A 132,627-nucleotide genomic window follows, 5' to 3' on the forward strand; every position below is an offset into this window, starting at 1 on the left:
ATTAAATTAAATTAAATTAAATTAAATTAAATTAAATTAAATTAAATTAAATTAAATTAAATTAAATTAAATTAAATTAAATTAAATTAAATTAAATTAAATTAAATTTAATTGAGTTAAATTGTAATTGAAGGGTTGCCAATTTCAATTATTTGTAAGTGTAATTGAAGTTACTTGTAATTGTAATTCTAGTTTTACAATTACTTTAAATTGTGAATTTTTTCCTTATAATTACATGTAATTTGTAATTGGATTAACTTTACTTGCAATTACTTGTAATTGTAAATCATTATTGATCAATTATAAAATACAAGTAATTGTAATTTAAAAACTTCAATTGCAATTATAAGTAATTGTAATTGGTTTTTGGTCAATTACACATTACGAGTAATTTTAATTGACCAGGTAATAAATTACTTTGTGAAATCATTACCCCCATGTCTGACGTAGCAAATACTTGTAACATACCCAGAAAATTTTAGCATTTAGCAAGGGAAACACTTACTTTTTAATGTAAGTTTTTGCTGGGCAGTTATTAAAAAATATATTTTTAAAATGACATGCAAACATAACAAAAAATCCAAGCAGTGTTAAGGCATCAACTGACTTCTTCCTACGATAAGTTGAAGTTACAAGTCATCAAACTGATTCTGTAATATCACTAGATATGTACATACTACCACCCCTTACTGCTGGGTTTATCAAATTGTCCTTGTGTCTGCTGGGTTTTTGTTAAAATGTGTTTGAGTCCATGTCCATGACAAGCATTTTGTTAGATGAGTGTAAACATGAAAAATGACAGCAATTCATATATCCATCAGTCTGTCTCACTGACAGCCAGTAAGTCCCTTTTAAAAAGAACAACCAACAACTGATAGAACATTCTATATATACATGAATATAAGATGTTTTAAAATTTGTTTCACATATTTTTTATTTCATTTGCCTTTCTCGCTTTAACATGAAAGAAAACTTATTTTAAAATATTACTCTTTATGTTTATTGTTCTATATTTGTTATATAAGTTTCATCTGACTTTCTAAATTTCAGCTTATTATAGGTAATATATATATGTATCTCCGGTAATTAAAAATTTGCACAAATCAGTTTTTTATGAATTAAGATTTTTTGTATTTTAATTTTATTTGCATTTATTTAAAATATTTCTAAACAATTTGAAATTGTATTGACATTTTCAATCTTACTAAAATTTATATGTACATATAATTGTTATACATACATACTACCTAGTTGTAAATATGTATAACAGACCATTGAAAAATGTTCTTCAACTTTGTTTTATCCTTTTCAAAAGTACAAATAAATTTATTCATATTAGACCGACTCACAAAAATTAGAGATTGCGTTAGACTTGTCATAATATTCTTTGTTATAAAATGTGTCAAATAATTTCTGTTTTATCGGAGCTACAACGTTTTCAAGAAAATTCCCTAAAGGGGATACGTTTTTTCATTTTATTTTCCAAAAACATTTGCTTTGTTTTATTATAATTCCTAAAACATGACTTTTAGAAAATTTAAATAAAATAAGATTTATAAGATATTTGCTTTTATTTATTTATTGTTAATACACTCCCTGCAAAAACTTATATTGAAAAGTTATAATACTAAAATTTAGTTTTCACAACAAAAAATATTTTTTTTATGGTTTGTATTAGAAACAATGTATAAAAACATTTCAAGGCTAAAAAGTAAGTACTTACATTATATATTATTTGTAGATTCCTTCTGCAGTAATGCAGACGGTATGTAGTTGTCATGGAAAACTAAGTTGTTGAGTAAGTTATTACAAATCTAGTTAAGTTTTAAGATGGTTAAATAAAACACAATTTTGTTTTGCACATATAAAGTGAGTCTCTCTAATATGCATCTCTGTAGTAGATTGATAAATGTTTGACATGGACTAATTAATAATAGTTTTTAGATTTATTCAAACTTTAATTGAATTTATAAACTTTTAAGTTCTATTTTTACATGAAATGTTGTTTTTCTACAATTTGAAATTTCCCAAGTAAATTGCTCTAATCTTTTATATATATTTATATAAAACTATAAAGTTTTATAGGATACAGGTTTTTACTTTGTTAATACAAAAGCAAATTCATTTAGTTAGTATGTATGTATTATGTACATTAGGTTGATTGGGATCTATTTGACACATTCACGCAACAGAGGCTAAATTATATATATGGGCGAGAGAATCCAGTGAAACCACTAAGAAAGTGAAAGTGCGGGTAGAACCACAAAGATAAAATAACCTATAAGACAGAAAGAAGCCCCTTCAAAATGAAAATGTTAAAAGTTAGTATAGTGGTACTCACTTTAAGTGAACGCAGAGAGTACTAACGGGTGCTACCGCACAAAATTGCACTATCGGATTCAGAGAATGTAGAACATGTAAAAAGAACAGTAAAACTTAGGAACACAACATTTGCTATTTACAAGATTCACAAAAATCGGAATACTTAATACTTACTATTTTAACACTGTGACATCATTGGTGGCAAGTACTTACCACAAACTCTTACGAGTAATAAGAAAAAGTAGTCATTGTAAATCATATAAAAAAAGGAAATTAGTAAGACCTTATTAGACTACTTTTATGACATCTAGACGATATGTAGTAGTCATTGAATTGTATGTTTTTGCTGGAATAATTAAAAAATCAAGAAATTATTTAGTTTGTTTATTAGATGTATGTCTTTTATTTCAAATTCTAATTGTTAAACTAATTTGTTATTTTTTATTAAATAAACTTAAACATATAATTGGCCAAGTGCATATCAAATGCCTTAACGAGTACAATAAAGTAATTAAGCCAATAAATACAATTAATTTAAATTGAATTGAATTAAGTCTCTTAAGCGTAAATTGAAGAACTGTGAATCTACTTAAATGGGTGTTTCGTTTTTTTCTTGCAACGAATTACAACTATAACAATAAATATTGTTGAGATAATGAAGTTGATATTTTTTTAAAAGCTAAATGATATAGAATATTGATATAAATATTATTATGTAAGGTACTACATAGTTTTATTATTAATTATTAATTAATTAAGAAACTAAAAATAAGTACTGTTATTAAGTAAATAATTATCATAAGGTTTAAAGGGAGGCATAAAGGCAAGCATCAAGGTCTTTTAGAGAGATTTAAATGAAGTACAGAGTTTTAATGTTTTATTCGAACATAAATAAACCAGTTATTTATTCTACCGAACGAATACCATTATTGCGTTGAGATAAAACAGAATCGGGATTTTTTAATTCCATAGCCAATTTGTAGCCTAATTCAGGGCGGCGATCTCTACCCTCAGCCATGGCTTTGACCTTAATGGAAAATATTTAGTTTAAGAAAAACTTTAAAATAACACAAAAATCATTACCTCATTAGAATGAACTACTACACCATGATTGCTTATCACCTTCTCCTTGGTATGTTCAATATCATGAAAATCTGTACCCCGGCAACAGTCATCAATTAAGATGGTACGATAACCAACCGATAAAGCATCTACGGCAGTAGCTCCCACACAAACATCATAAGCCAGGCCACAGACATAAATATCGGTGGTACCTTTCATCTTCAACTGGGCATTGAGTGTAGTGTCGGAGAGTTTTTTATTATCCCAAAATACTGAATAGGAATCCACCTCGGGATTGGTACCCTTATACACCTTAACACCACTGTCGACCACTTTCAAATCCTTGTGTAGTTCAGCGCCCCAGGAATCCTGAACGCAGTGACGTGGCCAGAGACGCTGTTTCATGGGTGGTGGCCCTGCAAATATAACCGTATCGAACACTTGTGCCGAATCGGCATCAACCTGGGAAGTAAATAAATATTAATGATAATTAATAACATAGTGATGTATGATGCTTGTTTATAAAAAAACTTACGGGTGAATTTTCATCTAAGGGTCTCATTTTAACATTATCAATAAAAGATACATGATCACTTGGATGCCAGTCCAGTGAATAGAAAACTGCATCGAAATCAACAGTATCCAAGAGATTGTTAATGGGTTCTAATATCTGGATATTAAAAACAAAAAGAATGATAAATATTAACTACATTAAAAAACAGAAACTATTAAACCAATTTTTAGCCTGAATATTTCCTTTAATAAAGCAAATTTACTTAATTTAAAAATATTACTACATTATGTCTTCTATAATTTTTTATTTTAAATATCTACCATTTTTCTTAAATGTACCTTGACGACGATCAATTATTTCCACAAAATTTCATAAGCATTATTTGTATTATTAAAAATTACTAGGACTGAGATAATCTACAACAATAATTTTTTATACAGCAACTATAGAGGAAATCAAATGTATGAACTTTGACAAATTTTAATATTAACTGAATTGTTAAAAATGAAAATTTCACACAAACATAAGTACTAGTATTAATAGTGTAAAACACATCCGACATTCTACTTATACACATGGATTTGTATACACAAAAACACGCTCGTGTGTGCTCATAAACAGACGTACGGAAGTGATATAAGTAAAATATATCCGTTTCCGTTGCAAAGTTCACATCACACAACATGCAAACAAACAAATCAACAACAAAATGGCAAAGAAGACAACTTGTACCAGTCGCGTTTATAAACAACAACAAGCACATAAAGATTACAGCAAATATGTACAATTCAGTTACAATTCTTAGTTGCACATAACGCCACGAATAAGATTTTCGAATACGTATCAAATTTCAAATATCTTAAATCGTGTTATATTTTTGGTTACTCCACAAATCTTCAACACCCACCCTTTCTATTTGCACAAATTTGAGCATATCGTGCTGCATTATGCAGCACTGGAAACTTCTGATTTTAATAGCAAAAAACCAAACTACATGCTAGATTATAGTCTAGTCTATAGAGTACACTCAAGACTACACTATAGACTAGACTATATATTAGATTATAGACTAGATTATAGACTAGACTAGACTATAGACTAGATTATAGACTTGATTATAGACTAGATTATAGACTAGACTATAGACTAGACTATAGACTAGACTATAGACTAGACTATAGACTAGACTATAGACTAGACTATAGACTAGACTATAGACTAGACTATAGACTAGACTATAGACTAGACTATAGACTAGACTATAGACTTGACTATAGACTAGACTATTGACTAGACTATAGACTAGACTATAGACTAGACTATAGACTAGACTATAGACTAGACTATAGACTAGACAATAGACTAGACTATAGACTAGACTAGACTATAAACTAGACTAAAGACTTAAGTATAGGAAGTCTATATAATAACATACAGACTACACTATACACTACATAAATACAGTGAAAACTATAGTCGTTTTGGAACAATTATGATCCTCTGAAATATACCAAGAAATTTATTACTAGAATCTACTCTATTTAAAATTTTGTCATTTCCATTTCTGACGTAAAGTAATTTTAGGAAGTAGATATCAAAAACACACAAATTTATGTAAAGGAAATATCTTAAATTATTATTTTTATCTCTCTTACTCTCTCATAAACAAAATGTTATCATCCCTGTTATATTTAGCAAAGTTCTTCAAAAAAAATTTAAATCCTCTCAAAATAAAATCTAGTTAAAAAGTAAAAGAAACTTACCTCATGTCCTTTTTGTTGTGCACTGCAATTACTTATATCCAAGGAACCACTTATAAAGTCATTTTGTACATCAACAATGAGGAACGCGTTCACCGGGCGTACAATCTGCAAAGAGGCAAGAAAGACGCAATAACAAACACATTACATCAGCGATTATACTTAAAATTTTATTTACAAAAAAAAGTTACATTCACGTAACTTTCTTCCTCACTATTATTTTCCTTTACTGTACTTTTCGTAAAGGTAGTGAGTGCAAAAGGAAAATAATCATATGAAAAAGTACATTAAGTTTTACAACTTCTCATTTGACTTTTTTGCTTTGCTTTTTAGCGTTTGCTCTTTCTTATTTTATGCTTTTACTAAAGACGGAAATAAGTTATAAGCATGAATACAGATGAGATAAAACCAAAATTAAGTAAAAAAAAACTGTATGTAAGTGAGTAACGAGAAAATATGTATAAGGAACAAATTTAGCATTTTTATAATCAAGTTGAAAGGTAAGGTAAGACTACAGCAATAACAACAACAATGTCATTGTAATCATTTTAATATGACATCGTCTACATTGTTGCTTTCAGCCAGTTTCCATTGTTGTGAGATTTTTTCTGTTCAAAATTTTCTTTTGAAGAAAAACTTCAGTTTGTAGTTTCAGTAACAGGAAGAAGACTAAATTCAGGGTTGTAATTTTTTATAACTGTTGTTTACTTACAAGAAGGGTTACTGTTACAAAAGTTATAATTTGAAGGAAGTTTAAGTAATTTTTACTGTACATACATACACTTGTACATATTTATGTTATGTTTATTTCATAAATAACTTATATGGATATTAACTTTTGAGTTTTTTGGAATTATACAATAAAGTTTTAATTTAATATGTTCTAAGGTTAAACATGTAAGAATGTAATGTAAAATGCCCCATAGTCTCACTTTGGGATTAGGATAATTTTCTGCCGAACTCTCTATAATTTGATTTGAATCAAATATCGTCATATTAAGCTGTTTTAGATTTTAACCGATATGGATATTTCTATGGGGACTTGAGGAAAATATTTCAGTTTTTATTTAAAACTATACAAATACGGAAGATGATGTATAATATCATGGGCATAAGTCATTTATGGACATAGTCGTTATATATTAAGCGAGTATACGGATTATAAAAATTGAAAGTTATCTGGTCGCCACTCACTTGGAATGTTTCCTCAGTAAAAAGTCCAAGCAACCAAGTACTTTTAATGGATCATGTATTTCTCGGACAATGAATTCAATGAATCCGCTTTAAGCTATACAAATTTAGAAATCTCCTTAGTCTTGTATCCTGAATGGACTTACAGACGTCTCTAGGGGTAGAGGGTGTTAACAACCCTATTGTAAGCAAGGGCTCAGAATGGCAATGGTGATCGTTTTTTTTGACTTCTGTGTTGAATGAAAACTTATAATCGGTGGATCTCTCTTTCAACACAAGGGCAACTTCAGATCAGATCGATAAGTTTGCCAAACGAAAGGTATTAATAGGGAATATAAAATTAACTTTTAACAGACATATGGACAGACAGTGTCATTGAACCTTATAAAGACCCACAATATACATACATAGTACTTTTAAGTGTCTAGAACTAGTATGTCGATGTATTACAAACAGAACGATAAACGCAATATACCACCATATTTTGAAGGTGGGTATATTTAGCAATTTTAGACCGGATAGAAAAAGCTAAAAGTTTATTTCAAGTAAATTTTTAATTGTGTCAATTTCAAACTCGCATATAAAGAGTAGGGTAGCGATTCTGAAAAAAGATAAATTAAAGAAATTTCATGAAACATTTCTGAATAATTTCCTTTAATGAATTTTTATCCTAAATTTTAAAATTAAAAGTAATTCAATTCAAAGATCTCTTTATTAATAACTTTAACTTGCTACATAAACTTTGATCATATAGAAAGAGGCACTTGCAAGATTTTGATGAATTATTAAGAACATGCTTATGCATTTGATTTAAATATCATTAAAGTTACCCTAATGTTTATTATAAACTTCAATAACTTAAAATATCTTGTAGTTTGAAACTTTATCACCGAAATCTAAACTTTTTTGACATTTCAAAACCAATTTTTATGACTTTCGATTACATAATGTAATTGGTTTTTTCTCCTTTCGAGATCAGCTTTTTTTCTTTTCTGTGCCTTTAATAACAGGAGTATAGATGACATCAATATTACAAAAACATTTGATGAAGACATCATTCTTGTCTATCCAAAAAATATGTATATTTACAAATATGTGGATATGTATATACCTGCATACATATGTAGCAGTGTATGCAGTGTTTGTATGTTCTGGCAGTGAGTACACATTTGAACTTTCAACCAAGTAAACGAATGCCACAAACTTTGGAAACAATTTAAAGAACGGAAATTGCTTTAACACCTGTCGTTAAACATATGGATGTGTGAGTGTGTTTTTTTTTTGAATATATGTTCAAATTTTATTCACCCAGGGTTACCAAATGTGTTATATACATACATATGCATATGCAACAATAATTTTTCAATAACATGCGTTGTCAAAGTAAGTACAAAATTGGCATTGCGGATTCACACGAATGTTGAGCATGTGAAGAGGATAGTAAAACTCTTGATAATTTTTTTTTTTTTTTTGCTACTTTCAGGCATTCGTCGAAGTTAGATCTAAGTATCTTGGAAATTATGTTATTCCGGATATAATATCCTTGACTAACAGTATAATATAATATACATAGTGGTTTTTTTTCTAAAAAGGAGCAACAAACAGGCCCGATAGTGGCCTAGATTACAATTACAAAAAACTGTGATTGATTAGTGCTCAATTACTCAATTTAGGACTGCTAAGTATTCTACTACGGTCCATCTTCATAACCTTATGAGTTAGTTCGAACCAATATCGCTTCACCCTTTGATCCATAAATTACCATTTTACGGAAATCTCTTTAAACGTAATATTCTAAATTATTTATAAAATATTTAGAATTATTTTAGGTTACTCTGTACCCATACTTATTCAGAAATCCAATACACAAATATATCTTTTAAAATGTATATATGTGTATGTGTGTATTAGACATGTCAACTCTTTTTCCTCAAAGTAACATATTGAAATAAATTCTATACTCATGTTTTCTCTACTACTCGTACTAAATTCCGACTTGACATGAAAACCTTACGGTTTTGGGGTAAGTTTATATGTTGCCGCTGGGGGAATTTACGTAGAACTTGTAAAAGCTCAAATGTAATAATGTCTGCTTAAATGTATGAATGTATCTTCTATACTTCTGTATTCACTTTGTATCTCACTCGAGGACATGTCTATAATTTAAGTTTAAAATGAATCTGTATTTGAGTGTTTTATCTACATCAAGACAACAGACAAGACATACGAGTAGTTTTCAAATTTTAAACCATTGATACAAAATGCAGCCATGATATCTAAGCTAAAGAATAAACTTGTATGTACATTCGTATTTGTTTGTATTTATGTGTGTGTGTATATTTAGCACATACACACATGTATGTATGACTGCTTGTATGGTAGTTTTGAACATTAATAGATTAATATTTGTGGACCGCCTTTCCTTTGTAGATCGCCTGAAGGTGTTATGTAGTTAATATTTATTGTGTTTAACTTTATTATAGTTTATCATTGAAATATGTTCCACAAATGTTTATCTTGTTGCACTTAGAATGAAGAGCAGAACAAAATATAGATAATTTTATTTTATAAATTTTCAATGAAATAAAATTGCTATGAACTCAAAGTGTAAGCCTAAAGGCAGTTAAAGAAATTTAAAACTAAATTGTTGGAATTTTCTTAAATGTTTAAATTTCAAAGGATTTTATTTTATATGAATAGCAAAGCATTTAATTTAAACTGTTGTTTTTCCAATTGATTCAAGAATTTTAGTAAAAAATTTCTCCTTGTAACACAATTGTTACACAAAACCAGCAACAAATTTTATAAATACTTAAAAAATATATTGTATTTAATATCTATTTTTCATTTAAATTTATTTACACTTCAAATACCAAACATTTTTCATATCAATTTTCAATGTATAAAATTGATGCATGTTTGTTTGCACAATTTGTTTAGTTTATTTTTTTTAATAAAACATTTTTCTCATTTGCATTTAAGTCATTTAATATAAAATATAGTTATTGTTGTCATATGATGTTGATACAACAATGTTTTGGTTTTCTGTATTCAGTTGTTTTTTAAATGCTTGTATTTACTATTATTGTATACTAACAAGTGTTTATTGTTGTGATATATCACAATGAAAGTGTGCACAATGTTCATATCGAAATTCATAGAGGACATGAAGCCTTAAATGAATATATTATTAAAATACCCTACACTCTCACTTTGGCAGGTCGTTCATATAAACATTCATGGAAACTACTTTTATAAATCCAGCATATCTGCTTCGAAATTCTCAGAAATATTATACTTAAATACATTGATTCTTTTGTGGAATAAATGGTCCAACATCTCACTAAAAAGTGCTCATATTCTGTGTATGTACTTTTAATTTTTTTACTATGAATCTGTTAGGAATCTATTATTAATTAGAAGAAATATAAATATGTATACCCAGCAAAAACGTGGTAATAACTTGTAACTACTCATCAAATTACTTTTTAAAGACTACTACATACCGTCTTCATTACTAAGAAGGTGTCTAGTAATGACAAGTATAATGTTTGTTATGTTAGAACTTATATTTTAGCCCTGACGTATTGTTTTCGAACTTTTTTTTAACAAAAATAAATTGTTTGTTTTTGTAAATGTATCAGAGAAAAAAGCTTCTAAAATAAATTTCTCTATTTGCAGGCGATCGTGAAAGTACTTACCTAACTTGCTATTTAAGCTAGTGTTGTAAGTACTTGCCTTCAAGTTTAACCCCTTACTTTTCAATGTTATTTTTTTTTTCTAGGTATATAAAAAATCTCAAAACCTCTCAACCAATAGCTCAGGAGGGAATACAATCGATTCATATATTGAATGAAATTTATATAAATTTATCCATGCTCTGAATAGAACATTAAATGTTAATGGAAATATAAATCATATTCCGCAAAATAGAGTCGTAGACTTCCAGGAGGAGCGTTCAGTCTAAGAGCTAATCGTATAATATTTTAAATAATATTACCATAGTTTGATTTCCTCCAAGCTTTTTCACCATTCAAGGGCACCGTACATTAGTGATCATATCGAAAAAAAACATTTCGTAGTCTTGAGACCCACATAAGTATAAATAGCTCTAGAAGCTTTCACTTTGACATTCAGATTCCAGTTTAGAAACTAGAACGATATCCAAATATTTTGAATCTTTCAGTTAATTAAGAAATAATCCAAGGAGTTTAAAGATCCAACAGATTTTATAAAAATAGGATAAATTGAAAATTAATTTCGTCATTCCATTCGAAATGAATTTTATAGGTGTTTCCTTTTAGTTTCTGATGCTAAGGGAATAAGATCTGCCGATTTTTGTAAAAGCAATAATAAATTGTTCCTCGGAAGTCAGTTTAAGTAGAGATAATTTTTTTTTAAATGTAGGATATCATTTGGTCTGGCATGTCCTTGTTTCTTCTTCTTATTTGTCACTTGTTTGCTTACTTACATCCAAATGTAACAAAATAATAAATATAAAGACCACTGAATGCATATTTTTAATACACCTGATACATGTGTGAATTCCGAATCCCATTTTACATATATCTTTTACTTTACTTTTGGATTCATTCTTTCCTGAATTTTTCTGAAACTACAAACTATGCGAAAACAGCAATTAAAAATATACAAAGTGATAGGTGTATATTTTCACAATATTGATATTTAATATTTTTCTCATCATATGAAATATGATTGAACGTACATACATTCATACATACATTATATACATATTTACCTTGCAGTTCGCAGTTAGACATAGTTAATAACCAATGGTATTTTAGCATTAACTCTCCTTCCTGCATTACAAGGATTAAATTACTCAAATATATCTTAATATGAATTAACCAAATAGTCACTACTTAGTATTTGGATACAATAATTCCTAACAAAACTCTAGGGCTCATATATCCAAATATTTACAGTCATATGAACATGAAGATAACATTGTAACATGTAAACGTCACAAACAATATTATCAACATATTTGCATACTAAAGGCGTACAGTATTATTTTTTTTCGCTATACTCACAATGCTAAGTTGCATTTTATATTGGTGCAAATTGTAGTATTTCTACTACTGATAACACTTACGAGTTTTAATAATTAGAAAAAAATGTATATAAAACTTCCTAAATGATGTTTGATGGTCCTTCAATTAAAATGAAAATTAAATTAGAACATTTCTAGAGGATAAAACATTTAAATCAATTTTCTAACACTTCACTTATACACACTCGCTTGTATAATTGTTGATGTTGTACAACAACAACGACAACTTCTGTTTGTCACTACTTCATGTGTTCATATTCATAGAAAATTGTTCACATTTCATGGATACTACTCCTTGACAAGGCTGCATTTCATATGTGAAATCTGTTGTTGTAGTCTAAATGATTGACATTTTCAAACACTGACACATCGTGTACAGCTAATTGTTGTGCCACACAGGAATGTACAAATGTATCTGTGAATTCTCTAGAATGAGTGTAAATTCAAGTATCAAATTATTGCCAATTTATATCAATTAAACATTTTTATAAATGAATTACATATTAAGGAATATTTTGGATTTAAAGATTTTTTAATTATTAAAATAAAAGGTTCAAATTAGGTATTACTTATACAGACATTTTTAGAACATATAGGTTCGAGCTTATCGCGAGTTCCAAGATTATTCTCAAAATCATCGAAAAGCATCGGAAAGAATTGTCGTCTGTGAGACCCATTCTTGCCGAGTGGGTAGCCTTGAGAAATGACAGGAATAGAAAAATTCTCAATAAAGCGCAATGGCCTTGATGAGTCTTGAAAGTCGTTATCTATATAAGACTCTATGTAATTTTGCGAAACACTCACACATACACTTTGTACAAATGGGTCTACTTGAGATCATAGAATTTCAACGTTAGACTTTAAAGCTACACCTGAGATAGAGTTTTAAAATAGCTGTAATTGGCTTGGACTTGTGTGCGGTTTTTACCGGTAGGTCGAAGATGAATGTTAGTGTCTAGTAGTTGATGCAGATATAAAAAGGTCCGATGATACGAATAAAACAAAGATCTTTTAGGGCTTTCGTCTCCAAAAATTATACAAGCCAACGAAAAACCCTGAGACCAAGTTAAAATTGTCTTAAGAACTCAGCTGCAAATCTCCATCACATCTGGGATATCGTCTCCTGAAGTTTAAAAAATTTAATTTTTAGCACTTTTGAGACGTTATATCTGTCATAACTTCTATATTCTTTAAGATATTAGCTGTTTCAGTTAGAGACTGTTGTGAAGGATTAGAATTTTATTATCTTATTTCTTTTTATGATCTGAATCAATTTACTTACAGTTCCAGCCTTTTCTATTTTTTCTAATTATTCTCTATTTTTTATTTTTCATTTTATCTCAAGGAAATGCACCTCGGTGTTCGCTAAGTTCAGACATTTAAATTTTATCAAATATAGATTTCCGATAAGCCTAATAGAAGGGCAAAATCAAATTAAAAATCGCCCTAAAATAAGTTTTTATAGTAAATGGCATTATTGCGAGTCTCAAAAAGATAACGTCTTAAGAATAAAATCTATGAGCATTTCTTTAAAACGCAATCAAGAAACAACATTGGAAGAACTTCAGGCAAACTTTCAGGACTTTGACCAATTCAAATGCTCGAGTCATAAAAATATTGGATCCAGTGTATTTTGTCGCTTCTGTTCATACACATCAGATATTTAAAAGGTATTGTATTCCATTTAAAATAAAAGTTATTTCCGTTACAAACTCACAAGTCTTTCAAATTGTATCGGCTATCTCGATATCATGTATATATGTATACATTTTAATTAAATTTTGTCAGATTTAACATACCGTTTTAATCCATTGATTCCAACAAAACTTAAATTCTTCTCTGTCTATATAACCATCTTCATCTGTATCAAATACTGAAAAAATTTGCTCTAAACGATCTTCAGGTACATCATAAATATGACCACGGTCATTGCGGAATAAAGCTCGACAGATTAAAGAAAATTCAGATAAATTAAGACGGTCATCACTGAAAATTTATAAAGGGAAAATTAAATTATTAATTAAAGTAATAAAATTAAAATTAAAAATTATCAAAATAAATAATAATTACAGACAAAAATTTATAGCTCTATCGGCGAAGCAAAAGACCGATGTTAGAAATGACTGTCACTTTTTACTGATTTTACCACTTTTGTTTCACTAATTATTTTTTTTTTTTTTTTTTAATTTATTTGAATATACTTTTTTTATTTCTCTATTTTAGCAAAAAGTCACTATTACTATAAATTTAATTCAAATACAATTTATAATAATTATATGGTTACATGCAATAAATAAAAAAATAGAAAATAAATGCAAAGCAGAGTAATTAATTATTTCAAATAAAACCTGAAAATAATTATCAATCAATTTAAAATTAACTATTAGATAATTACAGTTTAAATGTATTTGTTTTTCATGAAATATTTTAAAAAAACAATAAAAAATAATAATATTATTAATAGAGAAGTAATAAAAAATAATTAAAATGCAGTTACACTTACCCATCTTTATCGAACGCGGTAAAACAGGCATCCATTGCTGAACCGTTGGGATCTTCAATAACAATTGGCGGTGTTGGTGAGTCCATACTTTAATTTAAAATAATTCCTAGTAGCTGCACTGAATTTATACACGAACACAAATCGTCAAAATATTAAAAAGGAATGGTATTTGTTTTTGTATTTTTTTTAACTTTAACTGAAGTTGAGTTGTTTGGAGCTCTAAAAAGGAAATGAAAAATATGAATAAACAACAACAAGTTTTATTCAAGGATAATCAAAATAGTTGTTAGTTGTTTTTGTTGATTTTTAATGCAACTTAAAAAATATTCTACACTTTACAACATATGTATACACAAACAACAATACACCTGTCAAAAACACTGCAGGACTCTACTAAATCATTTGCATAAATAATCATTCATTCTCTTTCACACACACAGAATAATAAACACTTGATTTTACTCACTCTTACAACTTAAAACAGTGGGTGTTTTTAAAAGTTATTTTGATGTCAAAAGTTTTTAAAACGAAAATATTGACAAAACCACAATATTAAAACAAACACGAATCAACTGCCACCAATTTTTTGAATTCCGCAATATTATGCCACAATATTTCAAACTCGAGTAGGGCTAAAAATGAAACACAGTAGTAGCAATGTGATTTAATGGGCTTATCAGCAATGACTGATTGTCAAATCCAGCAACTGATTTCACATTGACTATAAATGTGACTGAAAAAATTCTAATGAAAATAAAATAAAAAGTACCGCGTTTAAGCTTCTATACTGGTTTATTCATGCCTCATAAATTTATACATAGATACAAATGTATGTACTTGTACTAATAAGTAGATAAACATTTCTGGTTACAAAAATAGTAATTGGAAGTAACATTGGTTCTACCACCACTTTGTGTCCGGTGTGGCTTTATGGTAGGAAAATCGTATATAAAGATCCATGAAGGAATTATCTATCATCTGATGTTTAGAAACTATGTTTCCTGGATTTATTTCCTAGGAATTATCTAATCAGACTTTGGGAGGGATTCTACAAGCACAGATATTTGGATCTTATATCAACTAAAGCTAAAGACAAACCCAAAAAGTGTTCCAGAGTTTTACTCACTAACTTACATGCTTTACACTCGTTTGAAACCGCTTGTAATGTGGAAACTCTTGCGAAAGTCTATAAGAGGAATCATCGTCCAATGTTAAGAACTTCCTGACGTAGTTCCGTAGAATTTGCTAATCCAAGATTCTGGATCTAGGAGGAATTTAATTTGACGACACACAAATACAATTTTGAACTCCAGACCCACTTTAACCATCTGTTTGGCAACGGATTTGTACGAGTATTTGCTCTAATGTTTCGCTTGAACAATATATTCTATATGGGATCACAGTTCTCAGTTGTCTAAGTATAGAGCTGTTTAGCTGTAAGTGTCTTTACATATTTTACTCATATTTTAAATGTTTTCACTGTCTTCTTTTCTTTGATGTAAGACCCAGATCTGAGTGTATTGCAATTCCGGGGTAAAGAGGTGCTACCAGTACCTCTAGTATGCCGAGACTATAAACTGATGTTTACATATTTCTCCCTGGGTGCGCACCACATAATCTGGTACTACGGGTGACCAGTTGCTATGGCTTACAAATTCGCGGGAAAATAAATTGTCGTTTAAATAACTGACGTTGGAATCTATAATTCTAAATAGTTCGGTGCTGTTGCCGATACAACAGATACCAACAGAGTATTGACTGTGAGACTAGTTGGTGTTAATTGTATATGATATGGAATGAATGTAGGGGTATACGGATATCGCCAGCCTATATGCCTAGAGTGAGTATGTCTGATGTATTTATCAATGAGGGATGTTCGGATGAATGAGAAGTTGATGGGTTGAATGATAATGGATATATGGTATTTTATACTAGCGATACTATTGAATTTTATTTTCGTTTCCAGGTATGTTCAGTGTTCTCTTTGAGTAAGTATAAAATCCTCGGCGTATTTGATAGATTCTTACGGTCTACCGAACAAGGTGCTCAACTTAGGTCATCCCATCCGCGTGGTTGTAAACGGAAATAAGCAATGATCAGAAATTTGATAACTCAAGAACTCGAACAAAGTGCTTGTACATGAACCGTCACAGCCATGTACACAAATTGACACCTGCGTGTTATATACACAATGGGGCGGTCGTAATTCGTCAAAGAAGCGCAGAAAGTGCTTCAAAAAACGTAGGGCTTTTCGACATTCATTTGTCTTGATTGACATACCTAGTGCTCATGGCTCCACCTATATCCAAGCTAAAATGCCTGTAGTAGTTTAATATTACACTTTTTGTCTAAACATGTCCACCAGTTTTTATTAATTAGTTCTCCTTCATGATCTTCTCTATACGACATTTAAGTTATTTCAAGCTTATTACGACACTCTTTCCAGTATACTGATGTCTTTTTACGCCGTGCCCACTTGAAGAGTTTGCAAAGATTCCGGATCTCCTCTATTAAACAGTTTTTTTTCTTAGAGAACAACTGTTCTCGAACAATTCAACCAAAATGTTCAGCAAGGCCAGAAAATTGTCAAACTACTTCCGCAACTAAAACGACTTTGGTTGTGGCCTAAGTATTTTGATTTTTTTATACCTATGAACTTAAAAATAGAAACTTTTCAATCATGTATATCGTTTATAATATACTTAAAGTATTTTGTTTCACTAATAAGTACTTATAGTAGTAATAACTAAATCATTACTGCTGAAATTTTCCTCACAACTGTAACTCCATTAACCCAATATTAAAATTAAAAACAAAAACCCAAAAGAGGTGTATATTTATCTATAACTACGACTTTTTGCAACTAGTAATAACACATACATAGTTACTGTTACTATGCTACTAGATATTTGACACTTGGGCTCGTAAGCCCGAGTGTGTATGTGTGTAACCCCACAACAAACACACAAATACATGTACATTTATATATTTCACGATTCATATATTGTCTGGGGTTTGCGCTTCAATAAATTATTGAAATAACAAACCCCACCGCTTTGAATCAATGTTCGAACTTAAAATCAGTTGTCATAGTTACAACCACGTCATGTGGCTGACAAAATGATGGGTTCGTTGGTTGGTTGATAGTTTGGCTTAAACATGCAAACATACACCCTCACATGAATATATGACGTTATAAAGTGAGAATGAATTCGTACAGATAGACATATGTTAATAATATTTAGTTGGATTTTATTAGAAAAATTATTTAATAGAAACACACACACAACTGTTTTTACAATTCGAAAACTGTCAATGTGGTAGGTTTAGTTGTAAATTTTATTTTAATATTTCGATTCACTTCGATTTCCTGCACTTATTAATAGTTTTATGTCAAATTTCACCACCTGTTACTAATTAATGAATCTTTATTGGCTTTTTTGTAGGTGAGTTTTTATAACCTACGATAGATATAATGTTTGAAAATAAAAAACCAAAGGCCACTTTTACAATATGTAAACATAAAATTTATTAATAATCTCAATATATTAATGAAAAAATAAGAAATATTTCAAAATCGTTACAAAACTGATAACCAACGAAACCATTTTCCTATTTTCCCACCAAATATTCACATCTTAAAATCCTTTGTGCTAACTTTAAAGATATTTCCCATATAAACGAATTGTTATGTTTCATATGAGATGTGCGTTCTCTATTGCTATTCAAATTTATGTTAAAGTTGTTTGAACAAAACCCAGAAAAAAACTCAATAATGGTTGTACTTTTATAAGTACTAACTTCTTAATTGACTACTATTTACCTTCATCTTTACTTAGAAATACTCTAGTAATGACTTACATATAATGTGTTAAAGAAGTACTTTATTTTAGGGTGATTTCAAATATTTTTCGCTAGGTTCGACTGTTTGTTAAAAAAATTTCTATAATAACATTTTAACATGTTGAAGATAATATTGTATTTGCATGTGAAGTCATTCAGTTTAGCCTTGTCAGTCTGTCTATTGAAAGCACAGTAGGGCCCCCGCGAGTAAGAGTTAGGACATTAAAATCGGCCCACAATTTTACTTAACTTCCATACAGCTGGCACAGAAATAATAATAAAATAATGTGAAGGAACCTTTAATTATAAGGGCAGTTCAATATTTATCATGAGATTTGCTGTATTGTGATGTATTGAACGTATAGTATGTAATATTGATGGATCGTCCATATCACAAAAAAACAAAGTTTTCTGAAATCCAAAATTAGTAGAAAAATGTATAATGGATCACGTGATAAATATAGAACATTTATTATATCAATCACGATACCTTTGTAAAATTTTGAAAAATAAAGAAAATAAAACATATAAAGAAATATTGTTTTAAAAATTATAAAAGATAATTACTTTCTTTTATATTTGTGTTATTCTGTGCATTCATTTAATTAGAAACAGAAAATATTTCAAATGTTTCCACACTATTACATTTAAAATCAAAACTTGATTTCACTTAATAAAACTTCCTATCTATAATGACTTCTTGAAGTCCATATTTGTAAGCGAGCGTGGTAAGTACTTCTTCAACTCCCTATTTGTAAGCGAGATTAGAAGTACTTGCCTCTAATGACATCGTCCTGTTAAAATAATAACTTAAAATGCTAATGAAGAAGTAGTGAAAAGCGGCTTTTTTAGCTTCTTAATCCATTACTTTTCAATGTAATTTTTTCCTGGGAAAGATTTTAAATTTATTAGTTTCTCATATATACCAATTTTCGTATTAAATTCCTATAGGAGGTTCCAAGCATTTAGTTCTAATTGTTTCTATGAGAGGTGCCTCGCCAACTTTGCTTAGGTTAGGTTAGGTTGGTAGGAGGATGTATACTACATCAAATCCGAAGAAATACACCTAGGCCACTATCGGACCTGTTATGCGCTCCAATTCATGAGAAAGAAAAAAAATTGTTCACTGAATGTATTTTTTCCCATGTTTAGAAACTCAGTTTCCTGGACATAATTCCTAAGAATCTTCCAATCAGTATTGGTTAAGAATATTATTTCCAGGATAACATCACTTCCAACATACCCTTTGCTTAACCGCCCATTTTTCGTTCTAAATATTCATGTTGAAACTAAAATAACTTCACTTTTATACCCACCATTAAAAAAATATTGGGGGTATATTGGTTTTGTCATTCCATTTGCAAAACATTGAAATATTAGTCATAGACCTACAAAAGTATATATATTCTTAGCCCTTATTAAGTTCTAAGACGATATAGCCATGTCCATCCGTCCGCTTGTCTGTTAAAAGCACAATAGAGTCCGAACGGAAAAATGTTCCAAAAATGTTTCCTATAGGTAAGATTTGTTGGGTGTTAAAAATGGGAAATATCGGTCCATGTTTACGCATAGTCCTCATGCAAGTGACCCTCGAAAAAGCTTTAGCAGTCATAACTGTTTTAAAAATGCGAGTACAGCGATTAAATTCAACATAAATAAGTTTCATTTAAGACAATTTCTTCATTTAACGCAATACCACGCATGAACTAATTTCAACCATTTTCAGGCTCAAGCCAAGAGAAAAGAATGTGTCAAATTTCATCGTGAAACTTAATCGACTCAGGAAAGTGTAGCTCAAGCAAAAGCTACCGATTCCCTAAAGTTATCAATGACAATCATAATGACATATTGCTATTCAAATGAAATGTTTCTAGCTACGAGGTTTCTAACCTCAAAAGAGTCATAAAATTAGTCATGTGTCAATTCCCTTGTTTTAGGAGGACTACTGAGAAAATTAGATATTATTCCGGTAAAAAACAAACTAAATGTCAAAATGTTTGTTCAGTAACAAATTTGACACTTAAAACTGAGCTTTGTATACAGTTCCCTGCATAACAACTTTGGTAGAAGAAATATAAGTAGTTTGCAACAAATTTTGCGCATTATTTCAATATCAATTGAACTCTAGACTCACTCACAATACTTTAACACTTGCCTTCATACTTTCCAAATGACTTTTGCACACTGATACATGACATGTGATTGACAGTTGACTAGAATACTAGTAAAATCTATGTATACCATTCATAAACAATAACAATAGTTTAAGTATTAGTATAAGTGTGTTATCGTATAAAAATTTAGGAAAGTATTTTTATGTATCGATATCAAATTTCTTATAAATAGAAGAGTGAAACACTTAGTAAACACTTTTTATTTATACTTCAAATCTAAATAAATATATATTTCTTTCGTATTTATGAAATTCTTAAGATGGAAATACATATTTAGAATTAATGACGTAGTCACTCAATATTTTTTGAAGGTTTTTCTTTATCACCAAATGAGTTTATTTTTGTTTATTCTATTAACAAAACATTTTTTATACTTAGATATGAGTTTACTTTAAGTCATACAGGTACACATTTATTAATGTTTTTGCAATTTCATTCATAATTTCTTTTTCTTTGCTGTTTTTTATTTTATAGATAAATAATAAAATTCATTTCTTAAATTCACCTGTACTCTACATGATCTACTACTGTCAAACAAATAACAATAATGATGACGTGACACAAAGTATTTAAATAAAAATAATTTATTTTTTTATTAGTATAATGATTAGTAAATATTAATGAATAGAATTTGTTGGCAAAGAAATTTCCATAGATTAAAATAGAAATAAATTTAATGTTATTCATACAAAAAGGCAAAAATAAAATCACTTACATTCATATGCAAATTTTGGTAAAGTCATTAAAACATATTAAATAAACATAAATGTTTTAAATGTACACAGTAAAAATAATAATTAATTATCTTCCTTATGCGCAAGGTAGAAGTCACAATTTTCAAGATAATTGGATGCGCTTGTTTTGACCGCAGCCTTTTGAAAATTTTAAAATCGGACCATTATTTTACCTACCTACCATACAATATAAGGGCACTAAAAGGGCCTATGAGCTCATAATTATGTTAAATATACCGATAAAAAGCGACTCAAAGAGTCGTACATAAATTACTTAAATGTATCGGAAACAATGTTATATTGAAGACAAATACTTTATTATGCAAAATAAATTAAAACTGGTGTAGAGTAGTTTATGGTCGACCATATCCGACTATACTTTCTTACTTGTTTTAATTAATTAGTTACATATGTAAAGTAATTTTGTAATTTGGGTTTATAAAAATAATTTTAGTAATTTGCACTAATAATAATATTTCGTCGTTGCACTTTTAAATTTTTAACCGACATATGCCAAATTTTGTGACATTTGCTTCATAAACAACGAATTTGTGAATGTTTTAAGCATTTTACACAATATTCTAGGAGGTAAATTTGTATAGGGGCTCTTTGTCCAGTTATAATACATAACATTTCTGATCTGTAAACAATATTTTGGGAAAATTTTATCTAACCATCTCTTTATTTGTGGACGCTATCGTGCCAACAACGGACAGACGGACGGCATAGCTAAATCGTCTTTGAATCTTAAGAGGTCCCGGAATATATATATACTTTATGGGGTATAAAAAACAATATTTCGATGTGTTACACACGGAATGACTAAATTAACATACCCACATCTTTTTTGATAACAAACAAAACCTATTGATGTTGAGCGCTATGTAATATATGCTTCAATTTGGAATTTAACAAAACCAATTAGTAACCAATAACAAATTGACACTAAAAGGATTTTAATTTTTCAATAACACACGTTGTCAAAGTATATAAATACCTACGACAACATTATGTTGTCGGACAAGGCACCGTTGACAAAATTGCAACAATTCGTTGTCGAAATCTAAATTTTATACACATCCGTTGTCTAAATATTAACATACGTGGTATGCTCACTATTGAAAACGGATTGTATCTATTTCGATACAGTTCAACCTCTATCTATCAAAGACGGAAATTATTGGGAACTTGTTTTGATCCAAAACGATCAGTATTAACGATTTGATAGTCCGTGCTATAGTTAAAGAAGTAAAATTGATTGGATGAATAATATTTGTGTAAACGACAGTCAGATAAGATTAAATCTGAACCGTATTTGACTTTTAGAGAGCGTGCTATTAGGGGAGTTAATTTGACGAATACCCAAAATTCGGACTCAAAAAAGGAAAAATACAAGCGTGAAGTCTCTAAAATGTCCTTAATGAATACTTCTTGGAAATAATTCTATCTAACATGTATAGAAAACTGAGTTTTAGAATATTTGACAATAATTTTTTTTATACAATAGTTTTTCGCCAAGAAACGTAACGAACATTAGATCTAATAGACATGCTACTTTCAACCTAAACGTAAACATTAATTTCACAAACATGTAATGTTTCACAAACATAATAATCTCGAACAAACAGTTAGAATTCTAAAAGATCAGACTTTTAAAAAGTAATATAAACTGATTCGTAAAAGTTTGTACAGAATTTTAATTTACATGAAACTTTTGTATACTAAATTTCTAGTAATTGAATGGATCGCACACATTTTAATTACAACACAACTTTTTGATCTAAACAAGGCGCAGGATCAGACTAAACGTATAATTTTTTCAGTGTTGACAATTCTTAATTTAAAGAAATGTTATACTTAAACTGATTTATTTAAAAGGTTAAAATATGAGACAATTTTATTTACTTAAAAATAACTTTACCGCACAAGAAGCAATATCCATGCCAGGTCTGCGATTTTTATGTAATTAAATGTAATTATTAGTCAGTTAAAACTAATATGTTTTATTATAAAATTTTTATATTTTCAGCATATACTTATCAAATTTATTCCAATATGGTAAATATTTTAATTTATTAAATACCTTCAAATCGCACCCCTGCTTCTTATAAATATTTCCTTAAAATATGTATGAGTAGGTATTTCATTATTAAATAAATGCAAATAAACATTTTTCTCTTTTTGGTAGGTTTCGCAATAAAAATAAAACGAAAGTAGGAAATATGCAAAAACTTATATTTATAATAAAATGTCAAAGTTCAAAAGGTTATACATTCATAATAAAGTAGTTTTTTTTTCGTTTGTGTGTGAAGACGAAACCACTTGGAGGAAATGTTCAATGGTGTGTTTTATTAAGGTGGCAATGATTTTTGTACATCCGTTACAATAAATAAGATATTTTAAATCGGAGGTTTATACATTTATATATGGTTAATCTTAAAAGGTAATAATATTTGTAATAAAGAATCGATGCAAAAGTGATCAAAATTTTTACCAGGACCTTTTTTTTACTTCTCGCATTGAAGATTGAGGAAATTTAAAAATAATTCTTAATAATGGAACAAAAAGTCTTAAAATGAAATATATAAATTCTTAAAATCTTATCCTTATGTGCAATTCAAGCCACATAAAAATTAATATATATTTAATTTTCATATTTTTCATAAAAATGTTATTGAATCCTGTCACTAACTAAAATGTTTTTTTTCAAAGATTTCTCTTCGTGTGCATTGTAAATTATGAACTTTTACGTTTTCGTTTTTCTTTTAACCTTTCAATTTTTGAGTTTCTATACACAAAGTTTTTCTTTTCTATTTTTTTCACATAAAAATGTGCAAATAGAACACAAAAAAAGAAGCTGATTCTGATTGAAACATTTTAAATATAGAAATTTGACTCAAAATAAATGTTGACATTTCTGAATAGTTTAATCTTACAAAAAGAAAATGTGTAAAAAAACTAAATTGAAGGATTTTCTACATTAATGATAGTTATACTCTTCAAGACAGTCTGAGTGACGAAATTAGCGCATCAATGCAAAATGGAAAAAAAAGTTTAAGTTTCTTTTATCAACAACTATAACAAAATGTTAAAGCGTTATTCACACGAACACTCACCCAACCTAAAGCAGAGTTTCCCTCAAATGCAAAGAGCATTTATAATCTTTTTATTTTGAAAATATATATATTTTTTCTCATTTTATTAGAACTATGAGTTTCTATGATTACTTAGCAACCCAGGAAAACCTACATTTAAAAGTAATGAGTTAAAATGTTTTCACTTCTTCTTTATAAGCATTTTAACTTATTATTTAAACTCGGTGATGTCATTGCAGACAAGTACTTTTACGCTCGCTTACAAATATTGTGTTAAAGAAGTATATGCAATTTCTCTTACAAAGAAGTTGTTGAGTAAGTTGTTTTGTTTTGAATGATAAAAAAGAGTAAGTGAGAAAAAAAACCCGGGATTTCGCTGCAAATTTAAATTTGTTTTCTTTTTTGTAACACACAATTCTTAACACGCAGTTTAATTAAATGACCAAACAAAATGACAGCCGAAAAGAAAGTACTTCTATATCTAATGTAAACAAAGTCAATTCAAAAGTACTTCAAAGTAATGCAGACTGTAACTAGTAGTCATTGAAAAGTAAATGGTCAGAGAAGTACAAAACATTAGCGAGTTTTTGCTGAAAATGTCCATCAGGATGTCCTTTGGATCACATTTTTGTAGGAAACAAATTTCCGAAATACGACATTTGGTGCAATATAAAGGGGATTTCAGTGAGAACTAAAGCTCCTTTTAAAAATATTTTATATTCTTGAGATTTTTTCTACATAAAATTCTTCAAAAGTCAGTTTCTCAGACCAATCCATTGTCCATTCTTCTAAAAAATCAAAGAACACAACGATGTATATGTCCTTTGTCGGAGTGTGTATTCAGACGAAAGCCACATTGAAGTTAGCGGTACCGTTGCCGAGGTTACAAGATTGATCTAACATGGCACCTTACATTTGAACTTCTTCAGTATGTAAAAATTTACTAGACAGGCGAGGAGTAGCTCATAACCACTAAGCAGCTCAATAAAAAAACCAATTCGGCTTAGGAGGCAAATTTCCTGACAAAAGCAGATCTGCGACGTAAAAATAAACAAGAAAGAGTAATAAACTACAAGCTGTCGCTATCTCCGCCTCTTTCTGTAGGTATATAGAGTGACTTTATGCTAGAGATTCTATAGTAGTGATTAGATGCACTTCACTGCCGGTGACAAGTCCACACATGAGTCTTAAGCTTATTATAGTAAATAAATATAAATCTAAATAAGTCTGTCCTACTATTTAGTACTTTCGATGCATATTATCCACAACAATTTTTATACCCACCTTCAAAAAGGTGAATGTGTATATTGTTTTTGTCACTCTGTTTGAAACACATCGAAATTTTTGTTAAAGCCCATAAGAGTATATATATTCTGGGTTCTTATTAGATTTTGAGACGATAAACGTAAATCTCTTAACTCAATTTTATGCGGTTCGGTCCCTTTAGAAAATAGCTATAATGCTCATTACTGGCTCAGAAATGTGAGTACAACGATAAAATTCAAAATAATCAAGTTTTGTATGATTTTAAATCTCTCTACTAATTATTTATAATATTAATGGTTTTGGCTATGAATTTCATTCCTAACTGATTTTAAAATGGTAAGAATTCCATCCAATTTGTAAATATAAAGTATTGTTATACATCTGACTTTCCTTAAAAACTGATATTTAAGAATCACTGTACCAGGCAAGTGAGTGTTTATCAGTGACACCATTAGCGTAAAACTTTTTGCATTAGAACTAATATTTCTGGCATGCGAGAGTATTTAAACTTAAGAACAATTTTGTTGTTTTTATACATACAACTCTAATCCGCATAATACTGGTTGCCTAGAGATTTTAAAATCCCTGACAGTTTTCGCAGCAAAAAAATACTCATACTTACACCTGAATATTAGGCTAGGTGTTTACGTTGCAAAATATATGATTGAATGTATGTAAATATATTTGTTTGTTGATTTTGTTTTTACCATTTTTTGAGCTCTTATCACTCAGCCAATATCTAAATAATCCAAACAAAATCAAGTTGTTGTTTTTTTTTCTTAATTTTTGCATATTTGAGCTTTAGTCGAGTTCAAAATTTCTGTTGGGTTTTGTCGCTTTTGTTAGACATGTTTTTCTATTCAAATTGCTGCAAACAAAGCAACTGAAAACTTTTTATATTCAACTTTTTCAATAACAATACGGCACGCGGAAAATATACGAATACTCGTACAACAACAACAATAACAATAATAACAAATAAAGGTAAAGAAAATAATAGAAAAATGTACAGAAAAAATATATTCATGTTATGATGATAAATTATCATTTTTACTGCATTAGTTGAACAAAAAAAAATCAAATTCACAGCAAAAATGTGGCTCAACTACTGGTACTATAAGAGACAGTGGGGCCGAATGATAAATAGTAATTATTATAAAAACATTCATTTCTTAAAGAAAATAAAAATTTCGATTTCTTCGATTCAGAATTTTTGACAAGTCTGGTATTTATTACAGATTATTTTAAAGTACATCCCACCAGAGATACAAGCCGAAACGGCTCAAATAGGAGGCGGCTGGCCGCCGGTAATATTTTTCAAGCCGCGCCGCCGTCTTCTTTCGGCTCAAAAGCTATGCCGGCTTAAACGTAGACGCTGATAAAGATTGGAATCACACATGTATTTCGGAAAATAAATTCACCAATTTGAACGGAGATGCCACTATTTGTTATTGCAAATTGAAAAGTGTGGCCACACAATATTGCGCTAATATTAAAATTGTGAAAACTACTATAAATGTTCAATTTTCTGTAAAAAAAACTTATATAGAGAAAGGTTTCTATATAACAGACTATTATACAGAGATTTTTTAATATAATAAACGCTTATAAGGTCAATTTCTGAAGAAAAGGTTAAATTGAGCCGACAATTTAGCAGCCGCCGATATTTTCTATAATAAGCCGCTGCCGCCGACCTAAAATGATTACGCTGCCGCCGATCGTTTTGCATCGGTTAGTATCTCTGCATCCCACTGTATATGGCATAAAAATTTTAGCTAGATAAAATTTTGGAAAAAATTTGTTTGTGTATATAGGTACTTAATTTTACGAAAAAAATCCAAACAAAAACCATAGTGAGTAAGCATTATTTAAATTTTTACCTCACTGGGTATTTAAACTTAAACGAAATTTTTATTGTTTTAATTTTTTTCCCAAAGCTACTGGCACTCTACGTGATAAAGCTTTGTACATGCACAGTAATTCGAAATGACTCTTAAATTCACACATATTTGTGAAGCCATTGTGCAATTTTCGATAAATTAAGATTTAGTTCCCAAATACATCTTGGTTCTTTAGAAAAACCTACGGACTGACGTATTGATAGATAGATATCGCTAAATTGTCTTCGCAATATGTAAGTATTAAGAAAATATGTACTTTATTGGATCTGGGAAATTATTGCAAAATGCAAACGGAATGACAAACTTTAAAAATTGAGAGAAACAAAAATTTTTATGTTTAAAGTCTATATAGGCGGAACTAATGTTATTAAACTTAACAGTATTTTTCCATAAGTCTTTTCCTTTTCAAGTGGGCGAGGTGCCATACACATATTATTCAAAATCCTATATTTAAAAAACACTGTTATAGTAAGAGTCTTCAAATTTTGGATCAGCGAATTTGACATCCATGTAACCATTTGGGAAAAGACAGACTTGTAATAGTTAACACGCTTTCTAAATCCAATGCATAAATTCCTATATTGACAAATCAATACTATAATCTATAACTTAATAACGTACTCCAAAGCGAAAGACTACATACCGATTAGTTTATTTCCTTTCTGCTGAAAACCTTTGAAAGAATAAATGATGCTCATGACAAAACGTCTTTCTTAGTATCCTGTTAACACCCAAACACTAAGGGTAAATCCTTTGATTGCATTATACGCCTTAGTTGGACTCATAGAGATATCACTTGAATTAATCAGATATAACTCTATCAGCTTTACAAACACTTGAAGAAGATGCTTCAACAGTAACGTTTTTTGTGAAATGTTGCTCAGAAGTCTGGATTACTTGAGATTTGAATCTGTTGCTAGGAATTTATCTGAACACAAAGGCTGAAAATGCACTCAAACTACATATTAAGTTAATGGAGCATCGATTATGATTTAGGTGAAAGGAATTCATCCGAACATAATATCACAAAGGCTGGAAATGCACTCAAACTATTAAGTTAATGGAGCATCGATTGTGGTTTGGAAACGGAACCGAATTTGTACTACACACAACGAAGTATATCAACCAAAGCCGTAAATGCAATGTACATTTGCAAAAAAGCTGTAGGAACAAAATCGAGTGATTAAACTCAAACTTGTTCATTGGATTTTTTAAGCGGTCATCTAGCGAATTCTGTATTTTCGAGCTTGGGTTTGGGGAGAAGCGCTATATATAAAATTACATTGCAAACTCCTTGACTAAAGTTTGAGAAGAATGTCGATTTGAGGAGAGTGTCGATCCAAATAACTGGATCACTAGACTTAAACAGACTTGTTGTGGACATGAGAGAATATAAAAACTTCCGGTGAATATTACATATACATATTACATATACACGTCCTTCCCCCAAAGAATCATTGGTTTCGTTCTCTCGACAATTACAGGACTGAATGTTGTGGAAGGCTATTCGTATATTTTACACAAGTAGAACGAAGGTGGATTCATTTTCATCCAGAATTTTGAGTCAGAATTGCTTTCAAAATGATTGTAGTACAATTCAGACCGAGATATCAGCCGAAAAGGAACAGCAATCCTTTACCGGCAATCAAACTACTATTAAGGTTCCGATAGACAGACACAGATACAGAGGAGGGGAAGAAGGGAAATCCCATAAGCAATAAAAATTAAGAGAAAAGAAAATTAGTAAAATAAAAAAAACTTCCCCCCAAACGCTTATTATGTGAAATATTCGAACCATATGAACATGCCTAAAATATCGTTAAAAAAAGCTCAAATATATCAAACAGCGGATGTACAAATATTTTCGTAATGGAAACTTCCGTTAGGTGTGACTTTCAATGTGTTTTTTTTTTGTATTAAAATTTTTTTTAATTTAATTTTTATATCTTTAACAATGCTGATGACTTCAGTTTTTCACAACTGTCAGATATATACGTTTTTTGCTCATTGTTTATTTGATTTCAAAAAAGTTTAAATGATTTTAAATGTTATAATTTTTTTCTTTTGTATGCAATTTTTTGTGTTATTAACGTTCTGGATGAATGAAATGATTGCGTGTGAATTCAATACTACACTTGCACTCGTCAAAATTCAAATCAAATACGTGATGGTGGATTTTTATTAGATTTTTTTTTTTTGCTTGCTTTTTTCTGATTTCTGTTTGTGCATATCAATCACATACTTGTACTTACGAAAAGATAAAACGATTTAATTTAAAAATAATGCGAGAATAAAAACAATTTTACAACCATATGGTAAACGTGTCAAGGCTATAGATTGGTTACTTCGTAAAACGATATTTTCAATATTTAAATACTTTCTGTCTTAAACAAAAACGAATATTAAGTTAACAATGCTTAATAAAACCTTTTTTATGTAAAAATGTGTGCAGTAAACCATTGCTAACTTTAATAATCGTTTTTACATAAGGCATTTAAACAGTAATTAAGGAAGCGGAAGGCATTTTTTGTACAAGGAAATACATAGTTTTATGTTCCTTTTTTCAAACACATAGTAGCTAATAAAAATTCAATATTAAACAAGTAAAAAAGCATAGTCGGGAGTGTCCGACCATATGATACCCTACACCAGTTATGATTATACCTATAATGTGTTAGATTATACCCTACACCGCTATAGTGGTATACTATACATTTATGTTGATGTTTGTAACACCCAAAAATATTGGTTCTAGACCCACCAGTCGGCTCAGAATAACTTTCTGAGTCGATTTAGCTATGTCCGTCTTTCCGTCTGTCTGTCTGTCTGTCTTTGTGTCCATGTAAACCTTGTGCGCACGCTACGGGTCGCAATTTTCAAAATAATTTGATAAAATTTGGCACATACTATTTTCTTGGCTCAAGGACGAATTATGAGCTCCTAATATAGGGGGCTAGATCAATAGAGTTTGTCCTCGGGTCAAAAGTTATGTGTGTATCAAATTACATATATATAAATATCTCTAAATTACGACCTGTAGTTTGATTACATGGTTTAATCGACTCAGAAAAGGATACCAAACCAATTGGTATGCTAAAAAACGGGTTTATTCTATGCAAAAGTCAAATATACCATAAAAAACAGAAATTTCTTATTGAATCATTTAATCAAGTACTTCTATCAAAGAACTTATAAAACCCCTTCCATTAAAATTTAAACAGTTAACATTATTGTAGGAGGATTTTTATTTTCCTTTTTATTTACCCACTTCCTTTTACAACAGGAACAACAAAATCACACCAACACACCAGTTTACTCACAAAGGAACTTCATCCATAATCAATAATATTACACAGAAATATATTAAATTTTCTTCTCAAAGATGACCAAGCAAATGCGAAATGAACAGCATGTGTTAACGAAATTTTATTGGGACAAGATTCAAGTGCGACAAACCGAATGGAAAGAAAACAAAACCTGAACAAAAAATCAAAAAAAAAATTATACAACGACTCTGGGAGTCCCATAAAAATTTATGACACCAGATGTTAGTCAACCATTAAACGTCAGTAAATCAATCTTGCAAACATTTGCAGCTTTTTATTGCCATCATGCTGCCAATAACATGGTAAAGAGAAAATTTACCAAAAAAAACCAAAAAAAAAACAAAAATACTAAAACTCCGATGATAAACTGAAAACAAACACTTCCATTCATGGTATGATGGCCAACTAAATGGTCAATCTATACTGAGATCCCCCCCTGTTTGTAAGTGTAAAAACTGTATTTCCATGTGAACGGGCTAGTGACATTTGTAAGAGACCCTTTTTTTAGGGGTTGCGCCTAGTGCTCTGATGCTGACTATTGTTAAGAAAACAAATTAAGTCACAATTTTCCAGACAGCAGTTGCAATATTTATGAGATTTGATGTTGAACTTTTTTTTTGTTTAACCTTCAACCTTTTGATTTAGCTTTAGTTTTTTTTTTAATATTTTATTACACATTCTTTTTTATGATTTTACAAATGAATTTAAGGATGTGAGCAGAAAACTTTAGATACTAACAATTTATTACTTCAACTATTACTAAATTTAGTAAGTAATGGGTTGTGAGTTTGTTTGTATAAGCAGTAATGAAATCATTTCAGATAAGTAGTTATTAATCAGCATATTTTCATATCTAAACATTTATTTTAATTAGGCAATGGGTCAGTTTGAACTATATTATATAGATAAATACTTAAAAAAATTAAAGACCAAAATAGACTACACAAGCCGCTTGACAAACATAATTTTTCAATTATCTTCATGTTTAACATCTGAGATTTCTCTGATTAAAACCTTCAAATTCAAGGGAATGACGTACATATGTGCTAATGAAGAAAGACCAGAGAGCTCGACGTCGCCATTTAAATATCTAAAATACCTTTAATTGTGTGGGTTATTTCTTTTGTTTTAAGTGATATTTGGGTTTAAATTTCTTTTGATTTTTAAATTTCACCGATCTTCTTTTAGTTTCTTAAATGTAGCGGGCCTACGCATCTTAATTGCAATATGAGATGTGTTTTTTTAAGAAAGTCTCTATATTCTGTCTTTTATAGACCACCGGGGCATGTTTTTTTGATGAATGACTTCATCTTGTTGTATTGCAAGCGTTCACCAAAAGCACTTCGACATTCGTGTCTTATATAGAAAAAAATTATACGGGACTATATTTATATGTTAAATAAAATTTGGCTCATATATGCGGGAAATGCTGCCACCAGTCCCATCAAAACTTTTGATTTGAATAAATAATCTAAAAACTTAAACTTCTCTTAATAGCTCTACATTTATATAGCCTATATTGACCTCATTATACCTGAAGTCTTTTTACTATCACACGGTACATAATTTCACAGGTTTAAGAATTTTTTTTATTTGTATATAGAAAAGTTTTGGCAAAGATGTAGATATGTATTAAACGTTAAAGTTTAATCCATAACTCATTATGTTTTCAAACTGAATGCTTAAACAAACTTTAAAAATTTGTCCGCCTGTCGAAGAAAACATAACCGATTGTATAATACATTTTGAATGAATGTTTATAATTTAATTTATAACGTTTATAATTCACCTAAATTCTGGATAAATTCTGCTTAATTAATTTGTAGGCCCCATATTCTAGCCCCTAGGGAATTAGTTATCCATAAAAATAACTTACATATTTAAATATACATACTTATGTATAGCAATAAAAATAAGATTCAAAATAAATTCTATCGCTGTTAGTAAAATTCTGTAAAATTAACTAATTTTCTATATTCAGTACTAAAAAACATAATTATAATTGAATTGTGGTTTTAACAATTTCCATATCAATAATTGAAGCATGGATGCGAATAAGGGCTTAAAGACCACCTTTTCAAAATCGCGTTTTTTCGCATAATTATATTAAACTAACCTTTTTACATCTATTCATAAAAAAATAAATTGCAAAATATAAATTTTTCGCTAAAATAGATAGTTTTAAAAGCACGATTTTTAAATACTATTTATATTTTTGGGTAAAAAATATTAGCAATTTAATGTATTTTTCTGTAAAAAATCGTATAAATTTTAATTCTAATTGCACCAAATTTGCAGAATGGTTGGAAAATATTTCAAATTTATTAATTCTTTAATTATATTGCAAAAACGATTATTATTGAATGAATTATTTAAGTATGAAAGTGTGGACAAGAAGAAGGTCGTATATCCATAACTATAGTTATATTTTAAAAAATTATTATATCTTGTTATTTTCGGATTATTTTAGTTAAAGAGGACCTATCCAATTTGATAATGAACTAAGATAATAATGTGGTTCGCTGATTTTGACAATAACGCAATAAGGTGTTCCTGTTTAATAAATTAAAAATACATATAAGTATGTACTTATGTAGAAAAATACAAAAAAATATTTTTTTTTTTGGTTTTTGTTTTAATTACTTATAAGGATAATGAAGGATGTCCTTGAAACTTTAGCAAATAATGATCTAGACTGTTATGTTGAGGCTGTCCAAGATTTATATAATAAAATAATTAAGAAGTATATAAAAATAACATTTATTTATATATACTTTCAACTCCAAGAAAAAAAAAAAAAAAAAATATATATATATATATATATATATATATATATATATAATATATATATATATAATATAATATATATATATATATAATATATATATATATATATATAATATATATATATATATATATATATATATATATATTGAGCAACCAATTATCAATGGAAAAAATTATTTAAAATTTAATGATGATAAAAGGAACCAAATTCGATGTTCACAACCAAAAAGTTTGTAATTTTAGTACACGTTTATAAAAATAAATAAAATAATATGAATTTGTATTTAAACAAGTAAGAGTTTTATATTCGGCTATGCCGAATCTTATATACCCTTCACCATGGTGTGTTAAAAAAAAGTCCGTAACAAAAACTCTACTTTCAAATCACTTACTTCGCGCTGAACATACTTAATTTCATGTTTCTGGATTCAATATTATAGAAAATTTAAAAAGTTCCTTAGGTTCTCACCTAATTTTGACTCTACATACTTAATATTATGTTTTAGCTTCAATATTATAGGAAAAAGTACAAAAAGTACTTTTTAAAAAACAAAAAAAACCAAAAAGTTCACTTTTCCCGGTTCTAGACTAATTCCGACTCTACATACATAATTTCATGTTTCTAGGTTCAATATTATAGAAAATTCAAAAAGTACCTTTTGTAGAACTAAAAAGTACCAAAAAATCGCCTTTGATGTGTTCTCGTCTAATCCGGACCCTACATACTTAATTTCATGTTTCTAAGTTCATTATTATATTTTTTGGGTTCTCATCTAATTCCGAATCTACATACTTAATTTCATGTTCCTATGTTCAATATTATAAAATAATCAAAAAGTACCCTTTGAAAAACGAATAAGTACCAAAAAGTTCCCTTTTATGGCTTCTTACCTAATTCAAACACAATACTTTAGAAAATTCAAAAAGTACTTTTTTTATGGCTTCTAACTAAATTCAGGCTCCACATACTTAATTTCATGATTCTAGCCAATAACAACACACTAGTGCTGTTTTTGCTCTACTACTCTTGCTCTGCTTCTCTCGCTCTGCCTTGTTTTTATAAACAGAGTACAATAACAAAATTTACCGTATGATTATATATTTTGTTTTTTTGCAATTTCTTTTTCTCATATCACCGTTATTTATGGACCGATTTTGCTGATTTCCCGAATGCATGTCTACCAGAATTATTGAAGATTCGGATCTCGCCGATATCTGGGGTCCTCTAAAAACTGATTTCAACAAACAGACAGTCAGACGGACATGGTTTAATCGACTCCGCTATCTATAAGGATGCGGCATATGTATACTTTATAGGGTCGGAAAATTATATTAAAGAAATTACAAACGGAATGACAAACTTATATATACCCTTCTCACTAAGGTGAATATAATAAAAAGACCTTAAAAAATTTACTTTAACTTTAACAAAATTTGATGGTGGGTATAGAAGATTCGGCATGGCCGAATATAACACTCTTACTTGTTTATATTATGTTCAGCATTGTTGCTTTAACTGTTCTCTTGATATATGAACATAAATACATATGTATGTACATATTACTGTTATTTTCAAATCGCTCCGAAGAATTATTTTAAATATTTATTTGGGAACCTAGCATACTGGTATTCTGTGCGTCATCTTAGAATCTCACAATAACCTTCAATAATTGGATAACCGACCGATATTTAGATGAGCAACAAACGGTATAACAAACCCTTGCAAGTACCTCCCATAGCGTGTAGAATACAATTTTTAATAAATGACAATAAGAATAATATAGAATCCTAATTATTATTACTGTCGTTCATTAAATATCCAATGAAAACAAGTAGGAAAGTATAGTCGGGCATGGCCGACCATATAATACCCTACACCATGACTATATTTTAATTTTTTTTTTTATAAAGAATCTTTTATGTTGAATATTACCATAATGTCTAAATGAGTCTTTATATAGGTCATATATGGGACGATCCTCGGTAAATTTGGGAAAAGGATATATTTTTAAATAGCAGTTAATTTTGTTGTGTTTCATTGCGATACAAATGGTTACAAGTCAATTTTAGACCTTTAAGACATTTTTTGAAGGGGGGTTTGTATGGGGGCTAGGGTCAAATAAGGGCCGATCCTTACGAAAATCTGCAGTGTCATTTATACTTATATAAGACTTATTTGTGCCAATTTTTAGAGAGATAAAATAATATTTGACGTAATTATGGCATAAAAAGTTCAAATCGGGAGGTACGGTTGTATGGGGGCTAGGTGAAATAATGGACCGATTTCAACCATTTTCAATAGGCTTCGTCCCTGTGCCAAAATTTCATCAAATTATCTTGAAAATTGCGGCCTGTACCTTGCGCACAAGGTTTACATGGACAGCCAGCCGGACGGACGGACATGTCATAATCGACTCAAAAAATGATTCTGAATCGATCGGTATACTTTAAGGTGGGTATTGGACCAATATTTTTGTATATTCCAAATCAGCACAAACTTATAATACCCTTCCCACTATAGTGGTGTAGGGTATAAAAAGGATTTTCAAGTTTCAAATATGTAAATGTGCCATACCTGTATTACTACTTGTAAGTATAAACTGTAACAAATATTTCAAAAAGTAATATTTAAATAAATTATAAAACGTTATTGTAACGGTTGCCACACCAAAGCACCCTCTAGTGCTTAGTAGTACAACTAAATAATAAATCATTTATTGGCGCATGAATACGTACATACATATGTAGGTATATCAATATTAAGTTTGTTTCTCTTAATTATTTACTTACCAAAACTTTTTTTAAGAGGTCGTTTTCAAGTTCATTTAAAAATTGCTGAATGATATTTTAGTTTTATTTTTTGGAACTTCATTAGCACTTTTTCAAACTTTTTAAATCTAACAATAAAATCACTTCTAAACAACAATAAATAAATTAAAGTTCTGTTTCCATACCGGCGTTTTTAATGTAGTATGAGTTTTCGACCCTGAACTCAGTTCAGAAGTGCGCATGACGCCAGAAGAGAATGTGACAAAAGTCTTCTTTCTCTTATTAAAGAGGTGGTTTGAAATGTAAAAGAGTTGCCATTAAATTACCGATTCGAATATGGGGAAAATGAACGATTTATGATTTATTGTTGACTATCCAATAGAACGTACATCCATATATACATTATGTATGTAGTTGCATTTTATATATTGATGATATTATATATCGTATTTGATGTAAATTACAAAAAAATGAGTATATAACATTTTTTAAACAACAACGCATTTATTATATACGTAGAACCCTATTGTGGATCATGTACATCCTTAATAGGAGTAGTTTTGGAATTAAACATCGGGCGTTTACTGGATAATTTTGTTCATATTTGTATTTGAATTAGTTTTGGAACAGTTCAAATCCTTAGAGAAGTATTCTTTATCAGACATATATTTAGAGAAGTCTCAATATTCGACGAGTTATCGGCCTGATATTGCAAAAACGTCCGATTTAACAAGAGTGCATTTCAAACCGTGCACAAAAGAATCCTGGAATCCATGGAATAATGGAACGCTCGGTACGACCGCAAAAAAACAATAGGAGAAGTCTCCTTAGTGAGAGAATAGTAAACAATTATTAAAAATTTTATTAAAATAAAGACATTGATAACTTAACGATATAATTTCGAATATTTACTTGCGAAACATTGTGAAAATTTTGGAGATTTACAAAAACCCCATTCTAAACAACAAAAAACAATACATCAGCAACCCTGTCAAATCATGAATGGTGATTCAACAAAACAACCACAATACATTTCGATTCTCAGAAAATTTATACACATTTTGATTTTTGCGCTTACCGGAGTATAAGTAAAAATGACTCGAGAACATCATACGTAATTCAACAGCCAACATGTGAAATCCCGTGTAGAAAATAAACAACAACAAATATTTATATTATAATTCTACAACAAATATACACAATATAATCTAATAGAAACGGTGGCATAATGCAAGTTTCATAATTGTTTTCACATTCGAATCATAAATTTATGTATTGAAATCGATAAAATTCATTTGTATTTATTAACTACAACTAAAAAAAGTACTCACGCGATAAGCAAAGTGTTTCAATTAATTAAATACGCACACAAACAGTGTTACAGAAACACGCACCAAAAAAATATCTGTAAACACTTGATATCAGAATCTAATATATAATTCTCAAGTATTTATTTTGATAGATTTCTTTTTAATTGTTCTGTTCTGCGAGTGAATGAATTAGTTGTTTTTGGCGCGTTTATTTCCCGATGCGAACTGAAACGATTTAAACGCTGCTACTTCGATACGACTGGAAGCAGACAGCAGAACGTTTTAAAGACGCAAAGGTTTTACCAAAACTAACATGAAATAAATATTTGGAGGGGCAAATACACAGAAGCGGCAAGCATGACGTCGTTCAGTGTCTGTGTATTAAGAATCTGGTATATTGGACTGGTGGTGGTTGAGCTGCCAGTCAGTCAACTGTTTATTAGCAGCAAAAATCGCAGTAGCAGCGACTGTGTTTTTCTAAATTTGTTGTTGATTTTACTTTTACAGTGTGACGACCGACCACAAGCAAGTAGATAGACACACATTGTCATCAGCTGATTTTACTAAACAAGCAATTTGTTGTTTCACTATCGAAATTGATTTCTGTTTGTTATGCTTTTTCAAGGTACATTAGGGTGGTTATTAATACTTTTTTTTTGAAATTTAAGAACATTTACTACAGGCGCGGATTCAGCTCGAGTGTTTATAGGGGGGAGGAGTGTGTTGACTTTTTTTTCACTTATTTTATTTTTTGGATCCGCGCCTGATTTAGGCTAAAACTGCAACGTTAGCAATTTAAACAAAATTAATTTTATGTTTAATCAACTTCCAACACAAAAACTCTGATATTTAACAATGCCAAATCTTATCAAAACATATGTCGTATATTAAAAAAAAAAAAACTTCGAAAATATACAGTGAATCAACTAAGTTTTTTGCCTACCTTTTTTGTTCATAAATAAAATTGGAAAAAAGAGATAAAAAGTAAATATATGTTTTCCAATTAAAAATAGAGATTGTGTAAAATGGGAAAAATTAGAAAAAATATTAAAATACAAATTTTGGTGCATTTGTTGTTGCATTTTATTATTTTTCATCAGAATTTGCATGCCAATAAAGTATTTTGCATATTGAGAATTCCGGTTAATTTCATTGGGGTTTTCAAATTATTTTTGGAATTTATTGTTTTATTGTTAAAAGGAGGAGTGTTAATTATTTTTCAATTGCGATTTGCAAAAATCATATCCTCATTGGATGAAAATGTGATGTAAAAAATCATTTTAGATTTCTAGAACAAGTGTAAATCAATAAAATATAATTATGAAATGTTTAATCAATAACATTAAAAAATATAAAATAGAGTAATAGATGAAATGATCCAAAGAATTATTAGAAAAAAAAAAAAAACGCACTGAGTGCTCTTTCAAATCTTTAACTGCCAAAGGGAGGAGACTTGTATCCAAGGAAAACTATTGGTCGCCTGATATATCTTTTTCAAAATCTATATACGAACTAGGAGGAACACTATGTTTAAATTTAGACCTCTAAAAAGACCTTAGGTTACTTGGAACCAATGTAAAGTGAACTGCTGTGTAGTACAGGAAAAATACCTAATTTAGATATTTTAAAATAGGGGTGGGTATCATACCGTAACGTCAACAAAAGCAATATGTTTCACCTAATACATACACTTATATATATGAAGAATCCAAATCAAGAATAGCTATCCAAATCCAAATACGCCTACTGTATCTTATTAATAAAATAAAGAATTTAAAATATGAGGTTGAAAATCAATATTTTAGCATTTAATAGTTCTATAGTGGTATATGGTGATGTCCCCATACTTAGAGTGGCTAGGATGGTACTTAATGTTGGATTTATTGAATATGAATCAATATTATACAATTCTAAAAAAAATTTACACAATACTCCCCAAATATATGGAGTTTCCGTAATGTAGTTTTTGTTTATCAATACAAAATGACCAAAAACCCGGATTATATTTGTTATAATATATAGATTTATACCTCACAAAACATTTTTTCTAGGTCCAAATCCATTGATTATCTGATATATCATGTATCCAATTCTAAATTCCTTATTATTTTCAAAATTTAATAAAATAAACGATAGATTTCATGTTAAGTCAAATATTGATAAATTCTGATATAGGATAATAAATTGGTTAAGAAATGTCCAAATTTAATGTAATGCATGGGTGGGTTACGTGACCCTCACATAGAACATTACAATATTAAATAGAGTATGTTTCCATATTCCATATATTTTCATTGGTTTTAAGGAGCCTTTTTTACGAATAGTGGAAGCACCTACTCGAATACTTCTTTGCTATAAACTTTAAGTAGATTTACAACGACATCATGGTGTTACCCTAACATTTTTTCTTTTTGCAAATACTTGAATTCTTGTTTTTTTTTTCTTTTTTAAAAACCAGTGTTGATTGATGAAATTATTTTTGTAATTTATTTATTTTTTATGTCGCCAAAAAATTTCTTAATTTATTCATTAAAAACACAAACAAGATTTTGTTGTCTATAAAATTGATTAATCGATACAATTTCTTCTATTCTATTTTATTGTATTTTCTTCATTCTTTGTATTTGAGGTCAATAGTCTAAAATAAAGTTTTTTTGCTGCAATTTAAAAATTTTGAATTCTAATGATGATAAACGATTAAAAACTATTGTTTTTGCAATTGTGTTTTTGCTGCGTCATTCTAACCATTCTAAATGCCATTTTAGATCTTTCAACTGCTTGATATATGATCACGAAATAAGTTTTTTAAAACCATCATATTTTAAACACCAAAATAGAGAAGTTATTTGCTAGCGGCTTGTATCCAAGGAAAACCATTTACCTTCTTCAGAGTCCATATATGAACCAGAAAAAACGCTATGTTAAGATTTTATTCTCTAAACACCCCTTAGGTAGCTTGGAACCAATATAAAGTGCAGTGTAGTGTTGTGGTACAGGGAAAATACTTAATTTAGATATTTACAAATAGATATGGTTATCATCAGCAAAGGTCCACAAAAGGAATATTATTCAAAAAATACAAACACTTATGTATATTTAGAATCCAAATCAAAAATAACTATCCAGATCCAAATACGCCTACTGTACTTTATTTAATAGTTCCATAGTGGTATACGGTGATGTCTCCATACTTAGAGTGTTAGCTTTATGGAATAATAAATAATATTATACAATTATAAATAAAAATCATGAGGAGTACTACTCAAATAGAAGGGTGTTTCCGTAATGAAGTTTTTGTTTATCAATACAAAAAGAGCAAAATAACTCAGATTATTTTGTTACAATATATAGTTTTATAAGTCACTAAATATTTTTCTAGGTCTAAATCCATTGATTTTCTAGTAAATCATGTATCCAATTTAAAACGTCTTACTATTTTCAAAATAAAATCAAAGAAACTATTTTATGTTAGGTCAAATATTGATGAAAATTTATATGTGTATATGGCAATAAATCGGTTAAAAATTTCCAAATTAAGACGCACCACTGCTAATATATCTAAAAATTGTTATTTAAATATATAGGATTAATAAAAAATTTAAATTTTATAAAATAAAATAATAAAAAATGGACAAAATACCTAAAAAAGCAAAATACTTTATTGACTAAAAAAAATTAACGTTGACATTTAATGAATTTTTCATTCGTTAATTAATATCACGAATTTTCTTTTTGTAGTAAAAAATTTAAATATAATATATTCTTTAAGAAATTAAATAAACAAATTGCTTATTTTTTCTAAAAATAATAACTAAAGTTTTTTCTTAAAATTTTAAAAATTTTACATATGTAGGTAAATTACTTAGTTGATTCACTGTATGTATATTTTAATATTGCATAACAAAGGTTAATAAATTCGAATCCAGTGATTCAGAATTTCTTTCTCCTATTCGAAAACCTAATTTCGAAATATCGATTTCTAAGATTTAAAAAGTGTGAAGAGATTATATTATCTACTTTCTTTGAGATAAAGCTTGATACAACCATATTATTGTTGTCGTTAAATGAAAGCAATATCGATTTTTTAAAATTAATAGTAATAAACAAAATCCTTACAAAACTGTTTAAAAAATGCAATTTTTATAATAAAAATATAATAATATTCATATACATTTTATTCATATTTGTTGTTTTGTTAAATTAAATAAATTATCATATAATTAAATAACTTAACACTAATATGGATAAGGACATAACAGTAAACAAATAGTATACATTCGTATTTGTTAATAAATTACATAAAATTCAACAAGATTTTAATGTTTAAACAATAAAAAAATATAAAACGCATAAGACTAGTTATTATTTCTAAAACAAATACACAAAGAACACATCTTTTTGATCATATTTCTATGTAATACTAATGATTTGTTACTAGTCCTTTGTATGATCACGAATCCAATCCAAATATTCACTGACTCTAGTATAGACACCAGGATATCCAGGTTCACCGCATTTATTACCAAACGAAACTACACCCAATTGAAGCCAACGTGAGTCGTAGCGCATCATAAGAGGACCGCCAGAATCACCCTAAAATATAAATATTACAAAGATTTTAGTAAATTAGAAAAAATCTTTTTAATTAATAGATCCCCACCTGACAAGCATCCACACCACCATCCGAGTAACCGGCACACAAAAAGTTCTCATTTATAGGTTGGAAATAAGAACGATCACAATCTTCATTGCGCCAAATCGGTAGTTCAGCTTGTCTCTGTGAGGTTGATTCCTTGCCACCGTAATATGTTGTACCCCAACCCACCACGGTTGCTCTTCTGCCGGGCAAACGTTCTTTTGGTGGCATACGTCCTACTCTGGGTAAACATACTGGTATAACATATTTGGACTTACGCACTGGTTTATCTAATACCAATATGGCAATGTCGTTATAGAAACCAATACGTGAAAATCTTTCGTGAGCCCGCACCTCCTTGACGGCAAATGTTACGGGTGCTGATGGTTCAGCATCGGTGGAGAGATCAATATCTCCCAAACGTACGGTAAATTGACGGGCAGCAAATCTGAAAATGTTTTTAAATGAAATTTTAATAGAAATTAATAAAATATTAAAGATTTTCTTACGGTTTTTGTCTCGAATCTCGAGTACAATGAGCAGCTGTCAAAATATATTTAGAACCAATTAAAGATCCACCACACCAAAACTCTGTGCGCTTAGGGCCATGCAAGAAAATTGCTGCCATCCAGGGCCATTGACCATTAGGTGACTCTACACCACCTACAATACGACCAGTTGAATACTCTTGTTGCCCACATTCTTCGGGATCCACAATACTATTTGAGCCCAAAAGTTCTAAGTCGGTGGGATCTAAAGGTACTTCTGTGGTAGTAGTTGTCGTAGTAGTAGAAGGTTTACCATGAGGTTTTAGCACCAAACTAGGTGAAGAGGGGCGATTTGTAGGTCTTCGAGTGGTAGTTGCTACAGTTGTGGGTGGTCGTGCTGTTAATTTAAGTGGTCTCTGTGTTGTTAATACTGTGGGAGTATCGGGCAAAGGACAACATACTCCCGGTACAAAAAGGCTTTTGAAACATAAAGATTCTCGCAAACTGCTGAGATTTAACAATAAAGCCGGACAGCTACTTAAATCCTCACAACGTCCCGGTCTACCACTGGGCGTTTTACAACGATTTTCTACATCTTTGGCGGTAGATTCATCGGTAGCTAATGCTACAGAATCTGAGTAAGGTCTAGAGGTAGTAGCTAAAGTAGTGCTGGTGGTAGACAAAGGACGCAAAGTGGTGGGTAGAGCATTAAGGCTAGTGGAGTTAACTTGTAAATCTTGTGATGGTTTCTTCACCTTATTTTTGTTGGTCTTCTTCTTTTTCTTTCTTTTCTTAATCTCTTTATTCTCTACAAACATGGGTTTACTTATGGGCTCCTCTTGACCAATCCTTTTATTGGCTATTTGAATATCTGACGAGCTAACGTCTTGTGTAATAGAATTCTCCTCTGGTGATAAAGTTAAAACCTTGGAAGATCCTTCACCGGTATCCTGAGCTGGAGGAATTGTTGTTGTGCTAGTAGTTGTTGTCGATACAGTCGTATCAGATTTAGTATCATGACCTCGCATCGTATCGACTAGCATATGACCTACAGTATTTAAAGCACCCAGTGTTTCAGAGATACGATGAAATGCTGATTGTGACAATAAACGTGGTATGGATTCATTACTACCACTTTCACTATTACTACCACTGCTATCACTTTCATCACTTTCTTCATCATAGTATTCCGTAGAACCTTCTTCATCTTCGGAGTCATCCTCCGCTAGCGAATCAGCTGCAGAGTCTGATCTTGATTTCGGGTCTATATTTTGTTTCCAATCCTTATTGCGACCAGCTCGTTTCGTACTAAGTCCCACTAGTTGTTTGGAAAATGGTGAGTCCGATTGTGACTGGAAAAAAGACGCTGCCTTAAAAGTAGTTATGAATCCAAACTCAATTGTTATGTATGGGTTAATAGTGTGTATTTTGAATTTCCTAATACTTACATTGATCGTTCATCAAGTGTCGCGGTTCATAATCATCGTCATCGTTGCCGGGCGACGCCGTCACATGGACTATTATGGCTGCTAACAGACCTGAAACAAACATAAATGAAATGTAAATAAAAGTTTGTTACTTTTCAGAATATTTTTCTCTCAGTGTTTTATATATAAATGTATTGAATAAAATGTCATCGTAACATACATATCAAAGTCTTGTCCGACTATTGATGATTTACATATGCTAATGATTAAGTAATCTTTATTTAATTTTTATTGTTAACAAAGTAGACAAACAATACCGGCGCTGCTCCATTTGTTTGCAATGTTTGTATAAAAAATTTAAATCTATTCAATAGAAATAACAACAAATGAACACACAAAATGCAATAACCGGGTAAATAAATACACAAAATTTCTAAATGTATGATGGTTTTTGAAATGTTTGAATGAATGCCCCTGAGACTGACAAAATTAGTTGAGAGACCAAAAATTGTGTCGTTGTGACTCGTTCATCAATTTTTAAACTAAAAGTCACCTTTACCTGGTATGACTAACTATTTGTCGTCTGCACACATTCGTTTCGTATTTTACTTTCAATAGTATTAAGTCAAAGTGTTTGTTTAGCTGTGAATAATTTTTTAGTAAATATTTTTGTTTAAATTTGTAGGCAATACTCGTACCAGTACGTACTCACAACATTAATTAACCTGCAGAAATGTTTTAAAACTTGTCAAGTTGCCAGAATTTTTTTATCCAATGTCAAATATGTTTCATTAAAAATTTCAAAATTTAAAAATTACTTTAATTACTTTAAAGGGCCATAATAAATAGATTTATTTCTAATTTGATTGTCCCAGCAAAAATTGAGCCTACTCTGTACACCGGTGTAAAGTCCTGCAAGGATTGGTCTAAAACTAATCCATTTATATGAAATAAACATACTTCCTAGGTGAGGACCACTTAATCTTATATGCATTACATCTGAGTAATCCCAAAAATATTCCCATTCAAAAATTTTGGGAGTCTGATCCGCAACATTGTGTTATGTAATGCAAGCTATGGACCATGGTGTTCAGTGTACACTTAATAAGGTAGCCTCGTCGCTACAACAAATACAACAATACAAAAACAACAGGCGATTTGTTATTGTAGAATAATCCCATCTGTCAAAAAAAGCTGTGTGTGTAGAATGAAAAAGCAACAAATAAACACAATAAAAATATGAGTTTTTAGCAATTATTTAAATTTTTAACAATTAATATTAATATATTATATTAATTAAACGTGGAATGTCTGAAAATCATAACTATATCTATTGGGAAGACCAATTTTCCGAATTAAACGTGTTTTTTGTGAAAAGTGATTGGTCGTGTTAAAAATAGTTGAAACTGATTTGGAACGTATGCCGGAGCTAAAGATTTTCTTTTTTATCAAGAGAGAAGGATAACAAAGACATTTAATCACGATTGACCTAGAAAACTCCTTTAAAACCATAATTTTCTTCACTTTTTAAAATTTTTACACCTTTTGCGATTTTTTTTTCTATGTAAACAAACAGGAATTTTGACAGATAAGATTGTAAAAGCTGATGATCAGCTGTGCGGACGAGGCTACCTTATTAAGTGTACACTGATGGTGTTATGAAATGAATAAATATGATCCATGGCTGTATTACATAGGACTACTAAACGGATTATGTACTCCAATAATGAATTGATGATTGTAATATCAAAAACCTTCTTATTTTTTTATGTAGAGTAAATCTTAGATGCTAGACTAATATAGCGAAAGTATAACAGCGTCCAGTTCAGTAGTATTTCTAATTCGCAATATCATACCGTAATCGCAGCCGTAGATTTTTTAATCGAATTTTTGTTAGAAGGGATAGTTTTGAATGTGCTTCTAAAGTATATGAAACCAAATATCATTTGGAGTTCCAATTCTCGTTTACAATAATCTTGTCTATGTCGTAGGTATAATACGCCATAGACAATATTTTAATATCGGGATATTATACTTAACAGAGACCAACGTAACAACTACCATTATTAATAACTAAATAAGCCGATTTTTTTGGATATTTGAATCACAAGATAATACCTCAGTTATGGAGAGTTTAATATCGTTTTATAAGAGTGACAGTCTCATTTAGCATAAAGGACAGACGTTGAGGAGCTTAAGTGCTATATTAAACCCTATGATTTCTTTATCATCTATATAATGTCTATGGAGTTATCCAATAAACGTTTGTGGAATTCCCTTTTCCGCGAATTTCATTATCCGATTATTTTAAAAATTTTTAACAGTTCATGAACCGAACTAAAAAACTGATATTGCTAGCATTTAAAATGTAAAAAGAACTATGAAACCTAGGGTCAAATGAAGCCCGATCATTATGAAACGCGAATCCAGCTCGAGCGTTAGGGGCGGGGATTTTTTAATTTTTCTTTTTCCTTATTTTTATATTTTTTGGATTTTTAGGAGGGAGTAAATTCCCCTTTCACATGCTGGAAGAATTTCATTTTTATTTCTTCCGCAGATACCTTGATTAGTTAAATTGTTAAAAAATTATTACGACAGATTTACAAACAACTTTAATTGTTTTATATTATGTGGCATCACTTTAAATTGTCGTTTATTTAATTTGGGATCATGCCAAGTTTTCAAGTTTGTTTACATTAATTGGTTTTTGACTCATCGTGTCTTTTTAACTTGGACTAATATCTGGAAGTTAAACTTAAAGTATTTCTTTTTCGATTGTTGTTTGACTTAAGTTTAATCTATAGAAACATTTATTTTTTTCTGGTGAATTATTTATGTCAAACTTTCATGTTGTACAAAATTCAAGGTCACATGACATTTCTTCTGTGATCATTATGGAATTTAAAGACTCAATTTATAACAGTCAAACAAAAATGATGTTTATCTTTACAGCAATTTTATTGCAGATAAATCTTTAAGGAGTGTTTGTTTTCTTATTTATGAACCTTTAGGTAAATTTATATGTTATTTTAGTTGTTCATGATTTTTTTAATATTAATGTATTTATTTTTTTCTTGTTGAATATTTTTGTTGTCACTTTCACTTAAATTTAAGTTTTAACATGCAAAACAAAAACGAGGTAAAATCAACCTACAATATTTATATTATTTTGACATTTCTACGGGTAATTATGCATTCAAACAATTTTGTTTATACTATTAATGTTAATATTACTATAATTTTATTTAATTGCTATGAAGAGTTCATGTACGGTGTAAAATTTTATATATATTTGTGTATATTTGTTACGCAAAAGTAACAGTAAATGTTAATTGACAATTGTGTTCAAAGGTTGCACTGAAGTTAGCACTTCTTCTTAAATTATGTTAAATAGTGTAAGTATACATGTACATATGTCCGACCCACGAACCTATTTAAAGATCAACTCTCACTTGGAAAAATTGACACGCTTTTTTATTTTTTTGTAATGTTTATTCAAAACAAACATAGTTCAGATCTCATGGTTAGATTAGACAGAATGTTCACATATTACAACACAATACATTTCAATGTAATTCCCAAGGTACAATATAAATATTGCACTTTGACAATTTAACTCAAATCAGTGATGGAAAAAAGATTGGATTTTCAAATATTGGGATGTGAGGTGTTTTCGAACCTGTTTACAGTTATTTTGCTGAACTGGATGCCACCTAATTGTATGGGTATAAAATAGTGTTTGTGGACATCCTATTTAATTGTATTTGCATTGTATATGACAAGAAAGACTACTTCAGAGGGTTTATTCCACAGAAGGAGAGTACATTAAACAAGTAATATTTCTATATTTGGCTGTGCCGAATCTTATATACCCTTCACCAAGTATGTTTTAAAAAACAGTTTTTATTTATTTTGTATCTCTGCACACATGTCACACATAACATACACACAAACAAATATAAACTGTAGCAGAAAGAAATATTAACCGTTGTACTGTAATACCACCGTAAAACTGTATTACCACCCTCAAACAAATATCATCTGTATTACCAACATATTACTGCTTTACCTCCTTGTTTTTGTTATACCCACTTACCTTCATGAGAACTGAACATCATGCAAACATACAAAAAAAATACACAGCTGAATAAAACCAAATACATCTCCACACGCACATGTACATCTTTATCCAATTCACAGTGTTGTTGTTGCTTTTTTAACAAAGCATGAAAAAATGTGGCTTTTTTTGATGAAATTTTCAGAGGTTGTCTCGGATTTTTGCTCATATCTCCTTTATTTATAGATTTTGCTGATTTTAAATAGCGATCTTCTCGAAAGCAGGTCTAACTGAATTATTGAAGATTCGAATCTCGCCGATATCTGGGTACCTCTAAAAACAGATTTCAGACAGACAGACAGACAGACAGACGAACATGACTTAATCGACTCCGCTATCTTACAAACTTATATATACCCTTCTCACGAAGGTGAAGGGTATAAAAAAACGAGTTTTCATTGCAGTGTGTTGGGCGACCCATCGAACACATATGGATGTACTCCGGTAGTGGCGTATAAGCTTGAGATTATCAGGAACGACTTTCAAAGCCACACATTTCATTGTTACATCGAACAGATCAGTATAACATACCCCACATTGCGATCATGTTTAAAGGAATCAAGAGTAAGTAGCATTTTTATCTCATAATAAAATTGAAAAAAGTCGTGTTCAAAAAAAAGGAAATTTTGAGTTAAATAATATTTAAAATATTTTTTTAGAATTTAATATCTAAAATTTATCATATAAAACAAATCTGCTCAAAGAAAGAATTTGATATCTAAAATTATGCTAAAATTTTATTAAATCAATTAAAATGAACGTTATCAATCAAAATATTAAACTCCTATAAACTTTAATAAACATTTTTGAATGCCAATTAAAGTCACTTCCTATTTATCACCGTTTAACGAACGCTTTTCCATTAGTGTAAAGGAAATAAAACGAAAAAGTGAAAAACTATTTTTAGTCATCTAAACAAACGAAAGTGAACAGACCCGGTATCATCAAAATGCGATTTACTTCCTTAAAAAAAAACACAAGAAATATCATGAAACAACAAACCGTTTATCATGCATTTCTCAAGCCAGTTGCTTGCAACATTCGTCATGCCTGAAAAAGCAGCTTAAAAAGTTGTTAAACAAAAATTACAGTTGTTTGGCATCATCGCCAGCAACTACGATGACGGCGACGACGATGGCGAAGACGCTAACGATGCGGATGATGATGATAGTAATGATTGTGATGGTGGATGTTAATGGTTTAAAGCTACTGGAATTTGGAATTTGATTACATAACTGGGGATTAACCTACCATTGAAGTAAATTCATACACACAATCATACAACTATAATCCCACTAAAATAACTTGTTCCAAAAAATAAAACTTTAACAACACAACATTAAATAATTTATGTCTACTCATGCGATTTATGTATTTCTACCCGTAGAGTGGAGTGAATTTCTCGTAGCATGCTGCAGCGCATGATGATGGTGTTGTTTGCGATGCTCAACAGCTGATAAACTTGTATTTCCTAATAATTTTTTTGTAATTTTATTTGACTAGTTAAAAATACATAACTAAATAAAAATATTGTCTATGGTCATGTACACAGAAGTAAATGAAAATAAAAGTTATACATTTTTAACAAATGTTTACGAGTATTAACAAATCTCATGCTATTATTGTGGTATATATACATATTTCTTTTTAATTAACAATATTTATACATAATTACAAATTTTTATAATACAATTGTAGAAATATTTATACTTCAGTATTGAGTTGTTCCAATAATGACCGTATCAAAATTATAAATGAAAATTTGCATTAAAAATAAATTCTAAATTTCTTTAATACAATGGGAAAGCTTTTGGTGACATATAGAAAACATAGAACTCTAGGTAAAGGTAATCTAAACCCCAATAATAAGAAAAACATTTAAGATTCCTGGACGAAATCATCAGCAGAACTGATTACTAATTTTCCAAAATTTTCTACAAAAGTTAAACTTTTTTCATGAATAAATGACAGGATTACTTTCTCTAAGAAAATATCATGGTTGATAGAATATTTTTCTTCATTTAAGTCACCTTCGCCTGATGGTACTTATTCCAACAAATATGCTAAAAAGGTTAAAAAAGGTATATCTTTCCTCAACTTCACAGAATATTTTCGCTCCGCCTATTCCTCAGTCATGTTCAGTCGTGTTCCGGACAACGTGTGAAAGGTAAAAGTCTATTCTATTTCTTAAATTAACAAAATATGTCAAATGAATGCGAAGGAATTTTGTCCAAGTAGTATTATTTTACCTTTTTAACATAAAGCTTAGTAAGTAGTTGTTTGAAACATTATAACAATTTATTGTAAAAATTATAAGGAAATCCTCAGATGTATCAGATAAAGAGTATATCAGTACCTGGTATCAATACTAATGATCCGAGGGCGGCGATTTTTCTCCATTCCATTTTCATTGTTGGTTACAAAAAATGGTACTTATATCAATAACTGTTCCACAGAAATTGGTTTAGAACTGATACTATTATAAGCAAAAGCCAAGATTTCAAGTTTCAATATATATATACATATATATATATAATAATATATATATATAATATATATATTATATATATATATATAATATATATATATATATATATATATATATATATATATAATATATATATATATATATATATATAATATATATATATAATATATAATATATATATATATTATATATATATAATATATATATATACAATATATACAAATCATTTGAAACTAACCATCCAGAAAATTCGTTTAAATTGTACATTTTTGCAATTGTAATGGAATGTAGTTGCTAAAACGTGTCGAACAATTTAGTGTAAATGTCCGGAATATATCTAAATATAAATTCAAGTAACCTTGAAAACAAACAAAATTTGATTTGAAATTATCTAAAATTTATGCTTCAAACAAAATATTTAATCGAAAGTGCAATGTCCCAGTGATGTGTTTGGAATTTTGTATATATGTTTAATCTGAAATTGGCAAATATCTCATAATCTGAAATAAGTGAATGTTTGCTTATAAATTAGCTAGTTAGCAATCGCAGTCAGGTAATGTTTTCAATCAACGTTGGACAATTTTGACGGGATGTTTTAAAACGTGCCTGAAATTAGCTTGTTGTAACCTTGAAAATTAGGGGGATTTAATTGAACCTTTCATTTCATATCATTAAAATTACATTAAAATCAAAAATAAAAATAAAATTTAATGTTTATTAAAATCCTTAATGAGAGATAGTTTAGGGAATACAAATTGGAGACAAAAAATTTAAATTTGTTGGTGTTCATTTAAGTTGGAATGATTTTTTTATTTTTGAATCCTTTTCTTGAAACATATCAATATTTTACTTTTCGCAAAAAATTTTGTGTATTAATGTTGTATTAACTTTTGTTGTGTAATATACAGAGTTTTCAATATAGTCCCCCTTATATTATTTTCTGAACTCTGATTTAAATGACCAATTTAACTTGTTGCTTATTATTTTCCTGGGGCTTTCTTTTAACATCTTTTTAATTGATTTAATGACGTCATTTTTCATACACCGTCTTTCAGGAAGTTGTTTTGTCTGCATTTTTCGCTCCAACAACTAATGAAGACAAACATATGTATATTGAATTTCATTTAAGCTGGTTGCCTGATATCGGGTTTTTGATTTTTTGCTCATTTTTTTCAATGTTAGTCATTATTGAAAACATTTCTTTTTTGCATATTATTTGCATTCAATTATTGTAAATATTATTTATTTTTTTATTCCTTTTTATATGGTTTTATTTCGCTTTATTTGCATACAAAAGATTGTTGCCTTAAGTTTTGAGCTGGATTTTGGTGTTTTTTCGGTTTCACTTTCTTTTTCCCATTTGAGTTTGGAACCAGTTTTAGTTCATTATATATTTCATTACACAAATATTTTGTAATTTTATTATGATGTTTTAAGTTCTTGTATTTGTATAACCTACATCTGCTACGGGTAGTCACATTGAGTCTTTGGGCACGGTGCAGTGGCTTAAACATCCTAAAGATATGAACTAAGAACTACTGTTCTCTGTTCTCTATAAGAACGGTCACGACCACAATTTTGTAGCGTCTGTTTCCTTAATTAGGGCGGCTTTCAAAATCCAAGTCCCTTTTCGACGTCGGTCCGTGAGGTATAAACCATACACACTCCTCTAAGCCGCAAAATGGAAAATATAGGAAAGAATCTGTAGGCCCCTCACTCAGTAAAGGGGGACTCTGTTAAGGAAGACCAACAACAGATAAACAAGACATAACACAGAAAATATATAATGGACAAGCGTTTACAAACAATCTGACATTCTCTCCGAAATGTCAGATTGCTAGATTTTTGTCATCCTGGGACTCTGGCCACTAGGGAAAAGAGTTTATGACGAAAACACACCTACCACAAAAGTAAGTATAAAGCCATGCTATTGTGGATGTAAGGCCAGACACAACGAAGACTAAACCAAAGCAGGAATTGGACCACTGTGACCAAGGGAAGTAAGCGCTATGCGGCACCTTAAACACATAACACCCAAGTGACTGTCTGCAATCTCCACTACTCGAGATGCAGCAAGCAGGCCTAGTATAAAAGAGCAAAGATCAGGTGAAATGTAGGTGCTTAGGGTAAGCGTTTCTCCAACATTGAAGGTAAAATCAGAAGATAAGACTCACGTTATGAGTAGAATTCCTTCATTTTGTGTATACATGTTAACCTTGTATGCCTGTTACAGGTCGAATTTTTCAATTCGAAGAAATGTTTTCCCAAGGACAATTCCCAAAACAATTGTAGGGGTTTTTACGTACATATTTTTCGAAAGTTAAGACAAAGTATATATGCATGGTTATAACAATCTTTGCTAGAAATTCATAACAATTATTATAAAAATATTATTAGTTGTCATAATCATATTGTGTTTAACTTATAATTATTAATGATTTATTTAAATATTAACCAGAAATATTTTTAAATTACATTTTAATCGGCTCAATATAAATATAAAACAAATATATATTAAAATTGTGATTATATCAAACTTACAAAATTACATCAACTTACATAAATATGTAAATAACATTAAAGTAATTTCAGATAATTCAGTTAAAAATTTATCTTGTCATTACAGATTTCTCTACAGAAAACAAAAACAATTAAAAAATCCTCTTACTTAAGTTTTTTGTTTAAAACGTATAAATATTAAAATGTTGAAATTTCATTTAATGACAATTTAATTAAAACACGTATTTGTCTTAAGTCTTTCGTCTGCTAAGTATGTAAGTTACGGTTAAGTACTCATTTAGTCGCGCATACGAATGCAGATGACTATTAAAATTTAAGTTTAATGGCGAACCTAAAATCATACAAAATAATTATCAGCAAAAAAAAATAAATAACTAAATATTTTTGTATAAAAAAGTAAATATTACACAATATTTTCTTTTCTTTAAAGAAATAAAAAATACTACTCACACTCAGACAATATTAAACTTTAAAACCGCAAATGTTTAAAACCTTTATTTAGTAAGCGTATTAAGGTCACAACTCATATACTTTTAGGTGATGTTCCACTTAATACAATAACAACAATAACTTTTGTAAAAAAAGAGCTAAAAAATAAATAAAATGAGTAAAAAATAAAAAAACAAACAACAAGAGGAGAGGCACACAGAGACGCAGGCAGTAACAACAAATTTTAAACTGATAAAAAAATGCAAATTTCACAAGTCGTCAAGTATTACGAAAAAAAGTTCACTTTTAACAACAAAATAAAATTTAAGCTGAATTAAAAAATATTAATATAAGAATATGAGGTTGAATCGAAATAGATATGCTCTAATTTCCATAGCTTCATAATAACAAAACCCAGCATTTATAAAAATAGTAATATAATAAAAACGACTCTATCCCTCTAGAGGTCCACACCATGAGTTCTATGCTTTATCTCATTATATGTATGCTGAAATTACACACCAGCAGTTCGACGAGACAGTCCTCTCTCGTTTACTCGGGGTACTTGGTGTACAGTGAAGTGGTGTCTGTCTTCGCTGCGGATTACGAAGAGTTCATTCGTGATGAATGACCAAAAACATTCAAATAGAGTATAACCTGCTGGTTAGACTTTAGTAGAAAATGACTCCAATAGATGAGACTACTGTCTTTACTCTAGTTTACGAAGAGTCGAATAACCAAATATTTAGAAATTAGGGTCAACAATGTGATTACACATTAGTGTATGCATTAAATCTTTGAAGAACTGCTGAGAAGTATGAAAGCATAGAATGCCTAGACGCGTAGAACGCTTAAAGTATACCTTCTGTTTTTGTAAGCGTCACAATCTGCGCAGGAACATGTCAGTTGATTTTAACATTTTATATTCTTTATTTAAAGCATATTTATCAATTTTAATAAATTAAAATGAGTTATTTTATTAAAAAAAAATAAATTAAAGCTGTAGCAGATCGCGAAATTTTTTAAAAATAAAACAAAAAATTGACGCTTTAAAAGTGACTCATGTAACTTGAAGCGTAGAATGCGAAGTACATATAAAAACATTTGATTCTTTGATGCAAAGACGCGTAGTGTTGGGGTTATGTTTATTTAAAATTCAAGGTTATTTTCACATACTTCCAACCACCAGATTGGCTCGCCTTTCGACACGAATGTGAAGGAAGCGGTCACATCCCTTTTGTAAGAAACAGCTTGAAAACAAATTGAATAATTTCGGGTAAAATATGAATAGATAATAAAGCCCTGCACAAGACAACAAATTATCGCAGAAAATCACGAAGTTCTTTAAAAATAAAACAATAAATTGACGCATGTAACTTGAAGCGTAAAATGTGAAGAGTTAGTTAGTTAGTTTGAAAGGAGGATGTATATATGTACATCAAATCCGAAGACTTACACCTAGGCCTCTATCGGGCCTGTTGTGCGCTCCTTAACCAGTGCCTCAGGTGGGAATCGAACCCACCACCTCCGGTCTACCAGACTAGAACACTAACCACTAACCTACCGGAGGCCACAGAATGTGAAGTTGGTATGAAAAGCATGTAACTTGAATCGTAGAATGTGAAGTAGGTATGAAAAGCATGTAATGTTTTGACGAAGTGTAGTTGGGGTTATGTTTATCTGAAATTCAATGTAATTTCCACAAACTTTTAACCACCTGGTTGGCTCGCCTTTCGCCACGAATGTGAAGGCAGCAGTCACATCCCTTTTGTAAGAAACAGTGGATACAGTAGTCGTCAGCTTGTAAACAAATTAAATAATTTCGGGTCATGAACAAAATATAAATAGATAATAAAGCCCTGCACAAGACAACAACTTGTGGCATTATTGATAATATAGTTATGGGTTATGTTTATCTGAAGTTCAAATTCACTTCTACAAACTTCTAACCACCTGGTTGACTCGTCTTTCGCCACGAATGTGAAGGCAGCGGTCACATGACTTTTGTAAGCAACAGGGGATACAGTTGTCACTTCACTGCCTCAAGAACGCTTGTATTGACTCTTTTGGAGTAGCTTTCTGACTGCCTCTTTGTAAAGATTTTATGTTACGATTGGCTTCTTAGTAGGACAATTGAATGTAAAAAAACTAGTCATCTATATATTTAGTGGCTTAGGTCACTTAGATACTTTATTAAATAGCTGGTTCGATCATGTCACCCGAACAGTTAAGTTGTTAGATAAAATGTTTTATTATTCCCAGAAAAGCTGGTTCGAAACCACGTCTAGTCTGGGTCCTTGCTTATAGAGACTTTGAATATAAAGAGCTAAAGAAAATATGGAATAATTTGGACACAGGCATGTATGAACAAGGACTTCCTTCAATTAGAAACGCACTAAGGAACTTATAATCCAATATAATCATAAAATATTCAGGTTACCGGATGTAATAACTGGGCACTTGGTGCTACGCAATTACGAAACGACAATAATAGGGATAAATTAGAATTGTGTTTCCACCTTTTATGCGAAAACCCTGACATAACTTTCATAACCCAGCTTGATGAATTATACGAGTTCAGATTCAATAAACAATAAATCTTGGTTACGACTTTTAATTGTAACTACTACATATTATCTGAATTTCATAGAAGTAGTCTAATTAGGTCTTACTAATTTCTAATTTGTTAGTCCTCCTTCCTGTGAAGCAATAACAACTGCAAAGGTTTTTTTTTACACAAATTACAACGACATATTTTGTAATTACTTGAACACATTTGTAGTACTTGCCTCCAATGACATCAACATGTTAAAATAATGACTTAAAATACTATAGTGTAAATATATTTTAGTATTAATTACTTACAATGTAATGAAAGTTTTTGCTGTGGAAGTATCCTACTTCTACAGGGCCTGTAGTACAGGCTGTATATAATAGTATACACATTCTCTGGATTAGTTGATGAAGTACTTTAACTATGTATGGTTTGTTGGTCTAGTATATTTAATCGACTGTTCTCTTGGCTAGTCTATGGAATAAGTCTATTAAATATTGGCGAAATGGGCGCAAATTGGACATTGCTACTGACATTTTCTAAGTATACAATGTCTTACTATCTTAATAGCTTTAAGGACAAACTATAGGTAATAGTATATATACAATGTCTTACAACCTTGATAGTATTAAGGACAAACTATAGATAGAAGTTCTCTAAATATTGACAGTCGTTCAGGCGAAGCTAATTAAAACTACACAATCTAGAAAATGTGTCGCAGACGAATTGTGAATCTAGGTTCGGAACTAGTTTTGCATAGGACAGAGATATAGGAATTAAATAAACTTTTACCAAAAATCAATTTGATTAGTAAATTTAAAAAATCTTAGTAAACCTCTTGAACAATTATACAGATAATAAAGACATTAATTGACTGTAACTTTTTAGGTCTGCTAATTCACATATTTATTGTTAAATCACTTTATATTAATAAGATTATTAGCCCTTAAGCTAAATTTGCTCAAATCTTTAATAATTACTTAACTTTCAAATAATCAATTAGTTAAATAATAACTTACCAAAACTTATAAAAAACAGCGTTAAACGCATTTTGAATGATTTTGTTTTTAACTTAACGTAGCAATCTGTTGTAAATCGCAAATATTTTTAAATGGGCCTTTTGTAATGGAGCGATTAAAATATTTGTAAATTGAACGGAAGTGAAAAAAGGAACAAAAACATAAGATGAAAAAAACACACACACACAGTTAAATAAATTGATTAATTTTTTGTTAACAGTTTGAAAATTGATTTTTTTTTTAATTTTAAATTGAATTTTTGTTCGATTTTGTTTTGTTTTTGTTTTGTTTTTTATTAACGGATTTAGTTATTTAACCAAAAGTAAACTAAAGAAAGACTTAAAACCAACAACTTTGGCTTACAGCAAGACATCAAGTTTAAATGTTGGTTATTATTGTTGTTGTAGTTTATCTTTTGCTTGTTGTTGTTTAAATTCGTTGGTTTAAAATAAAAATGAAAGTGTTAAATTAACTTTTTTTAAATCTTTTTGTGTTGTTTATTTAATTTTTTTAATGTACAAAAAGTATATATTTTGCAGTTAAATTTTTTTTATAATGTAATAACACAAATATTTCATCTTATGCCAACGCGTTTGATTTAATTTAGTTATATTTATGGTATTTTTATTAACACTTATTGCCGATCAGGTTTTCTTTAAAATTTTATATAAATATTTAATGTAAATTACTTAATTTAGCTGTCGTAATATTATTAAAAAAAATATTTTGCTTAAAAATTTAACACTTTAAAAATATTGTGACAATAATTTGGTTTTGTTCAGATTTCACTTTTTTTCTTGGTAAAATTTCATTTTATTTCTTCTTTGTTTAATATTAAAGAAATATAATAATATTATTCTTTACTTTACTTTTTTATAATTTTATATTTATAATTTATTTAAGTAATTGTTTGAATTTTTTATCTACTTTAACAATCCGCTATTCCTTCCGTAATCGTGCCTTGCACGTCTTCGACTGTTTCATGTAAAACAATTTAGTTTTGGCATCAGCTGCGTTGTTTTTTTCGAACCAAAATGCTTTTTTTTTGTATGTTTTGACTCAAACTCAATCCTCAAAATGAAATTACACCAAAAAAACTAAAGAAAAATACATATTTTGAATAGCTTGTAGTTTGTAGCTTTTTTATATTTTCTGAGTCTTTCTGCATTTAAAAATATTCAAAGAGCTCCACCATTGCCGAAACACACTACACTATATCATATAAGAGCATAACGCTGCACAACACACTACACTACGCCACGCATTTACTCTCAGTTTCAGTTTTTAATTATTTTTTTTTTTTTTGACGAAACTTTACACACAATCGCAATAAGTATTGTCAGTAGGTTGGCTAGATGGATGGATAGATGAATGAAGTCTTTGAAGAGTTTTGCGTAGTGGCAACCAGCAAATAACAATATTAACTTTATGTTTTTGTTTCGTTATTATTTTTATTTTGCTGTTACGATCTTTTTAATTTTTTGTATTTTATTTAAAGCTTTTTTATTATCATATTTTTTGTGCATTTGTACATATTTTGTATTATTATGTCTTGTTTTTATTTTTTATTATCTTTGTGTTTTTCATATATTACAAACATTTCTTTTTAAAATAACACATATACATATATCATATATGTATGTAACATTGTAATAATGCACAGTGGTTTGCTCAACAGTAGTAACTTTATATATTAATATAAAAGTTCAAAATATGTAAAAAGTCGAAACCCTGAGACCGAGTTATACTCTTCTAAAGGATTGAGAATCGCTAAATCCAAATCTGACAGATTTTCTCCATCACATCTGGTATTTAAGATATCATGTTCTTAAGTTTGAAAAAACTCATTTTTAGTTAGTTAATTAGTTAGGTAGATAGTTAGTTAGTTTGTTAGTTAATTAGTTAGTTAGTTAGTTAGTTAATTAGTTAGTTAGTTAGTTAGTTAGTTAGTTATTTAGTTAGTTAGTTAGTTAGTTAGTTAGTTAGTTAGTTAGTTAGTTAGTTAGTTAGTTAGTTAGTTAGTTAGTTAGTTAGTTAGTTAGGTAGTTAGTTAGTTAATTAGTTAGTAAGAAGAATGTGTGTTACATCAAATCGAATACACCTAGGCCTCCTTCTCATCTACAAGCCAGATAAACACTTATCTACAAGCCACATAAATTTCACACGAATCAATCAATAGCTTTAAAATTAAACCCCATATTCATAAACAAATTTTTATTTTATAAACGATTTATAAATCGAATTTCATATGGAAATTTAGTTTTAGAAACCTTTTATGAAATAAAATGCTGTTTATGGATAAGGGAGAAAATGCATTTACCTTAAAAATTCAATCATTATACCCAAATATAATTTAGCCACCATTAACACTTTCAATCCCACTGTCCATTGATAATCATCAGCAACTCTCTGTTTATTTCATTTAATATTTAAAGTGAGAGTAAAAATACAAATTTCAATAAAACTAAACTGAAGGAAAAAAACCAAAGTAAAGCAAAAAAAAACTGCAATGCATTGTTTTGTTTTGTCACATTCTTTTTTGATGTGTCTTGAGTTTGAGCTTCATTTCATTTTTTTTTTCAGTTTTTTGCCAATTAACCATTATTAAATTATTAATATCACCGACTGACGGTAGCGCGTTGATTTTTTTCCATTTCATAGAAAAAAGCACAATAGACAATTGCTTCTTTAGCGTTTGGTTTATTTTTATGAGTTAAAAAAAAATAAATACTTCGACTACAATGTAATTTGGCTTTCGTGTTTAATTATGTTGGTCACACGTCACACATCTTTTATTTTTCTTTTATTTATTTATATTTTTTTTACTATACATGGATATTCACGGTCGTCAATGACGTATTTTTTATACATAAGTTTAATAAGTTGGTGTATTTAAACCTACATAATTAGTTATTTCTTTAAATTTCATAAATGTGAATACTGAATATGAATTCAATATAATTCTCATTCAATATTTCAACATATTTCGATGAAGTTCGTTTCTTAAGTCTTTTGTTTTTTTTAACAATAGAATTGATAGAATTCGTTTTGATTTCTAATAGTGCTTGTATTGCAAGTTAAAAACAATTTAAATATTTTGTTCATGAATTTTAAAATATATTTTAAATTTGTTTAAAAGTTGATTAATATTCTATAATCATTCGTCAAACATGTTCATTACCATTGCATTTTGAAGAAATGTATCTATACAACATTTTTGCTCCTTGCCATATTTATTTTAACGCATTTGATTCTAATCATCTATAAATTTAAATTATTTGTTGCAAAATGTATCTTATTATGGATTAATTTAAAATAAAATTTAAAAAGAATAAATTTTTAAATATTGGAAATGCGATTTTTGGGCTGTACTCGGATTGATACAGCGGGAAAATATGGGTACAAACACAAATAAATAAAAAGAAATAAAACCTTTTAAATTAAACTTTGTTACATAACAAATTCAATTCAATTATTATTGAAAATTGGTCCATTTGATTAATTATGAAATGTATTGAAATTCGCTGTGAATTACCGTATTCAGTGCACTTTTTCGACACTTTATTAATATTTGTGATAAAATAAATTAATTCAAATTCATCATGGGGTGTATTCTTCACAGATACTACCTTCATACAATTTCCATTCTTAAAAAGTGTTATCTGGTAGATCCTTCAGTAATTAACTGTATTTACCAAATCCTTTTTCACTAATTTCTTGACAATATTTGGAAAAATAATGTAAATGTGAACTAATTTTTTATAAAAATAAACAGTAGCACCTTTAAGCCTTCTAAATTTTTTACCGAAAAGGACATAAACCTCCTTAAAAAATAATTTAGATGTATGAAAAAATAGGCATGGGTTGACCCATAGTACCCAAGCGAGTACACCATTACTTAAGCTTATAAAAATAAACCCTAAGGGGCTGATCTATTTACATTAGTTTTTATTAAAATTCTAATCCATTTATACCAAAATGGAAAAGTTTGACATCAAATTGCAATGAAATGTGCGAAAATTTTAAAAATCTGTTATTAAAAAAATTATTCAAAATTTACGTTTTTATGACTTTATATTCGATATTTTAAACTCACGAAGAACTTAGATATCCAGCACGATCTGACAATTTATTTATAAAAGGATAATGTTGTTCTGTGTAAGTTTTTCAAAATAGTCTTACCCTTTGCATGAAGGGAAATTTAATAAACTACTTGGGACCTTCTCAAGGACAATACTAATTTATGAATATTATGGATTAGCAATGAGTAGCAAGGGATAGCTTACTAAGATTTTTTTCTAAGTAGGCATATTATTATAATTATTATTAATTTATAGATGTGGACATTGCTTATATTGTTTCAATTAAGAATAATATCTAAGTTTATTTATTTGGGTTTTGGGTTAACACTATTTGTTGTTTAAAATTTTCCATTAAAAACAATCCTTCAATATAAACTACATTGAACTAAAATAATAAACGAAAAATCTATGATCGTATTATAAAAACAAAAAAATTAAACAAATCCAAAAAAATGTTAGCTTGTAATGTGATTTTAACAAACTTTGCGCAACGTAACGCACTTCAAAATCTTTACACTTGAGACTGTTCAGCTGTCTAAAGTGAAAAAATAAATAATTAATTAAAAAACCCAACAACATCATGATTCATAGTGGTTTCCCAAAAACAAAACAAAAACTACAATGATGGATGGCCTACATAAATTGTTAATAAAACTACATATTGGCGAAAACGAAAACAATAATACAACAAAAGTAACAAAACAAATACTTTTAGCAAAATAAATTAAATTATTTATAAATATTTATTATTTATTTCTCTTATTAAGTCGAAAAAGATAAATAAATAGAAAAAATATAAACTAAATAAAACACTCGACATAAAAACACCTTAAACTCGTATTTCATTTTCGAGAATTCAAAAGTTTGTGTCCTTGCGGTTTTTTTGTGGGGGAATTTTGAAAAATAAATTCAGTTTAACTGCTAAATTTATGTCAAAAGATACATTTTTAACTATCTATGAATGAAAAAAAAATAACTAAACAAATAATTAATAATTTGAATTCAATAACAAATAATTGTAGACAAACCTATTTATTAGTGTGTAGGTAGGGGTGGGAAAATCCAAATTATTAATTTTGTTTAGTACTCAAAGCATATAGGAACAACTAAAGTGTAAATTATACTTATACACATATCATTAGATTCGAAATGAAAACAATCGTTACCTTTGACTTTTTTAAACATTCGACGTCTGGTTTAAATTATAAAACATTGGGTCAGTTGTCTACTATTTGCATAGTGGAATAGGTTTATGCAAAACAAGACTGTGAAATGTGTCATTGATTCGTTGTCCTACCTGTTTGAAGCCTTCGTATTACGATCCTTCAACAGACTTCTAGATTTGATTTTGTCATTCCGTTTGTAACACATCGAAATATTCGTCATAGACCCAAAAAGGATATTTATTCTATATTAAATTCTAAGACGATCTAGACATTTCTGTCCGTCTGTCTATCTGTTGATAAGACGATCTAGACATTTCTGTCCGTCTGTCTATCTGTTGAAAGCACGATAGAGTGCGAATGGAAAGAGCTAGAGGGTTGAAATTTTACATAAATATTTATTATAGGTAAGATTTGTTTGGTATTGAAAATGGGCAATATAGGTCCACGTTTTCGGATAACCCCCCATACAAGTGCCTCCTCGAAAAGCATCTTTAACAGTCATAGTTTAAAAATACGAATATAGCAATGAAATTCGACATAAGTAAGTTTCTTATAATCCAAAATCACTATGTAAAATTTTATAAGGATCGGTCCATAATTGACCCTACTCCCCATTTAAGGTCCCTTTCAGAAAATTACTTTCACGCTCATTACTGGCTTAAAAATACTAGTATATAAATGAAATTCGACATAAGTTTCATACGAGTCAAAATATATCTAAAAAATTTTATCATATAAGGTCCCCTTCAGAAAAAGACTGCAACGTTTATTAATGGCTTAAAAACACAAGTGCAGTGATGAAATTCGACCCAAACAAATTTAATGCCAAGCGAATTTTGTCTACAAAATTTTAGGAGGATCGACCCATAATTGACCCTACCCCCATAGATAAGGTTTCATTCGAGTCAAACGAGGTTTGATGGTGGGTATGTATGTTTCGACATAGCCAAATATAACAGTCAAACTTGTCTTATTAAATACTGTTTTCCCAACAACTTCAAATTATTAGATACTTTTATAAGTTGCTCCGTCGTAGAAGATTTGATCAATTTAGACGGTTGTAATTCAGATCTAAGAATCTAACCTCGCCATTATATTTTAAGAATAGTTAGGTTTGTGTTTGTTCGCACTAATTTAATGCCTCAAATTGTGTGTTTAATTCGTAGAAACCACATAATATACACAATAAAACCTACACTGAAAAAAATCCATGCCTAATATATACGAAAAATACCTTACATTGTACGAATCGTTCGTAGGAATTTTGAACAAATATGGTAAAATTTACGAAATATTAATTTATTCAAACATTTTTGTTCATTTTAAAATAAATTTTCTAATTTTAGTTCAAAATTATTCTCCACACGAATTTTAATTTTTTTATGAAAATAATTCGAGAATAATATTAATAATTTTCTTAAATTTTATAAAAATGTTGTAGTTTTATTTAATCATAATATAATTAATATCAATATATAATTTCGGTAAAATTTAAGAAAAAAATAACACGAAAGGTTTTCGTACTTTCGTAAAAATAGAAAAGGGTTTTATTAAATAATATTTCGTATTGTACACGAAATTTTTGTAAATATTACGAAAATAGAAATTATGAAATTTTTTTCGTAAAGTTGAGCATGGATTATTTTCAGTGTAGTATAGATGACTTAAACTTAAATTTATACTGGCGGTAACCATTAAAACTCTTTAACTTGATACTGGTGGAATACTTTTAATAAAAATCTTTTCTGTGCTCCAACTTGCAAAAGTCATAGGTCGTTTGGTGACGTTCCTTCGAACCAACGTGTGATTACCTGGCATTATGAGTGTTTGACGCACTACCGTCCTAATTAAAATCTCAAAATATGGAATATAAAGTAAAGATTAATTTTTCGTTCTTTTATATATGAACCCAGTTTAATTTTGTGTCCTAACTTAGAACTTGTGCAACATTGAGTTTACAGGTTATATCAGGATTATATCCACTAATATCCTTCATGCTAATAAAGTGAATGTTGCACTCCTGCATAATTGAAATAACATCCAATTAAGGCCATATATCTCTTCTGCATAACCAACATCTCTAAAACTTTTTAAGTTTTATGTATAATGAAAAACGAGTTGCTAACTATATTCTTGCTAACTTTTTTGTGTGTAAATTCCCGCAAGGTAAAGTTAGCAGCTTGTTAGTCAGCAGTAAGTGTTTTATTAAGCATAAGGCCATTTGTCAAGTTCTTCGACTCCTAGCTCTAAAGATTACATTCGGTCCCTTTGCTTTAATAGATAGAAACTTTATTTAATACCTCGTTACGAATATCATTTATATTCATATACACGGAGTTTCCTAGTACTACTTGCCTAACGACCTGTGGACGATCTTCGCAAAATGTCCTCTTTAGACATTCTCTTAAGTTCTTACTGTTAGCAAGCTCATCGTTAGACAGTAGATATAATTTCCCCAACTTCTGTGTGGCACTGGTTTCACCAAAGGTGCTACTTGGCACTTCCAGAAGTCGAGGTGCTAGCTACCACTTGACCTTAAAAGCGCTTATATAACACTCTGTCTAACGTTATAGAATAAACTTGAACAAATTTCTAAAATATGATTTGCTATTTCATCGAAATCATAAATTTAGTTAACTTATACATAATTATCAATATTCAAAGTATAATTTTAGGCATATTTAAAATAAAAAAAATTAAACAGGGTGTATTACATATTAACTTACACTTGACAACAAAACTTCAACTTTATAACTTAGATTGTGTTTGTTGAACAGAGTTAGGTCTCACTCGAACTAATTTAATATAGTATTTCGTGTAACAAGGAAGCACGTTTTGCGTGATTCTTTTTTTGATTATTAGATGGACCAATTCTGATGCAGACTTACATATATAAAACTATATTAGATTAGGTTGATAGAGGATGTATACTACACCTAAGCACCTATAGGACCTAGTTGTTGTTAAAGTAAGGTAAGCAATTTTTATCTTTCAATATTCAGAAACTCAGTTTCCTGGACGTAATTTCTGAGATTTTTTCAATTAATATTCGTGAGGAATGTTCTTTCCGGAATTACATATGTATATCATTCCCAAGATATTTGGCAGTGAAAAGAAAGTGTTCCATCATCATACTTATCTCAGACTTGTTCATTTTAAGGAGATTACTCGTCTTGCTATCAGGGTCACACCATAAAATTTATGTGATTCCTACCGTTTCTTTATTCCATGTATTCTCTTTATCGATTTAGAAAGAAATACTTTTAGGTGAGCGTGCATTCACAAGGAAAAGGGAAATTCAACACCCCCACAACCGAATTTTTTATAGAAAATATAAAAATGAAAAAAATGTATAAATAAATTAACCTTCCAACGCCTGAGCTAGATCCGCGGCTGGTGTAGGACAATAACGATTAAGAGTATAAAAAGGAAAATTGCGCTCACTTTTTAATTGCATTTTATTCATTTTCGCAAGTCCATGTATAATGCATAAAATTTCGATAATTCAGACATGGATACTGCAACAACATTGAGTTATAGAGTCCTGCCAAATAAAGGAAATTAACTAATGATTTGAAAATGGAAACAATAAAGTGTTCTTTGTCAATGGGGGTCTCCCGGGGGCATGTTACAATGATGAAAGATGATGTTATTGCAATCCCGGGGAAAAGAGGTGCTACCAATACATGAAGTCTGTTGGGACTATAAACTGGTGATGTCATTTCACATTCCTTGGAACGAACTACCTGATCTGGTAGTACGGAGCTTCTGTTGCTCGCAGAACTATGTCCTGACTGGTTAGTTGATTGATGTTCCTGCGTGATCCATCTAGTGGATGTTTAAACACAAATTCGCAAAAAGATTGAGTTATGTTTAAAATACTGATGCACTTTTTCCAATCCTACAGACGGGTCTTGCCAGCACGTATACCTGTAATAAGTGTGCTGGTTGTCATTCCCATCGAATGTATCGAATGAATGAGAAGTGTCCAGAAATGTTTAAAAAAACTGTTCATATCAGGTTTTCCATAGTGTGCTCTTAGTAAGAACAATGTATTCGACTTATTTAATGGATTCATTGGGGTTACTCTGTAACTCGTTTCAAAAAAAACATTTCGAATTTGTATGTTAAATACATTGTGTTTCGAAAACTGTTTCTTTTAAATCGAAATACAGAGTAACCCCCCATACTTCTACCAGTTACGCCTCTAGCTGCTGTTGCCGACTCAACATTTCATCTGCGTGGTTGTAAAAGGGAAGTGATTCACAAAAGCTGAAAAAGACCACCGTGAAATGAGGATAAACACGGCACATTTGTCTATGGGGGTAAAGAGAAACTACTCACCCATCGCAATTAACAACATTAAAAAAAAAGAGATAAAACAACTTAATATACAACATATATATATTTTTTCAATAGGAATTTTTAAATAAATTCCTGTTGGTTTTTATCTTCACATTTTATTTCAAATAAAAAAAGCCAACTTTTTTTTTTCTTATACTTTTCAGATTTTACAAAACTTTTCTTATTTTTTGTTCATATTAATGTTTTATAAACAGAAGACATAATTAAAAAAAATAAAACAAGGATGTTTTAGTTTTTGTTCTTAAAGAAGAGAGATGGTGTATATTGAAAATAAAAATTCATTTTAAAATATAGTATGTATGTATAATTATAGTTAAATAAATGTATACAATAATAGATTGATAATCATTCTTCATTCTTTTATAACTTTCCTACATCATCATTTGCTGCGGTACGTCTAGATAATAGTTTTTTTTTTTAATTTTTTTTTTTAAGAAAACAAGGATGGATGCATCATAATAATTTTTGTTTACTATTTTATAATAATTATTATTATTGTTGTTGTTTTTTTGTTTGTTTTAAGATTGAATAAAACCAAAGTGTTTCAATGAAAGTCCGTTGGGAATATAAGAAAAAAAAATTAAAAGTAAATTAAATAAATTTCTTGTTTAAATAAAAATTAAAAAAAAAATATTTCAGTGTTTTTGCAAGAATTTATAAAAATAAAACACATTTTTAAAGGTTTGTTTTTTGTTTTGTTTTTGTATTGTATATAATATTGTATGTATATGAGAAAATTTATAAACTAAATTTGTAAAAATAAAATTAATATAACAAAAAAGCAAATTAAATTACAAAAAAATAAAAAAATACCGCTACTAAAATTGCTACAATTTTTAGTTTTAAATTATAAAGAAATTGTTTTTTTTTGGGGGGAGGGGGACAATTAGTTAAAGGTAAAGAAGTTTGGTATTGGGGACAGTTTGGTGTATAATATAAAAATTAAGAAGAAAAAACAAAAAAAATCTATAAATTAAATTGCATTTGTTTTATTTTAATCAATTAGATATTTGTTTGTTTTATATAAATATAACCAACTAACTAACAAACTTTGCAAGCAAGCTGGCTAACAACAATGTTGTATATATGGGAGACACATGTTGCTCCTCTTTTGATTTTTAAAGTTTGATTTGTTTTTGTTTTGTTTGCGCAGAGTATTAAAGTAAAATATAAACGCCTAAAGAAAAAATTTTAGGCTGGAATAAAAGTGTAACAATTAAATAAATTAATTGATGTTTAAATTAATATATAAATATATTTTAAGAGAGGATGTTTTTTAACGAAAATATAAACAATAAACCGGGAAATGTTGGTTTTTCAAAATTCCTGATCTATTGTTTATTGTTAAATAAAAATGTTTTAATTTGTTTGTATGATGAGATCTATATTTTACAGCAGCTCTTTAATTAACAAACGCCTGTTACTTTTTTTTCATTTTGGTGGTTTTTAAGCGGCTGCTCACTTGCAAAATTTGTTAACAAGTTTTACATTGTTGTTTTGATTTGTTTAATTTTTTTATAATTTTTAAACATTTCTTATACACATTTTAGGCGTTTGGGTATTTTTTTTTTCAAAGACTTTTAAAGGTCTTTTATAATTTTAAATGTAAATAAAACTTTTGTTTTTGTTTTTCGAAAAAAAAAACAAACACATTTTGCTTACAAAATATTATAAAACTTTAAATAGTAAGAAATTAAGTTTTATAATTTCATAAAACAAATAATGTTAAAACAAAAGTTTTATTTGTATTGAATTACAATTATTATTAAAAAAAAATAAAGTAAATTGTTAGAGGAGAAATTTTAAAAGGTAAGTTACAAAAAAAATTAACAAATAATTCAATTAAAATTAATGTTTTTTTTTTAAAGTAGAGTATATAAATGAAATTGAAAATTACAATTCCAATTAAATAAAATTATAATTTAACAATTTTTTTTGTATTAAATATACTTTAGGTGTTAAAAATGTTTGTTTTTTTAAGTATTTTATACACTACTTGAAATTGACAAAAAGTTTCAAATGATTTTTCAGTTAAACATAATTTACAAAATACTTTTTTAAAAGGCAGACAAAAGTTTGAAAACTAAAAAACCACAAAACTTAAACAAAATTTTCAAATTAAATTTTTAAATATTTGAGATTTTTGTACAACAAATTTAAAAAAATAAATAAATTTTTCTTTAAATTGTTTAATTTTTGTTTTTTCTTAGTTTTCTTTTTCTGTTTTGTTTCGTTTTTTTTTTTGTTTGTTACAAAATCATTTAACAAAATATTTCACAATATTACAGTGAGATTGATTGATTGATTTTAATAGAAAGAGAGAACGAATCTCTTAAAATTTGTACTTTAATAAAGAAATCAGAAAATATCATTTTCTCTATAATAAAAAAAACTTCTGTTATTTTAATAAAGAAAACATACATTGGTTTTGTTGGTGTTGTTCAGATGTTTTGTTTAATTACAAATAAAAATATGAAAACTATTATAAAGGTCCAAAGGAAAAACAAATATTACGGTATTTTTCTATATTTTAATATATAAAAGACAAATATGAATTAAAAAAAAAGTATTTAATTTAAATTAAAAACTATTAAGACGAAATGATATTTTTTTTAAATAAAATTGAAATGAAAACAAACATTGAAACACTCAGAAACTATTATTAATTAATTATTTTTTAATTTTAATATTATTATTATTCTTTTATGGTAATTAAGTTTTTTTTTTTTGCTTTTTAAGAATTTTATAATATAAAGTTTTGATAGATTTTTTTGTAATTTTTTGTAAATTTTTTTTTATAATTTTTGTTTGGGTTTTTTTGTTTTAATATTGTTTTTTTTCTAAAGATTTTTTTCCACTTAATTGTAGGCTCTAGTAATAAATTATATAATTATTTATATTTCAATATTTTATGTTGAGCGAACCCAAATATATTCAAGAAGAAGAGAGTGTTTTTTAAAAGAGAAACACATACTTTTCCGAACAAATAAAACGCTCAGACAATAAATTCCGCAATCCTCATAGTTAAATGGCATGATTAAAGTCGAGAATAAAATTACCTTAAAGTGTGTGAAAACACTTGAAGCTATTTTTAGTTATCAACTTTTAAAATCTCTCCAGAAACTATTGTGGATTGAAACAGCTGTCGTTTATGAAAAAAACATGTTGTTTGTTTGTTGTTGTTGTGTTTGTTTTGTAGGTTCGGATCTACATCAATCCTGGTATATGATGGTCCGCTTCCAAAGTTTTTGTTTTGTATTTTTTTTATATTTTTGTTTATATTTATTTATTTTTTTAGATTTTTTTTAGTTTTTTTTTCGCTATGGTAATAATAAAATTTGGATATTAAACTTATTAATTGTGGTATTCTTCATCTTAAAATATCATGTTGTTGGTTGTAGTTTTTGTATCATCAACTTTTATGTTTGTATGTAGTTTTTTCTGTTAATTTCTATAGCTTTTGTTTTTTTCTTTACAACACTCCGGGGAGAGGGTTTGAAAAAAGTTAAAGAATATTATGATGCACTTTGTGTTGTTTTTCTACTTCTTCAAATGTTTACAAAAATATACACGCATCTCCTGTGTTTTCCTTTTATTTTTCTTACAAATGTTCTTTTTTTTAGTACGAGTCCGTTAGAAAGAAAAGAAAGAGTGAAAATAAATGAATTTTTAAAATCTTGCAGGATATGTTTTTTTGTAGTTTGGTGATGTTGTTTGTTTGTTTTCTTTCTCATCCACTTGACGTATTTAGTTTGCAGTAGCAGCTTTGTTTGCTTTTTCCTTCAAAACTCTTGGCTTTCCTTCCTTATCTGTTTATGTTTTCAAGTTTTGGCAGCATTTGGTTAATGTCTTCTCTCTGTTCCATTTCTGCTTGCATACACTTGAACTAAATACGTTTTTTTCTAATGGGGGCAAAATTTTTCGTTTTTCTTCTGTTTGTTTGGTAGAAAATAAAAAATTTTTTAAAGTTTTTTCTATAGCATATTTCATCCTGTTGTATGCTCTTCTTTGTTGTGTTCTTATTGTTGTTCTGGTTGTTGTTGAACGCCTCTGAACTCGTACTAACATTGTTCGAAAATTGGAATAATGGGTGAAGTTGGCCAGTCCTCCTCTTCTTCGGAACTAATACTTTCGGTTCTGTAAATAGAAAAAGAAAATGGAGAAATGTAAAAAATTTGCTCTTAAATGAAAAAAGGATTATGATTTTATGTGTATTGTTATAATTTGGTAATAATTTAAGCACAAAATTGGAAAATATATACAATATAAATATCTTTTGTCTCCTCATGATTGGAAAAATATTTCGAACATAAGTTCGAATTTTCGAAAATTAAAACTACATAAAGTATTACAATATTTTTCGCAAATTCCAATTTCTTTTTAATCGTAAACAACCTTTAACATATTGCTTTTTTATAATTATTCTTTGTTTTGTTTTTGCTTCTAATTCTATTATTAAAAATAGTTTTATTTAAACTAAATAGGTTATCATTATGGACAAAACAAAAACATGTTGAAAATTATTTGATTTGATTTGCTAAGTAGAAAAACAAACAAATCATGTGAACACACTCGGGAGAAAGATTTGATTTGTCATAACGTGAAAAACAATGTGCTAAATAATACATACAACAAATACTTAAAAAGAAAATTTTTATCATAAATAAACTAATTTACTTGTTAGAAAATTAATGAAAAAGAACTAACGTCAGAGACTAAAAAAACATGATAACAAACTACTTTTTTTTGAAAAACAACAAGAAAATATGATAATGTAGACAAAGGCAAAGGTTTTTAAATGTTGGCAGGGACTTTTCATCATCACCACAGTAGTCTTAACTTGTCATGTTTTTTTATTAAAAGTTTTAATATAAAGTTCTTTGACCCTAGAATATTAAATATTAAAATTCCTGTTACTACTCTCTTGAACAATTTCTTCATTATATTTAGGATCAAATTAAATTCGTTGCAATTAAGTTTTTTCAACAATTTCTTTAATAAACTTATTTTCTTTTGTATTGCTTAAGTCTCATTTGACCTTCAATTGTTTTATGTTAAAATACTTGCATTAAATGCAGCTAAAGCTTAACTAAGCAGACAAGTAGGTGTGTTTTGACGCACGTAGAAAACAAAAAACCCGAGCAGATAAACAAATACAAATATTAAAAAATAAACTTTCTAAAATGCCTATAAAAATAAATTGCGACAATAAAAGTGCATTGAACTTAAAAAGGATCTTGTTGTTGGTATTTTATTTTTAAAATTAAACAATTATAAACAATAAAATGTTTATAGATAAACAAAAAATCTAGAATATAAAAAAATAAAATTGAAATACAGCAAATTTCAAAAAACAAGAAAAAAGATTGGCAAGAACATAAACATTTTGCTAAAAGATTAGATAAGATTGTAGAAAATAATAATTTAAAACAAAGACAAATTAGCAATTTTTAATAAAATGACAAAAAAAAACAATAATTTAAGAAAATATGGAAAAATCAACATTATGCTCATGAATAATAAACAGCAAATTGTTTGTTTGAAATATTTACGTATTTACTTTATTTAATTTTTTTTAATCATTTCGATTTACGTAAATCAATTGGCAGAGTTCTCTTACACACCTCTTCCTACCGATTGTTTCCAAAAAAAAAAAAAAACTTCAGCACCAACAAACAACATATTTATTTTGGTTTTATGATGTAGTATGAAAGATTTCAAAAGTGTGTACACACACAGCCCTACATACATACAAATAGATATATAAAATACAGATAATATATGTACATATGTATATGTGTACCTATGTTTGTACAAATGTTGTATATTATTTAGGCTTAGCAAATTTATGATAATAATAATAATAGAAAAAGAAATAACAAAAATACATCTCATATATTTGAAAAAAAAAATAGAAAAAAAGTCTCATGACAATGTTAATCACATACGAAGCACTAATACCGAGACATTTAAACAAATACTCTAACAAAATAAACTAATAAACATTTGAATTTTTTTAGGTTTTTGTTAAAAACATTTTTGTTTTAATGGAATAATTTAGAAACTTGTTTATGCCAGCCAGCAGCAGACAAAGTCACACTTTTTTCTAATTGTTGCTGTTTATGTTGTTGTTTTTATAAATTTGCAATAACAACTACATACTTGGAGGGAGTAATATAAAACTAAAAATAGCTACACGGGTGTTTAAATTTTATTTGTTTGTTTATTTGTTTTTCTGCCATCGATTAGAAAATTTAATGGGATTTTGTTTTTAAACCCATTTTAGAAACTAATTAAATATTATTCAAAAATATTCCAGGTTATTTTATATTACACTATAAATCAATTAAACCAATACAATAAAGAAACATAAAGAATCTATTGGAATTACACCAACAATTCGAACTTATAGAATTGTTGCCTTTTCTTAAAGATTAAAAATACTGCTAAATAGCTTTTTCCTTAAACTTCTTTCCAATCTGAACTAAACATTTCTTCCTCATCTAATGAATTTATTTAAAAAAAATTAAAAAAAAAACAATATCTTACCTGGATCGTAAACCATCATCCATAGCATTAGTAATGCCTTCATCAATGGTGGGCAGGTCTGTTGAAAAGCGATTGGTTGGACGCAATACACGTAAAGTGCGGCTAGATAATTTCCAAACCAAACGTTGCTTATAGGGTTGTTTATTTTGTCCGTTGTAATGGGACAAAATACCCGAAACAATACTAAAACCGCAGGTGAAGACACGATCGGGAATCTATAACAAAATTTTAAATATATTTCATTAAATATATGTTTAATTTTCGATTTTTTTCTTTTCTGTTAATAGAAAAACTTACCCTCATATATTGTTGCAAGAAGAGTATGTATTCAAAGACATGCTTTAGTTCGGGACTACCACGTGTATATGATTCCTTAATGTGAAAATCTAAATGCAGGCATATCAAGACCAAAGCTAAAGTGGATGGTGTAATAACAGTTGTTTTTACATCACACAGCAATATTTCCAAACGATTTTCCAATTCTTCCAATTTGATGAGTTGTTTATAGAATTCAAAGAATTGACCGCCAATTTCTTTGGCCAGATTACGGAAAAGGGCAAAGTAAATGCGCAAATAACTGACCGACGTAATGGGTGCATGACCCATTTGTACGCCCAATTTATTGGCAATTACACCAGCCATACGTTCCAAATCGCCAGCGGTGCAACCACACTAAAGAGAAATAAAAAACAATTTTATAAATTTTTCAAATATAATGAAAAGCAGGAATAAAGAATTTTATATTTTTTTCTTAAATACACACCTGTGATATTGTTACCAAATCTTCGGCGGGTATAGGCTTCAAATTCAATTGTTTTATGGCCAAATGGAAAGAGGCCACACTCATGCAGGCCATGTGTTTGGGTTTAACTGCCATGCGATCTAGAAAACGATCCACTAAGCTCATGGCCGAGAATAGAACATCGGAGGGCAGCTCATACCAAATTTTAAGGCAACGTAAAACATAAGCGGAGCCATCACGACCGCCAGCTGTAACTTCACGCTGGAAATTAAAAAAATGCATAATTTTAATAAAACTTCAGAAATTGTTAAAATTGCTTTTACAACATACCCTTGATTCCTTAGGCAATAATAACACAGTATGATATTTATCCTGTAGAGCATCATATTCCTTAAGAGTATTGTAAAGCTCCTCAGATGACATCGATGTTAGTTCATCTTCCAAATTGTTATTGCTACTACTACTATTATTCTTCTCATTGTCCGTGAACGAAGGCTCCATGGTTTGGTCCATTAGATTAGGTGTTGTTTGATGTTGTTGTTCCAGCTCAAATTTCTGATAATCTAAGCCAGCAGCACCCGGTGTTCCATACCGGCCCTCGTCAGACATCCTCATCCACTCAGTTCGCATCTCTGCAGTGTGGCTGCTGCCATTAATAGCCGCAGTATTTGCAGATTCAGCTGCTGCCGCCGCCATCGCCGATGTTGTGGGCATCTCATTCAACTGAGCAGCCATCATTTCTCTGGCCTTGGCCGAGGTGGTGGCTTGCTCCTGCTGATTCATTTGATGATGGTGATAGGCTCCTGCTGCTGAATTACCTGCTCCTACCAGGTCTTCTTGTGGCTTTGCCGACACAGACATCGATGTGCTCTGCTGCATCAACTGCTGCTGCTCCTCCAAAATGTTGTTAAAGCCGTAGATGCTGTTGTTCAGCTGTTGTTGTTGGTGGTGGTTATACAAATGACTGCTATACAACTCCTCGGAGGCGTAGTGTTGGTATTGCTCGTGTTCGTTGTTGTTCAGAGTATTTGTTAAACCACTATCAGCGACGGCGTAATTGGCGGCAGCAGAGTAGCGTACAGGGACAGACATTGTGAGGGCTGGCCTAGTACCTATGTTTAGTTGTGATGGGAAAATTTTTATGTTTTTTGGATATTAACAAAAATTTCTTACTTTTTTTTCAAAGAATTACTTTGAAAAAAAGCTTTCTAGGCCGTTTAAAAGGTTTTTAATAATAATTGTTTGATTTTATTTTCAGCTTATTGTTTTCAATGCAAGCACTAAAAACAATGGCGATATCAACGAGTTTAATTTCAAAATGAAAACTAAACTCTCAATCTTTTATGTGAATTGTATTTGTTTTTTTTTTAATTCTTTTTAAAAGAATAAAGCAATTTTAAAGAAACTAAATTAAGCTTTAAAACTTTGATTTTCTGTTAGTTTTGTATAAACAAGTTACCTTAGCTTTCGTACGAAAACTAAAAGGTGCCCAACCTAGTTATTCTTTAAATTAAAATTTTATTTTAAAAATTTTACCGAAAATAAAATTTATTGTTTGCTACTTGTGTTGTACACACTGGTTAATTGAAAAACAAAAGCTTTTTTAAACGCACTTGAAAAATGCTACTTCTGTTTGTAAGCTTCAATAACCTTAGTACTATTCTTTAATTGGTTTGTAGAAGATTTATTTTATGATTCTTCTAAACCAATATTTTCAACAATTTGCAAACAACAAACAATGTAAACCCTCACTATGTTTGTAGTAAATAATTTCTTAGTTTGTTTTTGATGATTTTTGATTTTGCTTAAAGTGTACAAGTTTTTTTTTTCTTGTAGTACACTAAATAGCTTTGTCCCAATTTATTTATATGTTTTAGGCGATTTTAAAAAGTACGCTTTATTAATTTTATAAAATTTTTTAAATTTTAAAAAATTTTTAAAAAAAGCACAATTTTTGGTTTATTATGTTTTGGTTCTATAACTTTATTTTTCAAAGTTTTAACGATAATAAACTCTTGCACTTTTTTTCTGTTAAAAATTTTTATTTCTTAAAAATTTTGTTCTACAAGTTTTCTTTTTCGAGTAAAACTTCGTAGTTAATTTGTTTAAATGTTTTAAATGTTGTAGTTTTTCAACGTTGTATGTAATTTTGCTAAATGATATTTTTTTCCTTATAAAAACTTACAGTCTGTGAGAAGGAAGGGGGTGGGAATAAAATATAAAAAATAATTAGTTTAAAGTTGAAAAAAATAAAAAAATAAATCATATTTGTGGGTGTGTTTTGATTGGTTTTTTTCTGGAATATAGTGAAAACTCAATTAAGTAAAAGAAAATAATAATAATTAGTCGTAATTGAAGGAAATGAGTTATAAAAATATGTGAATTCGTGCAAAAAAATATATAATAAAATTAAATAAATTGTCTTTTTGATATTATTAATAACCAAAATATATTTACATTATTGTTTTGAGGCTATTTTTTTGGTTAAAAAAGTAAACAAATTTATTTCCAAGGTTGCTCTTTCTATTGATTTCAATGTTAAACAACAACATGATGTAAATTTTAAAAAATATCAACAAAATTTCCATAGAAAATGTTTTATACTTTTAGTGTTCTATAGTTTAGTAAACAAGTTGAGTGTCTAATTTTAGAAAATGTCTAATTTTATTGTTTAAAAATGTAATATTTTTGATATAAATAGTAAGGGTCTTATTCATAAACTTTTATAAAAGGTTTATAAATCAAATTTTCATACAAAATTTGTTCTGTAAACCTTTGATAAATGTTTATGAATAAGGCAGTAAATAAACAAATGTTGACAAATATTTTTTAATGTTGCCACAGCTTGTCAATTACTAACTAGTAAGACTGCCATATCGTTGAAAGAGAAAGGATATGTGGCAACTTTTTCTTTTGTTTACCTTTCAGTGAACCTTAACTTTATATAGCTTAATTTGAACAAAAAAGGTAACAGTTTTTTATATATTTAGAATAAGAGAAACTGATCAAGATATCAAAAAAATGTATAGAAAAATCTGCCTAATTTATTAAATTTTCGTTTTGTTAAATATAAAAAATATGAAAAGAAACAATTCAAATGACAACAGTAGCATTATTCTCAATGACAAATAAAACCTTTGCAGACAGTAACAGCAACAACTAATACAAAATCGGTAACATGTGTAAAAATTTACAAAAACTAAACTTAATATTGAAACAATAAATTGTTTGTACAAAATAATTACGGCAGCTATTGTTGGGGCTAAAGGGTGTGTAAAGCTAGTAATTGATAATGCATATAGCAACGACAACAACAAACAACCCCATGAAATTAATATCTTAACAAACTAATAGATAAATATTGTTTAGATAATAAAATGTTATATTGATTTTTTATAACCCACTTCAGTTATAACAACATTGCACATAGGTACATACATAATATTATGAAAATTTTTACAGAAACGAATAAATTAAAGAAAAAAAAACAAACTTACAGCCAAAAAACTTACAAATTTTGTCTAAACAAAACTTAAATTTATGGTGTTAAATGAAGAAGAATAAACAACGAGATATTTAGCACGTACGCAGCAATAGCAATAAAAACATAAACAAAACATAAACAACATAAAACAAAAGAAAACAATAAAGGAAGAAAAACAACAATCCAAATATTAAACTCATTACAGCAGCTCCCCAGTTGTTGATGTTTTATTTATGAAAGAGAATGAGAAGAAAAATATAGAATGAGAAAAAAAACAAAATTACAACATAAACACTAACAATAAAAATGGATGAACTCACGTCTGACGTCCATTGCAACTCTAAACAAGTTGCATCCATAACAAAATACTTAAGGCGTTGATTGCAATTTGAATTAAAATAATAAAGCAATAACAAAACGGAAAAATAAAAAATCTATTACAAAAAAAAAACAAGAAGTTTTTTATTATATTTTCTTAATGAAAAACTTGTATGTCTGTCTGTCTCTGGTTTCATTTTCTAGGCATTTTTTATTTTAGACAGTCTGCTGTTAATAAAAACACTTTACTGGATATACAAACCAAAACTTACATATAGCCATATACACAAAACTTGTACGTACAGACATACATACATATTTATTTAATTTCATTTCATGAAGTATATTGAAAAGAAAAAACTATATAATTTAGGTCGCCACACAATAATTATATTTATTTATGGGAAAAATCGTATTAAAGAAGCAAAAAAAATCTAGGGAGAGCAGCTAAATATATAGTATTAGTGTAGCTCCTACTATTAAGGGTCTTGCAAAATTACATTACAACAAATTTCACTAAACGGTTGCAATATTTTACCGAAAAATTAATTTAAAAATTTACAGTTATTTCTGAAGCAAAGAAGTTGCCATATTTTAGTTGTGTTTGCTTTTTTGTCTATTGCGTTAGTTGACTTTCTCTCTATAATTTGTAATATGGCGAAATGAAAATATTAATGCAAGCTAAAAGAGAAAATGAAAATAAACAATGGAAAAGGTCTGGCTTATAAAAAATGTTGCCATATTTTTGCGATTTATACTTAAAATGTTTAAAAAATAATAAAAAAATACAAAACAATCTATTATGTTATGAAAATATTTTATTATTCTTTAAGTATATCTTTAACAAAACAAAACAAAACTATATTTTGTCTTGATTTTAATTATATTTAATTAACAAGCTACACAAAAACTTCCTTGGTTAATTTTCTTGTTTATTACCTTCTAAAAAATAAAAATATATAATCAAGGTTTTTTTCATAAAGCTAAAATAATATTCAACAAACGTAAAGTTAGTTAACTTTGAATTTTAACAAATAATAATAATGAAAAAATATATGTATGTATGTACAAAATAAAGTTCATTAACAAAAACATTCAGTGTTATTGACATTAAAATTTAATGCATTTAACAAATAATGAAAAAAAAATTATTTTATTTTAATACAAAACACATATTGTAACAAAAATTAAAAAAAAATATGTATAAATCGGGAGGTAGAGCCAGTCATAAATAAATAAACCACAAGGAGGAGTTCAAAAAACTTTAGAAAAGCGAGGTTAACAAATTTATATAAAACAGTTAAAGAATATAAATTTTAAATAATAACAAATCAAGGAAGTTTGTTAAATTTATTTTTTTAAATACACAATTTGAAATACAAATCAAATACAAAATGATAACTAATTTAACATTTAACAAGCGTTATCTTAGAAATACGTTTAAAAATATACCATGAATTTAGAACAAATGCTAATTTAACTGTTCTCTAAAGATATTGCTTAAATTTTAAAACAGTCTGTGAATAATTGCATATTAATAATTTATTTTATAAGAAAATTTAACCATCATGAAACATTCAAAAGAAGTTTAGTCATGTAAAATGACACATTTTTTATTATTATTATTATTATTATTATTATTATTTTTAAAATCATAGTTCGTCATAAATACATAACTTTTTATTTCCGTTTTAGTCATTTATTAATTTAAAAAATATATATAAATAAACAAGAAGAATAGTATAAATCATAGATATGAAGATAAACCAAAAAAAAAAAAAAAAAACATACCTACAAATCATAATTTTATTTTAAAACATAAAAACCCCGAACAAAAAAAACGAAACTAAGAGAAGAAGGTCGCGCACCCACAGAACCTGTTTAAAGTTTTTTATTTATTCTTATGTTTTAATATTTACTAAGCTGTTATCAATATGAATAAATAATTAAGTTCTAAAATTTAGATTCTAATAATAAAAAAAACAAAAGTGAAAATGAAATTATTTTCTTAAGCCAAAACTGTACATTTTTTTGAAGGTACAATTTACTATTTTATCGTAAAAATAGTAGTTAATTTTAGGGAGTAACTCAAAAAAAATCAACTCTAATACTCAAAAAGAAGAAGAAGAGAGCATAGAAATAGTAGTAAGTAACATAACAAAACAAAATAACGGCCTACAAAATTAAAAGTCGAAACAATAACAAAAACAAAGTTTCAAAGTACAAAGCATAAAGCATATATTACACACACACTCATTAGAAATATGTAAATATATACATGTGTAGGTTTTTTTACGATTCTCAACATACTCGAAAATATAAACAAAAACAAAAAAAAAAACTTAACAATGGCGATCTATACCTACATAATAAAAAAATTTATACAAAGTATTAAGTAGTTGTTGCCCCTCTCTAATTCCCCTTTATTAATATAAAAAAACCCTCCTTCCTCTCCCATTTGCTACACTCTCTTGATCTTTTTTTTGTCTATTTGCTCACTATTTATTCAAGTTAGATTGACTTGGTGTTGGTTGATAACAAAATGTATTTGAAAAAATATATCACACATACAGAAACATTAGTTTCTTTGTTCCCAAAATCAGACGATGTTTTTTTAAAGTAAATTTGGTTCAAAACTTTTGAAAAGTTCTTTAAATATATTGCTAATTTTATTTTCAATTATGTATTTATTTCAATATAATATACTTTTTTTAGATTTAATCAAATATCGGGCTTCAGTTAGAATTGGGTAGGTAGCGAATGTATTTAATAACCCAATTTTGTCAAAATCAGTTTTGGATTAGTATTCGAGAACAATTAATTGTATTTTAAATACTTTATAAATATTTTGAATACTTGTTCAGATTTTAATCGAACATTTTTTTAAATTTATAAAGTTTTAATTCAATTAAGAAAATCTTTAAGTTGTTCTTACCGAGTTATTTAATCGTATTTGAATTCTTGATTAAATTCTCTTATACCTATTTCAAATTAATTTGTAGTCTAGACCATATTCATTTACTATAGTTTTGTTATTTATAGGTACACATACACATAGGTATATATTTAATTTATTTTAATTTATTATATTTTTTCTTTTGCACCATGATAATGCGAATTTTGTTTGTTTTTGTATTTAAGTTTATTTTTGTTTTGTTTTTCAAATATTGTTATTTTAATGACATCAATTTAAATTTGAAAAATAAAATAACAAGATCTCGTGTCTATAAAATAATACTGGAGGAAGAACATGCGAAAATCATGCCGAAAGTATAAAAAAAAACTAATAACTTATGACAAAATTCAGAATTAAAATTAAAAATTTTAAATAAATGGATTTGTTAGCAAAAAAATTTAAATCATTTTAAATTATAATAAGGTCACGTTATTTGAAATCAAATTTTAAAATTTTCTAAAATTGAGCAAATTGTAAATTTGAAACTAATTCCAAAATAGTTGAAAATTATAACTAAACTTTGCAAAAATACCAGTTTTTCTCCAATTTTAGGCGTTGTAAAGTAAAATAAACATATTTTAGCTAAAAATTTCAAACACTTTTGTTTATCAATTTTTATTGTTTATTTAAGTTTATGCTTTGTATGTGTTTGTATGTGTGTGTTTCAGCTAGACGCATCAACTTCAAATAAATTTGAAAAAAAAAATAAAATAAAAAGTTTCTCTTTTTTAGCCATAATTGTAAAACAAACCAAACAACGAAATTTATTACGCAAATTTTTGTCAAGTTATTTTTTTATTGTTTGCTTGTTTCTGTCTTAAAACATTTTGTCAATTGAATTAAATAAATAATTTAATAAGTAAAATTATTAAAGGGTTTATGTAAAAATATTGAGGTTATGTTTAATTTTTATTTGGTAATTTAGAGATTTTAAAGATATGCAGATAATTGGACTTTGTTGCTTTGAAATAAGTCAAATTTAAATAAAAAAATGAAAGTGTTAGTTGTTGTCATAAGTAGGTTAATATTTATTATCATGTTAAATAGATAATCGAGAAAATGCTATTAAATTGATCTTTTATTTGAAATATTGTGGGTTATACCCGAGCCTACTCCGGGCAGTTTTATCAACAGCAAGTTTTCCCCCGAAAAGAACTCTCTCTTTATAATAAAAAAATATATATTATTTTCTAAAAGTTTTTAAAAGTAATATTTAAATAGAAAGTGTACTTTAAACTACTATTACAAAACTTTTGCTAAACTAATAAATTTTTTATTATTTTCAAGTTGTTTTATTATTTGGTAACGTTTTTTGTATTTTAATTTAATGGCAATAAACTTGAAATTGTTTCATTTGTTACAATTTGAATGCACTTGAAAATAAACAAAAAGAAAAAGCAAAACCATAATAAAATAAATAATAAAAATCATTAATCATATTGTTGTTGTTGCTGTGTGGTATAATTTAAAATTATAGATAATAAAAATAAAAAGCCAAAGACGTCACACAATGACAATGTTAATAATGATGATGAAGATGATTATTAAAATAATCGTGTTTGCTTTATAAAACTAATTTAAGAAACCAATTTGGTTTTACTACAAAAATTATTAAAACTTAATTTTCTTACAAACTTATTTTGAAGGTCAATTGCTAAATGTTTTATTGAGATTGAAAAATAAACAAACAAATATTGCATAATATGGAATAAATGCACTTTAGACAATAGAATAGCTAAAGTAAAAAAAAAAAAAAACAACAAACTTCTTATCAAAAGATTACGTCATTATAGTTAAAAGGTTTTCAATAAAATAGATTTATATTAATGACGTATGAGTCATATGATTTTGTTCAAATTTCATTAAAACAAAGAGTTATTTAACCATTCTTAAAAATATTAAATTTTATGAGTAATATGGAATATTTCCTAAACTAAATTTGCACAGTAAGAAGTGACCTTCTATGATTTACTAAGTAAAACCCTAAAAATACAATTTTATAGAAAAAATACTATCGTACCAAATTATTACTAACGTTAACCTTTATAATTTTAAGAAAAAATGGAAACGGTAGCCCAAAACAAATTAAATTAGAAAATGTTACACACAAAATCGATTTTCTCTTCTTTTTGAAAGTAAATTAAAACTCTACCTACAAAAATCTTTATTTCTTAGCTCAAAAACAACCCTCTTTACAAGGTTACAAAAAAAACTTATTTCTTTGAAGCGTTTTATTTATATAAAGAACTAGGGTGATCAAAACGTTCTTAAGTCATGTGTAAGAAATTGTATATTGTAATAAAACACCCCAAATAAATGAAATAGTCAATGCAGATGTCAGTATATAAAAATAGCTAGACATCGTTGTAAAAGGAATGGGCGCATGCCAAGTGTAGTTTTAGGTTCTAGGCTGGTGACAACTAAAACTAAAAATATAGATAAAAACAGCTGCTGCTGTGGTTATTAAAAATATCAAAGGCGTCAAAAATTACAAAAACTTATGATTAATATAGCAGCTAAATATAATAAAAAGGAAGTTGTTATTGTTTGGAAATAGAGATTATTACAAAATTGTTTATTATTTCCTTTATATAAACAATACAACTTTTTTAAAACAGCTGGTAGTTTGGAGTTTATATTTAGATTATTTTCATCAAGATGTATTTTTATTTGAAATTAAAAAAATCAATGAAATACTCAAACTATTTTATATTCAAAATCATTTGCAGTAAATTTTTGTTTCGATTTTATCAAGTTCATTGACTTTGTATGTAAACTAATAAACTTATAATAAATTCGTTTATTTAAAAGGAATTATAAATAATATTTTGTTCATGTTTTAAATAAACTCAAGTGTTTGTTATATTGAATAAATACGATTGTTAGAAAAAAAACAACCTTATCAAAATCTTATTATTTAGTCAATTAATAACAAATACCTAAATATGAGTTTGCAAAAAAAAAACACTGCAGTAGTAAATTATCATGTGAATTAAATTGATGATCATATAAACAAACACAAATACATACAAACATAAGTTAAAGCTAACAATAAATAGTATGAACTAATTTTAATTGACCATTGGACTAGAAAAACAAAGGAAACTTTTTGTTTTATTTTATTTTTTTTAACTTGATAATTAAAAAGTTATTGACATTTGCTGAACATAGGGTTTCAAATTACAAATAATTTAAAGGAATTTTCATTACTACAAAAGTCAGCTGTTTAATATGCATTAAATGAAGAAAAAGCAGACCAACTGTTAGTGTAAAACAATGCACCTGGTTTTTTTTTAAATTTTGTTAATTTTTCAACATTAGTGTAATATTTTCATTTGTTCTATTGTATCCAATTGAGTTTTAATATGGCACGAGTGATTTTACCATTTTGCTTTTTATATAATAAAAAGAATTAAAGGGGATTTCAGCTTCAATTATTTTACATTTTGTATAATTTATACATAAATTTAAGAGCAAAAAAATGTGTATATACCTTGGTGTAATAATAAAAAATAAACTGGTTATCATTGGCTTGGCATTGATTTTTTTAAAACAACTCATATTCATTCCTTCTGGCTGCTAGAGAAGTGGCTTTTTGTTAAAAAAGCAGCCAATAAAACATGAAAACAATGAGGGTTGAAAATTATTTCAAGCTTATAAATGTCAATCTTTATAAAGGGTGTTAAATAACAACGACAACCAGTACCATATCATAAAAATACCGTAAATTTCCAGTAACTAATGCAAATGTTTGAAAATAAAAAAAAATCTAAAAAAGAGGGTTGCAATGAAATTTATTAAATATTTATTTGTAGAGACAAGAAAAATCTAAAGGTGTTTTAAAATAAATCTGTTTTAAAACCATAAAATTAAATAAGATAAGTAAATTGCAAATAAAAATATTCGGACAATATCTGACAACATTCATAAAGAAGTATTTGGCAGAAAATGTTGAAAAAGTTTCTATAAACTAATATTTGAGTCTATGAAAGATAAAATATTCATTATTTGATTAGTTCAAATTTTCAAATAAGAAAATACCGTAGAAAAAGCAAATCTTCAAATATGAGTACAACAGGAAATAGGAAACCTAGCCCGTATAAATATCAGAAAAGTAGTAAAACCCAAAAAGGGTTCAATATACTTTAAGACAATACAGTAGAATAAATGCAAACAGACAGAAAATAAATACAATGTACATATGTAAAGTAAATAAAAGAAGAAAAAGAACTGACTTAATGATTTTGTAAACAGAAAAGTCATAAAAAGAGAAACTAGGGGGCAAAAAAAGGAAAGAAATTTTCTCATACTACAAATGTTACATACGATCGCAAAGAAACCAATATTATACTTTCTTTAAACAATAGTTTGTTTACAGAAAAAAAGGTTTATAAAATCCAAAAAAAATGTAATCTTCTAAAAAACATTGTTTTTTGACTTATTACCTAAAATATTTATGAAGAATGTTATGTGGTAATTTTAGATATTTCTTTTTAACATTATAAAATTTCATTTAAAAGATTTGTAGTCATGAAAAAAATTAATTCTCATCAAAACATGAGACATGATTTCATTGAAATAACAACAGCTACATACATGTCAAAATTTTAAGAAGAGCCAGCGGGTCGTCACAATTTTAATGTAATAAAATCTTACATACAATTAATAATAACACCTGCATTACAAGGAAAAAGTAAAAAGCGAAAATGATTGTGTTAAGTAAGAACGACTATATGATATCCTACAATGATACAAGGTAAACTATATACAAATACATTCCCATTCATTGTTGGGTGACTAATGACCAATATGAGTCTTTTTAAAATAACTTAATGGCCAAAAATGTATCATTAATGGCACAAATGTGAATCAAAATCTCAAAAACAATTTTGAGTGGGTTATAGGAGTCTATCTACTTTTCACATTCTATGGGTGTAGGGTACAAAAAACTATAAACCACTAAGAAAAAACTGGTATGTAAACAACATATTTATTTATTAAACTGCTGGGGATGTTAAAACAAAAAAAAACAAAGGTTTCTCTTTAACAAACCGAAAATAGTAATAAATATAAAAGAAAAACATAAAAAATCCAGCAACAAATAGATATAAAGAGCTAAAAACTAACGGTTTAAAGAAAATCAACCGAAAAAATACAAAGTAAACAAAAACAATTGTACAGGTTTTGTTAGTTTTAGTTCCTTTATTCAAAATTTTACATATTTGTTAAAAATTTGTTTAATAAACAAAGAAAAAAAAATTCAAATTTAAAATTTTATTTGAAAAACAAAAAAACACCCACACATACACATTTTGAGTGTAGTTTAAAACCCCTAAATGGGTTTTATCAAGAAACAGACCAAATTTTTTAAGGTTACGTGGGAAGGTTGCACTGAACACAATCAACAAAAGTAACAATGTCTAGGCATTGTATAAGCCCTACTCATACAATAAGGAAGTTTATTTGTTTACAACAATTAAAATTTTATTTTAAATAGGTTAATTTAAACAAATTATTTTACCATACGTATGACCTAGAATACGAAAAGCTGACAACTTTTATAGCCATTAAGCTACAACAGCAAAAATACAATTAAGTTACATAATTTAGGAAAAATATTCTTATTAATATTGTTTTTGAAAAAAAAAATTAATATCTTTTCTATAAAGAAAATATAAAAAATACAAACAATTTTACTAGACCTATAAAAAAAATTGTCTGACGCAATTCTACAAAAAACCTGTAGTAAATTGTATTGGTAGTGGTTCACACAATTATAGAAAGATGAGAGTCAATACATTTTTATTTTGCTCTCCCTGCTGTTGAATACAAAACAACAACAAACAACAGCTAATAAATAGAAATCATCTGTTATACAGTATTTTTATTATAAGCTAAAGTAGAATCTAGTAAAAATTTATATTTTTAATAGATTGAGGTACTCATACTACTAAATTATTTTTTCTTTTAAGTTTTTTTTTTATTAAAAAATAGTTTTTAAGTTTAATTATACCTAGAGTATATACGAGTAGCTATTATTGTTGTAATTATAAAGAAGCAACAAAAAGAAATTTGCTCGGCTTTAGCTCTCTTTTAAAAGGTATGTTATGAAAAATGAAACAAAACGAATTTGAAATAGCAACACAAAACAAAGAAAATGTCTAATTTGATAGATAATAAAGTTGCCATATCAAATGATTTCTTTTATATCATAAATACAGTAAACTAAATATTTAATTTAAACAATTTATTAAAATTAAAAAAAATTTACCTAATACATAAAATATTGTTTATTCAATCACAAATAAGCTAAAATATTGACTGATGAAATCTTTTATAGCTAAAAATTTCTCTCAACTTGAAACTTTTACTTAATATGATGAAATTGGAAACTTTAAAATGAAATTTAAAGAAAAATTGGGAATACATTACTATTTGCAAAAATAAAACTAATTATATGTAAAAGATTATTTAAATTTATTTTTTATAAAAATACCTATAATAAATAACACTAAAAACACATATTCAGAAACAACTTGGAATTGAAATTTGTTACTATACACTCATTAAAAATGTCAAATTTGAAAAAATGAAAAATAAAACCTCAACACACCACTACAAACACCCCCTTTTTACAAATACATACAAAAGTCTTTGTTTAAAATTTTTACTTAAAAAAAATCAGGCTTAGAAAACTTTTTTTTGAATTGTTATATAAAATATATATAAATTTAAATAAAATTCTTACATTTTGACAGCCATTTTTAAAAAGCAGGAGGAATGTTTTTCTTTTAATTAGTTTATTTGTTGTTGATGTTTGAATATTATTGCACTTTTAATTTATTGTTGAAAAATGGTTTTTGATTATTGGGACAATCAAAAACTGAGCCGTTGCTTTGTGTTTAGAGGATGAATTGTGAGATTTTTTATGAATTTTAAGTGTTTGTATGAGTACAAAGTGTCTTAGTAGTCTAAATGATTTTTTTTAACTAATTTGTACTTTTTTTAAATAGATTTTTTTTAGTTTGTAAAAAAAATTTTATTTAATTTAAAAAATATTTTAATTAATTTATATTATCACAAAAAGTTACGAAAATGCAACGATTTTTTTCTTTTCTCTTTTTTATTTTTATACAAAGTTTTTTTTTTCAATTCAAATCAGACGATTGATATTGAAACAAAATTTTTTGTTAAAAAAATTTGTTTCAAATATTCATGATTTTGGTTTTATATGTTCCTCCTTGGCAAAATAAAATCGATTTTTAGGCTTTGATTAATTAAAACATTTGTCAAGTGTTTGTTGTTTCTTTTTGTGAGGGGGAGTTGAAGAAAAAGTTTTTAAACGTTGATTTTAACAAAAATCATAATTCACACACACGTAAACATTACAGACATAAAAGAAAAAACACTAATATTTTCTTTTATTTTTTAAATGTTAATATTTTATTTTGGATATATGTATATTGTTTTATTTGTTGTTGGTTTTTTTTCAATTTCTTGTATCTAGTATTTATTTACTCTACTTCTCAAATATACGTTGTTTTCTCAAATGTTGTTAAACTGAAACTAAACTGTAGTTCCAGTTCACAGTATAAAATTAAACACATAAAAAATTTCTGTTTTCTTGTTTTTTGTTTCTCCTTCAACTACATTGATTTGACCATGAAGATAGGAACGTTATGGTATTCGGAATGAAACATATGTAGCAACAACAGCAAAGTGTAGAGGAGAACAGCTGTGTTTGTGTGTTGTTTACTTGAATGTAATAAGAAAAAAGTGAAAATCTTATTTCAAAAAGTTTCTCAAAAATGGCAATGAAACAAATATGGCTTCCCGTTATTGTAGATGACAGGAATGGGAATAGGTGTAGTGAAATTTAGAAAAAAATACTAGCTATAGCCATTTACTTTTGCTACCCCAAAAATCAATATAAATAAAAAACTCACTTTACGATTTTTGAAGATTCTAGCTCTTATAGTTACGAATTTTTGTACTTAATTTAAAAGGAAAGTACCACGCTCCCTATTACTGGCCTGCCCATTTTTGTCCCAAACATTCATGTCAATACTAATAAGCAAGTTATATTTTTTCAGATATTTTAATTTAAGAATTTCTATATATGGCAAGTAACATCACCACTGTATCTAGGCTGCCTATTATATTTCTATGTACTCATATGAATGTCTAAGTTGTTTATACAAAGTTTAAGGGCTCTAGCATTTGCTCTTTCTAAAATGTTTACGTCTACTTAAAAATCGTATTAGTGTTTATACGAAAATTTTGGCATTGAAGTCATTTTCTGATGGGGAGTTTGTGTGGCGGGTAAGGTAAGGTCAAACGAGACCCAATCATTACAAAAATCGGCAGTGTCATATAGCTTCTATTAAACTAAGAAGATAAAACTAATTATTCATCCAAAAGCCCTACTCGGGGGTACGGTTGTATGAAGTAAGGCAAAATAATGGAGTTGTAGTGCAATGGACATCGAACCCAACCCCCATACTGACTGATGTTAAATATTAATATTGAAATTTATTATTTTCAATATTAATATTTAAATTGTATAATTTGAAAAATTATTCCATAAACATTATTAATTCCATAAACATTGCCAACCCTGTTATGTATTATTTATATTTTAATATGTTCCGTTACTAAAATGTTCCACTTGATGTTTATTTAGTACACCATTAAAAATGACAAAACAATGACAATGGTTTGTTTAGTTTTTGAATGTGGATGTGTGTTTGTCTGTATGTATTATATCTATGTATGAGAGAAACTGCAAAATTAAAATTTTTACAAGACTGTAATTTAAACAGAAACTCAGATAAATAGAGAGGGGACATAAAAAGTAAGTTTGCAACAAAGTTGAAGTTTTTCTCGGGGGAAATTTTAAATAGGTTTTTAAGAAAAGAAATCAAATAGTTAAAAATATTCGAGAAATTTAAATAATTTTTTTGAGGAAAAAACAAAGTTAAAAAAACTTTGAGCAAGTCCATAAGTGCTACTACCCGCATCTGAGAACTTAATTGTTCAAATTTGTAAAAATTCATTTATAAAAATACTTGAATTAAGAGATTTTCCAGTGCTATAAATAGCAAGGTTAAAGAATAATTTAGTAATGAGTTATAAATTAAATAACGTACGTGTAACTAACTTAAAATGTATAATTGTCAATCAGTTAAAGATATTAACAAATAAGTACCTATGTACTGTTAACAATATTTTTAATTTAATTACTTTAAAACAAATTTAATTAAAATTCCTAGACAATAACTAGTTTTTTGTATTCAACATTTAAAAAGAGAATTTGAATATGTAAATTAAATTACATACCAATCATCTGCTAATTTTAACGGTTTCGATATAACGTTATGAAAAAACCCACTTAAACGTTACAAATTTAAATTCAAAGTCTAACTAACCTTGATAACAAATAACAAATACCTCAATGAAAGTCAAGGAAAATATTTAGCTGGCCAAGTTCAAGTTTAGCCAAGAGAAAATTTTTCTCGAAATATCATTTTGTATTATCTAATAGTAAAAACAAATTGTTTATTAAACAAATATCTATAAGTAGAAATTGAAAACATCATCATCATCATCATAATTATTAGCTACATAAAGGCGTAAATATTTAAAATTAATAAATCTATATAGCTAAATGGACAAAAAATATTATATGTATTCGACAATGGTATTCTTATGTAGTCAAACAAGTATGTTTAGTATAGAAAAACATTAAATAACAAAAATATCAAATATATAAACAAAACAAAAAATATTTAGCAAAACAAAAATTGTTTAATAAAAACAACAAAATAAAAATAAAATCAAGTTGTTTAGAAAGAGAACATTAGAAAAAAAAACAATCAAAACAACTTATACATATAATATTAGCAGCAAAATTAATTATTTTCGACTAACTGACCTTCACATCCAAAATAAATATAATTTTGTATGATTACACTTTTTATTTTAGTATGCAATACAAAAAGAACTTAAAAAAACAAATTGAAATTTTTAATTAAAATTTTGTTAACACAGCTAAAACAACAAAATCAGCTGACATCTAAATAAAACCGTTTTTGTTATAGTTGCTGTTACTGTTCGTAATATTAACGAATGCATACGAGCTAAAGATCACGTTAAAAGAACTGGCCAAAATAACAGACTTAATATATTACCACAAAGAAAAAAAATACATAATCAACGACTAAAAAAAGAAATGACAATAAAAATATCTGTAGAAAAGTATTGTATGAAAAAGAAACAGCTGTTCCAAATTAACAACAATCTAGTGCAGCTGATGATATCGAAATAATAATGAAAAGAAAACAAAAAATATATAAAATAAGAATTGGCCCACCACAATAACTTCTTATGAATACAATCAGAACAATTTGTGCAGTTGTTTACGAGTTTTCTGTAAATTGTTATTGCTTTTTTTTGCTCTTCTTTACTTGCAAGCCAGTAGTACAGCCGTACGCAATTATTGCACAAACTACGTGAATCGATAGATTATTTTTCAATATATAATTCTATTAACCTCTGAACTGAATGTAATGAAAGAAAATTAAATAAAAACTACAACTTGTAAGTGAACCCAATGACGCATATTATCAATTTGAAACTGTTATTATTGTAGCTGCTCTTCACTATAGATCAATTTTCTTTATTAAAATTTTGTAAAATCAATCACCTGAATTCTTATGATTTTAAATACAATATTTACTTGCTATATTTTTAATTTAGTCAAACTATAAAATAAAATTAAAAATATCCGGGATTTTATTCCCTTTTGCATAGGAACTAATTTCCCAGGGTTTCACTATTCAGAATAGGCATGTGTATGTTTATGATATTTCATTTAATCGATTTGCATGTTCACGCAATTAATGTCTTTGTCCCAAATGGGACTTATTCATAACAATTTATCAAAGGGTTATTGAACAAATTTTGTATGAGAATTTGTCTAATATACCTTTTATAAATTGTTATGAATAATGCCCCTAATGTGTAGAAAATATAACTTAAATATAGGAAATAAATCATATTTTACAATATTGTATAGTAATATTTAAAAAGGATATTTTTTGGCCACTAGCTAAATTAGTATTCCATTTATTCTCAGATAATGAAAAAAGAACAAATATTATTTATAAAACTCGAAAATTGTCACAAACCAGGTCTAAAATTGTTCTACCACACCCTAATAGCTGCTGATACAGAAATAGGAAAATACTTTTGAAATTTCGTAACAAAACAAAATTTATTTTGTTAACTAAAACAAATAGGTACCTATGCAAATGATAATGAAATTAATAAATATAGGGAGTTACTCCCTTATTCAAAAACAAAATTTTTATTTTATAAACGGTTTATAAATTAGATTTTGTATGGAAATTTCATTTTACAAACATTTTATAAAATAAAAATGTTGCTTGTGAATAAGGTGGTAAAGATTTAATTTACCAAAACAAATTTTAATATAATCATAATCATAATTAAGTTTTTAAATTTATCTGCTCTAGAAAAATCTAAACAAAATTTTCATACTTTTAACATACGGTTTAGTGGCAGTTAAAAAAAAATATTTTGCATTTTTTATTTAAAAACTAATAAAATGACTAATTTAAAAAAAGCAAAGGAAAGCTCTTTAAAATAAACTTTCAAAACTACACAATCTGTCATTGCTTAACAACACTGTAACAACAATAAAAAATACTACTCATTAAAGCAACTCTATTGCTAAGGTGAAAATACCATAAATACGCAATTACTGGGGTGGTGAAATTATATCACATTCACATCCAAATTTGTACATATACATTTCCACAAATTTCTCTGATAAGAAAAATCTGGAAAAGCATGAAACTGTGACATCCAATTGTTTTACCTATAAAATATTAGGTTTTTTTATCAAATACACTTCAAATTCATTATAATATTTACACTTCCCTACGTCATAGCCATTTTTTTATGAATGAATGACGTTTTAATGAATGCCCATGCTGTTGCTGCTCGAATTTCACCACTCCAATGGAAATTTTGCTTACTTTTTTGCCCATTTTTAGCCTCACTTTTTCATATTTTCAATGAATTTTTCCGGACTTTTCGTTGATTTATGAATTTGGAAGATTAAGGAACACTTACCCGGATGCTTCTGCAGTTAGAATCAGTTTTCTTGGTTTTTTTTTAATTTGAACGAGGACAAAAGAAAAGTTCTCAACACGAATTCAACAAGAATTGTGACACGGAAGATTTTTCGACTTTGACATATTATTTTTGTCGTTTCGATGTTGGTTGCACTGATTCATATGAAGATGCCAGATTGATTTAGTTTTATGTATACTAGAACTTCTAATGGCATTTAGTTTAAAATCTATAAAAAGTAAATGTTTAGTTATATTTATCTACTGTACAAATTAAGAATATTTTACTTTAGACAATTTTTGCTTGCATTCGTGAGTTCTATTTTATTTACTTTTATCGTTATAGAACTTATTTGCAAGGGTCCATACACAACAACAGCATGCTGGCACAATAATTTGATTGTGTTTTGATCCTTAAACTAAAAACATATGACAACAGCATGCTTGTGCACTATTTATTTTTCAAAAAAAAAAAAAAAATTGTGCTGTAAATGTCGTTTCGAATACTTCAAATATAACAAAGATCTGATCTATTTTGTTTACCGTAAACATATAACAATTGTCCCAAAAATATTTTTCTCTTGGATTTAACAGGAAAACTATTATTAAATAAGTATGGGTGATAGTAGAAATTGAATATTAAGTAGAAAAAATTGTTGAATACAAATTCATTTTTTTAGATAAATTTGATCACATACATATCTGAGATTGTGTGTAATATATTTTTTGAATCAAAAATATATTAAATTATACGATTTTCAATTGTTTAGTGTTTTAAACAGAGCATATTAAAATTAATAAATATATATTAGAAATACTTGTTAACTCTGTTTTAAACAACACGATTAGAAATTTTTAGAATTTTTCAATTCAAAAGTTACAGAACACTCGCACAGAATACAAAAAAAAAGAAATATTCCAGTTTGTTTGAAACTTTGTCGTCTTAAATACAATTTCAAGCCGTCGCCCAAATCCGTTGTCTATCGCCAGCGCCGTTCATAATTTTTGTCGACGCAGGTCTCCGCATTATTACTAATATTTGCAAAATTTAGTTATTAAAAGAAACAAAAACAAACCGACAACGAATTGGAAAAATAATACGATACAAAGAAATAAATTTTTGCAACATACTTACTTACACATACATTTAATTAGAAAAATTATAACTGCCTGCTAAAATTTATGTGAGAAAAACAGAAGGAGACAAAAAAATGAGTTACACATCTAATGGGGCCATACCAAAAGAAATGAACAACGGTGCTGGTTGCAGTGGTAGTAGCACTTCCACCAACGGTATGTCCAATATGAATCGCCATACCCCCGGCGAACGCATTACTCTACTCGTAGACAATGTTCGTTTTATGATTGAAAAAGATTTAATGACTGCCCATCCCAACACAATGTTGGGTACCATGTTCAGCACTGGCTTCCAATTTGTGCATCCTAACGAAAGGGGCGAATATGAGGTGGCCGAAGGCATATCACATACATTATTTCGTGCAATATTGGACTATTATAAGACAGGTCTAATTAAGTGCCCGCACACTGTTTCAGTGCCGGAACTTAAGGAGGCCTGTGATTATTTATTGATCCCATTCGATGCTTCTACGGTAAGATGTCAAAATTTAAGGGGACTATTGCACGAATTGAGCAATGAGGGTGCCAGACAACAATTTGAAATATTTCTCGAGGAATTCATTTTGCCGGTAATGGTGACAGCCGCTCAAAGAGGTGACCGAGAATGTCATGTTGTTGTACTGCTTGATGATGATGTCGTAGACTGGGATGAAGAATTTCCACCGCAAATGGGAGAGGAATATTGTCAGACCATACACAGCACTACTATGCATCGTTTCTTTAAATATATCGAAAACCGGGATGTCGCCAAGCAAGTTATGAAGGATCGTGGCCTCAAGAAGATACGTTGTGGCATTGAGGGTTATCCCACACATAAGGAGAAGATAAGGCGCCGTCCTGGTGGTCGTGCCGAAGTAATTTACAGTTATGTTCAGAGACCTTTCATACACATGTCCTGGGAGAAAGAAGAAGCTAAAAGCCGTCATGTCGACTTTCAGTGCGTCAAATCGAAGTCAGTAACAAATTTGGCTGAAGCAACTGCCGATCCACCACTGGAACTGGATGCAAGTGGCAATCCCATACCGCCACCTGAAAACAGAGCCGACAATCATGTACCGTTCCGGGCCGATGCGGATGCCAATGCAGCTGATCTGGTCGATGTTAATAATGCGGCAAATGGTGGCGGCGGTGGTGGTGGGGCTGCTGCTGCCGCTGCCGTAGCTGTTGATGAAGCTGCCGATGGTGTTATTATGTTAAATGAGTTAGAACAAGCTGCTGGCGGTGCTAATGATGAAAATGCTTAAAATGTCTTCACAAAATGGTCATGATGCATTTATATACATACATACAATTTGTATTTGTACTAGTATACGAATAAATTACGTAGATATCCGTATATAAATAACACAAACAAGCACAACAACTAATGTTTGATATTGTAATGCTAATCCACATCCCATTTTTATTATCCGACCTCTCCCTAGTCCCAGTTCCTTTTCACGAAAAATTATCTATAACCTTATAAAATATCAATCATTAACCAGTATTTAATTAATCATCACTTTATAAATGCAATTTAAATTGCTTTAAAAAACATATTTCATACTTATTTAATAAAAAAATTAAAAAATATAAAATTCAAAAGCAATTTATTTTCAAGGGAGGTTTTCCTTATTGAACATAGATAAGTAAAATATCGAATGTTCAGAAAGTTGGGCATGTTTAAATAATCTTGGAAATTTATTCTCAGTCGTTTTGAGTACATTGTTAGCTATTAAGATTCCAATCTAAATACCAATTTCCTTTTTTATATTATTACATTAAAATTCTTTCTTATCATTAAAAATATTCCCGCTACTTAGAAAAATTACAAAACGAATTTATTTTTATATATTTTTATTTATATGTAATAAAAAAACCAACTTAAAATTAGCTTTATTCATAAAAAAATGATGTGGAAAACGATACAAATTTATAATTTACATTTTCTTATCTTTTGATGTATATTTTTCTTTTGTACAAAATTCAACTTCTTTTTTTAAAAATCAAAAGATTTTTCCATGTTTGTATGTTTGGAACATTTTTATTTTTAATGGAATTGTCTCCATTGTTAAGAGGAAAAAACTAAATAATGAAAATAAATGGACCGACCAATTGGACACAGAAATATATATGTATAAAAATTCATAAAACAAGAGGTGGAATAACTAAAAAATTAAACAATACAAATAATATTTAAAAGTGTGGATTTTACACGCTAACTAAAAACAATTATTTATTAAAAATATCCATGAGTGTGATTTGTGTTTGTTATCTGGTGTTGTTCTGGTTTTATGGTGTATTCCTTTGGTGGATAATAATAATGATGAGGATGGTAGTATGTATAACTATTTAAATAAAACTGTATGGCACGCATCCATCTCGAGATGGATTAACCTTTAACCGAAACGTTGGTTTGTGATAAATCCGCATTTGTTGTGGGCGGAGCAGTGGTGTTAGTAGGTGCTTGAGCTGTGGCTGTTGATACCACATTGGTTTCATTCGAATCAGTGCGAGGTCGTCTGAATAGAATAACATGTGGCTCGGGAGCATGCATCATATAGTGGACCCAGCCAGGACTTTGCTGTACACCCAAATTACGCCATTCCGTTTCGGTCATTAAATGCGACTTGGGTACCATTTTTGTCAAGTCGGGTGGTAGTATAACATGTCTGTAAGATACCAATAAATACATATAAAAATTACATAGGTCACTTGTTGCTTTACTTTCCATTACTGCCTGCTTTTCTTACCTGTATTCATAGACAGCATCGAAATATTTTTCAGAATATTGTATCTGATCGGCTGGCATTTTGTTGGATAAAGTAGTTTGACGTTTTAAAGTAATTTTCTTTGTTAATTATATTTCTTCTTGTTTATTCTGGCCTTAATTTATTTACAAACAAATTAGCCTCGTCGTACCATTATTTTTTCTTCTTTTTCTTTGTTTGCTTTGTTGCTGCTATTCACTTGCAATGATTAACACGGCAAATTTGTTATTGCGTTGTTTTCTTTACCATTGGCAATATTCCGTATTAGTTTAATGATTGGTAACGCTATTGTTTAGCCGTTATCATTTAAATTTAAACAATGGCTGCTCTTTGCAGCAAAGCTCTAGAAATGTAGAAAAAATATACATATTTTTAATAAAAAATTAATCAAATTCATTAAATAATAAAACACTAAGTCCTATTCTGTTAAGTTTCAAACTAATGCTAATGTTGGATAAGGATTTTGGACAGCTTAATCTCCTAGAAAATTATACCATGATACGAAGATTCAAAACTTAATAGCTTGCATAATTTTCAAGGCAAATTTTGAAATTGACTCTAAAATCACATAAAATATTATATTTACTATAGTTTATTTCCCCTTCACTTTGCGCGACAATTTCATCAATTTTGTAACATTGTAAATATTTATTTACACCTTTCAAAACAAAATTCTAAATATGTATTTAAAAAACCATGGCAACATGAAATTAACCTGCTTGATTTTCCCTGAACCTTGTTGCCTGTCTGTCTATCTTCTTTCCTACATATGCAAATATGTATAAAGTTGGTAGATAAATAAGTCTGTCGTTATGTCAATTCGTCTGATTACTGCATATTAGAATACAATTGGAAATAATTGATTCAATTATTTTTGCCTCTACATGTATTTGTATACGATAAACCCAGTGCCTTTAATAAAATAATAAAGGAAAAAAAACTCGAGTAAAAATAAATTTTGATTTGTTGCAAATAATCATGAACAAATTAAATACTGGCGTTTCATATAACAGTGGCACGTCTTCGGAGACTAGCGAAACCCAAAGTGTTGAGGAAAATCAACAAAGCGATAGTGTTGCACCAAGTGGCACGAATACGCCACCGATACAAAATTCTGGCAGTAGGTAAATTAAACTTGAATAAATAACACTTGTACCTGTGTACCTGTCATTGCTTTTGCATCAAGTATTTTATTTAATAATTTGTATTATTCTAAGAATACCCAAGAGTTGGAAACGTATGAAGGATTCAAGCCAAGATAAAGATGCCGAATCAAAACGGCCACCATGGAGGGCTGTTAGCATTTCAACTTTGCCCAAACCGGATAAAAATGCCCTATTAAGGGCAAAGCTCTTGGATGCTTCTAGGTAATTCATTAATATTTGTTTAAAATTAATGATTGGATTCAGAGTTTAAAAGTCTGTATAAACTATTTTTCTGTTTACTATTGACTATGCAATAAATAATAATCATTTTCAATTTTAAAAGCAAACATACTAAAAAAATTTTAATAATTTTCCTATTTCATATACGTTTGTGTTTTTCTATCGAACTGCCGTTTTAGTTTTTCTAAAAATATTTTATATTTGTGAACTATTTCAACAGTAAAACTTTTCTGAATATTACTATTTCTATTAGTAAAAATTTTTCATTTAAAAATATATAACTGCCGAAAAATTAAAATTTTAAAAACTAAAAACTAAAAAATTATGAGAATAATCTCTACAATTTTGTATAGCAATTTTTTACGAATTTCGAAAATTAAACTTATTTTTATATTAATAACGATTTAAATATGACTTAAAAATTCATGATCATTGCAACAAACAAATGTTTTCAAAGTAAAAAAAAAATACATATGTATATTAGGATGGCCCCAAAATTGTTGCTGATGTTTCCACCCAAAATGAAAATTTAGTTCAGTCTAAAGGTGCTTATACACAACACCAGCATGCTGGTACAATCAAGTGATGGTGCAAGCCGATTGAATGTGTATGGGGTTGTGGTGTGATTGTGCCATCTTATTGTGTGATATCAACATTAATTTGATATTTTTGTGATGGTGCCAGCATGCTTGTACTGTTTATGGGGAAATTTTCTCATACAAATATAATTTTTTGATCAATAATCATAGTTTGTCTATTAAATCCGAGAGTAAATGATCTTTTTATCCTTTGATATAAATTTTGATGATACTTAGGTCAAATATTTTGAGAAACGGTATCTTAAATCTATTAAACTTTCATTTTAGATAGGAACATTGATACCTTAAAGTATATAAAATAAAATAAAAATATAATACCAAAGCTTATAAATTCAAATAGTTATTGAAATAACAAATAAAATATTACACATCAACAATTGAAAAATTTAGTTGAATATACGAAATAACTAATCAATAATTTCATAATTATATATCCGAAATTACAATGGAAAATTTAGAGAATTATTTTGAAAATGACTTTACAAGTGAAAAAGCTGTGTGCAAAATATGAAAGAAAGTGTTAAATAAACAAGTAAAATCTATAAATTTTTAATGTTCCATAAATCTGACTGTCGTAATATTTCTAGTACATACTTCTTGGTTTTTCATTTAAACATTTTTCATGTATTAATTTTTGGTAGTAAAATTTTTTGAAATAAAATGTTTGACTACAAAAAAATCTGAAAGTGAAATTAAAATTTGACTGTTGACTAAAATTAAATTGAAAATAAAATTTTACTGTTGGCTAAAAGCAATTTCAAATAGTTTATAAATGTAAAATATTTTTAGTAAAACTAAAATGAAATTTATGTAGAACAGCAATTCATATAAGTGATATAGGAAAATTGTTTTGAAATTTTTAGTTTGTATAATGTTAAATATATAATTTTGAAAATATTTTAATAGTTTTCTATTAAAAATATGTTTTATGCAACTTTTTTTTTACTATTTTTGTAGTTCTTTTAATCTCTGATTGGATTAGTTAATCTAAAAATTGTTTATTTATATTTTATAATAATATATTTTATTTATAATATATACAGACCAACAAAATTTGAATCTATAATGGATTTCATTCAAAATTAAGTTGAAAACCTAAAAAATAAATTTAATTTTTTAACTTTATAAAAAAATCGGTCCATAACTTGAACAAGGGAAACATATTCAAAATAAATATAATTTATATAACAAATGTAAGAAGGGTCGTTTTATTAAAGGATCTGCACTTTAGTTTTTTATATATTTATAAAATAAATCCAATTCTTTATAAATCGAAAAACTAATAGGACACTTTTTTTTTAATTCATAGAAGACTAAGAGCTACTAAAACTGCAGTAGGTGTCCAAACTGATATTGTACCAACAAAATTAATGAAAGAAGTAAGCCTAGGAGCTCAAACGGACCTAATATTATTAAAAGAAGTTGGTATGCTTACAGATGGATCATATGCCAAACGGAGAGATGGTACAGAGGAATGTGAGTAACAAAATATGATGTTAGTAATTAGAATAATATTACTTACTAAAAATATAAATATTTCAGATATTTTAACTTATTCGGTACCACTTATGACCGATACCATTGAAACGGTCAATGTGGCTACACAAACTTTAATACCCCGACTACCGGGTGATGCTTTTCTTGAAGCGTGCACCAAACCAACTGAACCATATGAACCGAAGTTATTGCAGCAATGTTCCGATTCTGAAAGAAAATTACTAAATCAGCTGGCAAAAATACGAAAATCCGTTATACCATTAACAGCGAAATTTAACGAATGTCTCAGCGATGAAGAACCAAAGGAAAATGATTCGCCCACAGATACGGATACCGATAACACCACAGATACCATTAAATCTATGGGATCGAAGCATTCACTCGATTCTAATGATTTATATCCCTATACTACGTATCGATCTAGTCTACTCAAACCCACACATCAGTCGTGGTATTTTGAATATGACAATGAGTTATCAAACGAAAATAAATTTTATCCTTACACCATAACGCCCAACAAACCTTCGAATAGTTTTGTGCCATTAACATTAACAAGACCATATGCCGATTTCGATTTAAATCTATTGTTATTGGCAATAGATGAATTAATACAAGAATCTAATCGCTTAGCCGATCGAATTGAAGTTATGTCAAAAAATCGTGATCGTGTCATCTCGGCGTCACAAGTGTTTGGATTTAAGGAAAAAGTTAAAGAATTTATACCAATTATTTATGAACCACCCTCGGAATATTGGTTGCCCATAATCGAGGAACAGGAGAAAGTTTTGGCTGAATTGAAAAGTTTCAAAGGGGCTGATATTAAGAAATTCGAACATTATATTGAAAAGTTAGATTAAACTTATAATACTGGTCAACAGTATTTTTGCCGCTTTCTAATTAAAAAAATGCACTTACATATGTATGTAATTTGTTTGAATTACCAGCACAATATTTGTGATAAGATCAAAGTTGATTTTGAGTATTAATGCTGTAAATTCATGTTAAAAATCCGCAAACAAGTGAATAAATATTATTAAAATTGTTAGATACCCATATTTTAGTATCGATTTAGATATCAGGTAGGGTAGAAGAGGATCATTCGCCATAGGGGCACATCTGTCAATGCGAATAACTTGAAAACTGAGCAATCGATTTTATCGCATTATCAAATTTCTTATCGATTATCTATCATCTCTGAAAATTTGAAACATTAACTTTACATATGATGGGAGGCAGATATGAATTATTGTTTTTCAAAGGGCTTTTTTAGTTTTTGTGATAGAATAAATATATTGGTCAGTATTAGAACGTCAATAATAGTGAACAATAAGACATAATAATATTTTCGATAATATAATTTAAAGCTCGAAAAAATTTAAACTAAATCCTAGAACTGCCCGTGAGGCATATGCGCCAAATATATGTAATGCTTGTGATGTAGAACAAAATTTGGTTAAAATATAGAAAAAATCAGTAATAATTTGTTTTAATTTTTTTGTTAAGTTTTGTGAAATAAACAATAAATATCTGGTTTATTATACTTTGTTTAATGAAATAAAGTATAAAACACCAAAATAAGTTTTTATTTTTGTAATTTTTTTCTTTTATTTTACTAACGACAAATCTGCCCCACCCCCTTGGCGCATTTACCCCATGGATGGGGCGGTATCGCCATTTATGGCCAGTGCGGAAAAATTAAAAAATATGTACATAAAGATGACTTAGGAAAGATTGAAAGGTATAAAACTAAAGCATATATAAGTATCCGAACCAAGAAAATTAAGAATATGTATTGTGGTTTAGGCCGCCTCAAAAAAAAAAGTGGCATATGGTCTACCCTAAGTACGAATATAACTCCTATTTTTAACAAAGAAAAATCTTTCGACTCAGTAAACTGAAGTTAAAGATTTTACAGAAATCCTGCAGAGAAAATGCAAATTAAATAAAGTTTTTTAAATTAAAAAATAACTCGGTGAAAAACATTTTTAAAGTTGTATAAAATATAGCATTTCGTATATAACAAATCATTTTTCAAAGGTGATTACCGATTTAATACACTGTTGAACACTAAATTTTAGGGATACCACGGTATCTTTTTAACCTCTCAAAACTAACCATGACATTTGAGAATTGTCAAAATGAATTGAACTGTAGTGACAGTAAAATGAAAAAAAAAATTATAGCGGATGAGCACTAACAGTACTTTTAAGAAACAATGGCTGGCGAAAACAAAAAATAAATAAAAACACATGTAACTGGAAAATAAGAAGAAAAATAGGCATATGTCAAAACAAAATAGAGTAAAAAAAGAAAATTTTGAGAAAATAGTGGGTGGGGGACAAAAATAAAGAATAAGAAGAGAAAAAATATATTTAGGTGAAAGCAAAGAGCACGAAATGATTTGGGGGGAAATGTTTGTAATAGAATATTTTCTAAAGCAAATGAACTTTTCTAGGTGTTTTTTTGTTGCTGCGTTTCTAGTGGTTTTAACAAGAATAATGGTGAGCTAGGGTCATGTAGTGTTTGTTGATGGCTAATAAAATTCAAATAAAATTAATGAAATGGGAACAAAAATTTAAATTATTTTTTTTTTTTTTTTGTTGAATTGTCCGTCGTCTTGTTTTAATCGTATACCAAGAATACCACAAACAACAATACATAATGAAAAACTACTCGCAACCAAGCAAGGTGACAGTTACAGAGATATACCTACAGAAAAAATGTGTTATAATCGTGATGACATAAAATCAAATTACCGTTATTAAATAGTTTTAAGGAAATTCTTGCACAAAAGAGAAGGATTTTTCTATCCGAACGCTCGTATCTACTGTTACTATTAAATTAAAAAAAACGAGTGATAACAACACTTTTTATTGTGTACATATTTTTTTTTGTTTCAATTTGGAAGAAAACATTTGTTTAACGGTTTATTTTGTTTTGCATTATTTTTGGAACAAACAGTGTTGTTGTGAGAAAGGAATGACAGCCAGCCTGTTTGTACGAGTGTGTGTTTTTAGTGAAAATTTATATTTGAAGAGAGAAACCGTAGAACGAATTTTGGAATTGATTAACAAAATACGGACAAAAAAATAAAACGAAAATGAACAGAACAATGAAAACAGTGAAAGTAAAGAACTTCTAAAGAAAACAAGTCCATACATTTACGAGGCAACATAAAAACACCAGCAAAGGCACCAACAACAATAGCTCAAAAAATAAAATACAGTAGAGTGTAGTTATTTTTGTACTAAATCAGAAAGAAATCATTCTTTTGGAAATGAAATTAGTAAATAAAAACTTTACAAATAGTTTAATATCATTAAAAAAGTGAAAGCAAACACAAATTTTGTAAATAAAAACAACTAAAACAATTAAAAAAAAGTCAAAAAAAAAGCCTCTTAACCAATCGTAATTTCCAACCAACAATCATTGAAAATTTTCTATAGTGTCTGAAAAAGAAAAATGTAATCTTCATGAATTGACATGGAAAAATTAATACATCACACGTCCAAATATAAATTTTTTGGGATTTTTTCCTAAAAAATTTCATAGTTACTTTATATTAACAAAAAACCCAAAATTAAAAAAATTTAATGAAACAAAATACAAAACATAAACGAAAATTATGAAATAAAGAAAAAAATATGAATGAATAAAAAATAAATATATATAAAAACGAAAAGAAAACACACCGCACACACTGTGAGTGGTGCGTATCAATCAAGTGAAATAATGGAAAAAATATTTTGAGTGAAAAGTGATTAATTTAAATTTTATAAAAAATACTTACCTATTTAATGTACTAAAGAAATTAATTAAAAATGTTGAATAACGTATAAGATACATACATATATTTTAATGGAATAACCATAACAAATCTAAAATTAAGATTCCCTAGGCAACCTTTTGTCAAAAATTCATACATACACACACACATGAGCCAAACACACTTTACCCTTCCTCCCATTGTTCCTCCCCCTAATCATTGATACGTTCGAGCAGTGTCGAACAAAATAATAGAAGTGAAATTATTTTAAAAAAATATTCAAGAGAAAAAAATAATTTGTTGTAACAAAAGTCTGAATTTATTTAGAGTTTATTATTAAACGTTTTAAAAAAAGTTTAAAAATGGCGGATCATGTTGGAACCAAGACTGATAGACGTTACCGCTAACATATAGTTATACACAATAAAGTCATATTTTTTAAAACGATTCACAAAGAAATTTACATAATTTTTTAATAGTATAATCTACAAGGGATTAACCGAAGCCCCTTACCTTGCTTTGTCACAGTGTAAACGTCGAGGGTCAAACATGACATTTGTTTGTATCAGCATTTTTCGATTTTGTATTAAAAAATTTTAAATTTCGTTATAGTAAATATCGAATAGTTGTAAGCATTGCCGCGGAAATAGGTTTCATAACGAATTGAGGGAAATTGCGGTACTTTACTAAACAGTCTACTAGGTTTTATCAGATAAATTAGTCATTTCTACGACTTGGTTTTATAAGAAGGCGATTCCCTTGCAATACTTCATTTATCGATTTGGTTTAACTTTCTTGTTGAAACTCCTTAGGAATCGAAAAGTTTTCACTCGTATCTCTTCTTTATTAATGATCATTTTGTTTTTTAGTGTTTTATTTAAATAACTTTGGATCTTCACACTTTATGAAGTAAAGTTGTGATATTTAATTTGTCATAATCGTGGTCTTTTATGTATTTTACGTAAACACAAAGGAGAAAAAAGAAAATAGCTGTTTTCATCATACTTTTTTACTCTCTTTGTGTCCTACGGCTACGTACGTAAAGTGTGATCGTGTGAAGGGCCCTTAAGTTAAATTTAACTTTCAACTTATTTGCTTCAGTTACATTAATTGTAATTTTCGTTAATGACGTTATTTTTAATTGATCACGTAATTCATTTTTCTCCAAGGCTTCTTATAACACATCGTGGCAATTTAAAAACTTCAGATCGCTACCTATATTTATATTCTTTAATGTTCAGTTTCAAAGGGATATACATTAAAGATTAGAAAATTTTAGTAATCCTAATTAAGTTATCTTTAAAGATGAGACCTAAAGTTAGTTTACCAGTTTTTTATGATCTTTAATGTTCAGTTTCAGAGGAACATACTTTGGAAATTAGTAAATTTCAGTAAGTCTAATTAAATTATCTATAAAACTGAGAGCTTATTTTAGTTTACCATGTTTTTTTTCTAAAAAATCAGTAGACCTAATATGTATGTAAGCCTAAACAATTATGCCAATTTTCATAACGATTGGACACCATTTGTACCTAGTTCCATTCAAAGTTTAACTTCTAGCTGTAATAGTTCCAAGATAAACAAATTTTTGCATTTGTTTTTTGAATAGGGCTGTAATCAAACTACAGGTCGCAATTTTGGAGATAATTCAATGGAATTTGGCACATGATCTTTTATGTTATCGTAGACGAAGCCTATTGAAAATAGTTGACATCGGTCCATTATTTCACCTAGTCCCCATACCACTGAACCCGCCAAATAGGGCTTTTAAGATCATAATTATGTTTAATATACTCGTATCTCGACAAAAAGCTGCAAAACCAAGTTCTATACTAGCCTTGATGACCCTAATGAACTTTATAATTATAGGGTCTCATTTGACCCTAGCCCCTATCAAAAACCCCATCAAAATTTTACTTAAATATCCACAGTTTTATTACACAATAAATGACAAAGGAATATCTGAGGCAAGGTTCAATTCAACTTAAATGCTTTATTATGAAAACTAAATCACATTTTATTCGTATACAGGTGTAGGGTATTATATGGTCGGCCTCGCCCGACTATAACTTCTTACTCGTTTATATTGGAAGTGTCATATTCACACTAAATTGGCTCTGATATAAAGATTTAATATATTCTTAATATTTGCCTACTAGAAATTTCAAAATAAAAACCCAGCTAGCATTTCTTTAAATTTTTAATAACATTCGAGTCATTTATGACTCTTTTGCACGATTAAAATGATCATATATGCGCTCATTTTCTGATCATAAATGATACATTCGTCGGGAGATCAATTATGACTCATTTTTTAATCTTTTTTGAGTAATTAATGGGCCAAATAACTGATCGTTTTTGAGTTATTTTCGAATCATATTACAGTCACATTTGAGTCTTTTCTGAGTAATTTTTATGTTTTTTGCAGACAAATACAATACAATAAAAACAGTTTTTGATCTTCCGACTGCGCGAAATTTAACAACAAACTAAATCTTTAAACAATCATATTTCAAACACCTGGATAACCTATTTATGATTGGTATAAATCAGATTTTAAATATTAATTCGAATTATTTAGACTTAGTTCAGCGATTAGTTGCCCAACTATCTTCCGTAGAAGATCATTAAACATATAAAATTATTATAATTGAAGCATAATATAATTTTAATTTCCTTGACAGAAAATCGACTTTATAAATATCACACAAATTCAAATACTTATACATTTAATTTTAGAAACGAAATGAGAATTATATCAACTCATTTTAGGCCACTAACTCTTCCAAAAGAGTCTTTTCTGAGCCCCATTTCTAATCAGTTTCGACTAATTTTTGAATCGTTTTGAGTCATTTTTAAGTGTAAGTTTAGCTGTTTCCTTAAAACAAAAACAATTACATAAGGAACAATTTTAGATCTTCCAACTGCTTGAAATATGACCAAAAAATAAGTTTTTAAACCATCATATTTTAAACACCAGGTTGATCAATTTATGATTGCAATACATTTTGTTAGGTTTTTCAAATATTTAGTTTTCAATCATATATGGGGATCATTTTCGAGTCATTTTTTAAGCGCTCAACTTATTAATCACTTTTAGGTCATCAAAAGGAGTCAAAAATGACTCAGTTTACTGATTAATCATCCAAATGCTAGCTGGGAAGTAGCCTATAATCTATAATATATATAAAGGTTCAGCCGTTTATTAGACTACAAACATACAAACATATTCATGTTTAAATAAATACATAGATAGACTGAAGTTTCAAAGTTTCTAATTTCCAATGCTGATGGGAATCAATAATTTCTTTAGTGCCCTTAATAATATAGAGTAAATAGACTTAAAGTTTTTCAGTACTATACCTTAAATGGTACTTATTTAGACCACCGAACTGCAGGGATATTTACTTAACGTCCATTAAAACACATAACAAACTGATGACAGGATCAACTAACCAACAAGCCAACTCATACAACCAAACTACATACAAATAGCATTCATACAAATGTAAAATAATACAAATTCCTAATAATATCCTACTAATAATTAAAATAATTATAGTTGTACCTACTAAAATAAAAATGAACTACAACGTAATACATTTTTGTTATTATTTCTTTCCACTAGAAACAACAAGTAAAAGGACAGTAATAACAAAAAAAAGAGCAAAAATAAATAAAATATACTAAATTTTTTAAGCGCCATTTCTTGTATTGCCACCCATTGTTGCTTAAATGCAGAACCAAACTACACTTCACACCTAAACTTTAATAGCCTTGTATGGGCGCCAAAACTCCCTAAGGATATTTTAACAACGTATTTTTATTTTTTTTTTGTTTATAACAATATCAAGCAGGCACACTTATCCATACACATGTATAATAAAGGCAATAATCGAGGAGGCCAAAAAGAACAGCAATAACAACAATAGAAGCAGCCGTCGTCGCTCTATTAAGTATTGTCTATGGACCTTTTAACTGCTCGTACAGTGTGTTCAACCTAAATTCTTTAAACACTCCTTTTATAAAATTAAATTGCATTAAATAGCAAAACCGAATAAGCCACATAAACAACAAAGGTTAATAATAAACAAAAGTAATACAACAACTACAAGTAAAAAATCCTTTTTAAAAGTTTACCTCTACATCATAGAAGACAAAGAAAAAAACAGCAAAAATAAAGCCTTCAAAACGGTGACAATACTCGATTCTTTTAGTTGCTCTTGCTCCCTGCATCCTCCGGTGGACGAGTGAAAACGAAAATCATGAATGCCAGTCTTATGTATGAGATTCTCATGTATTTAAATTCATTTTATTTCGGACTGTATGCCGCATTCAAAGTATGTATCAGTGTGTTGAAGCCCATCTACTTGCAATATGCAGAGAATGTTTTGACACGTGAGGCGAGTATTTTATTGGCCATGTGTATTTTGGAAACCATACGCATCATATTGGGTCGACGGAGTAGTTTAAGTGATCGTGGTAAGTACTAGTATGTTCTTTTGTCATGTTTTTGAAATAATTTGTAAAATTTTTTACATTTAGTTATATGTTCCTAAAAGGAGGAATTGAAAAACTTTTGGAAAAGTTTAAAAATTTGTTTCGTTTCTTTTGTAATAACTAGGGCAAGGATTTTCATGCACTAAAAAATTAAAAATATGCGCTATAAAATGGGCAAATATGCACTAAAAATGCAAAAAATTTGCACCAAAAAATATTTTTTTGTGAAGGTACATATTAATAGGTATTCAGATCTTAGGTTTTTGACAACAAATTTAGAGGTTTTTAAGGACTGCTTTATATACTGTAATACGGAACCACGACCTCAACTTTAAATAGTATATATTTAATTTCTGAAAGTGGAAAGTTGATAGCAATTCTAATAAAATTTGGTGAATGAATGTATTTTTGTATAAATTATATATCTTCAGAATTGTATCGTTTGGTAATGTTTTAAGTAAATTATAAACGTGAGAGAGATGAAAAACTAAAATTTCGTCAAGCCAGACTCAGAAATTGATACTGTGCAGATACAATATTTTGGAATTTACAATTAGCAGCACAAACTTAAAATACCTTCCGCTGTAAAATAAAGCAAAATATGCAATTATGCGTTTATAACAAAATATGCAACAACAAATTGATGCCAATTCTTTGATTCGAAAAGAAAACTAGTTAAACGTTATTTTGAGTTACTGACTACAAACATGCATTTGCATAGAAATCCTAAATCAAGACACATGAAGTTCCCGTTCCGTAACTCGTTCCTTTTTTTACTAAGCCTTTATTTTTAAATGAAGTACTTAATTCTTTATAACCAGGGAAACCAAAATATGCAAATACATGTTTTTTGTGGTGCGTCGTATGGACTCATGGATAAGATATTTACACGTTTCAGACCAATTTGAGAATTTTGGAATCGATTTGTTACAGCATATTTTTGCATATTTTACCCATAAGAGCATATTTTTGCATGATTTGACTTTTTAGCATATTTAAGGCATATTTTCCAGTTTTTAAAGCATATTTTACTCTTTTAGTGCATATTTTGATGTTTTCGCTTTTTTTCGTTTTTATACATTTTTAATTTTCTTTTCAAAACTTTATTTAAAAAAAATTAAATTCTATTTTTTTATTTTTTTTTTTAAATTTTTTAGCCTATTTTACAATTTTGAAAAAAAAATCGTTATGGTATAGTTTTTTATTCAATAAAGCATTATATTTTAAATCGGACATAAAACCGACTACTTTTGATTTCATGAGACCAAGCCATTTTTATAGTTTAAAAAACTAATTATTGGAATTTATGACAACACCGATTAAAATGTCAGTTTAAAAGCTATGAATACAATTGGAAGAAATGTGTCAAACTTTGTCGTTTGAAATATGTTTTTTGGGGACCAAATGGTTTCATGTTATTTATTGGTTATCTGAACGTAAAACGGAATTCTATTATACTAGTTCTTCAAACTATGAGATGAAACATTTATAAAAAAATGTTGTAGGATATAGAATATGACATTAAATATTTATTATTTCATTACAATTTCAGTCTTGTTAAAAAATAATCAAAAATTTTATTTTTGGAGCATATATTTTAAATTTTAAGAGCATGTTTTGAGTTTTTTACGGCATATTTAAAGCGTTTAAAACACCTTTTTTAGAGAATGTTTTCAGTTTCCCTGTTTATAACCAATTTTTGTTTGATACTATTAATGAATCACTTAAATAAGGAATTTAATTTTACTAATTTTCAACGAAAATATCTTGTAAATTAAATATTTGAGGATTACAAAATTATGCAATATAAGAGGTTATATTCTTACTATTAATATGTGAAAATGTGATTGCATCTTGTTTTGTTCCTTCTAAAGAAATTTATTTGTTTTCTTTACCCAAATAAATATAGGAATTTTTTATGCATCACTTGAATTATGAATTGCTATATTTTAAAGAAATTATGCGGAATTTCGCAATTTAAATCGATTAATGTTATAATGCCATAATAACAGAACAGCTATATGTTATATTTCAAAAAAAGTACCAAAAGTTCACAGGATTTTAATATTATCCTTTCTTCTCTTTCGGAAGTTTTAAGAGCTTTCTCGACTCAAATTTTAATATTAATTTAAAATACTACTGTTTAATATTTACGACATTATAACTTTTATCGATGAAAAATCCATCGATAAAATCGATAAAAGTCCATAATTTTATAATACTCCAATATTAAGTTTACATGATATTTTCGTTTAAACTTAACAAAATTTAATTCCTTATTTAGGTGATTTTTGTACAAAAGTTAATTAAAACAAAGCCCCGAATCCTAGGATTTCTGGAAGCCGGTCCCGTTTGACATTCCTAGTATTCAGATCACGTAGATAGATGTAGATATGGGCGATACTGTAAATACCCAGCAAAAACTTTCATTACCTAGTAAGCTAGAAAGTAATCATGGCGTAGAAACTAATTATTCTTGTGGTGAATAACTAATTATTTTTGTTCTACGAGGTTCAAATCATATGTACTAGAGTATTTACTTATTCGGGTTTGTGTCTTATTCGGTTTATTCGACAAATAATTATTTGGGGTTTTTAGTTGACCGGTTAATAATCGGATAATTCAAAATTATTCGGTTAATCGAATAAAAGACAAGTGGATGTTTTTTTAATATTATTTCTTTTCTTTTTCAATATTTTTCTTCCTATAACAAACAAAATTATAATTTTCAATTCTATTAAGTTTTTCTCAAATATTAGAAATTATTTATTTTAATGTGAAATCGTCTTCTATATAAAAATTTCAAGTTTATTAAATTTAGGTTTTTGATATTTATCAACGAGTTCCAGAACTTATTAGAAATACTTTAGAAACAACATTGTTCCTCTAAACTGAATGTAGAAGTAAAGGCGATATCATTATTTTCAAGATTTCTTTTCATAAACTTGAAATGTTTCTGCATAAACTTATTCTAGAAGTAACTTAATCAGAAAAATTATTACAATGTTTCTGAAATATTGTTAAAAATCATCCAATAAATATTCTTTATTATAGAAACGATTTTAAGAAATTAATACAGAAAGTAGATTTTTTATAAACATATTAAATTTTGTATAAGATATACAGTAATTTTATTATTAAACAATAAGTTTTTCTTAATCGGTTAATTGATATAAATTATTCGGTTTATTCGTTATTTGAAATTTGGCAATATTCAGCGGGCGATTAATCGTCAAAAATTGATCGATTAACCGATCGACGATTAGTCGTTTGAATACCCTAATGTACCTTTCTTAAACAAATTAATAATTTGTTACTTACTTGTTACAAATAAACCTTCAAATATGTTATGTGATAGCTAGTTATTTTGACTCGACTTTGTATGTAGAAAGCAAAAAAATATAAAAATTCTTCAGGCGGGGTTTTCTATGTAGCTCACTCCAGCCGCTTTCTCGATGCTCCATTAACATGTTGCTTTTTGCAGAAAAATATAAATGAATATCATTTTGAAAAAAATAAACGGTCGAAATTGCTTTGTCCTTTACCAGTAATAACCTATTTAGCTACATGAAATAATGTGGTTGATAATGAACACCCATTTCCAAGTAATTTATAAAAAAACTACTGGCCATTAACAAAAATGTTTGCTGGGTACTACAAACCGCAATAAAGTCTTCATTTAAGCAACTATTCTATTACTTGTTTAACAGTGTTCAGTAAATATAGGCTCATTATGCAATTTTTATACCCTACACCACTTTAGTGGGGAGGGTATATTGGGTTTGTGCTGATGTTTGTAACATACAAAAATATTCGTCCTATACCTTAAAGTATACCAATCGGCTTAGAATCATTTTCTGAGTCGATTAAGCTATGTCCGTCCGTCTGGCTGGCTGTCCATGTAGACCTAGTGCGCAAGGTACAGGCCGCAAGATAATTGGATGAAATTTGGCACACACGCTTCTTTTGGCCCAAGGACAAAGTCTATTGAAAATGGTTAAAATCGGTCCATTATTTCGACTAGCCCCCATACAACCGTACCCCCCAAATAGGGCCTTTTGGTTTATAATTAATTAAATGATCTATTATGATAACTAAAGACACTACCGATTTTTGTAATGATCGGGCTTCATTTGACCCTATCCCCCATACAAAACCTCCTTCAAAAATTGACTTAAAGGTCAAAATTCACTTACAAACACTAATAACACTTTTAAATTCTACATAAATAATATTGAAGAAGACTTAACTCCCCTACCAACATTTTTAAGGATAGGACCATATTTTGCCCTACTCCCATTTAATCCCTCTTAAAAAATATTTTTTTTTGCCAAAACAAAAAGTAAAAATATTCCGAAATAAAGTTAAAAAAATAAACCAAATGCTTTATTTTTTTAAATAATCCCCATTTTTAACATACATACAGACTGGTGTAGGGTATCATATGGTCGGATACGCTCGACTATACATTCATACTTGTTTCGCTTAATAAGGTTCTATGAAAGTAATTTGACTCTTTCTTACGGTTTGCTTCTAGTGACAACTTTCTTTATTATATACCTGTTTTAAAACTAAAATTAATTACTCTGCTTTTTCAGAATTTACGTACTTAGTTTGTATTTTTTATCAAACACAAAGTTCCACAGACTTCCTTCATATCATCAGTTCATTTGATAACACAGATAACTTTTTGCAAGGATGTTTCTACTGACTAAATGTACCACCACAAATCTCTCCTGTAGAAAGACTTATTTGTCTATAAACTTTTGTACCGTAAATTCTAGAGAACTGTTAGAATTATTACTTGTTATAGAATTCCAACGCTTTCGTGTAAGGTTTAATGGCGCTAATTTAAAAATTGATTCTTATTTTAACGTTCTATGTATGAATCTAATCAACAAGAGTATAACGAAAATTGTTCATAATTTTTAAGTTATTCACTTACTTTATCGCTTTATAAAATTAGTAAATACATAATTAATTTAAACATTTTTTCTATTTCATTTTTTTAGCTTGGCAAGCGATAGCATCTGTAATATTAACACTGCCCAGTCTTGCTATTGTTATTTATTTATGTTGTTTTCAAACCTATGTTCTCAAACTTGAAATTATTATGAGTGCCTTAATGATAGCCCTACAAGGTGCTGAACTAGTGTTTGCCTGTATATTTATTTGTACCATGTGTCGTCCGGTCACATATACCTAGCAGTTGATTATGTCAACGTCACCAACAACATTATCGTCGTCAACGTCTTCATTATCATCAGCAGCATCTGAAATTTTATCATCAACATCATCGTCATTATCAATTACGGAGGACTATTTCTACTATGTTTTCTTCTTCATTATCCTGGAACAACAATCGAAACTGCTACGTAAATATTGTCACAACAATAAAAACAACAACTATTACTACTATTGCATCGTTAACATTTGTAATATAACCGTTAAAAATAATTGCAACAACAACAACAACTACAATAATAATAACTACAACAATCCATATATAAATTATGAAAATTTTAAAATCAACAACAACTACGACTATAATAAAACTTTAAACACTTTCGATAAACGCGATAAACCAAGAAGTTGAAGTTAAAAAACTGTGTAAAAAGTGATTTTTCGGCATAAAAAAACTCCTTCCTTTAAACAATTTCTTATTGAAAGAAAAGCCAAAGTATGTGTTAATGTAAAAAATCAAAAAAAGAAAAAAACCGTTAAATTTCACTATAAGATGAAAAATATACTAAAACGAATTCTTCCTCACACCTGCACACACTTAATTAAATTTGTCAATAGATTTTATACTTGTGTGTATGTGAGTGATGTAATAATTAATTAAAACAACAATAATATGTACATTTTTCTCTCGCAAATATTGAATTAATATGGATAAGTCAAGTTCTTTTTTAAATGTAAGGTAAGTTTTTTCTCTTTTTAATGTTTTTATTAAAAATTAAAAACTTTTACATCAAAAGCAATAATTCGAATTTACAATTCTTTAAAATCATTATCTAAATATTACCCAGCAGTTCGAAGGGGCAGTCCCGAACTGACCACTTAACATACCATTTGTGATTGCCCCTAGCCACCTGACTACCCAGGTGATCGACCATTTCAACATGGGCTTGTCCTACGAGGAAGTCAATCGTCACTCTACACCCTACAAAGAGACAGTAAAGAGACGATTGCCTCCGCTCTCGCTTACAGAGGGGACACTAAAGTAACGACTGTCTTTCGGAAGTACAAAAATATTTTTTAGAGTATAATCTCGAGGTTACTTGAGGACAGTAAAAAGAGGACTGTCTCCGCTCCCGCTTACAAAGAGGACACTAAAGTGACGACTGTCTTTATTCTCGATTACAAAGGGTATATTCGTGACGAATGACCCAAAACATACGAATTACGATCATCCAGGTGGTTAACTATTAGTGGAAATTACTGTCTTTTTCATATGCATTGACTCTTTGTCGAACTGCTGGGTATTTAAAGCTTTTTGATTTTTTGCTAACTTTCCATTGAATTAATTCTCAGGAATAAAGAATATATTCCTCCGGTTATTTTTGAACCGATAAATATTGTGCATATTCTCATAAAATTAGATAAGAGATCTTGGCTTGTAATAAACTTATTTCTGTATATATTTACAGCTGTACTGACATTTTTTAAGTCCGTAATGTAGGGTCAATTATGGACCGATTCTCATAAAATTATGTAGATTTCGCTCCTAAGACACTTAATGATGTTGAATTTCAGCACTATACTTGTATTTTTAAGGGACTTTATATGAGGAGTAAAGTCATTTGTGGTCCCGTGTTTTTAAAATTTTTTGATTTTGACTCATAAGAAACTTGACATTGTATGAGGGGTAGGGTCAATTATGGACCGATTCTCATAAAACTTGGTAGAGAGAATTTCGCTTGTATAAAATTTATGATGAATTTCATCGTTATACTTGTGGAAAATTTCAACTCTATAGGATCTACACCATTTACAGTTGTATTTTAGAATTTTCTAGTTCTATTTCAGAAATTTCCATTTATATTTCAGAATTTTCCAATTATGTTTCGAAGATTTCTAATTATATTTCAGAAATTTCCAATTATATATCAGAAAATTCCATTTATATTTCAGAATTGTTTTTAATATTTCAGAAATTTCTACTTATATTTTATAAATGTCCACTTATATTTCAGAAATTTCCATTTATATTTCAGAAATTTCTGATTATATTTCAGAAATTTCTAATTATATATCAGAAATTTCTAATTATATATCAGAAAATTCTAATTGTATTTCAGAATTGTTTTTGATATTTCAGAAATTTCTAATTATATTTCAGAAATTTCCAATTATGTTTCAGAAATTTCTAATTATATTTCAGAAATTTCTAATTATATATCAGAAAGCTCTAATTATATATCAGAAGTTTCCAATTGTATTTCAGAATTGTCAAATTGTATTTCAGAATTTTCAAATTGTATTTCAGAAGTTTCCAGTTGTATTTCAGATTTTTCAAATTGTATTTCAAAAAACTCCAATTGTATTTCAGAAATTATATTTTTATACAAAACTATTTATGTAACATTGTATGTAGTTATTTTAGGTCTATAAAACAACCTACAATTGATAATATTTTTCATGTTTTACCAACTACAATCTCCCCTTTGTCCATTTGAATAGTATTTAAACTCAAATTCCTGAGTTGTTTAGATAACTACGACTTATATCGAATTGAACACATGTATTTATAAAATATTAACGATTCGTATTTTATTTTCGATATACAATTTATGTATAAATAAGTAATAAGCAGTAATAAAAAATTATAAAACAGAACAGAACTATATATATCCATATACATTTCAAAATTAAAATATATGTAGATTGTTCGTCCTAAAATTACTACATACATACAATGTTACATAAATATTTTTGTATAAAAAAATAATTTTTGAAATACTTTTTTGAAATACATTTTGAAAACTCTGAAATACAACTGGAAACTTCTGAAATACAATTTGAAAATTCTGAAATACAATTTGAAAATTTTGAAATACAATTGGAAACTTCTGATATATAATTAGAATTTTCTGATATATAATTAGAAATTTCTGAAATATAATTAGAAATTTCTGAAACATAATTGGAAATTTCTGAAATATTGTTAGAAACTTCTGAAATATAAAAAAACAATTCTGAAATACAATTAGAATTTTCTGATATATGATTAGAAATTTCTGATATATAACTGGAATTTTCTGATATATAATTAGAAATTTCTGAAATATAATTAGAAATTTCTGAAATATAAATGGAAATTTCTGAAATATTAAAAACAATTCTGAAATAAAAATGGAATTTTCTGATATATAATTGGAAATTTCTGAAATATAATTAGAAATTTTCGAAACATAATTGGAAAATTCTGAAATATAAATGGAAATTTCTGAAATAGAACTAGAAAATTTTGAAATACAACTGTAAATGGTGTAGAACCTAGATCTTTTTGTTCGAATTCTAATGTTTTTAAGCTGACATGTATTTAAAATCAGTACGCATTAAGCTGATCGACTCTGGTTTTCAATCGGTTTTAAAGCCGGTTTTTTGTGCTTTACCAGTGTCGGTTTTTTCTAAATGTCGATTTTCCGAATATCGAATAATCCGTTTTTTTTTTGCTTTTTAAAACCCGGTTTCGAATCTTTGTATTCAAAGATTACTTAAATTAAATTTTGAAGTAAAAAAAAATAATACAAACCGTCTAAATTTTAAAAATATTTAATAGGATCTAGAGTATATTTTTTTAACGCACCTTTGGTTAAACTTTTTTGATTTTTCTAATTAACAAATTTTATTTTATAAATTTATTGGAATAACTATTTGATACAATTTTACTATTATTGATGTGTTGCAATATCTATGAAAATTGTCTAAACAGGGGTTTTAGGTTATATAAGAAGTGTCCCACTTGTTTCCATTTTTTAAAGTAAAGAAATGATGTAAATCAGACGACTATATTTAAATTTATAATCTTTTAAACTGTTAAAAGTAACTTCTGGGCAAAGTAAATTAAACATAAACGTTAATTTTTAAAATAAAATGGATTTTGTTATGTATAACAAAAAAACGGTTAACCGTTTTTTTCTGAATTTGAAAAATATCAACAGGTTTTTTGAAATGTCACCTATTCGAAAACCGGTTTTTGGAAAATGTCGAATAATCGATCACCCTAGTATCTTTGGATTAAAATTACCAAATATTTTTACCTACCTATACCTATTGTTGAAATTAGGGACATAAGGGTGTGTTCAACTCCATTCAGTTAAATGTGGGTTTACTTGCTGTTTAATTAAACTCGGAGCAAACTTAGGCAGGTCCACACTACGCTTCTTCGCATCAAAGCATTACGCGCTTTTCAAACCTCCTTCGCGTTCTACGCTTCAAGTTACATGTGACGCTTTTTAAGCGTAAATTTTTTGTTTTATTTTTAAAAAATTTCGCGTTTTTCTACAGCTTTTATTTTTCATCATTAAACTCATTTTATTTTATTAAAATTTATAAATACGCATTAAATAAACATCAAAATCAGCTGACATTTTATATTGTCAGCTGTACATACCAAGCGTTCTACGCCAGCTTTCAAAAACATTTGAATTTGTTAGTATTGTCAACTTTTGTGTCAATTTATAAATTAGGTTTAAACAAAGAATGTACATTATCTTTATCAGAAAAATCCACCCTAAATCTGATAACTTTATCAAATCAAGATTTCAAGATACAAATCCAAGTCTAAGCTTGAAAAACTATAATTTTAATCATATTTGATTAAAATTTTTTTCTGAATTTGAAAAATATCAACAGGTTTTTTGAAATGTCACCTATTCGAAAACCGGTTTTTGGAAAATGTCGAATAATCGATCACCCTAGTATCTTTGGATTAAAATTACCAAATATTTTTACCTACCTATACCTATTGTTGAAATTAGGGACATAAGGGTGTGTTCAACTCCATTCAGTTAAATGTGGGTTTACTTGCTGTTTAATTAAACTCGGAGCAAACTTAGGCAGGTCCACACTACGCTTCTTCGCATCAAAGCATTACGCGCTTTTCAAACCTCCTTCGCGTTCTACGCTTCAAGTTACATGTGACGCTTTTTAAGCGTAAATTTTTTGTTTTATTTTTAAAAAATTTCGCGTTTTTCTACAGCTTTTAGTTTTCATCATTAAACTCATTTTATTTTATTAAAATTTATAAATACGCATTAAATAAACAACAAAATCAGCTGACATTTTATATTGTCAGCTGTACATACCAAGCGTTCTACGCCAGCTTTCAAAAACATTTGAATTTGTTAGTATTGTCAACTTTTGTGTCAATTTATAAATTAGGTTTAAACAAAGAATGTACATTATCTTTATCAGAAAAATCCACCCTAAATCTGATAACTTGATCAAATCAAGATTTCAAGATACAAATCCAAGTCTATGCTTGAAAAACTATAATTTTAATCATATTTGAGTTGTTACAACAACGCAAACTGTCATTTAAGATGTCTAAAACTTTATAAACATTTATGGGAAGACTTTAATTTTGATTAAAAATTTGTTAACATGTTTAGTTTTAAATTCAAATTGTAATTAATTGAATTCGAACAAAATTTCAGAAGGTATTTCAAATCCAATAGCAATGGTTGAATATATATTTTTTAAACCCGTAGGTTAATTGAGCAGTCAGTAAGACTAACTTCATGACGTTCATGTAGAATTAATCTTACCAATATTTACCGCTATAAACTGATTGCCTACAAATTGTTTATGAATAAGTTTTTAACATATTCGCAAAAATCCATTTAAATCGCATGATTTTTATTTTTTTTAATTTTTCTCACAATGACATATTTTTTTAATATTGATATCCCACTGTGTTTTCATTAATTGAAACATTTTATTATAATGTGCAACATATTTTGTCGTTGCATTTAAGTATTATTATTGCGTTTATTTTTATATATTTTATATTTCTGATTTCAAATCGCGCGACAATGCTTTTATATCAACCACAAAATACAGACTAACATGTTGTTAATTTTAATTTAAAATTTTCTAAATTTCAAGATGCAATGTTATGAAAAGAAAGAAACATTTAATTTGCAGCAATATTTTATATTCTTATTGTTTTTGTTTAACACAACCAACACATTCTAAAGTCGTAGTACAGATGATTAGTAGTAGACTCCGTTGCAGAAATCGTTGCCCCGTCGTCATTGCTAGTTTGCCATTAGATCTTCGGGATAAAAATAGCAATTCTTAAATTAACATCTCAAAAAAATTTTCAATATTTTTTTCTTATTTGAAGGTATGGAAACAAGGTGCAATATACACTGTTAATTTGAATTTGTTAGTATTGTCAACTTTTGTGTCAATTTATAAATTAGGTTTAAACAAAGAATGTACATTATCTTTATCAGAAAAATCCACCCTAAATCTGATAACTTGATCAAATCAAGATTTCAAGATACAAATCCAAGTCTATGCTTGAAAAACTATAATTTTAATCATATTTGAGTTGTTACAACAACGCAAACTGTCATTTAAGATGTCTAAAACTTTATAAACATTTATGGGAAGACTTTAATTTTGATTAAAAATTTGTTAACATGTTTAGTTTTAAATTCAAATTGTAATTAATTGAATTCGAACAAAATTTCAGAAGGTATTTCAAATCCAATAGCAATGGTTGAATATATATTTTTTAAACCCGTAGGTTAATTGAGCAGTCAGTAAGACTAACTTCATGACGTTCATGTAGAATTAATCTTACCAATATTTACCGCTATAAACTGATTGCCTACAAATTGTTTATGAATAAGTTTTTAACATATTCGCAAAAATCCATTTAAATCGCATGATTTTTATTTTTTTTAATTTTTCTCACAATGACATATTTTTTTAATATTGATATCCCACTGTGTTTTCATTAATTGAAACATTTTATTATAATGTGCAACATATTTTGTCGTTGCATTTAAGTATTATTATTGCGTTTATTTTTATATATTTTATATTTCTGATTTCAAATCGCGCGACAATGCTTTTATATCAACCACAAAATACAGACTAACATGTTGTTAATTTTAATTTAAAATTTTCTAAATTTCAAGATGCAATGTTATGAAAAGAAAGAAACATTTAATTTGCAGCAATATTTTATATTCTTATTGTTTTTGTTTAACACAACCAACACATTCTAAAGTCGTAGTACAGATGATTAGTAGTAGACTCCGTTGCAGAAATCGTTGCCCCGTCGTCATTGCTAGTTTGCCATTAGATCTTCGGGATAAAAATAGCAATTCTTAAATTAACATCTCAAAAAAATTTTCAATATTTTTTTCTTATTTGAAGGTATGGAAACAAGGTGCAATATACACTGTTAATTAACTCATAAACTGCATGTAAATATAAATTATGTTGGGTGTGAAAAGAATATGATTGTACTCTACTCATATACTTTAAAAAAATTATAAATAGATAGATAGATAGATAGATAGATAGATAGATAGATAGATAGATAGATAGATATATATAGATAGATAGGTAGATAGACAGATAGATAGATAGATAGATAGATAGATAGATAGATAGATAGATAGATAGATAGATAGATAGATAGATAGATAGATAGATAGATAGATAGATAGATAGATAGATAGATAGATAGATAGATAGATAGATATTTGTATATAAATATTAAGATCTCACACATATTGTAGCTCAAATTTTTAAATACTTATATTAACTAAATAATATTTTAAAGAATAATTATAAGATGTAAAATCCATACGATTGTCTCTACCAGTCCGTGTATGTATACGTACATTATTACTTAAATTTTTATTAGGCGTAACATTTTTATAAACAATTCTTTTTCAAATTTTTAATCTACAATAATTGTTAATAAGTTAAACAATTGCCGAATCTCTACTATTTGTTTAATTAGTGGCATTGTTTAGTGATATACAAAAAATAATATTATTAACGCAAAATTAAAATTTAAATGGGGAAAAACTGGAGATACCATGGACAATACTTATTATGTATGTAAGTGATTACGTTATTTCTTAAAAATAAAAAACTTTCAGACAGCGACACAAGTACTTAGACAATCAATATTTTGGTTATACTTAAGGACCACATAGACTACACAAGCGGCTTGACAAACATACTGGTATTTTACGGTTGAGCAAGCCTGTTGTTTAGTGTATGAGGGTGTTTCGTGTTTGTACAAATGCTTGCGGTTTGCTTGTACAAAAATTAAAAAATTTTGATTTTTACACAAACATATTGAATTTTTGTCAAACCGTTTGTATTGTTTATATTAATAAATAACCAATTTTTTACAAAATTTTTATTTCGAAAAAAGATTTACATCTGTATCTTTGCAAGTCCACAAAAACGTGAAAAAATCGGTGTTTGTACTAGCAATGTTTGTGTAGTGTGTTTTGAAATGAAAAAAGTATGTTTGTCAAGCCGCTTGTGTAGTCTATTTGGACCATTAGAAATAGGCAATAAATTTTAAAAAAATATATAAATTATATATTCTGCGAGGATGAATACATCTAAATTCTCGAATTATAAGTCACTCCTAATAATAATTCAAATGGTAATACATTTAAACTTTTTATGTTGCAAAAGCATTCTATAAACAAACGCATAATATCTCGCTCACACGATGTAATTATTCGTCATTCGCGCTCTCTTTCTTACGTAATTCATTTGAACTATTTACGAATAACGAATTAATGAGTGTCATCTTTAATTTTTATCTGGTTCTTTAATATTTTGCTCGAAACTGAAACCAGTGGGTACTAACAGGTGACATCATTAGCATCATTATTAACAATTTTGTTTACATAGACTTGTATACAGGCTTGAAACGTACTATTGTCAAATTATTGTAAAGAAATATATGATCGGAAATTTCCATCTGTAATTTATTATTTGCCAGTATAATTTTCAACTTTTTTTTTTTTTTTGCATATGGGCCCTTAGCTCATTGTGCAATTAGTGCTGATTAAATATATATACGTTTTCTTTAGTTAATTGTAATATTTTAGTTATTTAGTCATTCTGACGTAAAAGTAAGTTCTTCACAGCTCATAAATACAAAATATATGAGTGATTTTATATGGTGCTTTTGTGTGCAGTTAATATGCAACTATTATAATTAATAGACAAAATAAAAAATTAACATATGTATTACGGATTTTTTTTTTCTGTTTTCAAATTAGAAAATTGCACTTCATTTGATTTAAGAAAATCTTTAGATTTGAATGAGCACATTTTATTAAAATATTTTTTTTAATTACTTTTAGCGAGAATTCGTTATTCCCAAAAAGAAAAATATCACCTTAATGTATATGTAAAAAATCATTACACATCAGTGAAATATAAAAATTAACTTAAAATTTTATACTTAAACTTTTGATTGGTATACGTTATTATTAGTATAATTTAAAATTAAATGGCACATCATAAATTTAATGACCGTTAATATTGGACCTAGACCCACAAAAGTATATATATTCTGTGTCCACATAAAATTCTAAGACGATCTAGCCATGTCCGTCCATATGTCTGTTGAAATTACGATGTAGATCACACGGAAGGAGCTAGACAGCTGAAATTTTTCGTACTGATAAGGTTTGCTTGGTATTGAAAATGTGCAATATCGGTCACTTTTTCGGGTAGTCCCCATACTGGACCTCCAAAAAACAGCTCAAATTCTGCATAAAAAAGTTTTATATTAGTCGAAAACATTCTGCAAAGTTTTTTGAGGATCGATCCATAATTGACCCTACCGCCATACAATGTCCCCTTTAAAAAATGACATTAACATTAATTTCTGACCTAAAGGTTCGAGTATAGCAATGAAATTCGCTATTAGTAAGTTTCTTTCAAGCCAAAACATCTCTACCAATTTTTTAAGATCGGTCCCTTCTGGAAATGACTATAACGCCCATTACTTGCTTAAACATATGAATATAGTGTGACTGCAGAAATTTACTTTAACGCTTATTACACAAATCTCTCGAGCAGAAATCTCTCTACTACTCCGACATATAAGGTCCCTTCTGAAAATGACTGTATCGACCATTACTGCCCTTCAAAAATTTACTTTAACGCTTATTACTGGCTAAAAAAATACGAATATAGCAATGAATACCTTAGCAAATGCCGTTTCCCATCAGCGAAAATGCCGAGAAAACACCATCTGGTTCTGAAATTTCTTGCAAATCTTATGATTGCCTCTCTAACCATGCCAGATACAATGACCATCTCTATGTTAACCTCAGCCTCTCACCGCTCTATGCTACCTAATATACAAGGTGGAAATTGGAGTCCATAGAAATGGTCCCCTCCATATCCTCTAGACACAATCTACGAAACATCATTTAGAAATTTCAATTTTTTTTTAATAAGTGTCTTGCACTAGTTTAACATAAGTGTGTGCCTTAAAAGACCCCTTTTCCTAAATAATAAAACATTAAATGAGAACAACTAAAAATCCTAATAATGTACTTGTGCAAAATAGAAAAAATAAGTTCTTCTCTGAACAGCACAGACAATTTTCGAGTACCATTGATCAGTCTAAAAATACTATTCCGACAAACAAGTCACAAATACTTTTTACGTGCAAAATTTTTCATTTTTGCACTACCCACTAACAGTGTTCGCTCGTTATGTGCTGCTATTTTTAACAAATAAAATCTAAAAGAACAAATAATTAAAAATACTAAATAAAAATTACAATAAAAGTGTGCTAATTAAGTAGACATGTAAAAAAATTAAAAAAAAAAACATCAAATACCGATGACGAATATATTGCAATAATTTGAAAAGTAGTTAAGAATGCCACCAAAACGTGTACCACCACAGGTGCCAAAGAAGCCAAATCCCAGTCTCACCTATGAGGTGTTAATCTATTTGAATTCCTTCTATTTCGGCATGTTCGCTGGCTGTGAACTTGCGATGAGTCTCCTTAAGGCAATAAATCTGACCTATCCAATGGATATATTGATTAGAGACATGTGTGTTATATTTGGATTCTGTCTGTTGGAAACGATACGCATTATAATGGGCCGCAAGGGAACCCTAGCAGAGCGAGGTACATAAATTAATGTTAAAATTAGACAATAAGAAATAAGTAAAATGTGTTGAAATTATTTATTTTATGCGAGTAAATTTACGTTCATATGTACATTCATGTGCATCTGTTTTCAATACTTAATGCTGCTATTTTTCAATATCGTTAAAATACAATAAAAAATAAAACATATACAAACATACATATGTACTTCTTCGTTGGAAAAAATTTATCGAAAGTTAATTAAATTGAATATTTATCGTTTAAATTCTAAACATATAATGACGACAGACTATGTTTTTGTATAATCAAAAGTAGCCAAACATTTAGCTTGATTTACACGATAATTAATTGGGTCAAATGTAGCTGTTGACAAAGAAATACTAAAAAAAATTTTGAATGGTTGTTAATTCAAATGCTTAATATTTTCAAAATCTATTCTTGATTTTTTTTTATTTCTTTACAAAACATAATATATTTGATCTTTCTCATTAAAGAACTTGTTTGCTTATATAAAACTTATCTTTGCTGATTTTTGTCCTTCGACCAAAAAAATATGTAGCAAATTTGATCAAATTATCTTGAAAATTGCGACCTTTACGTTTTGCACAATATTGGGTGTTACAAAAATCAGCACAAGATGTCGAGGTGCTTTACAAGCACTTTGTTTAAGTAATCGAGCTATCTAATCTGTTGCCATCTGTGCCGTGGCTTAACTTCCGAAATGCATCACTTCCGTTTATAGCCACAGCCATCAGATAAGACAAAAGCTTTGTTCTTAATCATAGAGAACACACTGTGATAAGTCTGGTATGAACAGAGTAAATCCTGAACATACCTGAACAAGGAAGGAAAATTCAATGGCATCATTTGTATGCGACACATTTCATCACCATGGCATAGCATCCATTTATTAGACACACTAATGGAGAAAACATCCGGCACACTTATTCTAAGTTTATAGGTGAATAAGTTCCATATACCCCTTCATTCATCTCGTATCTTATACACCAAGTTATTTCCAATGTAAAGTGCAACAGTTACTCCTCTGTGGGGTATATGTTGACTCCTGTGAATTTTAGTTTAAACAACAGCTACCACGTGCTGTCCGAAGGGACCTTTCCAATAAATGCGACAAGAAAAGGTCCGAAACTCTGCCCTGCGCTCTAGCGGTTCATGTGGTACCATATTTTGTGGTTCTCTGGTTCCAAATAAAGGCCGGGGATATATTTGATCATCACCAGTTTAAATTCCCGGCACTCGTGACACCTCTTTGATGGTGACACACTAAGTTGGGGCTTTTATCAAGGTTACATGCCCCCAGGGGGAAATATCTGCACAAACGCATAATGCCCTGCCCTCTATAATGACATAATTTAAATTAAACACAAAATTACAAGTTAAACATGTAAACTGTTCTTTATAAGCTTGAAATATAATTCCAAGAAATGTGCTCTAAGGCGGCTTGAAAATATTTAGCTCGTTTCTACAATAGATAGTTAATATTGTGGCCAGGAGAGTAATACTCAATGTGAAATGTACACTGTAGATCCATCATCATCAATTTAGTAGAAATATAGTTGCCACTTTGGTTATTTTTAATCAAATTAGTTATATAATTTTATAATGTTTTAAGATTTATACATTTATGAAAGCAACCTTTACAATTGATACCTAAAATCCAAATAAATAAATTTCATCTAAAATTTCATGTTAATTTCCTTTTACTTATTCAGTTTTTATACCCTACACCACTATAGTGGTGCTGATGTTTGTAACACCCAAAAATTTTGATCCTACACCCACCATAAAGTATATCGACTAAGAATCACTGACGTTAATACACGTTAATTCCTCTACCAAAATTTATAAGGATATTCCCATATTTACCCCTACTCCCCTATGAGCCCTCTCGTAGAAAATCTCTTTTTTTGTCAATAATACATAAAAATATTCCGCAATACAGTTAAAAAACATATTAAATGCTTTATTTTTAATTTTATTATCCACTTTTTTACATACTCATTGGTGTAGGGTATCATATCGCCGACAATGTCCGACTTTACATTCATACTTGTGTAATTTTACAAAATATTTATATAAAAACAATTTATTTCAACATTTATTTACTCTTTTCATTACAGGTTGGCCTGCAATTATGTCAGTTTTTCTAACTGTACCGTGCTTTCTTGGTGTAACCTATATATTACTTTTACAAAAATATAAAATACGTTTAGAATATGTACTTTGTACTTTACAATTGGGTCTATATCTCACCGAAATTTGGTATGCCATATACTTTGTTTTTTCACTATGTCGTCCAGTAACTTATGATTAGGACTAAAAACCAAACAAAAACTAAAAAAAAGAATTATATACCTATAAAATAATTAAAAAACATAATATACTCGTAAAAATTTATGAAACTTTATATAAAATTCAAAACAAACAACACGTAAATAAAATTTAAAAAATAAATCTAAATGTAAGTGTAAAAGGACCCCTCTGTAATTTATAAACGTTTAGAAAATTGTAGTAAATTTATAAAAATGTAAAAGAAAATTAAGAAAACTGTTATACAAAAAAAAAAGAAATAATAAATGTAAATTTTCTTCAAAAATTTATGTAAAACTGATTAAAATTTATAATTATAAAGTTTAAATAAAATAATAATGTTAACAATACAAAATCAATTGGAACCAATATAAGACAACAAATAAATATTTATATAAATAAATTATTATTAATTATTGTAATTAATATTATTTTTAATTTGTCAAAAAGAATATAAATAAAACAAAACATTTAAGACAATTTTTTTCTGTAAAAATGTGTGGTTTATTCACAAAAAAAAATAATAATAATTTCACTACAAAAAATTATAAAAAAAAATATATGAAATAAAGAACAAAAAGAACTGCATATTTTGGATTTGTTTATAAAAAAATATATATATTTAAAATTTAAGAATTTGTAATTATACTTACAAGAAAAAAATGTAAAAACACAGTGTCTTTAAAACAAAATAAAAAACAATTAAACAAATATTTTCAATAATTTTTTAATAATTTATTTCGTTTGTATTTAATTAACTACTTATAAGAAAACAATTTTTTGTTTCTTCTTCGATTTCCATCAATGCGTATATTAAAAAAAAACAGCTCATTCTAAATATAAAAAAAAACATAGAAAAAATCTAAACTTAAAAACAATCTCTATCCTTAGGATACATAAGAAACAAATAAAAAAATAAAATTAAATTTCCTTAAATAAAAAATAGTAAATGTTTTACCATTAATTCATCTTCTAAATGTGGAACATAGTTAATATTAAACTAGAGCTTTTCAACTGTCAATATTATTATATTTTTAAAATGTTTGACAAACAAGTTCTTTTTATAAGCTTAGTTCTATTATATTTTCCGTTTAAGTCATAATAATCAGACAGAATTTCAAAACCAGCTCTTTATCTGTACTATGGTCTTTATAGATCAATTCCTTCATCATTCTATTTAAGCATTTAAATGTAATCAATTAAAATTCATTCATTAATGCTCATTTTCGGAATAGGTACCTTAATAAAAGATTGGGTCAATTATGTATCAGACCATAGGAAAATTTAAAAAAAAAAATAGTTAATACTGCGTCAAGAGTTAAAATGGGATTAATCTTATAAATGTTGGTAGAGGGATTTATGTTTATATTAAAAATATTTATAAAGAATTTTATCGCGACGCTAGAAATTTAGACTTATTCAAAACTAAGTTTTGCCAATTTTTGTATGGATACTAAAACATTTTACATAATTCATAACTCACAAAGTGATTCTGAGCCAATATAAGTATTTTAAGTTGCATGTATGACCAATATTTTTGGATGTTAAGAACACCAGTAGAAACGCATAATAAATATCCTGTCCACTTTTGGATACATTTTGTAATCAACCGATCAAACTTTTGCACAAAGACCTAAAGAAAAAAAAGCCAAAAGGACCTTCAAAATTATTATGTGTAGAACCGTTCACAAGTCCTCTTTCCTGAAGTAAATTTAAAACTCATTAACACAAACAATTTTGGTAATGTAAAAAGGGTTATAACGCTTTTCAACCATTTGAAATTTAGTACTCTGCAAGAGCTTACATTGAAAACTAATGAGTTCAAAGTCGCTTTTCGAAATGTTTTCATTATATATTCAATACCTACTTCTAAGTACATGCAAATAGGAAGTAAAAAAGTTGTTTTGTTTCACCCACACAAAACACGAACCTATTCTAAAAAGAAATGCAGACATTACGTAGTAGTCAGTGAAAAGTAAGTGGTTATGTAAATACAACTAATTAACTAGTTTGTGCTGGAACTTTTTCATTACTGAGTTTTTGCTGAATTCTAAAATCCTGCTAAATTAAATAGATTTGTTTGAATTCAATTTATTAAAAATTCATTCAATATGTAATAGAAGGGTTTCAGAATATAATTCTCTTAGAAATTAATGAAGTAATATAAAGCCAATATTGTGAATATTTAAAACAGATTCCGGGTTCCTTTTAATGCTGTTAAACTTGGACTAAATTTTGACATAATCGATTCAGCAGTTTAGGTGTAATTGTCAAAAATGCAGAAATACGAGGCTATCTATCGAACGAACTAAAAACATTAAAAGAACACGATACCTTTTGCCCAATTCGGAAATAGTTGCTATTTTATAAAATCTGTATACCATTCTTATTTTTTTTATAAACGATTTATAAATAAATATATATCTAAAGATTAAAAAAATATAAATTGGAATTTATTATAAATTTTTTATATTTAACCTTAATAACAAGTTTATTTTAGTTTTAATAACTTATTTAGACTAACAATCCAATAAAATATAATAATATTGACAGTCATAATGTACTTTTAATAAAAAACGTTTTAAAAAACCTACCGACTAGACGATAAATACAAATACATAAATTATAAAAAGAAAATCATAATATTAATGAAATCATAGTAAAAATTCCCATTTCAAAACAAAATGTTTATAAATTTTGTGTACTCGTATACTTTTAAGGTTTCAGTCTTGTTTCAAAAGGCGATAAAACAGATTTAAAATAAAAAAAATATTTATTTAGCCTTTAAAAGTCTAATAACAAATTTATGTTGTGGCCATTATATTAATCCGTAAAAATTGAAATTTTGTTTATTTTTTTTTAAATCGGAAATTTTTTGAAGTTATAATTTTTAATTTAAACAGTTAACAAAGTGATAAATCTGTTTTCGTAATAAATCTAACCTAAATAAAATGTATAAATTTAAAACGCACCATAATTTTTTGTACGATTTTTAATTTTTAACTTTTATAAAATTTACTTTGTAAATCTTTAAAATATTAAACAAACCAAAAAAATACTACTAAATTCAAGACAAAAACTATATAAAATGATATTAAAGTAAAAAACAATTAAATAATTTTGAAAATATACAAAATCATTAAAACAATTTAGTTATTAATATACCAAACAATTTTTTATTTTTGTTATTTGTAACTATATTAAAAAATTGTTAACAGAATTGTTTTAATTTTATATATTATATATACTTATACACACAAATAATACTAATGAATAATAACTGATGAAAACCATTGAAATATAGAGAAACAGATATAAATAACAAAATATAAAAATTAAGAGAATTAATAAAAAAATATATATAGTAAATAACTTTAATTTAGTTAATTTATTTTATTAAACATAGTAAAACACGTTAAATACTGTTAATTTTAACAAAAAAAAGAGTTATTTAAGTTTAATTATTAAATTTAAACAAAAAATACAAATAAATAAAATGATAATATAGTCCTTGTAATAATGAATCCCAAAATAACGAGTTTTAATTACAAAATTGAGGAAATCGTAAATTAATAATAATATGTTAAAGTTGTTGTTCATTTCTCAATGATATATATAACTTTTGAATTTTCAAAACTTGCCATTGATAAAATACAACTCTTCATTAATATAAACAAATAGCAGCTGCTTTTGTTTCAAATCCATCCTGTTCCCATGAAGATAAATAACAAGGCATGTGAACAAATAAATATTTGTAAATCAACCGCATGAACAACATTTTTCTCTGAAACATATGTAAAAGAATATTATTGTTGGTATAACAAAACATAACAGAAGCACGGATTGTCATCAACAACAAAAAATGTAAACAAAACCATTATAAAAGTATTTTTAGTGAAAAAAAATCTGGCAAAATAGCGGTTTCTGAAAATTAGAGGTTTCTGAAAACGGAAAACAGTTTATTCACTATCGAGAATAACTATTTCTATTGAAATCCAGGGATGTCACTTGCGAAAAATTAAACGTTTCTAATACAAAGTGAATAATTTGTAGATTAGATTAGTAACTTCTAAGTGTGTAAAAAGTACTTTTTGGAAATTTCGACAAAAAGTTGTTAATTTTTTTTCAAAATTTTTAGTTAGTTTAGTTTAAAAGGATTGTATACCAAGGTATACATCCACTCGGAGGCACAAGGGGTCCACTGTGATAAATTTCAACTTAAAATTTGAAGTTGTTATCGATAATACCAAATTCAACTAAAGAAGAGTTGAGTTGTAATCCAAAGTTGTTTATCCATCCATTTTTTAATATTAAGCTTCTGGAATACTTCTGCATTTTTGCAATCTTTTGTTACAATTTTTTGTTGATAGATTTTATGCCCCTGCTAATACTGCGGTTTATTTAAGGTGCTATTAGATGACATGTATTTTACATATGTACTGTCAAATTTTCCATCTGTAAAAGTTGTACATATCGTCTGATACATATGAAACATTGCATATGTTTCATACATGTGGAAATACATATGTAATTTTTGATTAGAGCGTGCTCCATTTTCGTGTGACAAATATAAACAAAATTAATTACTTTTACCCCCATTATCACAATGTCTGGTTATTTTTTATCTTAAGGTTAAATTGACAGTTTTCATACAAAAAATATTTTAACCGGCAGAATAACTTTCGGTTGAACGATAACCGGAGGTGGAGTTATCGGGGCTTATAGGTTATGTCTTATGGAAAAACACAGGCTGGTGTGATAGCAAAAATTATGCAGTGCATATGTAAAATACATGTTGTCTAATAGCACCTTTATATACACATGTAGATCAAGGCAAATTCACATAAGGCAACAACACGTATATTGTTTTTGAATTTGGTTCACGTAGATGACAAAAACAGTATGCGAAGAAAATATATTCTGAATTGATTTGTATATGTTTCTAAAGAAAAATTCTATTACGGCAGATTAACTTACAGATTTTATGTATGTTGCTAAAGTTTTGTAAAAGCATATAAAGTAAAAAAAAAACGATATTACGAATGAATGGAAACATCTTTAATATAAAATATAAAACAAAATTAAGAAAATATTTATAATAAAAATGTATAACAGCCCCTATAGAACAAACGAAATCATGTAATTTCGAGAATACGATTGAAATCTAAAATAAATTATGTAGTGTAAAAAGTACCTCATTCTACAATTATGCCCAAAACGAAATAAAAATATAGAAATTGTTTAAAAATTATAATAAAAGTTATAATAACATCATCCTTCGCCTGGGTAACAATCTTGTCGCGATGCGAGGGCTTACGTACACTCTGTTGTCAGGGCCTTCTGAGTTTATTGGCTTTAAACCTCTACTCGCGGTGGGTTCTGG

The 132,627-nt window shown here is 28.2% G+C and overlaps 8 protein-coding genes and 1 long non-coding RNA gene across 21 annotated transcripts; 5 read left to right on the top strand and 4 right to left on the bottom strand.

Annotated features, from left to right (window-relative positions):
* Positions 1 to 2,706: 2,706 nt before the first annotated feature.
* Positions 2,707 to 37,913, bottom strand: LOC111676165 (nicotinamidase). Of its 5 annotated transcripts, none has more exons than XM_046950560.1 (7): positions 37,653 to 37,913; positions 14,427 to 14,645; positions 13,723 to 13,909; positions 5,662 to 5,766; positions 3,920 to 4,054; positions 3,406 to 3,846; positions 2,707 to 3,349 (listed from the first exon to the last, which is right to left on the bottom strand). In XM_046950560.1, exons 2-7 carry the CDS (start codon positions 14,510 to 14,512, stop codon positions 3,227 to 3,229), a joined length of 1,077 nt encoding a protein of 358 aa, XP_046806516.1. In that variant the 5' UTR covers positions 14,513 to 14,645; positions 37,653 to 37,913; the 3' UTR covers positions 2,707 to 3,226. The 5 variants fall into 5 exon arrangements, with proteins under 5 accessions (XP_046806516.1, XP_046806515.1, XP_046806517.1 ...); XM_046950559.1 differs by lacking the exon at positions 37,653 to 37,913 and adding an exon at positions 37,400 to 37,511; XM_046950561.1 differs by lacking the exon at positions 37,653 to 37,913 and adding an exon at positions 36,343 to 36,466.
* Positions 37,914 to 41,768: 3,855 nt separating this feature from the next.
* Positions 41,769 to 58,292, bottom strand: LOC111676154 (clotting factor B). The gene is made up of 5 exons (XM_023437052.2): positions 57,310 to 58,292; positions 44,204 to 44,293; positions 42,777 to 44,121; positions 42,292 to 42,715; positions 41,769 to 42,224 (listed from the first exon to the last, which is right to left on the bottom strand). Exons 1-5 carry the CDS (start codon positions 57,338 to 57,340, stop codon positions 42,066 to 42,068), a joined length of 2,049 nt encoding a protein of 682 aa, XP_023292820.2. The 5' UTR covers positions 57,341 to 58,292; the 3' UTR covers positions 41,769 to 42,065.
* Positions 47,406 to 50,176, top strand: LOC124419470. Its single transcript, XR_006940629.1, has 3 exons — positions 47,406 to 47,577; positions 48,704 to 48,863; positions 49,166 to 50,176. It is a non-coding gene; the product is annotated as an uncharacterized LOC124419470 (long non-coding RNA).
* Positions 58,293 to 69,723: 11,431 nt separating the features above from the next.
* Positions 69,724 to 93,283, bottom strand: LOC111676164 (cyclin G). 3 transcript variants are annotated; one of them, XM_046950653.1, is made up of 7 exons: positions 93,131 to 93,281; positions 79,530 to 79,532; positions 74,544 to 75,325; positions 74,235 to 74,474; positions 73,769 to 74,143; positions 73,472 to 73,686; positions 69,724 to 71,059 (listed from the first exon to the last, which is right to left on the bottom strand). In XM_046950653.1, exons 3-7 carry the CDS (start codon positions 75,303 to 75,305, stop codon positions 70,984 to 70,986), a joined length of 1,668 nt encoding a protein of 555 aa, XP_046806609.1. In that variant the 5' UTR covers positions 75,306 to 75,325; positions 79,530 to 79,532; positions 93,131 to 93,281; the 3' UTR covers positions 69,724 to 70,983. The 3 variants fall into 3 exon arrangements, with proteins under 3 accessions (XP_046806609.1, XP_023292851.2, XP_023292852.2); XM_023437083.2 differs by lacking the exon at positions 79,530 to 79,532 and having other exon boundaries at positions 93,131 to 93,283; XM_023437084.2 differs by lacking the exons at positions 79,530 to 79,532; positions 93,131 to 93,281 and adding an exon at positions 87,720 to 88,549.
* Positions 93,284 to 94,121: 838 nt separating this feature from the next.
* LOC111676155 (BTB/POZ domain-containing protein 10) lies at positions 94,122 to 95,843 on the top strand. Its single transcript, XM_023437053.2, has one exon. The coding sequence runs from the start codon at positions 94,341 to 94,343 to the stop codon at positions 95,508 to 95,510; it is 1,170 nt and encodes a 389-aa protein (XP_023292821.1). The 5' UTR covers positions 94,122 to 94,340; the 3' UTR covers positions 95,511 to 95,843.
* A 506-nt stretch (positions 95,844 to 96,349) lies between these two features.
* On the bottom strand, positions 96,350 to 119,770 carry LOC111676158 (cyclin-dependent kinases regulatory subunit). Its single transcript, XM_046948392.1, has 3 exons — positions 119,542 to 119,770; positions 96,999 to 97,359; positions 96,350 to 96,917 (listed from the first exon to the last, which is right to left on the bottom strand). Exons 2-3 carry the CDS (start codon positions 97,055 to 97,057, stop codon positions 96,638 to 96,640), a joined length of 339 nt encoding a protein of 112 aa, XP_046804348.1. The 5' UTR covers positions 97,058 to 97,359; positions 119,542 to 119,770; the 3' UTR covers positions 96,350 to 96,637.
* LOC111676168 lies at positions 97,741 to 101,535 on the top strand. Its single transcript, XM_023437089.2, has 4 exons — positions 97,741 to 98,140; positions 98,234 to 98,383; positions 100,310 to 100,476; positions 100,543 to 101,535. The coding sequence occupies exons 1-4, from the start codon at positions 97,995 to 97,997 to the stop codon at positions 101,352 to 101,354; spliced, it is 1,275 nt and encodes a 424-aa protein (XP_023292857.2). The 5' UTR covers positions 97,741 to 97,994; the 3' UTR covers positions 101,355 to 101,535.
* LOC111676157 lies at positions 103,214 to 114,686 on the top strand. 7 transcript variants are annotated; one of them, XM_046948386.1, is made up of 3 exons: positions 103,214 to 104,330; positions 107,892 to 108,745; positions 113,776 to 114,686. In XM_046948386.1, exons 2-3 carry the CDS (start codon positions 108,529 to 108,531, stop codon positions 113,967 to 113,969), a joined length of 411 nt encoding a protein of 136 aa, XP_046804342.1. In that variant the 5' UTR covers positions 103,214 to 104,330; positions 107,892 to 108,528; the 3' UTR covers positions 113,970 to 114,686. The 7 variants fall into 7 exon arrangements, with proteins under 7 accessions (XP_046804342.1, XP_046804343.1, XP_046804341.1 ...); XM_046948387.1 differs by having other exon boundaries at positions 103,214 to 104,296; XM_046948385.1 differs by having other exon boundaries at positions 103,214 to 104,254.
* A 4,646-nt stretch (positions 119,771 to 124,416) lies between the features above and the next one.
* Positions 124,417 to 127,288, top strand: LOC111676156 (transmembrane protein 216). The gene is made up of 2 exons (XM_023437054.2): positions 124,417 to 124,931; positions 127,055 to 127,288. The coding sequence occupies exons 1-2, from the start codon at positions 124,676 to 124,678 to the stop codon at positions 127,246 to 127,248; spliced, it is 450 nt and encodes a 149-aa protein (XP_023292822.1). The 5' UTR covers positions 124,417 to 124,675; the 3' UTR covers positions 127,249 to 127,288.
* The last annotated feature ends 5,339 nt before the right edge of the window (positions 127,289 to 132,627 follow it).

This window comes from Lucilia cuprina, chromosome 4, assembly GCF_022045245.1.
Source record: "Lucilia cuprina isolate Lc7/37 chromosome 4, ASM2204524v1, whole genome shotgun sequence".
NCBI lineage: Eukaryota > Metazoa > Arthropoda > Insecta > Diptera > Calliphoridae > Lucilia > Lucilia cuprina.

Coding starts and splice junctions, on each gene's coding strand:
- LOC111676165 (XM_046950560.1), bottom strand. CDS start 14,512: ATGGACTCACCAACACCGCCAATTGTTATTGAAGATCCCAACGGTTCA. Junction 4,055..5,661: donor CACAACAAAAAGGACATGAG/GTAAGTTTCTTT, acceptor TTTAATATCCAG/ATATTAGAACCCATTAACAA. Junction 3,847..3,919: donor CCTTAGATGAAAATTCACCC/GTAAGTTTTTTT, acceptor TTTACTTCCCAG/GTTGATGCCGATTCGGCACA.
- LOC111676154 (XM_023437052.2), bottom strand. CDS start 57,340: ATGCGTTTAACGCTGTTTTTTATAAGTTTTG. Junction 44,122..44,203: donor ACACTTGATGAACGATCAAT/GTAAGTATTAGG, acceptor CTTTTAAGGCAG/CGTCTTTTTTCCAGTCACAA. Junction 42,716..42,776: donor CGAGATTCGAGACAAAAACC/GTAAGAAAATCT, acceptor AAACATTTTCAG/ATTTGCTGCCCGTCAATTTA.
- LOC111676164 (XM_023437083.2), bottom strand. CDS start 75,305: ATGTCTGTCCCTGTACGCTACTCTGCTGCCGCCAATTACGCCGTCGCT. Junction 74,475..74,543: donor TATTGCCTAAGGAATCAAGG/GTATGTTGTAAA, acceptor TTTAATTTCCAG/CGTGAAGTTACAGCTGGCGG. Junction 73,687..73,768: donor TCTTGCAACAATATATGAGG/GTAAGTTTTTCT, acceptor ATTTTGTTATAG/ATTCCCGATCGTGTCTTCAC.
- LOC111676155 (XM_023437053.2), top strand. CDS start 94,341: ATGAGTTACACATCTAATGGGGCCATACCAAAAGAAATGAACAACGGT.
- LOC111676158 (XM_046948392.1), bottom strand. CDS start 97,057: ATGCCAGCCGATCAGATACAATATTCTGAAAAATATTTCGATGCTGTC. Junction 96,918..96,998: donor GATGCTGTCTATGAATACAG/GTAAGAAAAGCA, acceptor GGTATCTTACAG/ACATGTTATACTACCACCCG.
- LOC111676168 (XM_023437089.2), top strand. CDS start 97,995: ATGAACAAATTAAATACTGGCGTTTCATATAACAGTGGCACGTCTTCG. Junction 98,141..98,233: donor ATACAAAATTCTGGCAGTAG/GTAAATTAAACT, acceptor TATTATTCTAAG/AATACCCAAGAGTTGGAAAC. Junction 98,384..100,309: donor AAGCTCTTGGATGCTTCTAG/GTAATTCATTAA, acceptor TTTAATTCATAG/AAGACTAAGAGCTACTAAAA.
- LOC111676157 (XM_046948386.1), top strand. CDS start 108,529: ATGAATGCCAGTCTTATGTATGAGATTCTCATGTATTTAAATTCATTT. Junction 108,746..113,775: donor GAGTAGTTTAAGTGATCGTG/GTAAGTACTAGT, acceptor TCATTTTTTTAG/CTTGGCAAGCGATAGCATCT.
- LOC111676156 (XM_023437054.2), top strand. CDS start 124,676: ATGCCACCAAAACGTGTACCACCACAGGTGCCAAAGAAGCCAAATCCC. Junction 124,932..127,054: donor GGGAACCCTAGCAGAGCGAG/GTACATAAATTA, acceptor TTTTCATTACAG/GTTGGCCTGCAATTATGTCA.